The 142,795-nt window shown below is 39.5% G+C and overlaps 11 protein-coding genes across 18 annotated transcripts in view; 5 read left to right on the top strand and 6 right to left on the bottom strand.

The window, feature by feature from the left end:
* Positions 1 to 2,117, top strand: part of unkl (unk like zinc finger) — an 8,408-nt gene extending 6,291 nt beyond the window's left edge. Inside the window, exons 10-16 of one of the 3 annotated variants that reach the window (XM_070923474.1) lie at positions 83 to 130; positions 271 to 448; positions 547 to 636; positions 747 to 983; positions 1,223 to 1,410; positions 1,521 to 1,778; positions 1,956 to 2,117. In XM_070923474.1, coding sequence (XP_070779575.1) covers positions 83 to 130; positions 271 to 448; positions 547 to 636; positions 747 to 983; positions 1,223 to 1,410; positions 1,521 to 1,778; positions 1,956 to 2,111 — 1,155 coding nt within the window. In that variant the 3' untranslated portion in view covers positions 2,112 to 2,117. Of the gene's footprint in view, positions 1 to 82; positions 131 to 270; positions 449 to 525; positions 637 to 746; positions 984 to 1,222; positions 1,411 to 1,520; positions 1,779 to 1,955 lie in introns of all 3 variants that reach the window. The other 2 variants (XM_070923473.1, XM_070923475.1) reach the window with 2 other exon arrangements.
* Positions 2,118 to 8,331: 6,214 nt separating this feature from the next.
* LOC139300015 (dynein axonemal assembly factor 8) lies at positions 8,332 to 16,130 on the bottom strand. The gene is given in 26 exon segments (XM_070922980.1): positions 8,332 to 8,367; positions 8,369 to 8,434; positions 8,628 to 8,697; positions 8,790 to 8,875; positions 8,963 to 9,174; positions 9,535 to 9,652; positions 9,654 to 9,820; positions 9,959 to 10,130; positions 10,226 to 10,389; positions 10,877 to 10,930; positions 11,103 to 11,405; positions 11,604 to 11,768; positions 11,867 to 11,998; positions 12,157 to 12,283; positions 12,588 to 12,742; positions 12,913 to 12,995; positions 13,370 to 13,661; positions 13,812 to 13,956; positions 14,105 to 14,212; positions 14,312 to 14,503; positions 14,602 to 14,742; positions 14,848 to 15,039; positions 15,112 to 15,256; positions 15,339 to 15,626; positions 15,714 to 15,956; positions 16,030 to 16,130. Coding segments are annotated over 26 exon segments (3,936 nt in total). The 5' UTR covers positions 16,110 to 16,130.
* Positions 16,131 to 18,890: 2,760 nt separating this feature from the next.
* On the bottom strand, positions 18,891 to 20,624 carry igfals (insulin-like growth factor binding protein, acid labile subunit). The gene has a single exon (XM_070923786.1). It carries the CDS (start codon positions 20,622 to 20,624, stop codon positions 18,891 to 18,893), a length of 1,734 nt encoding a protein of 577 aa, XP_070779887.1.
* Positions 20,625 to 38,262: 17,638 nt separating this feature from the next.
* Positions 38,263 to 51,660, bottom strand: shisa9b (shisa family member 9b). Its single transcript, XM_070923934.1, has 4 exons — positions 51,152 to 51,660; positions 48,332 to 48,438; positions 41,305 to 41,445; positions 38,263 to 38,645 (listed from the first exon to the last, which is right to left on the bottom strand). The coding sequence occupies exons 1-4, from the start codon at positions 51,658 to 51,660 to the stop codon at positions 38,263 to 38,265; spliced, it is 1,140 nt and encodes a 379-aa protein (XP_070780035.1).
* A 25,777-nt stretch (positions 51,661 to 77,437) lies between these two features.
* Positions 77,438 to 89,590, top strand: mrtfbb (myocardin related transcription factor Bb). Its single transcript, XM_070922866.1, has 14 exons — positions 77,438 to 77,486; positions 80,875 to 80,940; positions 82,522 to 82,577; positions 82,686 to 82,761; positions 83,017 to 83,166; positions 83,911 to 84,092; positions 84,493 to 84,639; positions 85,563 to 85,810; positions 86,192 to 86,327; positions 86,406 to 87,305; positions 88,114 to 88,224; positions 88,360 to 88,491; positions 88,585 to 88,645; positions 88,753 to 89,590. Exons 2-14 carry the CDS (start codon positions 80,934 to 80,936, stop codon positions 89,226 to 89,228), a joined length of 2,682 nt encoding a protein of 893 aa, XP_070778967.1. The 5' UTR covers positions 77,438 to 77,486; positions 80,875 to 80,933; the 3' UTR covers positions 89,229 to 89,590.
* Positions 89,591 to 95,998: 6,408 nt separating this feature from the next.
* Positions 95,999 to 98,105, bottom strand: snrnp25 (small nuclear ribonucleoprotein 25). Of its 2 annotated transcripts, XM_070923710.1 has the most exons (6): positions 97,793 to 98,105; positions 97,228 to 97,318; positions 96,937 to 97,042; positions 96,778 to 96,852; positions 96,624 to 96,679; positions 95,999 to 96,592 (listed from the first exon to the last, which is right to left on the bottom strand). In XM_070923710.1, coding segments are annotated over exons 1-6 (525 nt in total). In that variant the 5' UTR covers positions 97,988 to 98,105; the 3' UTR covers positions 95,999 to 96,590. The 2 variants fall into 2 exon arrangements, with proteins under 2 accessions (XP_070779811.1, XP_070779810.1); XM_070923709.1 differs by lacking the exon at positions 95,999 to 96,592 and having other exon boundaries at positions 96,620 to 96,679.
* Positions 98,106 to 98,455: 350 nt separating this feature from the next.
* On the top strand, positions 98,456 to 100,615 carry polr3k (polymerase (RNA) III (DNA directed) polypeptide K). The gene is made up of 3 exons (XM_070922739.1): positions 98,456 to 98,678; positions 98,784 to 98,871; positions 100,251 to 100,615. Exons 1-3 carry the CDS (start codon positions 98,568 to 98,570, stop codon positions 100,376 to 100,378), a joined length of 327 nt encoding a protein of 108 aa, XP_070778840.1. The 5' UTR covers positions 98,456 to 98,567; the 3' UTR covers positions 100,379 to 100,615.
* cdip1 (cell death-inducing p53 target 1) lies at positions 100,611 to 107,333 on the bottom strand. 3 transcript variants are annotated; one of them, XM_070922736.1, is made up of 6 exons: positions 107,280 to 107,333; positions 106,306 to 106,361; positions 104,836 to 104,984; positions 104,252 to 104,395; positions 103,438 to 103,714; positions 100,611 to 102,551 (listed from the first exon to the last, which is right to left on the bottom strand). In XM_070922736.1, exons 3-6 carry the CDS (start codon positions 104,909 to 104,911, stop codon positions 102,440 to 102,442), a joined length of 609 nt encoding a protein of 202 aa, XP_070778837.1. In that variant the 5' UTR covers positions 104,912 to 104,984; positions 106,306 to 106,361; positions 107,280 to 107,333; the 3' UTR covers positions 100,611 to 102,439. The 3 variants fall into 3 exon arrangements, with proteins under 3 accessions (XP_070778837.1, XP_070778839.1, XP_070778838.1); XM_070922738.1 differs by having other exon boundaries at positions 104,252 to 104,389; XM_070922737.1 differs by lacking the exon at positions 106,306 to 106,361 and having other exon boundaries at positions 107,280 to 107,305.
* A 2,241-nt stretch (positions 107,334 to 109,574) lies between these two features.
* On the top strand, positions 109,575 to 118,304 carry mgrn1b (mahogunin, ring finger 1b). Of its 3 annotated transcripts, none has more exons than XM_070922709.1 (16): positions 109,575 to 109,888; positions 111,202 to 111,320; positions 111,494 to 111,582; positions 111,697 to 111,843; positions 112,437 to 112,554; positions 112,701 to 112,767; positions 112,990 to 113,033; positions 113,131 to 113,178; positions 113,646 to 113,714; positions 113,817 to 113,976; positions 114,092 to 114,201; positions 114,585 to 114,799; positions 115,384 to 115,495; positions 115,578 to 115,623; positions 115,734 to 115,838; positions 116,482 to 118,304. In XM_070922709.1, the coding sequence occupies exons 1-16, from the start codon at positions 109,801 to 109,803 to the stop codon at positions 116,592 to 116,594; spliced, it is 1,650 nt and encodes a 549-aa protein (XP_070778810.1). In that variant the 5' UTR covers positions 109,575 to 109,800; the 3' UTR covers positions 116,595 to 118,304. The 3 variants fall into 3 exon arrangements, with proteins under 3 accessions (XP_070778810.1, XP_070778809.1, XP_070778808.1); XM_070922708.1 differs by having other exon boundaries at positions 115,701 to 115,838; XM_070922707.1 differs by having other exon boundaries at positions 112,701 to 112,791.
* A 3,256-nt stretch (positions 118,305 to 121,560) lies between these two features.
* Positions 121,561 to 122,861, top strand: aanat2 (arylalkylamine N-acetyltransferase 2). Its single transcript, XM_070923074.1, has 4 exons — positions 121,561 to 121,603; positions 121,822 to 121,992; positions 122,253 to 122,407; positions 122,556 to 122,861. Exons 1-4 carry the CDS (start codon positions 121,561 to 121,563, stop codon positions 122,859 to 122,861), a joined length of 675 nt encoding a protein of 224 aa, XP_070779175.1.
* A 701-nt stretch (positions 122,862 to 123,562) lies between these two features.
* Positions 123,563 to 132,200, bottom strand: rhbdf1a (rhomboid 5 homolog 1a (Drosophila)). The gene is made up of 17 exons (XM_070922988.1): positions 132,083 to 132,200; positions 131,858 to 131,997; positions 129,643 to 129,856; positions 129,249 to 129,455; positions 128,913 to 129,035; positions 128,626 to 128,789; positions 128,275 to 128,526; positions 128,037 to 128,148; positions 127,840 to 127,914; positions 127,548 to 127,709; positions 127,337 to 127,437; positions 127,189 to 127,252; positions 126,569 to 126,663; positions 126,404 to 126,479; positions 126,000 to 126,100; positions 124,790 to 124,943; positions 123,563 to 124,604 (listed from the first exon to the last, which is right to left on the bottom strand). Exons 1-17 carry the CDS (start codon positions 132,197 to 132,199, stop codon positions 124,185 to 124,187), a joined length of 2,577 nt encoding a protein of 858 aa, XP_070779089.1. The 5' UTR covers position 132,200; the 3' UTR covers positions 123,563 to 124,184.
* Positions 132,201 to 142,795: the final 10,595 nt, after the last annotated feature.

Here is a 142,795-nt window from a genome sequence, read left to right as displayed (position 1 = left end):
CTTTTTTCTTTTTTTTTTATATAATAGCTGTCTGGATGTAAAGTTTTGTCACTAAAATGTGCCGTTTTTTGATCATTTTTAGATTAAGAACAAGGGGCAGGATCAGAAATTGATGGACCAAGACAAACAGGTTTGTGTTTAAACAGGTTTCTTTGTGTTAATAGCTTTATGATATCACATAATGTGTAATGTATTTATTTAATTTGAAAGCCTAAACTGTGATTGACAACGTTAGGAATTAAACAAACGCCTTCTGTGCTTTCCTTTTAGACACAAAATACTGTATTCTCTGCGGTGAACCCTTTGGCATCAAGCTTTACCTCCAGTATAACATCCAGCTTGGCCTCTAGTATTGGCTCAGATAGTTCTTCACCCACCACCTTATCAACAATGAATGCAAAAGCCACTCCTTTCTATCCAGGGAGCAACACAGTGGAGTCTGTCATAGGTATGTATATGTAAAGTCAACAAGTAAACCAGTTGAGCTGACTACTGCCACTCTTTATTTTGTTGTCTAACAGCCAGATGTATGTTGTTTTCTCTCAGGATCCGCGCTGGATCTCAACTTCAGTGACATTAATGTTGCATCTCTTGATAAGGAGTTCGAGGATCAAGACAACAGTGTAGGATTGGCAAGTAAGGACACCTAGTTTGTTAAAGTGCTTTCAGTTGTTTGACCAGTTGAACACAAATTGTCTCATCGTAATTTGCTTTAAGCAACAACAGTAATAACTTTGTCCCCACAGGTCAAAGGGTGCTAGGTGGATCCGCTCCCGTTAACATTCCTGGCTCCCTGGCGCGATCGTCCTCTTTTAATTCCTCGTCATCACTCTCCACCTCCCCGCTAAGCTCCCTCTCCCAGTCTCTGTCGCAGTCCCTGCTCGCTGGGACGGTATCGCAGCAAAATCAACCATCAAACATGTTAGCCAAGCAAGAGCATGGCCTCCTGGGAACACCCACCTCCTCTTCCCAGAACTCTTTGGGTAAGCTGATAACATCAGGCATTTTTCTCCAAGTGAGCACTTCCTCTCAACTTTACTTAAAGGCTATCAGAGTTTGATTGTGTAAGAAACAACTTAGTTTAACAAAGAAATCATTACTTTAAAAGCCATCAATTTAGGATTGACGAAGAGTTTGAAATATCAGACAGCTCTAAGTGACACAGTTGCACACAGAGCCTCTACTAACTATTCACTTTATGCTTAACACATCACTCACCTAGGCTTGAATGGAGGGGCTAGCAACATTTGGGACTTTGTAAGTGGCAGCTTTTCACCGAGTCCGTCTCCAGTTTTCAGCAGCCTAACCTCCACCACCAGCACTGTTGATCTGGCCCGCCTTTTTAGAGAGCTGGACGAGGCCAAGAGGAAGATCAAACAATGGGAGGAGGCCTGGCATCAGGTCAAGCAAGTCAGTGTTATAAATGAACTCTCATTGTAATACATGTCTTGGAGCCTTTTCATAGATGGCAAGTTTTTGTTTTTTTTAGATTTTAATCACAAGACTCAACTTTGTTCCAGGCCTGTGAAGCTTGCCAGAAAGACGCCCATGAAGCAAAGGAACACGCAAAAACGGCCGAGGCAGAGCGGCAGCTGGCAGAACAGAAATGGGAGGAAACCGAGCGCAAGCTGAAAGAGCTCCAGGGGGACTTTGATGTGCTTTGTCGCACCCCTGGAACACCTCTTCTACGTAGCTACGGAGAGCTGGACCAGCTCCCCTTGTCAAAGCTTCACTCCATCCAGAGTCAGCTGCGTAATGACCTAGACCTTATAGACGGGGTAAGAAAGACTAGATCACACACAGTATTTCATTTGTAGCATCTACATAGTTTTGAAACAGTTTATCAGGATATCATTCAGATCTACGTTTTGTCATCAAGCATGCTTATTTGAAAAGTCTGCATGAACTGTATTATTTAAGTTGCAGCTGATATTCGTTCTTTTCTCCCCCAACAGGTAATATATCAGCTTCAGTCAAAGAAATGTATAGTTTGCCAAAAGCATGATCGTTGCATTGTTCTGCAGCCTTGCCAACATTATGTACTATGTGAGAGCTGTGCACCTAGTAAAACAGAATGTCCCTACTGTAGAACAAAAATACTGAAGTGGTGATGTACAATTACTCAAGGTACTATTTAAAGAATTAGCCCTTTGAAAAACTACTAATAGATATTACATTTTCTAAATAGCAATGTCTGTTTCATACAGTGATTGAATTAATTTAGAATAAGATGATGTTTGACTGACAAAACAAATAGTATTATGAATCAGACTGTGTACAAGAGATTCAATCATTATAGTATTTGCTCATTTTATGTGCACATTACCCTGGCAACCAGATAGCTTTCTTTATGCAAATTAGAATATTAAATTACCTTTTCTCAAATCTTCAATCATGATCATGGGCACTCTAAAGGACACAAATCTTGTGTGCAGATATCTACATTTCGTGTACACTTTGTTATGAATATATTTTGGATAAACACATAATGCAGCTGTGCTTTCCCCAAACAAAATGCAATTATGCATTTCCAACCCGACATGTTGCTCTTACAGTAAATACAAAATTACAGATTTTCAAAAACAATTAAAAATGGTACCAATACACAAGTTGTATACACAAAGACATTCAGGAGTGTGAGTTTGTATTTCTGCCCTCCATGTTTTGCTGTTTATGGATTCTTACTTCACTGCACTTTGGAATTAGTGTGGATAAATCTCTGATCTCCTGAGGTTGCCTCTTCTTTACTTAATGCACTTAAAGTCCAACAAGAGCAAATTTGAAGGCATTTCAACCCCAGATTTTCAGATACTGTGGAAATGTGTGTAAAGGCAATAAAAGGTTTTAGTAAATCTGTTACATCACATATTCTTGTGTTTGAAGAAAGAAAACGTACTCACTGTAACTTTAATATTAAATCTTAACTGAAAATAGATAGTTCAAGTTTTAAACATGCATATAAATAGAACTCCCACGTCCTTCTCATAATGGAGGTCTTTAGGTTATTTTTCAGTCATTCCGAGGGTGGAAAAAGTTTGATAAACAAAGTATCCTTTGTAATAATATCAAGGGGAGTTAACCTGTAGTCCAGTGACCTCCATAGGCGGATTTAAAAATGAACATTTCCCCACACAATAATACAAAAATATAGACAAAGCCATTGTTGATATTTTACCACAATAGCTACTGCCATAGGCATTCCAGGTTGGGATCTCAAATGCAAGGAAATGACTGTGTAAATGCACTGCCAGGAAATGTTGAGTTCACTCACACTCAACCAGTCTGGTGATGTTAAACATAAAATGGGCAAAACTCAAAGCTGATTTTTCTTTAATTAAAGAGGAATGTATCTAAATCAAAGAACTCACTCTGGAGAAATCATATTTTAGTTTTAGCCTAATTAGTCTGTAATTCCAGAAAACATTTGTGTACTATTTACAGAACATGGAGCACAGCGCTTGAACGTTTAGAAGTAGCATCCTCTGAGGGATGAATACACAGCTGCATTCTTACACTCAACACTGTGGGGAGAAATTGATGAAAAAAAAATAGTCGTCTTCGGCCAAAGTATTGTCCAACAATAGAAACTGAATATGCAGATGTGTAAGACATCCAATGAGGTATTAGTGCTGAACCACGCCTGTTACCAGGGACTCGACAAAACACATGAAAGCAGTTTTTGCAGTGTTCCTCTTTAAGTAAAGACACATTTTCTGAAATACCCAATTTTCATTTACATATTTTTCTTTAATGCAACCAGTCAAGCATCATTATTTTGACCAACTTTCTGAAGAAGTTTGATTTCTTACTAAAGCACTTTGTTGACCTGGGACTTTATTATTAAAGGGTATATAGAAATTTGCTTTAAGCTGCTTTGTAGGTATTCTTTTGTCTTTTTTTTAGATTTTTTTTTTCTATATAAGCTAATGTCTGAAGCTTTTGTGTGTACTGTGAAACGTCATTTGAATATTTCATGATTCCTATTGTTAATTCATGGCATGGTTCTACATATTATTAAGATCTCATAGAAAAGTACTTAATAGTTTCTACTTTCATAGTTAGATTTATAAAATTTCAATCAAATAAGTGCAAATTTAAAATGCATTTTAGGCATAACCAGCAGCTGTAATATCAGTAAGGCACATGCTACATGTTAAGGCTGTTATTCAATCAGTTAGTTTTGTTTTGTAGAGATTTATATAGCTTAGCCATTAGAGAAGCATGTATTGTATTTGCTAAAAGCCTGAGATGGTGATTTTTGTAGGAATCTAGCCTCTTGACCTTGTCTAGAACATATCGGCCTCTAACTCTAAAGTGCCTTGCCTTAGTTGAAAAGGTTATGTGTAGAATTGTCAGAGCAAACACAAGTAGTTGAAGCTTGTGCACAGGTTTCTGCATAATGTGTCTTGTTTAACTTTGGGAAAGCATTGACGTGTATGACTATATTTGTATATATATATAAATATATGCCAGTGTATTTGGCCCAATCCCATTAAGTATTTCTACGGAAGATAATTGAAAACAAACATTGTCAGTGCCTGTGCCCTGACTTCAACCTTAGAAATGAACCTCCCATCTCCCCTCCAATTACCCACCCACTCATTCCTTGGTCGTGGTGCTCTTTTCGTGCAGCTTCAGTCTTTGAAATTAGGTTTTTCAATTTAACGTTTGGGAGTATGCAAACAGTACATGACACATGGATTTGTATAGCAACATATAAAAATGCTTTTTAAACAGTTCAGTAACTTTCATTTGTTTTATTGTAATAATTCTGCAGTGAATGAAGAATTCCGTAGTTAACCTGTAAGTTGGATTTTGCGTAGGATTCGTGCTTAGGTTCCACTAATTGAAATGACCTTCTACTGTGTTAAGAAATCTTTTTATTCTTGCTTTAAATTCAATAGAAAATCATGTATCTCCAGGTACACCTTTTGCTACTTATAAATATGGGAAATGCATTGTTTACATTCACATAAATGACAATTAAGCAACTCAGAGGAAAAATATCAAGAAAGATTATGGTATTTTAGCATTTTCATGATTATATTACAGCATAAAAGGCAGCCTGAACACTTCTGGTATTGCATGTTATGCGATATATTAACCAGCTACAAAAAAAACAAAAAAAAAGTTCGCACTGTGTCACACTGCCAGAATATTTGTATTGACTTATTTTTAGTGTAGTAAAGGCTTAATAATTTCTGCAAGCTTCGCTGCTACTGGAAAAGGTATTAATGTAGTTTCTTGTTATACATTTAGATGTTTGAATGTTGTTGTGCATCCACAGCTCAGATTACAGAAACTATGAAATAATCTGTCTTCTGCTTGACTAAATCTTAATTTGAATTATTCATTTGTAAATGCATTTGAGTCAAAGTTTCAGTACTTTTGTATATCACTTAGAATGATGTCACAGACCTGTACTGCTGTAGATTGTCCCTTTTTTCAATTGATTGAAGGTAAATGTATTTCTGTTGGATTTCTTTCCCCCATACGCTGGATAGCAGTGTACAGTGCAGCTAATTTCACAGGCTACTCTAGTCTATTTTGTTTTGCCTGTGAAGCCAACTAAATTGATGATGTCTAGTGTGATAATCTAAAAATGAACCAAAGTTGTGTTCTAGTAGCTGTCCAAATATGTATTCTAAAGGGAAGATTTACCCTTGAACAGAATTGAAATGATTGCTGAGGAATCGGACAGGTCAGCCTGTAGTTGTGAACAGGGCCGGGTCTTGCCAAATTATAAATGGCGGGTCAGAGCACCAAGGCCCTCCAGATGAAACTGAGACAAAGTCCAGCATTGTGAGTGGCAGGAGTTCTGTTTTCGGATGGACTTTTGCTTTGATATTTCATTAGTTCGTAGGACATATATCCTCGTAGTGAGTAAACCACAGGACTATGCTAATGGCTTTTGCTTACAACATTAATGGACTTGTGCCCATTTTTTGCAGTTTTACCAAAGACCTGTACTGTTGTTATTTCTTTTGTACTACATTTCATCATTTGTTTTATTTCAGTAAGAAACCTAAATCGATTTTAAAAAAGGATTCACCTAGTACCTTAAATAGATAATGTTCATTAACAGTAATTAATGGCATCTTTTTCTATCTAAAGTTAGCTATAGTGAGTTGATACACAGATGATCAAAAATGCATGGGTCAGATTCTTACAAAATGTGTATTTGTATATTTGATTTTGTGTTAAGTATACATTGACGTTTATGGCAGGTTTGTGCAATACTGGCTAGCACATGCTGACCTTAAGCGAGGATTTGGTGTCAGTTTAATTGTTGTCTACAGTGAAGGAATGTCAAAGGTGAATGACATTTGTGCTTCTGAAGTGGCCATATAAACTTCACGACAACTACTGTTTTTGAAGTTTTGTTTGTTTTTTGTTGATTTTGCTTAACTACATAATCTCATTCACTTTGGAAATTGATGGTTATGCATTATATGCTGTTATGATAGGCCTACAGTGACTGTAAGGTGCTTTCTTTCTATCTGACTCTGTTTTTCTATTTCTTAAAGCCGTGGTCCAAATTAGTTTTAGTTTTTTTGTAAAATTACAGGGGACAGATGATGATTGTGACAAGCATTAATGGCAGATACAGACATAATTAAAACAGAGTTGTTGTTGTGGTAATTTGTCGTTGACCCTCAATCTCTCTAGTGGTCTACTTGCCCCATTTCAAGTTTTCTAAAAAGAAATGAAACTAAAATTCACCTGGTAAGCACAGCTTACATGTCTTTACATTTGTTTAGATTTGTTAAATTTATCTCTAACGGACCAATTGCACTTTCAAGTACATCTGTGCCTTTAATAATTACACAATGTTAATTGGTATCAAGAGAATGTCTCTGGGACAGTGTTTGCTGTCAGTCAGATGACAAAAATAACATGTTTAATTAGAATCAAAATTCCAGTGCCTTACAATATTTTTGTGGACCACAATGTGATTTCTAAATGATCCTCTACATTAAAGAAAAGCATTAAACAAAAAGGCTAAGCTAATGAGATTTGCTTCACCAGTTCCACAGGAGGGAGCACATTTTATAATTGACTAATTATTATTATCTCTGTCTGTATTTGCCATACCATTTTAAAAAACAAAACAAAAAAATGCAGCAATACTTAACCATTGAATACACAATTCTGATCTTAATTAGTCATTTGGCACCAAAATCTCAATTGTTTGTAAGGAAAAGCACCAAATGGAAAGAATCTTGTAAATGAACTGTAATAGATGTATCATTATGCTCTGCATTGGAATAGTTTAATCTATTTTGCATTACTGTTAGTTGTTGTGTTGTCTTTTTGTTTTTAATATTATGAAAATGGAGCCTGAAGATTTATGCAATCTTGTACATGTATATGAGTATGGTGTATGGAGCTGTTCAAATTAAGTAAAATACTAGTACAAGTGTTGTCAAAAGTAAATAATCTGAATGTGGAACCAGTTGTTCCATATACTTTAGAAAATTTCAGTAGAAATGTTATTTTAACATTGAAGCCCTGAAATATTGAATGTATTGTTCTCAATTAGATATTCAATGAATAGGTCACTGGATATTATGGAGCGCAGTTAATTCATTATGATGTAGCATCTAGTTGTGAACTGCTATTCAATAAAATTTATTAGAACTAAAACAAATGCAAGTTTTCAAGTTTCTATTTGTCAGCGAAATGCGGAAATATAAGGAAAGAAATGTGTTTTTCTCAGGGTAATACAGCGATTTAATAGAGAATGTGTTAAATCTGAGGAAACTGCATTTCATAGATTTACTTAATGTCAGTGGGTTTAGACATTATTTATAGACTATAATATGTCCCTTATTTTGTGAGAAGCTGTATGGATATGTAGGAAATTCTCTAATGATAAACGTAGAAATTATTCTGTTGGTATATTGATATTTTTTGTGTTGTGAACACAAAAATAGTCTTAGAATACTAGAGTTTTCTTTTCTACATTGAGGATTGTGTACCGCATATTTTCTGTAGTGTACTACTAGTTTGTTAACACTTGTTAAATTGTTACACTACAGTTATGCAATGGTTTACAGAGTTCACAAAATTATTTTTATCATCTTGAGAATTAAAATAATTTTTCATCTGAAATGTGTGAATACTTTTTGTCTCTAACACAACTTACAGAATAAAGTTCTTTAAAAATATTGTTTGTGCCTCAAATGTCGTGGAGACCAGAGGGGAAAAACATTTATTACATTACAGTGACTTGAAAATTATCGAAAACATGTCTTTCCTGAACATTTGGAATTACAAATCAAATCAGAGCAGACATATTGTGAAAATGCCAAGTGATGTAGCTTAGCTTTAATGTGCTTTTACATGTGCACCCATTTGAACATTATGGCACATTGCTTAGACAGCTCTCCGGAGACAAGGCGTCAAATAGGTAGCATATCAGCTGCTTGGCCTGGAGGAGGGAACACAACATAAATAAGGTCAAGGGTGACTTGTTGATGAACAAAATATTTCATGGCAATACAACAAATCTTAACAGCATTACAACTGTTTGGTTTTCATAAAGCAGCTAAAATACACAATGTATGTTTAATAGGAATAAAAAAAGACCTTGAAGAAAAAGCTGAATTATAATCATGATATACCTCTTCCTCACTCTCAGGGTAGATAATCGTTTTCCCCACTTCCTCTAGGTCTGACCTCTCCTGGTAAATCCTGGTGTAACAATGAAAGGCACAGAGAAAAGGAAAATGTTATATGTAAATATTCTACATGTTTGCATAATAGGTTGCTTTGCTTTTTCGTACCTTTCAAGGATCAAGTGAAAGCAGCTCATAATGGTTTCCCCTTGCAGAGCCATGATGAGACAGTGTGCCGTGTAAAGATGAGCCATCTTTTAAGGACACAAGAGACCAAGAAAATCAGCTGCTGATTACTCTGTAAGAACGTAAGCTACTTATTTTAAAGCCAAACTTCTCACCCTCGCACTTCTTGATGACACTTTCAGTGTCTCAGCGATATGTTTCCTCTGCTCATTACCCAGTATGCTCATCCTTCCTGCCACCAGGTGGCAGCCTGATCTCAGCAGCTGCTCCAGGATGTCCAGCTGGGATGGCACTTGGCTGAGCAGGGCAGCATTTAAGGGTATCAGCAGACAGGTTGTCTGCCAGAGAGCACTGTGTATCAGGGACCCTGGCACCAATAAACAAGCAAAACAGGACTTTTTGTTTTCTGCATGGCTTACAAAGGTCATCTGGAACTGAGTCATATTTCAACATCCATTCCAGAAGAGTCCCTGCCAAAGTCACAATAAATGATTAAATGATTTTGCTTTGATAAATGATTGAACCATGCAATGTTTAATGCTTTCAGTTTAGAGTGAGTTAAATCTAATGACAATACTCAGGAAAACGTGCATTCCTGTAATTATGAGTACACCACTAATGCAACCTGGATATAGTTCAGTGGAGTTTACAGCAATGCTCTCAACAAAACTTATCGATACATATAATTGTCTGTTTATGAAAATAAAACAAGACTAGTAGTCCAAACCTCCATTTGGTCCTGATGCCATTGAAAGTGACAGACTTTTCTGGGCCACAGGGCCCAGTGTGCAGCTCTGTTCACGCTCCACAGAGGCTAAAGGGTCTGAGCACATGCTGAGAATCTGGAACCAAGAAACCAAGCATTAACACTGAATGTCAGTCAATCCAAGTACTAAGTCCTGTGTGTGACAAGCATACCTGCTCCTGTCTCATTGTGCTGGTCTCAGTACAGCAGAGCCCCTCTGGAAAAAGCCTCTTCACATCCTGAATTGCTTTCTGATATGACACAGATCCTATATATAACAATATATAATTTGTGTTTAAAACCAACATTTAACAATTCAAAGTGCTTTACATAATGCACTAGTACTGTAGCATACATAGCAATCCTGTTCTTGAATGTGTACCAGTGTGCAGCACAGGGCACTGACCATAGATGCCATTGTATGAATGAGCCATGCCACAGCAGGTTGTCCGCAGGGACGAGTCCTCTTGGCCCAGCACATCCAGCAGCCTCCTAACAGCATTTTCCCCCTTGAAGCAAAGAGCCAGTGAGGAGCCAGAGCACAAGTAGTCCACATGGGCCTCCAAGTCTGCGGGGTCCTGCAAACATCAACGAACACTGTATGAATTATCAAGGCTTGTGTTTTGCATGAAAGGAAAGCTTGTTTTTCTGTCAAATAATCATTCTTAGTTACATTTTCCGCAGGCAGTAGTGTGGTAGCATTGCTTTTGTCCAGGGTCACTACACGCAGGCCCACCAACGAGAGGCCCCTCAGCTGGAGTTTGTGGACAATTTTAGCCAGAGCGTGATTCCAGATTCTTGGCTTGAACAAGCACACGGTGAGCAGCATCTGTGGATCTGAATAGAAAGTCAACTTGTTACTGTTACACCAGTATTTAAGTAATATTTTGAATGTTCAATATTATATTCAAGACTTGCATTTACACATTATAAAACACAACTCTGTCACTAAAAGATTTGATTATGACATCAAAATCACAATGATAATACAGTTTGCCACTATGAACACAATTCTGAGCTGCAAAAAATATATTAGTCACTCAGATTTATATTGAGTATTTGAGATCTGATTTGAGATATGAAGACATACACATCTTACATACTGTATGTGCTCTCTTGAGCATATGAGCCAGAAACTGTGTGCATGCAAAGTCGGAGGGAGTTGGTCAGTTTAACTCCTCAAATTCCTCCAATGTAAAAATGCTGTGTATCTACTTTTAGATATCACCACATCAACTAATGCCAGAAACAATATTGAACAAGCTCAACATGGCTGTTGTAAATATTATTTAAGATGGGGTTGTTTTCCTTTTTTTACAAAGACCTTTTATACTGCCATTTTGGGAAAGAAACTTCCGAAGTGGGTGTACGCTGTGGTCTGTAGAGGAAACAAGTGGGGTGATGAGCCTGTTCCCAGTTTATACACACTGCTTATTTCTCCTTAAATGTTGTGACAGGCTCAAATACTTCAAACTGGAGCATCCCTCGAGAGATTTGATTTTTGACTTGGTATCTGATTGCATGTTTTATACGGCAGTCAACAAACTTACCAGGAATCATCTCATGCTCAAAGAAGAAGAGCGAAGCCTGTCTGAAAGCCACTTCAGGTGTGGGTGACATCAGGACACTGAGGTTTCCGGGGTAATCTTGTGGTAGGAGCTTCCTCAGTGAAGCAAGAGCATCCACTCCTCTAAGAGAACACACTAAGGCAGGAGAGGACATCAGATTGTCCAGGCTGTCGTGACAGAGCTGCTCTCCCACCTCGTATGGACTCAGTTCCTGAGCCTGAAGTCGAGTCAACGCAGGCAGACACCTCAGGCCAAGCAGCCGGAATCCTTCATGTTGTACATCTCCTTGAACATGAATAAAAAAACATTTGTAGAATAGCAGAAGTCTGATGAAATAACTCACTCACATACAAGCACACACTAATTTGTTTATTCATTAAACTGTGTGGGCTGCTGTGTGTATTTGACAGCGTATTTTGTTTGTTTACTGCCACCTCCAGTTCCAAAGCTGTGCTCTCAGAAATACAGCTGAACTTCACCCACCTTCTGGCCCGTCTGTCAGCACTCTGTGTAGGAGGCTCAGGCCTTGGCTCATGTCCTTCCCACACAAGGTCAAAATGACCACCTGCTCCATGTCAGAGTTGGATGAATGCTTCTGACGGGACAGGATCACACTGGAAGGATCTGGCAGTGCCCACATACACCTAACTAAAAAGAAAATATACATGAGAAACATAAAGAAAAACAAAGGGCAGCAGAGGAGCATCTAGTTGAATCTTTACTGACATTGAACACACAGTGCTTACCAAATATATGGAACAGGTAACTGTTGTAAGGTACAGTGTGGAAACCAAAGCCTGGCTCTACTGGGTGAACACCATCAAGCCTGGTGTGGATGAAACCCAGAAGCTCTGGTTCCTTCAATTCTCTCATTAGGGCTGAAACAATATGGCAACTGCAGGGTTATTTTATTGACAAACAAAAACGTGACAATGTAGACTTTTCACATTATTACAAGCACATTTTGACTTTTCATGGAGATGGTTTATGCTGTACATTATTATTATTTTTAGATAATTTGAGATGGAATTTAGACCTGCTGGCAAACTAACACTGTGGTGCATCGCATTTTCTTTTCTCAGTAACAGCACCAGACAGTGAGAGGACAGCTCCAGCTCCTTCTGATCCAGGGTCACAGTATGTGGACTGCAGAACACAAGTGCCTAGAGAACACATACACAGGCTTCAAAACTGTGATGAAAAATACAGAAGTAAAAGGAGAAATCTGTTTCCTAAGACCCAAATAACTGGAAAATGTTCAAATGTTCATTTCCACCTCTACAAGTGTCTCCAGTAAATGGTGAAATTCCCTACAAAGCAAATAGTATACAATATAAAATATAGTATCATTAAACAATCAATTATTGACTTTTGTCATGGTGTCATGTATTGGTTCAATACAATTGTATCCTTCTATTCTACTGTTCTTCTGAAAGTCTGAATTCTGACTGACTATCTTAGTTCTACCTGCTGGTTGGTGAGTCCAAGGACTGCAGCTCCATTGCTCTGAAGCTGCAGCCTCTGCAGCCCCCTCAGACTGAAGCCTCTGCGTTCACAGACAGCCAGCACTTGGCCGTAGCAACATGGAGGCACGCCAGGCGACACCACGAGGAGCAAGTCAGCTATGCAGGGGGAAAGAAGGATTAGCAACTCCACTCGAGTAAAAATGTTTGATCCTTGCTGCAAACAAAATTTCCCTCAGGACAGTTAAGATGAAAGTTGAAAATGAAATGTGGACACAAGCCAGTTTCCCCCCTTGTGACAGTTTTGGCTGCTTGTTGAGTTACAGTACCTTTTGTTGTAGCACACAGAAAGGAAGGTGATCTGCTTAAATTGCACAGGCTGCCTCCCACTCTGTCATCCAAAGGCACAACTCTACAAACCACAGTGAGGGTGACTGGTTATAACACTTGTAGAATAAAAAGCACTGTACTCCGTAATAAAGGTGCTAATACACCTACAATTGCTTGTACGGTATTTTAGTGAAATTTAGCTTCTTTAAATGTGTCAGTTTTTAACTTTTCTTTAAACATGAAGATTTAGATTTACAGTTGCACCACTTTTGAAAAACAAAAAGAATATTTCAGGATGTCCACAGTTTATATGATCTACCTAACTGATTGGGGCATTCCTCCTTTATTATTTCAAATCCATCTCACATTTGGTCAAAAAGTATAATGAAAAATTGAGAAATAATCATAATTAAGAAAAAACATATACACAGTATAGAAAATATTTTGACAACAAACCTATTCAGAGGCCGGTTGTGATCCTGCGAACTTCCTCCTCTAAGTCTTCCTGCAAACCACAAGCACAGCTCCTTGTGGACTTGACTGGCCAGTTGAGGGGAGTAGAAGAGTGGAGGTACTTGACTTCTGCAGTGGAGATGGTCGAGAGAAGTTGGAGCTGTCTTTCTGGGCAGCAGGGGATCTAAGGAACTAGTTAAATCTTTCAACACTGAGTGGGCATGAGGGCCACGCACAGCTAGGGCAAGAACAGGTTGGCAGGTCTCATGAGTTCTCTGGATAACTGGTACAGCACCTGTGAATCAGAGGGAGAGTTTCTAAAGATTATTTTTATTCAATGCAGACATTAACAAAGGCCCTAGGCCACAGTTGGATCCAGGACGCACACCAGACCAATGACCCAGAAGAAGAGGTTTATGACCAGATGGCTTTAGTTAGGTCCTACCAGCACTGTCACCCAGGAACCCCTGTGGTGGATAAAGGAGCCGCAGACCACAAATGTCGAGTCCTGAGTCGAGAACAATCTGGAGGGTGTAGTGTGTTATGAAGGGATGTATGAAGAACGCTTTGCACCCCAGAGCAACTGATACCTACAACAAAAATGAGAGGATAATATATATTCAGTTACTCCACCTTTACTGCTTTGCCTCTGATTCAGTGCTTCCTGGGATCAAAGGAAAGCTGTAAAAAAGAACAACTACTACTACAAAGTACACTTTTGAAGGACAACATGCTCACCTCTGTGTGCAGCTCTTGTGTGGTCTCTCTCCCCTTACAAACACGCTCCTGAGTTTCCACAGTCTGCCAGTAAAACCCTGGACTGGGACCAAACGTCCTATCTATAACCTGAAACACAAAGCCGAGGGAACACAACACAGTCAACAGAAAGCAAAATCATCTGAGTGCTTGAAAATATATTAAATCACACCCTCTAAAGCAAACCACCTTTTTGTTGGAGGTGGCAGAGATGAAACTATTTAAACAGGAGGAAGGCAGATGGATGGGTGAGGCATAGGCTTGTAGGTCCAGCAGGTTTTTGAGGTGAGGTAGCCAGTGGGCAATTAGAGTGAGAGAGGTCTCAGAGAGGAACCTGCAGACCTGGTTATAGTAAAGTGCATGGATGTCTATGTCCCTTTTCTACAAAACAAACAAAAACAAGAACAGAATCAGTGCTCAGATCATCGGACATCGTAAAGCTTAAAGTGTAAGTGTTTTTTTGTTTTTTTGCTATTCACCCTTTGTGTAAAACAGTGACGAGCCACAGCTAAAACATGCAAAGCCAGTCCATCCTCTGTCCACAGCTGCTGAAGTCCTGCAACCCAGAATGGGGCCTTTGCACCAACGTCATCTTCATCATGACGTGGGTCTGGGCCGACCTAATACACACAAACCAGTGACCCTTACATAGCAAAGCATGAACTCAGCTTTACAAATAACAAACGCTGTCACACATTAGGAGAGAGAAGCCACTGCTCACTAACCAAAGACAGAAACCAAGCCACTAAAGTGTTGTAGATGTGGGATTTAGTTGCAGCTGGATACAGATGTTTTCTCCTCCCATGAGCTTTGTCTCCAACCATACCAGGACTGGAGAGGTTGACGATCAGTAGCATACACCCTTTACTTTCAATATCTGCTGGTAGTGTAGTGATTGACTGTAGATGAGATGCCTCCTGAAAAATAAGTCATCATAAGTTGAGGCCGTTTTTTTAACAACTGTAAATTGTGCGTTTTGTGGCACTTACAAAATCATAAAGAACATCAGTTCTTTCAGCAGCTGGCTGCTTCTGTTTGACTGATTTGGTTGGACGATGAATTTCCAGTTGCTTAAGAATTTGCTGCTGTTGTTTATGTTGTAATGATGGCTTAACTTGTTGTCTCTGTTGGTCACTAACAAAAGCATTGTCATGGTTAAAATATTTGTTTATTGTTAATGATGAACATGCTGAATGAATAAAGACAAAATACATACCTCTGCTGCTTTGGTTCTCCGATTGTACTTTGCTGAATTGTTGGTGGGATTTCCATTTTGGGGTTTATGTACTCAAATTGTACATGTGAAGATTGTTTGTCTTCCCACAGATGGTGTGACTCATGGCTGCATATAGACTCTACAGGCTGGTGTAGCTTCTCTTTCAGTTCCGTTGCTTCATTCCCTAGCACTGAGTATGGAGGATCTGTATATTTAGTGGGATATTTATTCCCATTTCTATTCATCTCCCTTATTTTCTGAAGCAACATACTCTTGCCAGTCACTTCCCTGCAAGCAGAGAAATGACAATGTGAACTGAAACAAAATGTGCTGGACTGAAGCATGACAAATGTTTCTAATGCAGGATATATTTACCTGTGTCCCAACTGTGATCCAGTGTGCACTTTCAGATTGGGTTTCTTTGCAGGTGGCGTTTCCTGGTGAGTGTTGTGTTTGGCTGGTGACTTGAAGTCTGATGAAAGATTTGGGGATGTTCTCTGTGGTTTTATTGAAGGATCAGGAAAACGCAGATCAATATAAACAGTGGGACATTCCTGGTGGCTCAGCTGCAACTCTGCTGCCATCCTTCCCGATGATTTGTTCCACACATTATTCTGTCTGCATGAAAAAGGAGATTATTATTATTATCTTACAAATTTGGTCACAAGACCTTAGCAGTGATATGACTTACATGATGTGGTTTGGACTTTTCACAGGCTCTGACAGTGACTTAGATGACTGCTTGTTACAGAAAGCAACTAGTCTCTCCATTATATTCCCCTGGGACCTCTCCTTGTCACCATCTATGAACAAAAATTGGGTTAAAACTATTACACAAGATATTATTATATATTTTTAAATACATATCCTCCCCCATAATTATCCACAAACTCTTGATCGTTCACTACAGCTACAAGGGTGTGTGCTATACTTACCTGCTTGGGTTTTCGTAGGTTCAACTGACACATGTTGTTGCAGAGACAGCCCATTCTCTTTCAGATTTTGGAGGACACAATCCAAATCCCACTGGTCAAGCCTCTGAATGTTGGTGTGTAAAAAAAACCCAACAATTTTGAAGAAGGTAGCACCTAGAGAATATGTACCAGCATTATCCCTATTTTAATTTCCCAAGCTCACCACAAATGAGAGAACGGGAAAACCATCATCAGATTTTGTGTTGTCCACATTTGGTTTTACGTAGGCATCCAGCTTGGCTCCTTTCAGCTCCACAATACCTCTCTCACAAGAATCTGCCTTTAATGTTGAAACAGGAAAGAAAAAAGAAAGGAAAGGAAAGACAACGGTGCATATTTAATGTACGCCATGTTATGCTGGTGTGCTTTCCTCTCGCCACAAGAGTGGCGTTAGATTAATATAACCCACCTCAACATCAGAGTGTTGTGTACCCCACTGAGTTGCAGAAGTGCCTCCTACAATTTCATCATCATCCAACTTCACAGTCTGCATGCAAGTGTCTTCTGACCGGCATGTCTGTGCTACAGGTTTCAACAGCTCCTGAACGAGATAATATACAAAATCACTCTCAATGACATTAGAGTAATGACATTACTACCATTAACACTCAAGAGACCATAATTAACTAACCTCGAGTTCATCATCATCCATTGAAAAACTCTCAAAGTCTTCAGGAACCTTCAGGGAAAGACCAGCTGGTCTTTCATATATGGTGATAATCTCTTCATTCTCGGACTGTAACGTTAAGAGGAACCATTATTTGGTGTTATTTGCATTTGTAAATAAAGATATGTAGTTAACTGTATGTTTTGTAGTTATATGTTGTCAGTTAGCAGCCGTTCGCAGATTTTTAAGAAGAAAAAAAACGCACTGATGAGGAATCGAAGTCGATGGTCGGTATATGTGGTTTCACTTTTTCCAGAATTGAATCCCAACACGACGAGTGATTCAGGTCCATTACTAGCGGGCAGGAACAGGCCTGCAAGTCAGACAAATCAGTTTTTGTGTAACGTTACCGTTTGTGTGCCGCAGTCCATTATTTGATGATCGTAGTTACCATTGGCAACGGAAAGCTTCTCTGTGCAGCACGTGTGCGTCGTTAACAATGTTGCCTTCAGGTGCTGCAAGAAATGTCGTAACTTCTTTATAGACCTTCTGCTGTGACTGTTTATGAGAGAGAGAGATACATGTTCGAGGTGGGTTAAGCTCAGTTGTTGCACAAATTTAGCCTATAGACATCAGTAAATCCACTGTATGACATGCTAGCATTCTGGTTTGTTGAAATGTTGCTTGAACTCTCTCGTGCTAAATGGAAAAGTGCACTCGACATGTTAGCTGGCTTGCTATTGCGCTCGTGCAGGTGCTGCGTCGATGACGGGGAGCCAACTGTTTGACTGAAAGGTAACATTGACATATATTCTGTTCATATCATGCTACATATTTTCATGGTATTGTATTTGTTGTTAAATATATTTCTGTGAAACTTTGCCATTTTGATCATTCATGAGAGACACGCTGCTGTGTAGAAGTTAGTGGTGTTGTGGTGTATAGGTGGGTGCGGTGGTTAAATCACTCCCCTGGAGGTCATTTTGTGGATAAGTGAAACTTTTTTAAAGAAGTAAAGGCAAACAGGTTTAAAACATTTATTGCGTTTTTAAGGCAGAGTGACAAACAATGAACTTTACCAAATGATATACACATCGACAACATTCTTGATGACATTGTTTTGTCTCTGAGTTGTACAGATATTTCCTCCTGCCTGTACTTTTTGCCAAACGTTTGTTCAATCAGCCCAGTCACATAAATGATCAACCAAAATGTGACTTACAGCTTAATGGTTTCAAATTAAACTTAAAATTTAGCCAAATGCCATTTCAGTTTTGTTGCGCTTATTTTTGTATAAGGTGTATGGGGCTCTCAGAAATCCACCTGTTTCCATTTCAAATGACAGGCCTATGCCATGGTTTATCAGCTGTTTCTGATCCACTATCCCCATTTTTGCTATCACATGTTTATGTAAATTTGATACTTTCTGTGTTCAAGGGCATGAAGGGAGGCCCGGGTTGTTTATAGAATGAACAAGGAAAAAATGAAAATAAATGAAAATATTTTGAGAATATGTCCAAATGCATCACATTTAAAGCTATCCATTTTTATATCTCCTGCAAACATGTTTACATATCAAACAACCCCACCTGGTAACCTGATACCAAAGTGGCAAAACTCAGGTCTATACAGTCTTACTCTCCAATGTCAGTATGAACGTATTGCTCTCAAAGCAAAAATTAAAGGTCTCCCTATTCTGCAGAAGGAGGACAATTTACCAAATGTAGTTGCATTTTCCCACAATTACACATTGAATATTAACATATAACTTCATAAAGTTGAAGCAATAGAAATATTGGTTGGTTGGTCTTTTCATTGGATTCATCATTTTGAAACATTTTATGTAGCCTAAAGGCTACAAGAAAAATCAGAAACTGAATGAATTTACATTGTTGAAAATATTACGGGTAACGCTTCAAAAATGTTCTCTTGGTACCAACCAATTCCCTAAACACATCTCTATGGGTTTGTCTAGCAGCTTTGGAATAATTCACTGTCAATATCCCGCAGGTCCTGGCCAGCTAGACGTGGTGGGCTGGTGCATGTAATGTTGTTGTATATGGTGATAGTTGAGTCAGGCTCTTCCCCCTCTGCGTGGGTCTCCACTTGCCGAGGTATCACCAATGGATTCCTCAAGCTGTAGTTTCTGAGTGGGAGGGCACTGCAATCACATTTCCACCGGTTCCCAGACAGCAAAAGTTTTTCCATACTCTCTGGGAAATCAGGTACCATGCTTGTCAAGGCATTAGCTCTCAGGTCCAGATAGCGTAGCCTTGGGAGTAGCTGCTTTGTGCCATTCTGCAAAAACTGTCGACATTCATTGTTGGACAACAGCAAGTACTCCAAATTCTTGAGGCCAGAGAATGTGTGGGTGGTGAGAACCTCCAACTTGTTGAAACTCAAGTCCAATCCCAATAGGCCCACCAGGTCCACAAAGCTCTGGCGTTCCACCACAGAGATGTTGTTGTGCTGCAAGAAAAGCCTCCGTAGACCAGAGAGTCCATTGAAAGCTTGAGTTGTGATCCTTGTTAGGCAACCTCTGTCCAGATGAAGGCTGTGAAGCTTTGACAGACCTTTGAATACTTGGTCTGGCAGACTGTGGAAGCAGCTCCCAGACAGGTTGATGACGGCCACATGGGAGAGCCCTGTGAAACTACCCACTTGTGCCTCCTGCACTTGGTTGTGCTCTAGCTCCAGGACCTCCAGATGACCAAGCCCTTCAAAGATCCTTTCCCCCAAGGCTCGGATCCTGTTGTAGCTGAGTCGTAGCTCTTCTAAATACTGCAGATCACGGAAAGTCCTGGGCCTAATTCCAGTAATAGTGTTGTTGGAAAGACGCAGTACATGAAGACTGTGTAGGCCCAAGAAAGTGTCCTCATGGAGAGAAGTCAGTCTGTTGTTTGTGAGATCCAGCCATCTTAGTGACTTCATTCCTACAAAGGCTCTGGGTACCACTGTCATAATCTGATTCTGGGCCAGGTAAAGCTTTTGCAATTTAGTGAGTTTAACAAACACATTTGCTTTGATGACCTTGATGTAATTTCCAGTCAGATCCAACTCTTTAAGCTCAACAAGATTTTGGAAAAGCTGTGGCTGCAAGTAAGCGAGTCTGTTCCCTGCAAGAACAAGCTCCCGTAGACCTTGCAGGTCATGGAAAGCTGCCTCAGGTAAAACTGCAATTGAGTTCCACCCTAGGTTTAGAAGCCACATGTGTGAGAGTCCTGCAAACAGTCTTTCCTCAATACGAGCGAGCTGATTGTTATGCAAACTAAGTGAAGCAAGGTTAGGTGTATTCTGGAAGATTGTGCCTGGTAACACCCGCAGGCGATTTCGCTCAAGGTGAATGTGTGCTAGTGACCTAAGTCCTTTGAAAGCCTGAGGGTCAAGTGTCACCAGCTGGCCACTCTGCAAATTCAAAAAGTCCAGGTTAGTAAGATCCTTAAAAGACGCAGCTGGGAGTGAGGTGAACAAGTTGCCATCCAGCCAGAGAGAATGAGTGGATGGGGGCATGTCAGATGGGACTTGTGTGAAATTACGAGCACTGCAGTACATGTTGAGCTCCAAGCTGTAGTCATCATGCAGACAGGTGCATCCTTTAGAACATGGAATAGGCTCTTCTGCCACTTTCTCTCCAGCTGTGTCGGGGTCTGGCAACACCAGAGATGTTCCCAGTACCCACAACACCAACAGCACAATGGTTTGCATACCAGCTGTGGAAATAATATTAATATCAAAATATAAATACTAAATTCACTACAGAATACAGAATGCTGGTAAAATGTGATGCCTTCCAATTTTTGTAATTGCAGTTCTTTTCAGAAATTTACTTATTTTTGATGCTTTAAGGCCTAAATTATGTTGCTTACCTTAAATCTGAGAGGTCTTGATTTAAGCTGGACAGGCTGCGAAATACTGAATGACTGAACCTTGTGCGATTGTTTGTATGCTGAATGGAAAGTCTTGCCAAACCCCCAAAACCTTTTTTTTAAAGTCAGGTGCACTGAATATGTACAATTAACCCATTCATGTCCATTAGACTTGTGCTGAATGCTGCTAGTAATTTTTCATATACTGACTTGACTTCTCAGAGTTACCTATTTTTTCCCACCAAGATCAACTTTGATAATGTCAATGCAATTATCTGATGTCCTTAATGATTATACTGTTATAAAATTTGTAAAATGAGAATATACTTTTCATTGCCTCAGTAAGGTGTTAACTATACTTAATTAAAACTTCAAAAAAGAAAAAAAATATATGTACATGTACGTCAATTACCTCAATTATTCTTAACCTTAATCTCACACATACTCTATTATTGACCTAATAAGGGATTCAGTGTAAGTGGCCTTTGGTGTTTACTAAAGTCAGGGTCTTGTCACTGAGTGTATTTGCTGTAGATTTTAACTGATATACATTGTGAAGAGATAAGATGTACCCATTGCACTAGAGCCTTGACTAAATTTGTTTTTTTCCCCTTTTTGCTTTTACTTTACCATTTTAAGAAATGAGCATTTGACAAGGTATAATATGAGGCAAAATTGGATTTCACTTCTTACGTCTTAAACTTTAATTTTAAATGTACCTCTATATTAAATATATAAATTTAACCATCCCCCTTGCCACACCTCCTTGTTATATTTGAATACAACTATTTGCGTCTGTTAACACAATAACAACAGCTGTATGTAAGAGACTTCATAAAAACTGTACTCCCAGTGCCATTTCTGTTTCATTCACTTATTTGGCAGTTCAGGATGAGGTCAGTTCCAGACGTCCATTTGCTAATCACATCTGTGATCGTAATGACTAACTTTGTGTTTACTCTTTTTCTTGGTATCTGGGTTCTTTTAGACAACCATGAACTGGTCATGCTCTAAAGGACAACCAAATCCAGATAACACTACATGCTTGCACATGAATTGTATTGATTGTCTTGTCAACACTGGATACACAACGCTATGAAGAACAATATGAATTTGAATATATCCTCTAAGTTTGTAATATCTGTCACTCAAATCTGGTCCTCTTCTGTGTGTGTGTCATGTTTATATATAAATATAGACAATACATCAAGTGATTCTCAAGTATCTTCTGTTTTCCTGAAGCATTAATTTGAATATTTTTTGTGATAAAATACATTTATCTCACATACCAAAAATAAATACATGTGATATTTATTGAAATGTGCATTTGAAATGTGTCATGTGAAAAGACCAGTGTGTCCTCACTGAAACCTTTGTTAATATGTGTTTGTCCTACCAACCAACCAATCTCAATTTCACTGATCCTGAAGAAAGTTGTGTACTGAAGAGACTAATTCTTATTTTATTTCTCTTGCCAGTAGAGAGCACTGCTGGTCTGTTGTCACATCTAGGCCCTACAGCTCGGTATGTCCTTTGTTTGTAAAGGGCTCTCTTAACCGTCCAAAGGAAACTGTTTGTGTAATGCTAAATAGAGTATGACCAGAAGTGATGAGCAGATCATTTTAAACATCATTTAATGAGTTCAGTATTGTCAGTTACCACTGTCTTGATGTCTTTGGGCAAGGCAAATCGGCTGCAAAATATCAACAATGGAGAGGGAGTTTGGCTGTTAACCTTATCAAGTTGTTTTACAAACAGAGAAATAAAACGCTGCAGTTTTTACTGCTGTTTCAGTCAAAACATTGCCACACTGAATGGCTGCCATAGTGAGTTGTTTCTTGATTGTTGCTCCCCTGACAAACACCTCTAATTGGCTCAATCACACACAAAGGTTTCCAGGTTTGTCAGTTGCTGTGGGCTTCCTGAGTGGAGGAGAAGAGTCTTCATGAGCGGCAGAGCCTGCTGCTGTGGCTGTAACTCTTGACTGGGCTGTGCCTTGCTTCTGGAAGGATCATTTTCAAATCATTCTGGATACATTTTGTGCTTCCTCAGCAGTGGAGAACAGGCCTGAAAGGCATGATGTCAATCTAAATTGGATGGGTGCATGCGGATCAGTGTTGAAACCCATCATAACGTCTCCTTCGATCTACTGTTCTGAAAATGTCAGAACTCTTGACATGTAATGCCAAGGAAGCCCAGCACACACTTTTAGGATCCACTAAAACAAACGGTCCACAATGGGTCCCCAGATTAAATCAGTTGCTGCTTTGTTAAGTCACTCTGTGCATCTCTTTTGTATTGACAGATATGTTTAATTATTGTATGTCAACCTTACACTAAGAAATCAAGGAAGTTTGGTAATGATATTTGTATGTGTAGTTCATGTTAGTGTACTTACATTTTTCATTGTAAATATATTACATAGTCAAATTATGCTATGAATTATCAAGGTGTTCCTTAAGCTCTTGCCTTAACTTTCAACCATGTTTCATTGAAATCTGCAACCAGTGTGAAATATAATGCTTACAAACAAACAGATGGAGGTTAACATTGGTCAGAATACTCGGACATTGTTATCTTATTGTTTGCTTGTTCTGAGTTTTTGTTTAGGCTGCTATCCAAGTATTTGTGCACAATTTACGGTCAGAGCTGATTCTAAGCTTACTTAGAAATCATACGACTTTTCCAGTTACCTTGTTAGACATAAAACACTGTGAGATATACCATTGCTAAAAATTTGTTTTTTGTAAAGCAAAGACAGCCAAACACCACTGTACAATCTGAACCTCAGGAGTACATAAAAACCAGTAGCTGAATGCAGTAAACTGAACCTCAGGATGAACTAGCTCTGTAATCAACAAAACCATAAGCAACAGATTACTCCTCCTGTGCGGTTGCAGTTCGACACTAGATATGCATAATGTTGGACTGTTGTTCATCTGTTGCACATATATATGGTGCATACAGCCATGAGAGACAACTTTCTTTTCCCTGCTCTGTTGCTTTAATAGTGCCCACACATCTCACGAAGAAAGGTTAAAGGATGGGGATCTGTTCTTACTCTCTGCTATTAACTAAGTTGAGAGCTTTAATTGAACTAAATTGTTTTCTTTGTTCTTACACAGACTTAAAGTGAGAACAATCCTGCTTCTCCAACCAAGTGAAATAAGGTAAGTTGAACAGGTTAAATGTGTTTATTGTCACACATACACCAACGTTACTTTATATTGAATGACAACAGGCTCAGTCAACACTGCCATCCACTGGCTGATTGATGGACTGTTATCCCTTCGCAGTAATTTAAAACGGGACAAAGAGAAACATGTCTTGTTTGACAAAGACAACTTTAAAACAGGGTTGTTTAGTGGCCTTTCACCCAATGAGGAGATGGTGGTTCAGTGCTGCACTGAACCCTGGTTCTACCTCAACCCTTTGACAGCCAAAGACCTTCGACACCCCTGCAGTGGCTATTAATAACACTCGGAGCTCACAGTCAACTCGCTGCTTTCTAGGAGGAGAGAGAATCCATCGGCTTTGTCTCGACATCTGGAAGGTGCCGGAACTCAATCACTGTTTCTTAATTGATTGTGATCATTGTGACCAGAGCAAATCATTGCAGCTGATGACCCAATTAAGCAATTTTATTTTTCCAGTTGGATGTGTGAGCCACACTGCTGCCAAATCCTGTTGGAACATAATATTAAAACAATATATGATTTAAAAAATACTTCTGAAATATACAGTGTTGTGTTTAAACATGATGCTAACCTTTAAACATCGTGAGGTTCAAAAGGCTCTGTGCATGTGATGATGATGCTTTATATTTACATTTGTTTACACTTACATTCGGGATTATGTCAGTTTCCTAACATAACAGGAAGGGAAAGAGGCTTCTTGCCTAGTGTCTAGTTCTCATTGACAAAGACTCAGACATTGTGTAGCATATACAATATATTTTTTACCCATTCTGTAGAATACCTTGATGAAGACCCTGTGTCGATACACATTGGTTAAATGAACAGACGCTTCCAGTAAGTCAGTAGCATTTATTTTTCATATTTTTTTTCTACTGCCCATTTTGGCAATAACTACCCCACACCTCATGCTGCGTGTTCTTGCTTTCTTGTTGACCTCTGACTGATAAAATAGAAGAGGTTTTCAACTACATGACTGAATAGTGAAAAGTTTTCTTCCTTTGAGTATTCTTTGAAACTAATACTTTCTAAATGTGTTATGTTGACTGTAGTAAACTACTACAGCTGCCAATTTGTTGGCCGTCAAAGAAAATCTTTTTCCTTATTTAACTTCATTCAATCTCCATTGAAACATTTCCATTTTTCTCTCTAGCCTCCTGTCCTGTGAAGGTATGCTCAGCGGATTCACTAACATGGATGAAACTTCTGATTGAACACACCCAGACAATGTCAGCTTCTAAGGTCTGGAAGAGGACAGGTGAAAGACACTTCATGCACTCACACACACACACCAAAGTCTGTCCGAATTAGCTGCCAGGCTTTGAATCATGGAGGAGACCTGGATCCCATTCAGAGGGGAAAAAAAGCAGCTGATGAATCCCAGGAGAAACTCCAGTCCATAGCCTCTTTTTAGGTCTCTCGTTTATTTATTAGCACAGTTATATGTCGTATTGCCTTAGCAGGACCAGCAAACATTTAAATTAGTGGTTTGTTTATTCTGCACTTAACCTGTACTTTTAGATTTCGGTTTTTTTTATCTATGCTATCTATCTACTATACTATACTATCTTTATCTATACCCAAAAAAGGGTAAAAGTACAAGGCTACATTCATATGTTGAGATGCTTTTTTAATCATACTGCGTATAGAACTCCTTTCAGATGCTTTGCACTTCATCTGTTTTGAGGGATGAGTATTTCATTTTCCTGTGCAGCTGTGTTCAGGTGAAAGAGTGATCCAATTTTGGAGGCAGTGTCATCTACGTCTTCATATATCTGGGCCATATACATGGCAACAAGCTCAGTTGAGACAAAGTCAGTAAGGCATCTGTCAAAGTCTGATGACATATTATGAATTTGCATTGTGTAATATGAGGTGTCAAGTACCTCTGTTTTTTTGCCATGATGCTGAAGTTTTGAGTGGTTCGTAAGTAGAGCAAATCCTGGTGAAGCAGCTTAGTTGACAGCAGGTGCAGCTCGAGTTGCACTTGAAAAGTAGCCAAAGTTATATGCTCAGTTCATTTTGCATATCAGTTAGACTGTAATGAACACTAAATCCAGGGGCTACTGCTTGTCTTCTAGCTGTGCATATTCTGTATGTTTAGACATCTTGAGACACTCTTTGATATCAGGAAACAGCTCCTTAAATCACACCAAAACTTTACCTGTACTCGGCTACTGCACATCACTGTGGCTCAGCATGTTGGTGCGCCCCACATCAGTTCTCCAAATGAGAGTGAAATAGGTGCCTTTCAAGACTTCTTGTCAGGACTACATGTAATCTTATTTGTGACACCCTTCTAAAATCCTTGATACTCATCTTTGTCCCTTGTGTGGCTTTTCAATGGGAAAAGTGTTAGCTATGTCTCTTTTGTCATTCTGATGGAAACGTATAACTAATGAAAAAGTGATGAAAAGTTTGAAAACTAAGTCACATCTACCGTATCAGTGGACTTATCACACTGGAGAAAGAAACACACACGTGTCAATATCCTTCAGTTGATCCTCTAGATTTTCTGACATTACTTTGTATTTCTGTGTCACATGTGTTCTGGATAACTGAGTATCCTTAACAGCGGCCATGATGTCAGTCTATTTCTTGTAATCCCCAAACAGTGAGTAGGTCTTGAACAGTATGTTGTTAATACCACATTTATTTGGTGAAGAATGGGTAATTGCCCAAAAATGAGGAATTTGAGGAATCCAGGACTTAACAGTGTTTTCCTCCATGTCAGTTTCCTGCCTAGCTTTATCCAGGTCAATTCTGCTCCCTTTCATCCACACTGAACAGTGAACTGTTCTTGTGATAGAGAATGACTCTGACTATTGAGGGCAACAGCAAGCACAAAGCACCTTTTAGTCAAATTGCCTTACGTTTCAGCAACATTTTCAGGAAACTCTTGTTATTCTCTGTAGCTCAATGAATGTTATTGTTCATCTTTTATGTCTTTAGAAGAAGCTTGGAAAACCACATAGGGCAACATGTAAATCCTACACATAAGTTACAGGCAGTCTGAAGGTAAATGTCATGCAATGATTTAGTTCTTGTTGCAGTTCATGCTACATATTGAAACCTACCCAATTCCTCAAAACCTTTTTATTCTAAAATTCTGACCCATTTGTTTCAAGTTCATCATAGATAAGCAGGTAGAAATGTGTGTCATTGCAAGGTGATGAAAGTGGTTGCACTTTATCAATCTGTAGCCCAGAGCTCCTGCTCCACATTTAGGGTAGTAGAGTGAATAAATGTGGATAGAAGTGTAGGTCAATAATAAGAAATAACGCTGTGCCTGTGGGATGAGGGGAATATTATGATAGTTCCTTTTCTTAGACAGGGATTGTAGCACACAGATATCACTTTGACAAGGTTTTATTATAAAGTCGTAGAGTCCTTGTTTGGTGATGAACTTTTATGGCTCATGAAGAGACTTCTCAAACCACACCACAGGCCATTGTATACACAAATTGCCCTCCCTTCAGTATTATTTGAATCTTTCATAACTGAGCCTCAGCAGCTGAACAAAGCAACAGATTTTTCCTCATGGATCTATGTGACAAGATATCTACTACAGCTCCCCAAACAACGAAGGTTTTGGGATTCCTAGTGAGCAAAAGTTCTAAAAGCTGAAGGAGGATGTTCACATTGTTAGAAGGACCTCATAAGTTTACACACTCTTCAAATCAGATCGCTCCCCAATCAGAATTGGCTATAGACAATGGATAGATGAATTATTAACTAGTCCAACAGTAGTTTCACTGCAGAAGTGCTCATTTTGGCTGACAACATGGGTCTGGTTTCTTCCATTTGAATACTGACAACTGTGATGTTAGTCCTCCGGAGAGATATATCTGATATTATTTGGGCTGTAATCTTCTCTCACTGAGAATGGTTTACTGTAATTGTCTTCTGTCTGTGAGTTAATGTTAATGAACAGTCTGGGGACATTGTAGTAACAGTAACAGGCTTTTGTCATGTTTTAACACTGAGGTAGAAACAACATTTTCAATGGTGGTGAGGGCCAGAAATGTAATATTAACAGTTCCTCTTTCAACTAGAATATATTACATAATATTAAGCTAATGTTGCTGACCTTTTCTGTATGCATTTACTGAGCGGCCTTATCAGCATGGTAATGATTGAATTGCATTTTAAAATACATTTACCCTTGGTGTGTCATAGGTGTTGCTAAATGTATAAATCAGTGGTGTCAGAACTTTTCATGCCAGGAGCCACATGGAGAAAAAAAAGAATGTATTCCTGGGCCACAAGCTCAAGAGTTTAAGAGACTACCTTAATGAGTGAGTTTTAAGCATTTTGTGCTAAAAGCTGGAATCTGCAGTAATCTGTAGTAAGTAGTAGACAATTGTATCACTATTGAATTTCACTCACCAGTATCTGTGCTTTCATCACACACAACTGAAAAGAAAATAAGTAAAATGCTTTGATCCTTCAGATTTGTGATTCGCAGCGCAACCGCGTTCCTTGCAAGACTGACATTGTCAAATTCTTGCTGCTTTTCTGGGCAGATTACTAACTACTTTAGTGAAGCACTCCTCTGCAAATGGTTTTCCATGCTGAGCTATAAGTTGAGTCACCTCATAGCTAACGGCTAGCTAGCGCTTTCCTTGTGTGTGGTTGACTCGAAAAAAATGGTTTTGCTGAGCAGACAGGCTAGCTGACCGTTGTCTTACCTTCTCTTCTCGCTTTTTACCCATATAGGACTTAAAGGACTGATGTTTTCTTTCAAAATGTCTCAATGCATTATATTCCCTCATCGCGACTATTGACTCTTGGCAAAGTAAACAGACACACTTCCCATTGAACTCTGTAAAAAAAAAAGTAGCCATTTAGCACTGTGTCTGAAATCTCCTCCCATTACTGTCATTTCTTGTACCGCCGCCGTGTCTGAGGCTGTGCCTGGCAAAGCCTCTTAAGCATAGAAAAAGCATGATCAGTGTCTCTATATGGTGATGTTGACACCCAGCATTCACAACAGGAACTGCATTGTTATGTAGTCAGTGGGCTAAATATAATTTTAATTTTAGAATAACTCACCGGTCATATATATTAAAATGTCAGCAATGTAGTAGATGTACATGTAGTTTTGGCACTCCTAGTGTAAATCAATATGAGGCTAGATTACTTAGATTTTAGATTTTATGAATGTTGTCTTTTTTAAAAGACCTAGGTCTTTAAAGGTCTTTATACTGGCCAATGTCTGATGTGACTAAACCTGGTCTCCAGGGGACTTTTGAGAGGCAGGGAAAGCAAAGGTGAGAGGCCACGTATGGAATGGATGTGAAAGAAATAAATGAGATAAAGAGGTGCAGCCAGTCTGAAAGGACAAAGAGACTGCAAAAAATTATAAGCCATGTCTGTGACTTGAATGACTGTCATCATTCAGTGAATAGAAAGGAGAGACTGGCAAGAGATTGAAGGGGGGATTAAATTAATACATTATATGATTCTTTTTTAGTCCATCTCGGAATCTGTCTCTTTCAGTTTGCTTGTTTCCCTGATGATCCAAACGTTTGCAGAGTGCTGAACAGAAAACAGCAGTAACACACAAGTAAAAATAAACCATATTAACTACACAATAAAACAGGCCACTGTAGTTCTTATCGGTTTTGAAGTCACTGAGATTTCCAGAATAATTTTGGATCCACATTAATTTGTTCGTGACCCAAAAGGTTCCAAAACAAAATCACTGCACTTTATTAAACCAAACCTGATTTTACATTTCATCTGCTCGCCATTGCTCACCCTGTCCATGACATTTCTTGATTAACTGTGGTCAAACTAAGAGCCCTTTACAGTGTCTGAGTTATTTTTCAGTTTCAAGCTTCAGCTGTTGAGTATCCCTTAGTGATGCTCCCCATGCAACATTTTATTGAGTCATTTCATATTTATATTTGTCTTCCATATTTGCAAGATTTCTTCTTGCTGTGCAATGTCTAGCATGTAACCACTGAGAAATGTACTGATGGAGACTTGTGTTACAATGTTAGCAATAAGATGTACAGACAGTTTCATTGAAAAGTTAATCACGTCTGCTGATGTCTGATGGAGGCCACACTGGAGAAGAGGTCTGGGAAATAAAATGGTCACTGTAGACTAATTGACCCATCTGGCAAAATTGCTGCCTCACTGTTTAATAAGGATTTGAGACACTTAAGTTAAGTTACTACTAAGAAAGACAGTGACCTTACCATCTCAAACAGTCAAAGTGTGAAACCTTGCATTTTGCTTTTAGGACTGACTGATATTACTCCTGTTTCATCAAAGATAATTCTCACAAACCTGTAGGACATCTTTCAAAGCAAAACTCTACTCTAAAGACAAACAACATTGTTTTGTGACACTAGAAAATTGAGTCAAGCCTTACACAAATTAATGAGTCACTTAAGACGTTAGTGATTGTGCTATTGACGACAGATACTTGATGTAATGCTAGACCACATTTTGAAGACGTATGACAACAAGTATAGTGCTACATGCAACCTTTTAACATAAATAAACTTGATCACATACATTTGAGGCATTAGTTCAAATGCTAGAAAACGAAAAAGGGCATCACTGAGAAGGCCAGCTGCCTCTGTTGACCTCTACACAGCATTTTACATTGTGCAATGGGAGTGTTTTTTTCAAGCAATCTAGATTGAATTGCAGCTCAAAGTTAGACGATTTTACAGGATGAAACAGAGAAAGCATTCTGATCTTACAGTATGAAGAAAGCTGAGAGTTTCTCAGAAGGGCAGATGGGAACAATTGAAAGGCTTAAAGAAATTAACCGTATTCGTTTAACTGTATTCATTTTTGCATAATGCGCTCCAGAGTGATACATAATTTCTTTAGACAGAAAATTGAAATTTGAAAGTGACATCTCGTCGTCTTTCTGTAACAAAAGCGTGCACAGATACAAACAAACACAAACAGAGACACTCTCTGTTAAAGATTCCTTCCTCCCAGGCAGCACTGGGAGCACTTTCTTCAAACTATCCTTGAACTTGGAGCAGAGAATTCCCTGTGGACCTCTAATATTTCTTTCTGTTGATGTGATCTCTGTTAGAGAGGCATCAGTGTGATCTCCTCACAAATGGAGCAGGAAATAGTAAAGTGTAGGTTAAACAAAGCCTTGTATTTGAAGGAATACAATGACCAAAGATTGGTGGGGGAATTGAATAATTGTATCCATATGGTACAAATATTTCAGCACAAGTTGTTACAAACTCTACAAAAGTGAGAGTTTTGCAGCGATGATACCGTGTAGGTAATCAGAGTATCACAGATTTTTAACCCGGGAAAACGGTCCCTATCCCAAAATAACCTGACCTTTCTTCTTGCCTCGGGCAGGAGAAAATACTTCCCAGTATCTTTGTCTGCTGTGGAGGCATCTCTCTGAGGAGCTCCACATTCCTAATCTCTGTGTGCCTCCTTTCAGAAACTCTCAGATTTTGCTGCAAGCTGCTTCGCTTGCTTTTGTAGCGGCACAATGATCTGGGCTATGTTACTCTGCACTGGCTTGGAGAATGGATTAATTTGGAGCTTTGACAGTCTATTCTGTGCCTGCTGGTATGTATTTATGTGATGGGAATTGCTCCCTTATTAACCATCTAGCTTGACTGCAGTACAGTGGAAATTATGACCATTGATGTCTTTTCTCCTTTCAAAATGAACATGATTCCCTGTAGAGTTTTTCATTTTTTCATCAGAGGGGATACACCAGCATAGCACAGTGTTTGTAGATTAGATAGATTTTTTTCATTATATTGCTAGTTAGAAGTGCATGAAAAGCAACAGTCTTTCAAACACAAACATTAGTCCTCCACTCCTCTTTCTTGGTGTTAATCTCGCACTGACTCTCAGACAGCAAATTTCTTGGCACACCAGGTCCATCAAACTGAAGAACATCATGCACTCACAGCTGTTGCTTCCAGGGACACTCCATACCTTGTAACTACACAACAGCAGTTTTCCAGTAAGATGCGGAAATATCCCCCAATTATCTCGGATGATAAATCAAATTTAGTAGGGAGATTATTACTTGTTTTTTAATAAGCAGCAGCTTAAGAGGAATGACTCTGTAGCCTGAACTGCAGCCTTCACAGTCCACTTTTTCATGTAAGGAACAAAGAAATGTATATAAGAAATGAACGATTGCGAGTTCTGGAGTAAAGACTTAAATCAAGTGAAGAAATTTAATAAGGTTATTACACACCTCTAAAATTGCATCCTTGTTGGTAGCTGTGGTAGCCGAGATGACTTGTCATACACAGTTCATATTTCATGGTTTAACTGCGTTAATTCAATTAGGTCTTTTGCTTGCTGATAAATTCACCCTGAGCGTCTGAGCGGCCTTTATCAAACCAGCAGAGTCAGCTGTTCCATTAGCCTGTTGTTGGTGAGATTGATGGTAAGGTTGAAAATTACTGGATATGATGTGGCAGATGAGGGTTGCAGTCTCAGTCTAGATAGGGTGTGTGTGTGTGTGTGTGTGTGTGTGTGTGTGTGTGTGTGTGTGTGTGTGTGTGTGTGTGTGTGTGTGTGTGTGTGTGTGTGTGTGTGTGTGTGTGTGTGTGTGTGTGTGTGTGTGTGTGTGTGTGTGTGTGTGTGTGTGTGTTGCACTAGAGAAGAACTGACTATTCTATACCAGCCAAGGTGTCACCTCTCGTCAGAAAACTAAGCACATTAATCCATATATTGTAAGCTGTTAATCAGCCAGTCTGTCACTGACTTTGCAAAGTGCACAAAAGGCTGAACAATTTCTCTTAATGTTCTCTTAAGAATCATTTTGTCATCATTTTTGATAATTTGAGAGATCCAAATATCATTCTGATTTAAATATTCACATTTAGAAGGAATAAAGATTGCTGTTCATCTTTGTCAAGCCATAAAATGGCCAATATACACATACTGGATGTTCAATAAGTAAGGTCAAACGTTCATCTTTCATCTGTACAGCATGATGAAGATAAACCGTGTTGGGGCGACGGAGCAAAAACCACTGGGGATCCACACAAAGCCGAATCGAACTGGTCTCTGCTGGTCTGTTTCTCTGCTGGTCTGTCCATCTATCCCTATCTATGATTTTAGAGTGCACAACTCTATTGTGGAGCAGAAGAGATTTCCCAGGGATCCTGGAGCAAATTTCTCATGAAAGTTGTTGCCCTTCTTATCAGTGTAAATAATTTATTTTTGAAAAGCAGAAATCTATCCCAAAACATTGTAGAAGCTTTTATGTAAGGAAAAGAATAAATGCATGTGGTGGGCCACAAAGGTCACTTTTTTACCCCAGTGCATTTGTTTTCCCCCTGTGGATTGGCTGTTTGTTCATGAGTACAGTCCTACATTATTTCATGTTTGAAAAATCATGCAGGTTTTTTGATGTCATTGCTGTAGGATCAAGATTTTTCACACACCAGGACATGGCTCTGCCCCTCTGTCTGACTGAATTAGGTTATTGTGCTGATTTAATTTCCAGAGGGAACCACCCTGGTGGTAGGAAACATCATTTGCTAATTAACAAGAATGTCTCCTGGCGTTTTCAAGAAAATGACAGTGCTCCCAGAGGCTTGTTAAAACTGAAGTTCTGATAGAAACCACAGCTGTAAACAGGAGTAATCTGCAGTAACCGGTCCAAAATGGATTGAATTCTCCAACAAGTGCAAAAGTAGAGTGAAAAGAAAAGTGATCCAATGTGCCCTCAATCAATTGCTCTCTTGTTCTAAACAACTGTGCTGCCTGCCTTCCTCCGTTCTGGTGCTTTTGTTTTGCAGGTGGTACATTCCTGTGTGGAGTTATTGGCTGCGTAACTACAAAAGAAGAATTAAATTGGTTGTGAAATTTTGTGTGCTTGTAAAATACAAGAAAGGTGCTACTTTTCCAGTGGAAAACATCTTTTCCAGGGGTTGAAGTATTTTCTGGATTTCACGGATTGCATTTGAATGCCAGTGCAAGGCGATACTACGAAACACATAAACAGAGCAAAGCTTTTGTTTCTGATAGCATCATTTTCTGCTTTGTTCTCTTTAGTTACTGTGCTATTCTACTGCTATTGTACTTTTATTTAAGACAAACCTCAGACTAGTGTGACTTTGATCTCCATGTTGCATTAGCACTTGGCTGAATCGATGTAGCTTATATAGTAGTTTATGTATCCAGGCCTTGACAGATAATAATGCATTGAAGGTTTCACACGAGAGTGGCAGCGACTTCAAGAAACACCTCTCAGTGGTTTGTAGTAAGGCTACAATGTGCGTGGCTCCCAGTACTTGGACTGAATATGTGTGAATGTGAGATTGTAGCCTGCTATTGTTATTGTGTTAATACACTTGAACCTACTGTCCAACACGAGCTGTTGTATAAAAAGGTGTAGTTTTTTTTCTTCTTTACTGATTCAGAGCTTTGGACTAAGTCATTTCAGCTCAAAATCACTTATTTATTATTTAAACACTATGAAATATAGATAGATATGTGAAAGTCAAATAGACATCCTTTTCATGATGATGCACAGAATAATCATCCTGCAAAAATAAGCATCTGCATCTACAACCTGCCAAAGGTTTTGAATGAATAAATGCAATGTAAGTATGTTTTTTCGAAATCAGTAGATCTTAGTGACACTAAACATCAAGGCCAAGATCACAAACATAAGGAACAACTTAATGTTCAGCCTAGTTTCATGTTGATAAATTACCACTGAGAGATGGTTTCACTGGAATTAAAAGCAGCAAATCAACCAGGTCAACTTATATAATCATAAGTGTCAAGGACAAATAAAGAAAGGGCTTTAAGAAAGTCTGGAGAACAGAGTTATTAAAAATAATTTTAATGTAGACAGTATAATGACACTTCACTTTTCACAGCTGGGGCACACTGAAACAGAAAGTCCCATAAACTGTAGTATATTATACGGAAAGAGGTCCTTTCCAGCACTCAAGTGCTCTTCCATGTTGTTGTTATACCATCTGGTGTGGTGTTGGGGGGCCAGCTAATAGAACCAGCTAGAATCAGAATTTAAAAAGGAGAAAATAACAAAAAAATGTTTTAAGCACCAAAAATTCTACAGATAAATTACCTCTGTAGAAATGTGTTTTTGTGATCGTGTGCATCTTCTTTCATTTTGTTGCTGCTAGCAAACCTACCATCGGCCAAATGTTTGTTTTCTTTTTAGTTAAAAAGAAAGAGGTAAGTCAGTTGAACAAACCAGTTACGAAATGCTAAAAGCTGTAGTGGCTTTACTGACGTTATTTAATATTCCAACTGACAGGTAAACAAAGTCCACTAACGCAGTGCTACAGTTGCTCATTGCCAATGACTACTTCCTTTGTACAAGGTAGGCTACTCTCAGATGGTTTATCTAATACATGAAAATAAGTTGACATCGTTGGTGTGCACTATCTTACAGAAACCTTGTATCATGTGAAAGGCAGCCATAGAGGTTTTCCACATTTAGAAAATGTTTCATGAACCTTGGACTTTTCCAGACTGAACTGAAACGATTTCAAAATACCACAATGAAACTGAATCACAGGTGTAACTGTAATGTCATATAGTTCAATACAACAAAGGGGGCATTTTAGAGATTCAAGGTTTTTGCAGGACACTGGCAACATGGGGATTATATCTTACTGCACAAGCAATGTATGGAAAACATTTAAATGCTCAATAATTTCCCAGGGTAACTGGGGGATGTGAACTGTCAAATACAGAAATTGTGAATATATTTAACAGGGCATCTTAAACCAAAGTAACTTTGTATTGTACATAAAGACGCATAACAATATTCATTAGAGCAATTAGGTAATTGGATGCATATTCTAATAATGAGCTAACAGTGATACAAAGAATTGATAGCCATCATAGTGAACTGCATTAAACCTGTGATCAAAGGGGCTGTGCTTTAAACTTTACCAAAATATAACATTGCTGCTGTTTTCTCACTACTGGATGTCGCAAAGCAAACAGATATTATATATCTTTTTAATTGGCAGTATTACAGTAGCTCCTCATGTGTAAATATGCTGTACTGTAGCATAATAACAGTGATTTCAGTGTCTTAAAAAAAACAAAAAACAATTTGCATTCACAAAACAAGAACATTCAATGGCAGTCACTATACAGTATCGTTTGCGTAAATAAAAATCTCAGCTGAATTAATAGTTTGAATAGTGTGAATAACAGATTTCATATAATGATGAAACACAAACAGTTGATTAATTATGTGAAAGGACAGTTCAGTGCCCTAGATATATACGTATTCTGTAAAATTGTGCATACAGTTTGGTGAAAGTCTATAAGAATATTAACAGCTACGACTATACACCTTTTTAGGCTTGCAGTTCCCACTTCCCACTTGTGTATCAGCTATGAGTGCAGCCTTGTCCTCGGCTGCTTGAAATAGTCAACTGCATGAGTAAGACTTGCAGGCAGGCGTGAGCATCTTTTTATATTGCTTGGCTGGAAAATCAGTGCAACAATTGATCAATTGCACCAGAAAACCTTGTTTATTAAAAAACATTTTGCCAAGTGTGGCGTGAATTCCAGCATCCAAATGTCCTTTTTCAGTGAGTTCTTAGTATGGTACTTCAGCTGAGATAAGAAGTGATGACCAATATTCAAACATAGTCAAATAAAATACCACAACAGCAGGTAAATATTGTCATGTAGTAAGTTGCTAGGGTCAGTCAAACAAAAACAGTTCATATGTCTTTAGTTGACCCATTTATTTGAGTAGTAACAAACAAACAAAAACAACATTTCTACATTCATCTTGACGGAACGTAATTAAGTCTTAACCTCCAACACTGTAAATGTCAGCTGCTACTGTACCACTGGTTTCAGACTGTCCAGACCAGATACATTCAATAAATGTGAGGTTTGGAATTAAATCATATACACTTTTAATAAAAGCTGAGAGTTCTGACTATGATGCAAACTCTGAGCCACCATCTTCACACTGAAAATGACTTTTGTTGGGGGCATAATGGATCTCTAAGAATAAAACCAATCACCATTCTAATACTGGGGCTTCGTCTACAGAATATTCTAGGATAATCACACACATGCTGGTACTGATGAGAGGCACTATTACACCAATACAACACTGGTTCAACACTCTGCAGCTACTTCTCCTAGTTATCATAGAAATATATGTATCAGTAGGTTGTCTGTTGGCAGTGAATTGGTTTGAATGCATTTGGAAGGTTTCCTTCAAAATGAGACATCTACCACTTTATAAAGTGACACAACATTCACAAAATGTAAATTGACTTTTTAATGGATTGTGGAAGTCACTTAGGTCAACAATAATCCTTGATCCTTTATTTTAGAAATACTGAATGATAAAAACTAATGGATGTACAGCATTTTGGAAACAAACCTGAAAAACTTGCTGCTGGACAACATTTATGTATGAAAGTCTATTTCTTAAATTAATACAGTTCTTATTTAAGTCAGTGATAGCCATGGCCTTCAAAATTGTGTGTGACCAACTAATATCACTCATGCTTTTAAGTTGGACTGTTTAGACATTTTGAATTACAATACAAATGTAAGTCATGTTTTGGATTTAGATGATTGTTTAATTAACTTGTCGCTGATAAACAATTTTAAGTCTTAAAAGTGCACTGTGAGCTCTCAAAATGTCACTTATCCTCAAACTGTAACTTTTTTCTTCCTGATTAACTTGTGTGATATACTGAGAATATATAAATAAATAAACAAAACAGCTAGAGGGCTGGTTAAAATTATTCAGGTAGGTTTCTCAAATGTATCATCCTTGGACACTGATTGATCCAACACCTAGCAGTGCCAAACATTTTCAGTTTCTATTGTCCAGTAAAGCATTTCATCAATACCCAGTTAACCATAGGCTACTCAACCTTGATTAGATACGTGTTCTCATTTAGACAATATTGATTTTAAAAGAAATGATATAATATACTTTAATTTTAAGGTCCATTGATATCTAAGTACATACTGACGACAGTACTATATGTGTCACATGTCTCATCACTGTTATATATGACTTATGTAACTTTTGTGTTTTGCTTTAGCAGTTGGATTACATGAATATCGATGACAATATTTTCATCACTGTGTCCTCCTGAGGCCTCTTACAGTACACTTCTTCTTTACTTGGCGTCATAAATTCTGTCCATTACATGCACAACTGCACATTCTACAGTCCAGGCTGATTTCTAACAACTCCACCCACAGTCAGCAGCTAGTGTCTTTCTTAAATGCAGACTCCTTTCTTAAGCCTGATATTTAGACAGTCCCTCATACGGTCACCTCTGTCTTGCTGTTGGTGACAAAGTATGGTTGTGGAGGCAGGTAGCGAGTGGTGTGCAGCTCCTTCTCTATGATGCAGAGTTTCTTTGGGCCATAGCTCTGTCGGTGTCCCAGCGTGTCCTTGCTTTCCCAGGATCTTAGCCCTCCTGGGCTGGCAGCAGTGTTGGAGCCGTAGCACAGCGACTGGGAGCTGTGGCTCTTGGGGCTTTTGTACTTGTGTCCGTTCTGCTTTGCAGACAGCTGTCTGGGTGGGCTATAAGGATTACTCGGCTCTGGCTCCATATCCAAAGCTTCCATGGGAAGGCTGCCCTTGGTTGTCATCTCGATCACTTGCCGCCGGTTGCTGTAGAAGCTGTCATTAGCTTTCTCTGCTAACAAATACAGATAAACAACAAGATATTTCTTTGCCATTGCATTGTATCCTGAATGCAGAACTAGACAGGCTGCTAAAAATAGTTACATTTTGTTGCTAAAGCTTCCAAAAAACAAAGCGAGAGAAGAGAGTCAAGTACATCATCAGGCATCACAGACACACAATAGGAGTTGTATGAAAAACTTATCAAAACTTGTATTGATCAGCCAATACAAATGATGTAAATGTCCATGAAGTCACACAAAAAACATTGCGGTTTAGGCCAGTGTTGGTTTTACCGCCCAGATAAATGTGTATATTCACATAATTCTCTTGATTACTAACAAAAACATAATAGAATTTGAAGTCTGCTACTTGAAAGTATTATATATAATACAATATATATATATGCTGTATGGTGTGCTATAATATATGCTGTATTGTTAATGCAGTAACCCAACTTAAAATCCTGTTTAGTTAATAGATAATGTTGTATTTGCATATTTTGAACAAGGAGCTCTACCTTTAGTGCCTTTGATTGATATTATATTCAAGCTTCTTTTTAAGAGAATATAAACTGTTGATAGAAATATAGATTACATTACATATTTTTTCTAATCTGAAAAACATGCAGCGAAAGAGGAGGACTTCATCAGCCCTGGGTATGTCTGCAGGTATTAATGTCTAACAACCTCCACCTACAAGTCAGGGCAGCCTGTATGTAGCCTGAGAGGCGAAAACCAGGGCAAGAAAGTCTGTAAATCACTGGCTGCCCCACTAATTAACGTGATGACATGACATGTTCTCCCCATCCCCAGTGGAAATTACGCCCTTGGTTAACAGTAATGTAGAATGCTAATAGTGTTTACTAAATTGTGATAGCTTCACACAACCTATTACAGGAGGTCAGAACATGCTTAACTATACATTTTCACATTCTGCCTTCCTGTTAGCCATGATGTAAAATTACATTTGTGCCAATTAAAAGATTGCAAATATATTGTGTGAGTGGTCAGTAAGGCTTGTTTGTCAGTTGACCACAGTATACCTTGTCTTTTGACATTTGTCTCGCCGTAATCATCTTCTCTAATTTGCTCATCACAACCACTGCGGTGTGATTTTATGTCTCCAATCAGGTGCAGACAATATGTGAAAACTTGAGCACTAATTGAGCCTGAGCACACCAAGCTCCAGCCTTTGTGGTTTTCTGTGACGATGTCAGTCTTTTTTAATGAAATGTCTCCAGTCTTTAATGTGGTCTCTTCATCAACAGCAGGCTGTGTTCAGATGCTCATGTGAATCACAAAGAGAGTGAACCATCATATGATTGGACCTACTACACGCATGCGGATAGCTGTCACCCCTTCCATGGCCAGGTCTGTCAAACACAGCTAATTGATGCAGGTAGACTATAAAAAGACTCACGTTTCACTGTAATAAATAGCATCAAATACAGATCCACAAACACCCTCACTCCACACTTTCTGCATATTTCTTTAAGAGTTAAGAGCACAGGCAAAGACGACTGTTGGCCAAAATAGAGGTCAGGGAAATTTAAGACTATTTGTTCTTTGAAATGCTTCTGTAATTATTATTTTTGCAACAGAAATCAACATGAAAAGCGGTGGTTACTTCAGATATGGCTGAATTCTTGTTTTTCACATTCACAACCAGAATTCCAAAATGTAGTGTTAAAGCTATTGGGTATGCATAACAGATGACCCATTCATCAACATGGTTTTATTTGGTTATGAAGTGTGCCTGACTATATGTGCTCCACTCCACTGTAACATATAGACTGTCAGCATCACCTGTTGGCTGTTATCATTATTTTAATATCAGCGCGAACACTTTAGGGACTCACAAAACTCATATAATTTCCCTAATGTACATGAAAGGGGTAACTTTATTATTTTGCACTACAGTATCCATCTTGTTTTATTTTATGATTTGTTGAATGTATTTTCATTTACATACTTTAACACTACAAACATGTTTTGTTTTTTTCTTCAAGACTTGAAAAATCATTTGGCACCATCTTGCTGAGAGGCGCTATTTTGGCATTGGCTATTATTTCTTGTTTCAAATGCTGTTTGTCCAGGCACTGGCTGCAGACTTTCCAAAATTAGCACGAGAAGAACAACAAACTTGCTTCTATAAATAAACTTTCAGTCCCCCTCTCTGTTGGCATTGATGGACTATGGATTAACTGACACAGCCAGAGATCTGATGAAGATTCAAACCAACTAGCTTTCTATTTAAAGAAACAGACATCTTGAAGTACGTATCTAACACATAAAAAAACTATATGACAGATGACAGCACTAATAACTGCTGCAAGAAGAACATTTTAATAATGTGTTTTTTGTCTGTTGAGATAGTGTTTAACAAAAAATTTACCACATTTAATTTGACTAGGATCCCATGAAACATTTCATGAAAAAATGTTCTGCCTCATAACCTTTATAAACCTGTCCTCATAATTACTCCGATTACATACTCTGTTGTTTCCGGTTCACTCAATTGAACCTCGACACTCCTTCTTACATGATGCAGGGAAACCCTGATTAATTATGCTAGTTTTATTTATAGAGGATGTAATCTGCTACCTAATCAGATCAAATGATGAATGGTAACTGCTTTTTCATCATTATGGCTGACTGTAAACAACTCCTTACCCACAGCCTTGAGCGTGGCGTACTTGTTGAGATCCTTGACAGGCTTCTGTTGTTCATAGGGGCTGGTGATCTGTCCCACAGCCGGGTAAGGCTGCGTTATCAAAGTTGATGTTTGAACCGTGTTGTTCATCTGGTTGCTATCTAAAAGAGGGAAATCACAAGTTAATGCAGAAATTCAGACACTGTTTCTGTTGTTTGCAGCAACAAATTATTTTTTTATTCATTTAATTTAAACTGGCTTGGGTTCCTCTATGTGACTGTTGCATGAGGATATAAATCAGTTTGATGGATGGATGTGAATATAGAATAATTATTTCTCTAACTTGGTAGTGTCACTTTCCCTTAAGTAGGCTTTTTTTTGTGGGGACCCAGCTGGAGAGTCATGACTGCTCTTTGTAAAACTGTACTAATCCTACAGTAGACATCTGGTAAATTAAAGGGTGCAGAGCAAATAGACTGGCCCCCTGCCTACTGGCATGACAGAACAAACAGATGTTCAGAGTGTCTTCTCCTCATTTAGATTGGAGGAGATTAGTGGAATGTACCAATTCTCAGGCAGCAGTTTGAAGACTGCTGTATGTGCTGTGTGTTCTATATATCTGAGTATCGATATGCATGACATTTAGTTTTGATCATTCATTAATTACTTACTCCTTCTAAGCTTGACCTGTCACAAAATCTCCATGACTGTTATTTTAAATGTCATGAGGTTGGGAATCAACACTCATTCTGTTATTCCGTCGTGACGTAAATGGCTTCCTTTAAAAGGTACCCTGACTCAGAGGAGTTGCCAGTATTAATCCACTGTGAGTCCAGCACCAATAACTTGGATATGAAGATAAAAAAAATGTTCATGACCTCATCTCGACCGTTGTTAGTGGTTGAAGTTTATAAACTTTAAAATGTGGAGAGTCCACCAGTCCTTGGTCTAGAATGTGTCTGATAAAAACAGATCATTAATACAGAAAATAGGTTAATTAGGCTCTTATTCCCCACTGGTCAGCAAGAAACTTTATTACTGTGCTAATTAATTTGGAAAGTCTCAAATTATCAATGCTGTCTCATGAAGTGATGCAGAGGACAGCTTTGACAATTCTTTCACTTCGCCACACCTCAACAAGGGGGTGGTGTAATGAGTAAAATCAGATTTCGATGTAATTTAAGGTAGCAAAAGATTGATGGTGCCACTGTGTTCTCCTCATGATAAGGAGTTCTTTATAACAAGCTCCTGTATTATCCAGGTTTATTGAAAGCCTTATTAAAAACTGCAGCCGTTAAGAAAGACAGCACAGCACTTTCACATGTACAGATAACTTATTAAACTAAGTGATGGATTTGTCTTCATAAACCCTCATGAAACATTTTAAATGTGTTTTAAAAAAAACTAGTTCCTGAAGTTTTGAACACAGTTACATGCAAACATATATTAGCTGACCATCTAATATTAATGCTTTTTTAATGTCATGTCACAGTTAGCTAATTTACTAAGAAAAATGACCAAATTATTAAAAAAAGTGTAGTCTCTGCATCAAATCTATCTGTGTTACCTTGTCAGGTTCCTTTCTGGGCTTGTTGACCTGTTTCAGTTTCATACAATTCATCATAAGTGGGCCATGCACACAGGCTCTCTCTCAGTGTGATCTTCTTTAAGCTTAAGTCAAATTAGATTACCTGCTTCCATAGAATTCATTGCATTTCCTTCACTTATAATTTATGTAACTAGGATTATACATGATTAATACATGACAGTATGTGTGTTAAAAACAATATAGATCAAATTTAGTCCCATGCCATCAGCTTATTAAATCATGGAAAACTAGTTTTATATGCTCATTAGTTGGACCATCCAGGTTCGTAAGCTCTAGCATTTGAGTAGTCTCATCTGACCATTGTGCTCATCTGATACTCAGTCAAGGTCAAGCTCAGGGTATCCCCTTAAAGATAGAAGCCGCCGAAAGTAAATAATTGAAATAATTGTCGATGTACACTGAATACTTTGACCAAACTATTTTGTATCCCAATACTGTCAAAAACTTTTATTTTTTTAGCCTGTCTGGATGTCTCCAGTATCTCAGATTTCCTCTATATATTCTAAGATGGGAATGGATTTTACTGCAGTTAAAAATGAGGACAGGGCTTTTGTTAACATCTGGTGCAAAAAGCTATTTTCAGGATGCCAAACTCAATTTAAACTGATGTGCTGATGTATGTACTTGTTTATCTCCCTCTTTAAGGTTTATCTGACTTTGTGTTGACTGAGTGTCATTTGTGCTTGTACTGTTGTCAGAGTCACCGCTTTTATGTCAGCTGCTGGAAGAAAGTAGGCCACTTCTGGAGACTTGTAAGGTTAAAGACTCCATGGTTGTTGCGGGAAATAAGCAAGTTAACACTCCAGACACAGACACCTCCCTGGAACTCATAAAAGATTTAAGAGAGTATTTTGGGAGCTGTATGCCCCGAAATAAATCGTACAAGGAGAAGGGCGCTCTTATTTACAGGCAGCCTACTTTCAAGTTAGTGATGAAAATATTCTTTTCTCTCTGAGTCAATATCTTGCCATTTCTGTCAGACTCCTGAAAGTCTTAACATCAGACACTATATATAGTATTAGTTGATCTAAGTTATATTTAAACGTATGTGTAAATAGTTGAAACATCTTTTCAGACATAGAAAAGTAGAGTCCATAGTAGAGTTCTTTATTAAGTTGATCATCAGTTTAAAAGAGCAATTCATGCTGTCTTAAACTGTTACATGAAAGGAAACATGCAGACAATATAAAATAATATGTATATATTATTAATATTACATTAATATATGTATATATTAATATAAATAAATATGTGTGTCAGTTTATTCATACAGCCTCATAGCCTAAGATGGGCAAAAAGCTTTACCTCAACAAACTAAAGTAATTAGATCTGATGGAGAACAATGGAGCTGGCTGCAGATAACTTTTAGTTAAGGAAAACGAATCAGAATTAAGATCATAAAGTATCTCATTCTTCTTCATCAACTGAAAAGACCACAGACATATTTCCTAACTAGTGGCTGATATTTGTTATCAAAAAGGGCTTTAAAAGTATCAGTCATAGTATCTTAATTATTAAGAGACAAATTCAGCTGTATTGATCCCAGTGGTCTGATACAATCTGATACAGATAATAATAAGAAAATCTGATATTGTGCACCTCTACATTTATCACACCACTGCAGCACCTCTCTGTTATTGTGAATCACAGCTACAACATATTCAATGTATTCAGAACCATTTTTTAATTGCAAGTCTGAAGTATTGCATACTTTTAGAGCCATCACTTGGCCTTCCCTTCAAAGCAATTCAGATTAGATCAACTTGACTGATATAACTGACTGATTTCCATTCTTGTGCTCCTAAAAAGAAATAAATATTTAACAATTTTCAATCATAATACCTCAAACTGAAATATCCTAAATTGCTCTGGAACAGCTCTATCAAAATGACTAATATTGTTAGTTACACATGATACAGCTGGAACTTCAGAATATGGCAGTCAGGATGGTGTAAAATGCTATTTTTAACACTATTAAAATAAATTCAAGGAGAGACCTCCCATGCATCAGTCAAATTTGAAAGTAAAGGCTGGAGATGCTCCACTTAAAATGTAGAGAAATGTCACCTCACAGTAGTAGTAGTGAGTAGTGATTTTCTAAATTAACCCATATTTGTCCATAAGAGAGCAATAATGACTTAATAATACACATATTTACATTTCCTCTCACAGGTCCAGCTTTAAAGTAAGGGGGTAAATTACTAGCAACCACTAAGTTTGCACACCTGGTGTTGAAAAACTATAAAAAGTTAGTTTAGTTACAGAAAGTTTCATTGACTAATGGACCCATAGAAACAAAAACAACTTGTGTGCCTCCATCCAAATAGTTTTAAGCTCTCTGTATTGTCAGTTTGTAATTATCTCCTTAAAGATTTGAGTGCAGTATGTGGCAGTTGGAAAATAGAACCATAGGTAGACTCTACATTTGGTAGCAATTTCTCAGCTGCTGTCAGAGGTAATGCTGCTGAAATACATTTCTATCTGGCAGTGAGGAAATGGACTGTCATGCACCAGTGGAGTGTTGGCAGTGAGCGGAGACTTTGTTCTCTCTGGCTGACTGCCTGGAGTAAAAAGAGGCCACACTTCACAATTGCCCCATGTACGCCCATGGCCAGCAGGACATGAACATGATCGTACTGGTAGCCAAAGAAACCCAGCTCACAAAATCTGTATTACTGGTGTCTTGAGGAGAATGAGATCTCATAGCCCAGTCTGACAGATTTTTGTTATCTTTGACAGGCAACAGATGAGCAAAAGGGGCTCCCTCTGGAGCATTTCAAGCACTGCTTTGCACCACTCTCTGTAATATACAGCGACTGTTATAGCTAGCGTATATTCACACCTGCCACTAGAAGGCACAGCTGGAGAGGACGGATCTCTGTGGCAAAAAATATCACCTCACCTCTTGTAACCTTGCAAGGACTGCTGTCAAGAAAACAATAATCATCCCTGTGCTGCTGCCAACTCTGTTACACAGAATTCCTCCCGTACATCCCTGTAAGACACAGCACAATGTGCTCCATCGCCAAGGTCACCAAATGAAAAGAAAGCTACATCATTCTTTTCTTCGTTGTAGTATATATGAATTATGAGGCTTCTCTCATTTTGATACCCCACTTATACACCTGATAATCTACACTATGTAGCCAAGGTGAATGCAAATATAATGCATTGCAAATTTGTTCAGACAGTCCATAGACTGCTATGGACAAGAAGAATTCTGTCTTACATTAAAACTAAATATATCAATATAAATATATAGTGATCATCAGGTATAAAGTTATTATCTGACTCAAAGAATGAGGCAGGTGAGATGTGGCAACTGCACATTTTTCAAAGTAATTCAATTTTCACTTTTTTACAAAAGTGACATAGCCTTTTAAACCTTTAAATAGATGTAGTGACTGCACTTGTTTTACAGTACAATGATGTCGCGTTACCTCACATTGATCATTTTCTTTCATTTACTCCAGGGACTGGCAGGAAAATGGGATTTTAAATCAGGGCACAAGTTCCTCAGCGCCTTCAACTACAGTTTGTGTAATGTAAGTGTGTACACCTCAACATGTTAGCACAGATATTGCTTTCAAATAGTTCGTAGTTGACAAACCAAAGTATTGAAACCCACTGTATACTGGCAGAATAACAAAAAACAATTTCCTAATGTGCAATTAGCAAGTACATTCATCAAAGCATTGTTGAATTATGCCACACTATTTGTTATACTAAAAAGGTGATGATAAGTATAATACTGTACATAGTACACTAAAGAAAGCTTACAGTATCTCTCTCTGAAGATCAGTCCTGTCAGCGAGTTGGCTGGTTTTTAATGAACTGATAATTATTCTGTGAGGAGGCAAGGTAGGGCAGAAAGCGCTCTGATTTTAGAATGATTCATTATTATCATGTCAGTGCTGACACCTCACCTCAGCTGATTTTAGGGAGCAAAAAAAAAAAGATCTAAGCTAAAACAGAAAAAGACGTCTAGCTCTTTAAATAGAACGCCTGTCAACTTTTAAGGTTAGTTTTCTTTTAAGTTAAATTGCATTTCTCACTTCAGTAATATTTATAGTTAATATGATGGGATAATAAAATGCAAATACAAAGTTTGCTTGGTTACATAAAGCACACTGTCCTTGTGGCAGCCATGTTAAAAGACCACATTTGGGTTTAAGTTAGTTGTAGAAAACTCAACGTTGTGTGTGTCGTGTCATTAACTTGTTTGATTGCATAACATTTCTGCAACCAAGTAATAGTACATTGCCTGGATACTCTGTTTGGGTTTACTCATCAAGAATTATAGTTTGAGGGCAGTTTAGGGTTTTAGATCATTTTTGCTTGTACTCTTGCTAAATCTCAAGTCAGAATTTCTTCTTTTTTTGTTTTGCATCTAAATTGTGGAGAATTCTGTTTTAGCATCCTTGGTCTAAAGCAAAATGTGTTACTCATCTATAATTTTCTTGGTTGTATTTTCTTGATTCCTTTATATACGTTATGTATTCGAGTTGATGAATTTTGATTAATTATGGAAATAGTCTGCTCACTGAAAACGCTTAAATATTTGTGCAACTAAACCCTGGCTATGTATGATGAGGTCATCTGAGATGGGCCGTCATTTGCAGTGTGTGCCAAGAACAGGCAGGTTTTTCTTCCAACCACAGATTACAGCAGGTGTTTTCACTAATTAGCAAACCTTCCAAACTAATCACTGAAATCACCGGCTGTACTCTTCAGCTGAAATGAGAACATGCAAACTTGAGAACATAATAGTCACTGATATTTCTTTGCATTTGCTTTCAAATCTGTATCAAGAGAGTTTATCCTCAGTTTTTAAATGCCAGTTATTTAGCTGGGCAGGTATTTATAAATGAAGCTTGCAGAGGGAGGGAGGCAGAGAGACATTTATTGACTGGAGCTGTCAAGGCAGTGAGCAGGTTAGTGTTAATAAGAACTCTTTTCTATGTGTGTAGGTGTGTAGGCGTTGGTGTTGATGAATGAGATATAATGTGTGAGGCCGTTGTATACAATAAGCATTGGCTAAGAAACAGAGCTCTAGGTTGTCTGTGGTAATTAGCGTGTATGTTAAGTGATTGCTGAGGGCATGACTAATTGCTTCACCTCCCCGCAGGGTTGTGGTTGGACCTTTTTTCCTTCCACCTCTTCCAATTCAGGATAGGTAAGCAAATATACAGGACACACAATTTTAGGTTTATATTTGTTTGTTTTTTAATCTGGGAGTTTATGAGTATCTGTTGAAATTGGTTGTGGTTGTGCGATTCAGGTTGGTGCCATTCTGGTCAGTGAAAGCAGTTGGCAGCAGAAAAAGCAGATGGCTGCAACATTAGTCAATAGATATATGGAACCTAGCACTGCTCTGTCATGTGAATGTGTGTGTAGGTTTGTAGCTAGGTGCTGTGTGCTGCTGATACAGTACTTACGGAGACTGTTAACTGTGACTCTGGTTTGTATGTTCTCATAGTGCTGGCCAAGTCCAATGTCATCCGTATGTTCTGTGGCAGGATGGCGGATAACATGTGCAAGAGCTCTGGAAAGATGAAGAACAATCTCAGATTGGGGAGGACATCTTGCAGTAAATAACAAGTACAGATTCTGTGCTAGTCAGCAGTGCACTCCGGCTTTCATTAACAAGTCCTAGTTGTCCAAGTACAGTCAGTTCAAGCAAACGTTGTCTGTGCCTGTTGAAATAACCCTGATGGTTGTTCCAAAAACAAATGATCGGCACATTTGCCACAGTACACAGAAGTTATCTTCTCAGTTAAGGTAAACAGAAAACAACTTGACTGTTGGTAGGAGGACACAAGCTGTGCTCTCTAGTGTTGAAGTCTCATGCTTCGTGCGGCAGTCCATTGTTTAAAAGGTGCTCCAGCGGTTTAGCATTGCTGGTGAAAATTGAAGCAGCACAGGCTGAGATACCCAGACTTTTAGTCCTTAGTATGGGTCGAACTCCAAAACTGTTCTAAATGGCCACATCTTTCCTACTCCACATCTCAAGTCTGTAACGCAGTGGGTACAGTATATATATATATATATATATATATACATACACACACACACAGAGCTCTACTCCTTGTGAATGCCCCTTTTTAAAGTTTCAAGTCTGGCACTTCTGACTACGCTCAGTCTACCTGATGACTCTGTTCACTTCCCTGCGTTCGTATTCACTCAAACACGAATTCATGGTGAAACCATGTTCTTTTCTTTGGTAAGACAGGTCAAGGGACATAATTAATGAAAAGTTTGTCATACCAGAGGGGTTTCTAACCAGTGGCTATTGGTAAGACTGTAACTAGATATACGCCAATGGTGGTTGAGGGGGCTATGGCCTTAAGATGAAACTGCTTATCAAGTAAGTTGGGCCAGCCACTGTAGTTTAGCCTAAGCAGATACAATAAGGCCAAGTCATGCCGCTGAGAATCTGCTCTTTGTTTGGGTGATTGTAGGATTTCAAGGCAGAAGTACTGGACGTTAGGTCACGGCTAGAGAATGGTGTCGCCTGTCAAAGGGCCCAGTAGATTTATATTAGATTAGATTGATGCCCACTGCGGGGCCTAACGATAAGTCAAAACATGAATAAAAACATGAATACTGGGCTTCAATGGACACGCTCACCCATCATTTGGCACATTTGACTGTGTATTGATAACTAACGGTATCACTGTTGGTAGCTCCACTCACCCAACAATGATATCAGAGTGTACCGGCCGAAACCCTGAGTACAGTTTTCTAGACGTGGGAACTTAAACCGCTGGAGGTCAGCAAAAGCAAGTCATCTTTTTCTGAAATTACTTTCTCAAACATTAAGTTCTGACACTTAGCTGTGTCTTGGTACAACATGGCAATAGAGTGATATAAATAGTTATATTATGTCACCCGGAGTGTAATTTTGCTAAATATGTGGAAAACTATCTGCAGGTTAAAAAAATGTTTACTATTGTCAGTCATTTAACTGTCCACAGTTTTTTATTTTGGACTACATAGAGTAATATATTCTGCAGCTTTGTAAGTTCAGAGCCATCCAGATACCTTGTAATTAACTTTTGTCGCAGGTGTCAACTCAGATTCAAGTAACATCATCTAAATTAAAAACTCATCATGTACCTGATCAAAAGTTATCTCATTATGGTGCAGTGTCTACTTCAACAAATGTCTTCAGTGAATTAGTCGACAATATGATTGACATTATTTACCTAAATCAGTGGAACCTTTATTGATAAAACAGACCTTTTTAATGAAAAATGTTCTCATACTTTTGTGTCTTTTTAGCCTATTTGTTTTAAAGGATGGAAACTAGCCTGGACTGCTACACGCTAATACTCTTACTGAACGACAATGACAACAGTGTCTCCTCAGTGCAGACATTGTTCAGCCCAAAATCAGTCTCCTGAGTAGGCTGCAAGAGAGTAATAAGCCTCTTTGTGTGCAAATGTGTGTTTGAGAAAAGGTGTGTGTGTGTGTGTGCGTGTGTGTGTGTACTAACTATATGCTCACAAGCGTGTCTGCAATAAGCAATTTTGGGCAGATTTCTCACATATATTTTAAAAACAAAAGTCAGTACTGAGTGCCATTACAGAAATTGACGTGGAGGAAAAAAAAATACATATATATATTTTTTTTTTTTTTACCAAAACCATGCAACATTAAAGCTGACCCGAGAGTTTCAATTGCAACATGCTGGAAATAAATAGGCATATTTCTAACAAGCCCAAATTATAATTTAGCCATTTTTTGTTAACCATTTTCACTTTGTGAGTTATATTTGGACAAAAAAAATCAGTGTTAACTTGAGCATGTCACAACTTCACTGGCAATAGTCTGGAAAATGCAATGAAAATAAAACATCACACTTTTGTCTGCAACACTGACAAAAACGTGCATGTGACTTATGTGCAGACAGGCAGGTTATGCAACTGAGAATGAACAGGCTGTCATCAAACTGGTTTCTGACTGGAGGAAATTGACGTTAAACTGAACTTTTAAAATATACTTAGAATGCAAATAAACTTTTGCTCTTTTTCAGTGTTACACAGTTTTATTTATGAAAAAACGTGCTGCTTTGTGACTTTGTTTTGCTGAAATTATAGGATTTTGTTCCACATACAGGCAAGTTCATAGCATACATCGCAGAGCTCAGTAACACATCTAACCTAACAGATCAGCTTTCAGATGTTTTGACAGATCAAGTCAAGGGCAAATATCTCACAACTCTAAAACATGTGTAGGCTAATATTAAAACCTACCTTGACATATTTTCTCGGTGCGGACGGTGCGTCTTTTCCAAACCTAGCTTGGTGAAAATCCCTATCAGTGCCATTATGGCCACGACCCCGCATATGACATACACAATGAGGTTGGTCTTATCCTTCGCGGTGTCCAGCGCCACGTCCACTTTCGGCGGGGGTCTTCCTGTCATCATCCACGGCGGGGTGTCGTAGTTCTTACAGGTGGTCTGGTCCAGCCGGGAGCTTTTAAACGCACAGCAGAACCTGAAGCCACAGGTGCCGCAGCAGTACAGGTAGTTGCCCGTTCTGCACACGAACGGCGGATCCCACTGGCCCATCACGTCGTAGTAGCCGCGACACTTGTCCTCCATGTGCGGGCTCTCCGTGACTCCGCTCTCCCCTTCCTTTGAGTCGTTAAACCCGGTCACTATCATGAAGTCGTCGACGGTCTGACCCGGCTCGCCCTCCGCGTCGCACACCATAACTTTCACCAGAAAGTAACCGAGCAGCAGCTCAGTGCCCCGCATCGTTGCTCACTTTCTGTCCCGCTTTTGACGCCCTGACAAGCTCTCATAAGCCCGGACGCATCTTCCGAAGAGAGGAGACACAGCCATGCGTAAATGTAATTAGGTTGATTCCAACTTCCATGCGTAAAAGCACAGTGCGCTCCTGTACTTTTCTTTCCTTGAAAACACACGGTTATTGTGAAGGCAGTTGATGCTCTTTCCAAAGGGCAGCCTACTGTAGGAAATAGTTGGAGAGGGGTCGCGTCACTGAAGTGGCGCACCTGGCTGTGCTGGAGGGTGTCAGACCCCTCCGAGGCTTCTTCACTCCAGATACAGAGAGCGAGAAAGACAACGCAAAGTAGAGGAGACCCCGATGAGTGAGAGCATCAGGAGGAGAGAGAGAACCAATGAGAGAGTGAGAGCAGTGTGCAACAGCTCTAATTACAACCCTTACAGCCATTTGTTATTGTGTTGAGTCTGTAAAGGCACAATCCGTGATCGAAGTCACCCTAACACCAAAATAAAAAACGCAGGATTGGAACCAGCTGTCACTCCCAAATTGATTGACAGGGCTTAACAGGCACTAACAATAGAAACAACAAGATCCAAGTTGTTAATGATACTTTTATACATGTTTACATTAGTGATGCCTTTACATGGGAATAAAACGTGACTTTATTTTCTCATTATGAATTGTAAAGAAACACACAAAATGCAGATTTTTAAGTAAAACCCAACCAGTGTGAATATATATATATTTATAATTTATATGCTAAAGACTTACTGATAGAGTATTTGAAACACATACATTTCTGCAGTGAGTTTCACTTTGTGCACAAATGAATAACAAGGCATTGATAAATGAAATTAAATGATCTCACTTATATAGCGCCTTTCAACCTTCACGGTTCCCAAAGCGCTTTACAGCTAAGTCTCATTCACCCATTCACTCACACATTCACACACCGATGGCGACCGAGCTGCCATGCAAGGTGCTGGTCTCCATCGGGAGCAGCTTAGGGTTCAGTGTGTTGCTCAAGGACACTTTGACATGACGGGGGCAGCTGGGGATCGAACCTCCAACCCACTCTAACCAGCTTTACCTCCCGTGCGACAGTGCTAACCACTGCGCCACCATCTGCTCTATAATATCTTTTAGAATATGTTTTGTGTTTTAACACCTGTTTTGGTCCTTCTTTGGTTCAAAACATATCTCAAAAACTCCTTGCGGTATAGATATTCATGGTTGCAAGATGACCATCCTTTCTGATGATTTTTGTCACCCCCAGACCTTCCATGTTGCACCAACTTCAATTAAAAATGTCTCATTGGCCAACACAATGATCAGTGACAACAGTATCTCAAAAACAAATGTGTCAAAAATTAGGAAGGATAATGATTTAAATATATTGTTACAGCATCATATCAAACAAATTCTGTTTCCAGCAAAACGAGGAACAGATAAACTTCACAAGTTTTCACTTCGTAGAAGTCAACACAATGACAATATGCTAAAGTATAACAGTTTTAGTTAGAGCTGTAACCCTTCTGGCCTCTGTTATTATCACCTCTCCCACACAGTTATAACACAAGTGATATCTACTATTGCTTTATCCTCTCTAACAAGGACACAGTTCTTCAAATCAAATATTCAGAACATAACCACAAAACACAGGATTATATAATCATGCTGTGTGGACCACCAGTATGGCAATTAATTATAGCCACTGCATGGTGTTCAAAAACCTGTGTCGGTCAAGCTTAATTTAAATATACAGCTTGGTTATCAGCCTGGTTTGTATAAATGACACATATTATACCAACTGGTGCAGCTACTCACAGGCTGTGAATCTTATTTGTTCGGGGGGAAAAGTTTAAATCATGAAATTAAAATACAGCCTGAATATTGTTACGATTTTTGTATGAAAACATTATGATCCGAGTTAGAGTTTGATTAACCTTACAATTATCTTCTCAAATGTATTGTAATCATATGCAGAGCACTTTATTCCAGTGTTCATTTTATGCAACAGACCATGTGTCAACCACCCTCAGCTATTAATTACTGATCGTTTACAAACAGATAAAAGATGATGAAGGGGCCCTGACAAGCACGGAGCTGCAAAAAATCTAGTTGGCAATTTATTTTTAGAGAAACCTTTTTATCTAAAATTATGATTAGTGAAAGGAGGCTCACCATCTGCCACTTGAGAAATCGCACTCTTTTTTTCTTTGATGTTGAATCGTCTTAGCCATGGGAGGCTACTTTTATTTACAATTGGCTGTCAGGGGAGTTTTTGCTTGTCTCGTCTTTGTGCATCTTTAAAGTTCCTTATAAATAGTTTGCACAGTCCCAAAGGATGAAACTTTAGAGTTCCTTTTTAAAGCGAAAACACTACAGCTTTATTAGGACCAGATAAACTCCAGACGGTGACATTTCATTTAAATGTTCTATTGCAGTAAAATAGTGGATGACTGCCAAGTGAAACAAACACATTGTAGTTTTGTTGCTGTTTATACCCTCCACCAGTTGGTATTCTCGCTGTTGAGCTGGTCAGTGTTATTGACACCCTCTGAGACTTTGTTGATGAGTCACTATTTTTATTTATTATGTTATTATGCATCATACAATGAAGTTAACACAACTTTCGTTCTTTTTTAAAAACAAGAACAGGTGACATATTTCTGCAGGACTACGCTGAGACTAGAGTAATCAAATATGTACAAGCATACATTTCAACAGTTTCTGCCACAGGGCTGTGGCATGACAACTGCATGACTCTTGCAGGTGCATCTGCCAGAAATTTAGTGGCGTAATTTTATGCCATGCTTTGGGTGGGAGCAGGTGGGCAGACGAGAGTGCTGCTCAGACAGGGAGAGAGCCTGATTAAATGCCCACACAGTCGGGAATTTTAATGTATCCCTTTACATTTGAGTAATGCAACTGTCACATGGATCGGCTTGAGACAAGACATAAAGGCTAGTCTGCTGTTCCAGTGTGTTGGAAGGGGTCTGCCCTGAAAGAAACCCATAAACCACCTGTATGGACACTGTGACGACAGTGTCTCAGGATAACTTTTCTTTTAACCTTGAACAAATGTAAAAACATAGATATTGTATGGTCTTTTTGGCCAAAAATAGTAAAATAAGAACGCCGAAATATCATTGTACATATAATATATTTATGTACATTTATTATTTTCTAAAAGGCTAGATATATACACCTAAGATGGCTAAAGAAAAGGCATTTTCTCTCTATTGTATTCTTTAAGCATCTTCATCCCACGCTCCTTGATTATACTTTATATGTGGAGTAAAGGATCTGGTCAGTTAGAATATGGTACATTCAAAACTGTAAAAGAAATGTGCAGTGAATCACACCCAGTGTCAACAGCAGTGTGACAATATACTGAAGTGCTTTTGATGTTGCTTCAGTTATGTTAAAAGTGGAAAAAGTTGCATATTCGTACTTTAACTTTTCTGTCACAAAGGTTTCGATCTACTTGAATTGCTCTTTTACATCTGTTCTGTGTCTGCTTGTGTTCTTTTTTTAAATGCAGTCTAATCTAATCCTGCACATTAGGGCTCTATATTTATCTGTTCTTTTTAAGCAATTGCTTTTACGTGTCATTTTAACATCAATGTTTTGAACAGGTTGAAGAGACTCAGATTTCAAAAGTGTGTTTTCCAGAATAAGATTAATACTTTACATTTACACTGGACAAATTAATCCACATTTGCTCCTTCAATATTAACACATTATCCTGCTATTCAAGAAACAACTGATCCCTTCCTAGAAAAGGAGCCTCCACCTAGTTATTTTCTGTTTACCAGTTGCAGTGTATTAGTGTGAGTACAGCTTTTGAAATAATTTACAACAACAAGATCAAAGTAGTAGTAACATAATGCGTAATAACATAAACGTAAAACATTATAAATCCGTGGATAACCACCTACAGTAATTTTTTAATTCAAGTTAAAGCATGAAAATGAACAAAAATATGAGGGTTTTATTTAATAGCAGCTAATGTTTCTCTGGGGAAGTCTTGCTGTTCGCATGCTGACCTTTCCCATTCTGAAATATCAGTGTTCATTAATGCATCATGCTCTATTATCTCAGTGTTTGGAAAGGTTTTTAGGAGGATACTTCATGACAATGTGCTGTTGAGTTATATAAGCTACTTTGCCTTCATTTGGCATTATTTAGATCACCAGGTGAAATATTGCTATTTCTTAAATCTGTGACAAATTCAACAGTTTAGTCATTTTCTGTTGAAAGTGACTAATTTTTGATGTTTCGCAAGATTTAAGTCACAATTGTAAAGCACAATTGTGTAGCTATAGCTACAACATTTATTTGAAAAAGGTTGTGAAATCAGTATAAAGCAGAAGTGTCATGCAGACAGCCTTTTGTCATGTGACCCCACTGTTATGGCCTCTGCTCACAGCTGTATGAGTTATTCATGCCAGCGTAGCTTGAAGCTCTCCACTTCAAAGTGAAACACACAAACAAATGTACATGACCTTTTGATTTGACTTTCTCAACTCTGTGGTTTCTTTTCATCTCCAGATTCTCTTGATATTGTATGAACTGCTCATTGTTCCAATATGACTACATGTGGAGTCTTAGTGGGAGATAGAAACTATTATACCTTCTTGCACAGGACTAATTGAAACTAGTAGGGTAGATTTTATCACCTTGATCACATTTGCTTTAGAGTAAACAGGGAAAGACCTGACCTGACTATGTCCAAAAGTAACAAAGTCTTTTCATCAAAGTGAGGCTGCCAGCAGAGACTCCAGACCAGAAATAGTCTGCCACATAAAGCCAACATGTTGTACAGATTAAACAAATAATATATAAATATATATAGTATATAATATGTTATTAGTGAGCTTTAGAAGTGCTGGAAGGTAGATTGTGTTATCTTCGGGCAGAGCCAGGCTAGCTGTTTCCCTCTGTTTCCAGTGTTTGTGCTAAGCTAAGCTAAACAGTTGCTGCTGGCGGTAGCTTCATATTTAACATATAGAGTTGAGAGTGGTATCAATCTTCTCATCTAACTCTCGACAAGAGAGTGAATAAGTGTTTTAACCAGAAAAAACACAGCATTTTGCGCAAACATCCATTAAGAACAACTATTAACAGTGATATGTGACTTTTAAAATGTGTGAAAATTTCGTGACTGCATCTTGCACGGTTGTGACGCTATCATGTTGACAAAATCTGTGCACAGACAGTCATAAAAACATCTAGCAAAGTACTCAAAACTGCTTTCAAGGGAGGATTTAAAAGATGCTAATGATGTAGCCTGATTTCAATAGAGAGTCGGGAGGCTCTAACAGCAAAGGCCTGGTCACCTTTAGTCACAGGCCGGGATCTAGGAACAGATTTCCAGCAGCCAGCTTAGTATTCTTATCCAGTGAACCAAGCTTAATGTGAAACAGGTTTGTGAAATGTGTTTGACCAAAGATTATGACCTCAAATTTATCATCATTAAGTTTTAAAAGGTTTTGGGACATCCAACATTCTATATCACTGAAGCAAGCAAGGAAAGTCAGGTCTGGTTTTAAAGGATGATTTGGGGGTACCACAAACCTGGATATCTCATACAGTGACGTACTGTCAGAGTTTAGACAGAAAAGTTGTGTGTCACTTTTTCCACTGTCCCTTAGTGCCCTTCTGTCACTTGGACAGAAACTATCCCATAAATCTTTAAAAGTGTGGCGCTCGATACTGAATTGATCAAAATTAATTGTAATTTGATTAAAACGGATACAGGCTTCAGAGTTAATTTACTGCTATAAAACACACTGATTTATGTATCAGTGCAGCAAAGCCAAAAGAGGCTATGATTTCTGGAGAAAGATTACTGGACAAAACTTTTAGACATTTAGCCACTGATCTTAAACACCTTCTTCAGTTTATATTGGGTAATATTACTAGTATTTATCCCCATGAGGCTATCACACAAAACACTACACAGAGCCACTGGCTAGGATAGTTAATGCTTTTGAAAACGCTAGAGAAACATGCATGCACATTGTGTCTCTGAATTGAGTTGTGTTTTTCGTCCTAGTTTAACTTTCAGTGTAATTTGTGGAAAGACACTGAGACGCTTAAATAAAATATAGGCCCAGGCCTGCATACTCAACTTTTACTCCCTCCTCTAGAACCCAACATGTTCTGACTGTCATACTGGGTCAAAAAGCTCCCATTGGGCTTTTCAGAGTAAGCCTTGGTGAATGGCCTGTGTGCTTGAGTTTATTAGACTTTTTTCCGAGGTACTGTAGGTACTAAGGGATCATGGAAAAAATAACACCCAACTTTTCAGTCTAAACTCTGACAGTACGGCACTATATGAGATATGAAGGGTTTGTGGTACCTCCAAATCACCCTTTAAAACCAGATCTGTGAACCATGTGACTGGCTTTATTAATGTAGGATGGCAGTGAAGGATTGGCCTGTAAGATGGAGCGACACACTTTTCCATGACTATAGATAGCTGAGAGCACAGAGACTAAAATTGGTGAGATATGCAACATCTCAAACACATCAAGCTGAGCCTTTAAGTAATTTGTAGTCTAAGTAGGCCAGTCAGTGACTGTTCGTCTGTGTTCAATCACTGCTTCTCAGCGTCTGACATTTTTCCCTTTGTTTTCTTGTTCATTTTCCACACAATCAAGAGGCAGAGGAGTGCAGAGAAATGTTGTCATGGTAACAGAAAAAATAGCCAGGATGACCATGAGTGAGAAAGACCTGATAGCACACTGTACTGTGCAAAGTATTTCATGACCTGATACTACAGCTGCAGGAAATTACTTTGAGATTTCCTACAGATAAAAAAGATGCTGAAGTGAGACAGTAGTATGAGCTTCAAGGTCACTACACAATTGGAAACTGGCATTTTGGAGATTATCATTGCCTTGAGATGTGTTGTTGTTAAATTTTAATTTTGCTCAAGCTGTTAAATGTGCATTTGCCGACAGAATAATATTTCTGAGCTTGGTTCGTCTTCACTGAAGTCACTGCTGTCAAAGTGGCCTATTTCCCAAATCGCTTATTTCTTTTTGTGTTTCCAACATGTCTTCCGGAAATTGAGTTCAAGCTATGTGGCTGATAAAAATGCATAATTTGGTTTTTGTGTAGTCCGAACCAATCATCAGATGGACTGGCAGCTCACAATGGTCCAGAGCATTTTTCAGATTTATCACTGATGGCTTTCTGTGCTTGAGACAAACCTTTGAAACTGAGCGTGTAAAATTGAGCGTCTTTTAGAAAAGTCTTCTCAAAGCAGAAAGAAGCAGAACAAAATCTGATTAGTTAAGCGCCCAGCTGGGAGGGTTTTAGATGAAGTGACCTTTTGTGTTTAGATGATACACATTCTTGTCATGAGAAAGACGAACTTTTGAAAACTTACTCATATCGCAGGAGTAGCACAAACTTAGTTCTGAAGCATTTAACGCATGTTGTCATAAGCAGCTTAGTGTTCAACTCTCATGATGTTTTAGATGCTGTAATTGGTTTGTATATTTTTCTCTTCAGCTATTTTGAAATTTCAGTGTCACACACACCAAAATCTCTTGGTCACTCTCAGTGCTCACAGCCCCACAGAGAGGCTGCTCTGTTTAACAAGAAAAAACATTCAATCCAGAAACAGTTGAACTTTGCTGAAGTGTTGGGTCACTGACATACCTGTAGGTCTGCTTATTATTCTGACAACGACTAAGAAAGACTTCATAATATCTGACTCTTCTGTAGCTGGAAATAGCCACCGGAAAGACTTCAAACTCTTTCTGAGTTTAAAGCTGTTGTTAAAAAGAATGTGAGGAGAAAACTTTTGGACATTTTTGTTATTTTTGTAAAGATGGCTATTTTAGAAACATGTCTCGTCTCTTCTCTTTATTCTTTCTGCAATGAAATGCATTTATTTGTTGTTTTGTCTGTAAGTCACTGTATATCTATTGTTGTGGTCAAGTCTCTCTCAGAAAATACATCACTTTTCTGAACCAGACCTCTAAGAAAATTGCTGAATCTCACTAAAAATAACAGTGGAGCATATTAGCAAGAGGTGAACAGAAAATACTTGTTGATCATGTATCAATCATCATGTCCAATTTCTCTTTTTAACCTTTGAACATAACTATAACCTTTAAATATACAATATACAGTGTATTAATTGTGAATGTCTTATAGTGGCTTTTATGTGTAAATAAGAATTAAATTCTGTATAATTAGAATCTGGGAAAACAGAGCTATAACCACAAATGACTCTGGCCCGTAAGGTTAGCGCTACTTGTACTGTTATAGTTAAGTGCAAAAAGTAAATCTTTAATTTACACAAACAATATATGAAGAGCTCCAATCTAAATGATAAAAATACATACTGTAACTAAACCAATAAAGCATAAAAAATGAGGATACTTCCCTTCCTCCAAAAAAAAGAGAGAAATTAAACTAATAATACAATATACAAAAAACAAATAAGGCTGATGCCATGATTGTGGGAATCAGACCTGTTGTGGTCTAAAGATCCTTTTAACAAAGGTCTGTTCAAATTCCAAATACCTGGGGAGTAAGATGGATTATAAACAAAAAGAACAACTCTATTAGTTTCCTCTTTTTCTTCTTACAGACTGCAAGATTGAGCAGCTACCCAGCATTTGACTAAGTCAGAGAAAACCCTAAAAGAAAAGTACATGTCAAAGTCAGGTCATCCTGCTCCACAGAGAACAGTGGAAGCAGTGACGCCTGGCAGTAGATAACTAACAGCCCCTTCAGGACGCCATAAGAGGTTTCGTTCATTTCCCTCAGTCAGCTGCGGAGCAACAGGGTGGCTGCCTCGCTCCAAGTTGGACAGCTTCATGCCAAAGTCTCTAGTGGAATGCCAGGCTCATTATAGCGGGATGAGAGTTCACTTCTCCTCTAACTATGTGAGCTTCACAGGGGATAATGAGCCTCCTGACCACTGGGAGTAAATGCTTGTCTGGCTGCTTCAGTCTGTCTAGCAGTAGAGATTTCACTCTTCGTTGTTTTCTCATGCTCTCCTTAATTCCATCATCATACTTGGCGATAGACAGATATGATATAAGATATATAATATATGATATGTAATACCATGATTTCTTATCCGCACAACAACCAAACAATGATTTGCTGTTTTACAGGGAGTCTTTCTTGTTACTGGTTGTGGCCAAGAAATAGTCCGGCACATAACCACCTGTAAAACAGCAAATTGTTTGCACGGATTAAAAAATCAAGATGTGATGTCATTAATGAGCTTTAGAGGTGTTTGCAGATTTTGACGGAGCCATGCTTGCAATTTCCCCTGTTTCCTGTCTTTATGCTAAGCTAAGCTAACCGATGGCGGCTGCTGCTACTGTAGTTTCATAATTTATGTACAGATATGAGAGTGGAATTAGCTCTTAAATAGAAAGTGAATAATTATATTTCCCAAAATGTAAAACTGTAATGCTTTGAAATGTACAGTCAACCAATGAGTGTCTTTTTTTTTCTTTAAGATATTCAAATTCCAGGATTGGACTGCTATCTTGTTGTTAAGACATTTTTGGGGGGTATTTTACCACTGTATTAGACAGTAAATTACAGGGAGACAGAGGATGACTGGCTTCCCATGACATAAAAGTTACACTGACCCAGGAGGCCCCACTGCCTCTTATTTGAAAGTTCAGTAGAACAAAAAGATGTATACTCGTAGCTTTACTGTAGAGAAGTTTTCTTCCATTTCAAGAATCACAGCTGCAGGTGGTTATTTTCAGATGTCATTGACTGTTCACCTTGCCTTTCAATTGCTGCAGGCGATGCATTATGTGTGAAAGACCCAGATATGTGGGTCTGTTGGGGGGACTTAATGCTTTTGGTGCAGGGAACATTAACTGCTTGGAGGGGGAAAAACTGTGGACCTGCCACAGCAGAGATATCCAGAATTGGGCTGCCAGCCTTGGCACATATCCCAGAGAATTGTGACTCAACTGTAGCAATAATGTTTGAATGTCCGTCCAGTCTGCTCCCAGGTGAGCCAGCCCAGAAAATGCACATTACTATGTTTACAGGGCTTGTGGCTTCTTTGATTATTTTTAGCGGCGGCATTCAAAGCACAAGCGCCAAAGTCATACTTAAAACATTTTAATAAGAGTAGAAAACAGTGTTGCCTCAAAAATCAGACACCGTGTTGCTCAAGGGACCAAGATGTTTATGACTCACAATGTCATAATAAACTAATATGTAACTTTTATGTGAAAATTTATTGTCCAAAAAGTAAAGGCTTTAAGAACTAAATAGATAAATAAGAGGAACATGTTATAATTCTATAGTGACCTAATTAATAATTCATTACTATTTAAGGCCAGCAGAAAAACTATAACAGTAACACTAACAATATTAAAATAATCTGTAAATTGAGGCTCCCTTTGACAGAATATTTAATATGTGCACATTTCACTGTCCTCGGTTTCTACCAGTTTACTGTGGTGATAATGTGACCTTGACTGGTGTCCTATAAGAGTCTACTGTGTGCTGTTCAGGAGTGGAGACCTCAGTCTAGAAAAGTGAAGGGGACATCAGTAAGAGCTTTAGCTGCATGGGTCTCCTGTGCAATGTAATATGAAACACTATTCTTCGATCAGGCCTATTTTCAGCCCACACATTACTGGAGCAAAGCTGATCTCCCTAACATGCACTCTGGGAAAATTTGGCAGGAGAGTGCACACACACACACAGACACTTGGCTGGGTTACTCAAATCAAATTGGGGCTAAATTTGACCTTTGAGGGAAAGTCTCAGGTCTGCCCAGCCTATCCTCATCTGCAAATACTATGTGAAAACATTCAGTCACATTAACACACAATGAGCTGATATGTGCTTTAACTGAATTTACAATAGACTTTTATATTTTGACTTGTCAGCAGTGTTTTTATCTTATATCTTGTAAAAAGTGTCACTAATTTTGCAGATTTGTTAAAGCACATCATAAATATACTTTGTCATGTTGAGTTTGCGTTAGCTTGTTTTAATGAGCTGGTGATGCTGCCACTATGTGTTAAAGCTGGATTTGTGACACTATTTTGACAACATGATCAAGCTGCCCAATTTGTTTCAGGGTCAGAAGACTTTTCCATTTACAACAAATTGTCCTTTTATACGCCTGCGCTCCTGTCAGAGCTGTATTTCATCGCAGCTAGGATGGACATTTATTACCGCTGTTTTCTTTCTCTCTGCAAATTTACTTTCCCCAAGTCGTGCATCTCTCCACGCTGTTCCTACTGCCAAATATTTTCACAGCTTTATTGCTTAAGTCGTTTGGTGGAGTTGAATTTGAACTGACAACTGTGGGCATCACAGTTATAAATCTTGTTTTTATGGAACTTATTTTCTGACAGCTTCACATGTTTATTTGCTATCACACTCAAGCAACACATGCAAATTTGAGAAACTACTGGTAATCAAGTGTCAGTCTTTGAGGAGTCGATGCAATCAGTGGGTATAAATGCCAGTAATACAACAACATACAGTCACTGAAATATGAATACATGAATTACAAATTCACAATAAAATTGTATTCCTTTAAGTATGTTTCTATATGTGGCATAAAGTAACTTTTTTGACCATGTATGACCTGATAAACTTAACCGACTGTTTGCTTTGAACAGAACAGAACTAAACTAAACTTCATTGATAGTGCTGCTTTCCAGGGCAGCTTCCAGTATTATGTGCAATCATTTGGAAACAGGTAGACATGTCTAAAAGGGAACAAAGTGAAACCTTATTTCAGAATTTGCAGAATAATATGGGCAACAGTCCACTTTACTGGACAAAACTGTGTAGCATACTGTCATTTGACATGTTTTTAATTGGGGTTTAAACAATTACTTGATTTATTGATTTGTTAATTGACAGAAAATAACCATAAACTATTTTAATAATTGATTTAATCATTTAAATTCCCTGGTTCACTAGCTCCTGAATTGAGAGGTTGAATATATTTTAGTTAGTCGATAATGAAGATAATGGTTAGTCGTAGTCCTACTTTTGATTACAGCTGTTTGTATTGATTTTAATATACATACCCATTGTATATGCATATCCTCTTGCAATCTGCCAAATACCACTTAAACAAATAGCAGTTTGATTACAATGTGAGAGTCTTTTGTGTCAAAGTTGGGTTATTGTGGAAACTCTAATGAACAACCATAAACTAAATGCTATAGATGGAAAAAAGGAAAAGGCTAATAAGCTTTTCAGCTACTGTATCCCAAGGGGATTTCATATCAGCCCTTCAACTCTTATCTATTTAAAACAAATGTCATGCTTCTCCGGATGATAGCGCTCAGAAACCTCGGTGGCTCTGGTGAAGTTTTTGCCAAATGACAGTGTCTCTCAAATTGTTCTGACATTTACATTCAGCGAGAGTCAAGTGAAGGCTGGTTTATTTGTATAGGCCTTAATCACTGCTGCAGACTCTGAGGACTTAACTGCAGCCACACTGAGAGAGCAGCATACTGTTTGAAAATGAAATGACTCATGAGTAATCGAGTTACTCATTCAATTAAGAGTTCAGCGTGAATTGCTTTTAGAAAACCACATGACCATTGGCTGCCTATTGGTTGGAATTACTGAACTAAATGCACAATATGCCTCCTATCCTAACTGAGATGTAATAAAAGGGGTTTAGCAATAGAAAGGGATATTACAATATTAGTCGCACTGCAGTCATACTTGGGTGCTTGGAAAACGGCTGAAATACAACATGCAGTTGTGTTTTTATGCATTTCTTTAGAATACTCCTAAAATTAGTCTCAGATTAAAAAAGCATGTGGAGACTGATCAAGATAAAGGAAATTGGTCTGTTAAGAGAAAAGGGTGAGGGCATAACTTTGGACAAAGCAACAGAAGATTCACAAGAAACTGTTTGATGATAACATTTGTTGTTGCCTGCTGTTTGCTGCAAGTAAAGAGTTGATTTCAAATGATCATAGTGTTTGTCTCCTCAGAACTCCAGATTCTCTCCTCCAACTATGTTGTGTTTTCAGTTCATTGTATTTGCATCTTCATTCACTCTAAAGCAACTTGACAGATTTCAGTGAAATTTCATGAAAGTTTGGGCCACTGATCAAGGAACAGGTTTAGCGTTTTATGTGGATCTACACCCAATTGTGCCACAATGTGTCAAATTATAAAATACCATGCCCATTTCCAGATTTCCCAAATTTTTGCACATTTGCACCAATTTTACTAATTCTATTCAATATTTTTAGTCATCTGAAAAGTTATTTGTGTGTTTTTAATTTTGCCATTATTGTCATCATTTTCCAGTTGGCTGCCAAATTCTTGAAGAAGAAGTGGCCTCTTTTAAATAAAAAACATCATAACTGTGCAATAAAATGATATGGCACATACACATCAACTCTAAGCACTATTTTTCCTGCAGTTTGCACCACAGCAGCATAGCATGCTGAGATGAACCCCCAGTTTATAAAATACTTAAATACAGGGGGAAGGATAAAAAGTTCAGTAAAACTTTTTTATCCTTCCCCTTCACACTTCATAAAGATGATATATTGAAATTAGTGAAATAAATGTGAATGGAAATTTAAAATGCAGTTATCCTGATCATGGGTACCTCAGCAGCCATTATTTTGATATAGTTGGACATTTCAGAACAGATAACGTCCTGCAGAATCAGGATGGATTCACTCCAACGATTCGCCTCCAAGGGAGAGAATCACTGACTAATATTATCACACTCTTGTAGCTTCATACATAGCTCTATATTTGGACAGAGCTGATGAAGGGCATATGGACTGAAAAGATTTTAGAATTATCACTGCGTGGCACTGAAGCAACACTTCAGATATCATTTTAACCTCCCAGATTCAAAGGAGACCACTGAAAAGCTGCATCTCACAAGGACATCACTGCCCCCCTGTGTCTATGATTCAATCCAGGCTAGTTTATGGACCCTACTTTAAAAGGATAAGGAGGTAAATGTTTCATCATTAATTTATTCTTTATATGCTCATTTGTCCAATAAAGCTAGCAAAGAAGCTTTTAGGGTACAGGTATATGGTTTGTTTTTGTGAGTAATTACTTGAGGTTTACTTGAGGAAGATCGGATCTGAGCCAAATTTGACTGTATTAAAAGATAACTCCACAACAGATTCATTGACACATTATCAATCCTCCAGGTATATACTCAACCTCCCAGTCTGCTGATTTAATCTGTTAATACTCTTCAGAGAAATTCTCTGTGAAACAGCAAGGTGTTATAAGCATACTTATTTGGTGTTGCAAAATATTTTACCCCTAGTCCATTGCCTGAATCTTAATTGGTTGTTTCCTAGATGTTTCCTTGGTGTGGGACTGTCAAGTAACCCATGTTGGCTAGAGATGCCAGTTTGAACGATGATACTTGTGTAGAAGTTTGAAATGCAATTTGGCCGAGATGCTAAGTAGACAGAAACAACACAGCTGGTAATCGATGCCTCCATCTCGGCGTTTATCTGATTGTTTTCTCCACAGCAGGTTATAATACATGATTGCTTATCATGCTAATTTAAATAGCAAAATTAAAAATGGCTCTTGTGGTTATAGTTTATAGGTATACAGTAGTAGAGGAGCTAATGGGCTGCAGCTGCTTTTGGTTTCAGTTTCCTCACAAAATTCTGCATAAACAATGTCACCATATGCTGTCATTATGTGTCTCTGAGAGGGACGATAATGTCAAAACAGGGACGAGATGATGGCTACTTCCTCACTCCTTTGCCTGTCACTGTTTGGGATTATACCTATAGGATTACATTATACTGGAAAATGGATGAAGGCGCCTATAATTCTTCTTTTACACTAGATGGCAGTGCAATCCATCATCCATCCATTAGCTATACCCGCTCATCCATCTGCTTATTACAGGGCGTACAGATAACCATTCAAACCATTCACACAATTTAGAATTTAACCTAACCAAACCTTATGTCTTTGGAAACCAGAACACCCGGTTACATGCAAAAAGGTTCAAACCCTCTTGCTGTGAGGCAACAGTGTTAACCACTGCACCACAGGACTGCCCAGTGTATTCCAAGTTATTATTGTGGCTTTATAGATTGTTGTGTTCACTTAATGTAAATTCAATAAAATAAGATTTAAGGAGCCTTAACTTTATTTGCAAGGCTGTAAATAAATCTCTAATATGAAAATCTGTTGTAGCTTAATTTCATCACCACACAAATGAGATTACCAAAAAATCCTCAGATGATGGCTGTAAGGAAAAGTCCTGCCCCTCCTATAAGAACCACTCACTGTGAGAGGGTGGACAATATGCATTAGTCAATTACAAATAGGCCTTCTTGATATACCTGTGTGTAATAGAAACCTTACCATGTTAGATTGCTTCACAAATAACAAACATGAGCTCTTAGTGCCCCCCTCTGGTGAGACTCTCACAAGGAATGTGGAACAGCTTGTAGTGCTGGACTCTTTCAATGATAGTGTGCAAAGGTCCAGTTCTGTTTTAATCTAATTATGTCCAGCAGTACAAGCTGTTCCATGTTCCTGCAGCAGGTGAATTTGCTTGATTTTTGTGACAATTTAAAATGTACAAACATAAAAAATATGTCCTGCCTTTTGTCAGGTGTTTTATTTTGCCTGTTAAGTGCAGCACAAACTTAAAGAGCATAAATTATATTTTTTGTTGATGTTATAATCCAGGGTTAGTTCAACATCAAGAGTGGTGGAATGGTGTTTAAACTTGCAGGACTCACGGAGGCTTTTTAAAACACCTTGTTTTTCAAGTTGGAAACCACAAGAAGTGGGCATGAAAATCCTTGTCATTAGTTGGGGGAAATGTGGGGGAGTTTCAGGGGGCCCAAAGCCAGAGGGGGAAGCTCAGAGAGGCAATGTGCTCCTGTATAGTTTTGTACAGTAAATCCAGTCCTGGGTCTTGTCAGGGGTCCTACAGCTGCACTCATGGATTCAGGTTTTGAAATACCAACCAACTTGATCAGATTATCTAATAGCATCATGTCTCTTTCTAACGAATATCATTCTTTTCTGTCTGGGTTAAGAAGAACTACTCTCCCAGGAACCCTTGGCCTTTGTAGCCCATGATGCATATGCCATGTGGGTGTGGGATCTGCAGTTTACAGCTTCAGGCCTGAGTAAATACTGCAGCCATTCCAGGCATTGCTGTGAATGGTGGAGGAAGGAAATGTCTATAATCAGGGTAACTTCACTGTTTCCCATAGTTGAGTCAGGAAGTAAATCAGTTCCAGGGAGATGACAGTAGATGAATAGAGGGAGCATATCTAACAGACAGAAAAAGGGAGAGGTCTTAGGTAGCCTTTAGTTTACAGTTTTGCATTGAAATGCAGTTCAGTTAAAAGCATCATATTTGATTCTGATACGCATCAATAGGATATTATGTCACATTTTTATGCCACATTTCTGCTGGGATGAGGTACATTTGTGTGATGATCAATGGGACTTTTATTTTATCTTGTGCTGCCTTTAGTGTATAGGCTGTATTATACATTGTTCATTAGAAAACAACACTGCACACTTTATTTTCCTGGTATTCATAGAGCAGTTAATGCTTCCCTTGTGGTCTGGACTGTGTTCTGACTGTCCGTCTCTCCCGAGGCTGAGGCCATGGTTACAATGTTATTGTTACCTGTTATTCCAATGAGCAAATGCTATTCCTGATCTTTTTCTGGAGACACAAAAATGGCATGCATACCACTAAGCTGTGTTGAGGGAGACTATATTGTTGGAGAGTTCAGGAAGAAAGTGTTTGAAATTAAGATTTAGGAAAGAGTAGAAGGCATCTACATACTGGATAATAGTTCCTGAAATTAAGATTGACCCACGTCTCCAGACTGTTTAGTTGCACAACAAAATTGAGCCCTAATATCCCAAACTGAATAAGCGAGGAGGTTTTCACTTTCCACTCAGGCATGGAAAAGTTATGTGGTGCCAAATGTTGGCACCTCGCCTCTGTGTAAGTCCAGTGCATTTACAGTAATTTGGATTAATGACTTTCTTTACACTTCATGAACTCCAAAACTGTTTTTCTGATGACATCATCACATCAGTCTGTGTCTATGCCTAAAACTAGGTTTCTGCTAATGTCATTGGAATTAAAAGCATATACATCTAATGCAATGTGAAGACTATAGCTGACATAAAGTAAGACGCTTTCCCCTTGAGTCAGCAGAGCTGCAGGTTTGTGATTGCGTTACATTGAATATAATATAGTTTAGCAGCCCACTAAGCAGTCCTATACTACTCCAATGCAAAAATATATTTAAGCTACTTAAAATACTGACTCAATTAAACTCTTTTGCAACCTAAAACACAATTGTTAAAGTAATTGTTTTCTGTTTTCTTGAAGCTGCCACCCACAGATCAGAAAGTATCACTGTCATTGGGTTTCAGGATCCACTATGATACTAGACAAAAACACAGAGTCCCCGTGTGGCTCCCAGAACAACACCACGAGTTGCAGCATGCCAGTGAGCAAACAAGAGGTTATTTCTGTCTGTGGTTGACCCCTAACCGACCCCCTGCCAAGCACTTTGCTGGCGGGGTCCAACCAGGAGGACAGAGGGGAGGGCTCATGTTGTGTGCAACTGCTCTGAGTAACAGCCACTCGAGGGTTAATTAGACTTATGGGAAAGTTATGGTTGTTGAAATCAGGGAATGTTAGAGGGGAAGTGTGAAGGAGTTGCCAGCCTTTCGCTGAAGTTGTAACATTTTGTTTTCTTACATGATGTCCAGATTGTGGGGATCCCGTTATACCTCAGACCTAAACAGAAACGGAAAAGATAATTTTTCCCTCCTCATCCAGCTGCTTGTTCTGGCTATACGATCAGCTATTTTTAGCAGCATAGTCTGCCCCTGCTTTACAGTGCTGAGTTAATCGCTGGTTAATGTGGTACATGTTTTTTCACAGCGAGGGCTTGTACCTCCTTTTTAAAACATTTCCCCATTCTATTCTTTATACAGTAGCTGTGTACACATCACTCTCTCAGCACTTTTTGAAATGTTTTCTGATGCCTTTCAATTCAGTGGACCCTCATCAACCCATTTTAAAACAACAGTTATCTTGTGTTATTCTGCTTATGTTCCAACCTGAAACCTCATGAAATTTTGATGGCTGAGTCTGGCTACTTCTGTACAGTGTGACTGTGCAAAGACAGAAACACGTTATCATAGATACACTGTCTTTGCCGTCTTGTCCACAATATACTTATTAATTTTAGAAAACGAGTTCTCCATATTTATTGATTTGTTTTGAAAAGCACTTTGATTGAGGAAATCTTACTGCTTCACCAAGATTATTTTTCATTCTGTGTTGGCATTGGTCCTATCACAGGTAGAAATATAAAATATATGATGTATGCATGTGTGAACATGCAGAAGACATAGTATGAAAGAGATATGTACATGACATCAACTTATCTTAAGTCTTATCATAAATAAAGCTTTGTATACAGGTTGTTGTACTCGGTCAAGGATATGGTGACTTTAGAAGTAAAGTTAGAGATAAAATCCATGAATTTTAATCACTTGAGTCTATGTGAGTGTAAAAGAATAAACATACAAATGAGAAATCAACCACAAGTAGGTTTCATGGGATGTCTCCACAAAATGCCACAAATAATGAAATAAATGCATCTATCTGATGCTGCAATATGACTCAGTTATTGTATTGCACCATTGTGTTTTAGTCATAGTTATGGTAAATCAGTTCAGTCAGTTTCCATGGTATTTGGATTTCATGGAAAAATAAAACATTTTGCAAGCCTTAGCTTCTCCTTTAATAGTAAATATTGTCTTATCTTAGTGAAACAATCAAACTCGGAGTAGCCTATCATTATTTGCCAGTGTTAAAACGTGGGAAGGAATGCCTGTGATTGCTTGTCGTTGTGTTGTTCATCCAAACGAGCAAATACAAATGACATATGTTTGTATGTGTGTTGATGCACATGCTTCAGTGTAATTACAGTTTGCCGTTGGGCAACTGTGAGTATGTGTACTTTGTGGTAAGTGTGTGCAATTAGTTGTTTTTGGTGATGATGTTAATGTGGCCAAAGCTGCCACAGGCCTGCCTTTTTTAGCCTCTCGTGGCAGCTGCATGTAGCGCAGCTTCAAAGAAAACCTACAGGCCTACAGGGATTTCCCTCTGGCTTTCCCACCATCTGCAGAGGCCATCATGGGATGTGATGGTAGTGGATGTTGTGGAGACTGCCCTGTGAAAACTAATATCCAGTTTGACTGCAACCTCTTTCAACATATGCAATTTCTCTCAACATCATTAAACATGTTCATATTTATCATAAGCTTTTTATATCCTTATCCGCGTATAGGCTGATGTTCACGCACGCCAGCAAACAGAACATTTTGACTCACATCCCATCATTAAAGCACATTCTTGGTTTATTGTCTTGGTCTAAAATTAGATCCAGGTGTAATATGATACACCTAATGCCTTTGCCAAAGATAATGCCATGGCAGCCACCCAGACTTTTCACTACCATAATAAATAACTTAAGTCATCCACAACCCAACACCTGACACAGATAAATATATGAATAAGATAGTTTCAGTAACAGATTCACAGCTTGATTAAACTGAACATCTGTCCTTGATGTAGCAGCACATGTTCAACAATGTGCTTGCTAAACTCAAATCGATCCTACTCAGTCTGATGTTTTGGGCTAGAAATGAGATGCGTGTTATGGAAGGAGCTGTCTGCTTTGCATACCTGCACCTAGATTACGTCAAATGTGCGTATTATCCAGAACTTCCCTGGGATTCTTCCTGGAACCAGGCCAGTGAAAATCCACAAGGAATTTGACGCAGTCTGGGTTTTATAGGAAATACCTATGTGAGCTGAAAGGGGCTGTGTAGATGACTCCCTCATCACAGTGCACCTGAACTTGATTACAGTGTGCCCATCAGCAGTTTCATCGGCAGAGTTACTTCCAAAGCCTTTAAGTGGTGGTTTGAAATCGGCTTATGGTGTTTTTTACCTTTAGTGTTGTTGCTCTTTAAACTCGCTGTGTTTCAAACAAAATTTTGTTTGACCTTGACACTGTCCTGTGAGGAAAAATATGCTGAGCATGATTTTGTAAATCTAAGTATGTGCACTAGTTTGAAGCCCCCACATGAGACTTGATGTTAATGAGTGCTTTGATGTTCAAAGAAACTTTATCTGGGAAAAAGAAGTGTGGATTTTGGCTCTGAAGAATACTTTGGCACCGAGGGTCAAGAGTCTAATGAGATTGTCGGCATCACAGTGATGGGGCTGGAGTGCACTTTCTCACTAGAACAACATTATGACAGCACGTCATGCGCAAACTAACTATCTGACATCACTGGTAAAAATAACTGCAGGAAACATTGTGGACTGATAAATAATAATGGGCTTTTGTTTGTATCATATACTGTACTTTTTATCCTTCACTGCACAAAGGAAGCATTGTGCAAGAATCACTTCTATTTCAGTGAACTGTCATGACATAAGTAGCTAATATAGGTGGATGATTAACACCGGATGTGATGTTACAGAAGAGTATTATTGCATTGTCACTATGGCTCTAGAATAGCGTGCGAAAGAGGCATTAGAGCAGTTAAACTTGGAATATTAAAAAAGACTTCAAATCAAAAGGAACGCACATGATGTGGGAACATTTTTGTGAGCTGACCTGTCATAAAACAGGGAAGATAAGAGTTTGATGGAGTGAATGTGTTTTTTCAATTTCTTAAGGCGTCAAGCCGTCAGTATATCACAGGTGTTAGGTATGGAGTCCAGTAATTGAAGCAGTTTAACAATACAATACAAAACAGACACAGCTAATAAAAGACATCAATTGAATGTCAAGGACTTGTGTCCCCCCCGAGGGACTCAACTTTGCCAAAGTCAGTAACATTCAGTTCCTGATAGTTTAATTTAATTCCTTTAGTCTGTTCAGTGGAGATGGCAGTAACTCAACCTCCCTGATCGATAGGTGATCAGACAGACCAGCATCTATACTCATTCTCCTTAAGAACTAAATTATACATACACATCAAGCAAAATCATAAGAAATCATGTCGTCATCTTGCAGGAATGAGTGAACTTCGTATGCTCTGAAACTACATCAGCTTTAACTTTAGAGAATCACTGGAGCACACTAGTATTCTTACTTCTTCACATCTTTTTATGTGGAAAAAACGTTTTGGTCGGAATACCTTCAGGCGAGAAGTGTTGGTGTTTTTTCCACATAAAATGTAAAGTAGAAAGAATGGAAATGTGCCTGAGATTTTATGTTTGGCCCACTTGGACAATCTGGAACAGACGTAATTTGTAGTAGTAGCTGTAGTGTGGTTCTGTCATGACTTTGAGTGCTGCAACAGTGTCAGTACTGCAAAAAATTCTTTGCTTACATTTGTATAGTGGGAACAATAATGAAAATTTAGCTATAATGTACAGTACTTGATGCTGTGTCTAAGATGAAATAATAATGTAGAGCAGGGAATAAAATTGCAGCCGTTAAATGTTACCTTCGGTTAAATAAATCGACACCAGCCAGGCAAATCATGCAGTAATCAATATTCTTCTCAGGCTCTGAGAAGCATCGGGAATGAGAGTATGGATTTAACATGGACAGCACATTAAAGGCTGGCATTATTTCTGGATCATGTTACAAATTGCCCTACAATACCAACATTGCATTGCACACCAACATTGCAGCCCCAAATGTATAGTTTTTTTCTTTGTAAAGTCAGGCCATGTATTCTACTACACCACTTAATTACCACCAGATGTAGATATTTATGCAAATTTGAATTTCTCATCATTTGAAGGAGTCGTCATCAAGAACCATATAACACAGCAGGTTCCTCATTTCCTCATCAAAAATCGCTACACTGTGGTAATGGGAGAGATGAGAATGGCGTTGTCCACCCTTGGGGAATCTGCAGCTCCTAATTACAGAGATTCTCATCTAGAGGGGGAGGCCTAGAATGAAATTGTGCAATGTTTGGCTCTGTGTCACAGAAATTACTCATCCCACTGTCACTACGCCTAGGTTTTTCACATGAACACAAAACAAGCCAGTGTAAATAATATTATACAGTCAACAATAGGGTGTAATGGACATGCTGTATATAGATAGACAATTGCCAAAAGTTCAAAAACAAAGATCTCTCACATTAACACATACATTTAAAATAACTTGAGAACTTGATGACTCTGTTTGTCCGTACACTACTTTTACTACTTCTACTATATGGGCGATTCATATCCATCTTCAATAAACTCCTAATCGCACACACATAGACGAACAATACATGATGCAGCATAAATGAATAATATTGATTTCTGCTCTCCCTACAGAATCACAGCTTCTTGATGAACAGGAGTCCTGTTTCACTGATGTCCAAGAGGGTCTGGCTCCTATTGCACAACTAGAAGAACTGTCCCTTCAGCCCCTGCTGCCACAACAAGTGCAGGATCGGCGAGTGGACCTAAACTGGGGCTGAATCAGTGACCAAAACATCAGAGTTCGGTAATATTGTATGTTGACCATTTAAGAGCAAGGCCACTCTGAGAAAACAAACTTTTTGTTCAGTGATTTGTTTGTGGAATGAAGTTAGGAATTAGATCAGAATTGCCTTGGGAAGCCAACACATAATCACAGCTTAAGTAGCTACTGAAATCAAAGGTTTTCCTTGGGAACATGGATTTGTTATGCATTTACTGCTATCTGGCATTATTGCGTCATTGAAATATTTTGCCTTTGATTCAATGTTACAAATATTTATAAGTAAATGTTTTTTCTCTTGGTACCTCCATAAGGCAAAAGGATTTGGTAGTGAGTATCCTGGTTCTCACTGAGCCAGCCAGAACCCATCACTCTCGGTATGAGGTATAATGAATCAGGATTCATTATTTATAATGTGGCATCTCTGGGAGGTGCATACTGTAGGGATGTAGCTATGCTGTTAGCTAGCTGTTAGTCAGCCAAATACCCCTGTTCTCTGTCTCTCTTGAATGCATTTTGTTTCTCCTTCCCTTGTATTGTAAGTATTTTATGGGTACTTTATCCCATGTGTACAAAAACTACACTGTAATTAGTGGACTGTAATATAAACTCTACCCTGTTTGTCTTTGGTTCAGTTTAAAGGATCTCCAGTGTGTTTGTCTGTGTAGTTTGGTTTGTTTAGGCTAGTGTGAAAGTGTTTTGTGTCATGTGAAGGTTGTTTTATGGCGGAATAAAACCAAACCAAAGTCCTGCAATCAAACTTGTTGTAAACAACCAAGACCGCCTGAAAAGGGGGGTCTCGGTTGTGCGGTTCATTTAGGGTGTGAAAGCAAAATGGACCAACCACAGAATTTTATGATAGATATGTGATTTTAGCATGATTTCAACCGCTAAACTACTATTTAATCCTGTCCAAAACAATGGTGGTGTGCTAAGTGAGTAAATCTTGAGATGCACCCAACAAACAAAAGCTGGTGTTCTTGAAGAAATCTTCAGTCGTTTACTATTTAATCCATCTGGTGATTGTGACCCAGTCTGTGCATTTTGACAGTAGCTCATTAGAAATTAAGTTAGATAACTGTTTATCATTATTTATAAAATGTGGTTGAGTTGTAGTCTCGACTAATAATGATCCTAATCAGTTTTTTCTTCATGAGCATTTTCTAATCACCAGAGAACTCAACAATGTACAGCACGACTTGCTGTCAGTTTCTGGGCTTTGATGACAGTCGCCAAAACTGTCCAATGAATGAGTTGCCTGTCAGTCCATATGACTTTGTGTTTATAGCTCTTGGTTTGTTTTAATAAGTCACCAGAATAGTACTAAGAGGGCAATGTATAATTATTTTCCTTGGTCCGATCAAAATGAACAGAACTACAGGTGTGAATGCACCTTTAATCGCCTCATACTTGTTGGGACATTTCAGACAGTGATGTGATTTATTGGGAAGTTATAGATATTTTTCTTTCTTCAACACAAACCTGCATCATGAATCAATCACTGCTGAGTGACTGCGACTGTGAACTCGTATGTTTTCACTCTATTCTAAATGAGTAATTATGAAGTCGTAGGAGAATTAAAAACAGCTGGCCAGTGGGAAGCAGATAGATGTATACTCTAATCAACAAGCTAAAATGGCTATTAATAACAGTGAATGCAGTGATGTTGTCTAAAAATATATCAAATTCCAAACTGTAGGTCATCAATGAAAGTCATCTAAATACAGTCTAGAATATATTTTGTGTGAATAGAAAACATCTTGAATTAATATAAACTAGCTTGAGGTTTAAGGGGAGAGATTAGACTTTTAAATTGTTACTGAAGATGAGAAACAGCATTGTTCTGGACTGGGATGGGAATTTGAGAGCCCACAGCAGACTTGGATGCAGAAGAGAGGTTTTGATAGGGGGATAAACAGGTGTAAAAGGCATTCATAAAATGTGTTGTTTTGTTTCTGGGGCCAACACACTTGTGAAATGTGAATTTAAAAGAATTCTGTGTATTTATGGACAGTGTGACGTACGGACAGACAATTTTCCACATTCCAAATGCTCCCGCTACTCTACCATATTTTTTATTGTCTTGTCCACCATTATTCAATCCCAGTGGTGAGCTGTCATAACATAGTTTGCCTGACTGTACCACTCCCATTTACTATGTCAACTCCATGTTTCCCCTGTCCCGTTCTGTTTGACATGACTATTTCTTGATCCCACAAGTGAACATTACTAATCCAGAACACAGCAGTCCGGTCCTCCTCAGCATGTATTGTCCTGTTCAGTCACATCACAGGAACAGCTGGAGGACTGAGAGCATCCTGTGTCTCTGCAGCTTCACCTTGACATCAGATCCTCTGTGGGATCGGATGCCTGCCCTTTAGCTTTGACATATTTTCTAACCAGCCTTCCTGGATCCACTGAGACACACGGAACTCACAACAATTAGTGCAATTCCCTTTTATCTCATTTCCTGTTTGCAGTCGTGGATGGCATCTAAACACCATTGTAAGCCACGACTAAGCTATTTGCTTTTGTATGAGCCATTGCATTTGTTCCTCTTTGTCCCCTCTTTTTTACACACCTCTTCTGTTTAGTGTGCTGTTTTCCCATCACAGTTTTTGAATAGTCATAAGTTGGAGTTGCTGGACTTAGGCTGCTATAAATGAATGGTGTTGAACACAAGAATCACAATACATGTGAAAAAATAAATAAATAAATAAAACCCATAAGTAATCATTAAAAAATGTAAAAAAAAGCTGAGCTTCCATATCCCCAAGGACCCAATGCGTTTGTTCTTGTCATTGTTATTTAGTGCTAGAGAAAAATACACTCATGTTGTTTCTCATGGAGATGTGCCCCCTCAAACAGCTTGTTTTGATCAAGTATATATTGGTTACCAGTAAACAAGTTGGTCCCCTGCTGATTATTCACCAAATAATGTCAAATGTTCCCTGGAGTTTTGTGTTTTATTATGATGGGTCCTCTGTGAGTAGAGCAAAATGACCCAGCGAGGGTTAACATGAGCAGCGCTGTGTTCCCTCCTCCTGACATTGACTGAGCACACACACACACACTTTCTCCGCTGAGGCCAGCACAGAGCCAGAGAGGAGGGACTGTTTGCAGCTCTGAGAGCCAGCTGTTGTTCGCTCAGAGCTGGGTCTTTTCTCTCCCCGACTCCCCCGTTCTCCACTGGCCTCATCACTCCATGGGACTCCAGACCTGGCCGCCAAGCAAACCACCACTGTCCTCTATGGCCTGCCTTGATGTGGAGACCCCTTCCATCTGCAGGGGTAAATTCAAATCAGGTGCCTTTTCTTTTTTTCTTGTCTGACTTGCATGTATTTCATTGTTTTATCTGAGTATCTGCGTAAAGTAAGTTCAAGTTTTTACTCTTGTTAATCTTTACTGATGCTGGCAGTAGTGGCAGGGGGGTTGTAGTTATGTAGACGCAGCCCTAACAGGAAATGACAGGGCAACGGTAAAGCTTATCACGGTGAGTCATTCAACGCATCATTCTTACAGGAGAAACTATTGTCCTCCGATAGATAATAAATCAAACTTGCGCTCGAAAAGCTGAGTCTGCGAGGGAGAGATTTAGGAGAGAATTTAGTTTATGCTGCCTATGTTTTTATTGGCACTCTGTTGAAACAATATTATGGTTTTCTGTCACATGATATAAGCATGAATTCACACCTGTAATTTTAGTACACACAATAAGCTTCATTATTATAATTATTTGCATATTTTAATATTTGTTATTTACAATCATCAGTAAATGCCTTTGATTAGACACACACTACACTTTCTGAAATAAAACACAACATAGCTGTCTTTCAGTGATGGGTTCTATAATAGATTATGGTTAATTTATTGTAATGTCTGAAGTCACATTTGATGAAAATATTTGCCAACCACCAAAGATCATAAGGTACATGTTGAGATTCAGTATTTTTGCAGCCTGCAAAATTGATAATGTACAATATTGCTATTTACTATTGCAAGAAAATGTATAACAATACTCAAATAACAAAAGTGTATAATAATATATAGTACGCAGGATGTAAGCCAAAATCTAAATTCCTTTCTGTCAGGGCCATCATGCAAGATTTGCATGTAAAACATTTTATTTAAATTCTATGTCAATGAATTATTATTCATGACCCAACTAAATTATGTGTCTAACCAGACCAGTCAACACAGAGTTGGAGGACACGCCCACTCATGGAGAAGAATGTGTTTTCTCATCACTTTGTATCTGACTTCATCTTAGGCCCTTTTTGTTTTGGGAAAAAATAATAGACCCCAGGGATGTGTTTACAAATCAGCTTAAATTCAGAGTTATTGACTACACAGCAGATATTAATTTTCCAGTTAGAAATTGTAAAAATCTACTGTTCAACAGCTCTATTTTACCTTCTATACATTGTCAGTCATTTTATAACATATAATCGCCTAATTTAACTGCTTAAGCCTTTCTGCTTTGTTGAACTGATTTAGGATAAAAGGAGTAATGGTGAAGTTTAATTTAAGAACATGATAAATTGTTTGATACTTGCTGTTTGCCTCTCTGCATTTGACCAACCACCTCCAGGAATGTAAATTACCCAGTTGTCAACTCAAGTCATATATGTTTATAGATCCTTCAAATATCTATAAACCGATTGATTCCAATTTGTAATACTAATAGGCTTTTTGCCCCACTTGAGTGCAAGTTGTAGGAACATGCATCTGAATCAGCTACTGCACATACAAATGACCTTTTCGATAAACCAATGTAATCTGTATTTTCATGATTTAGTCTAACTCTAGTTATAGATGTCTCAATCTTTGCTAAAATGGGATTCTGTTTAGAGTCTTTGGTATTTATAACAGTAAAGTCAACATAATCCAGTGTCAGTCTGTTTCTAAAGTAAAATATTTGTAGCCACACCAAACAGTTTTTTCTTTTCATTTGTACTGTTTCTAAAAACAAAAAAAAGTCAAATAAAATAAAAGTTCTGATAGGAGACCTCCAGGGATGATTTGCTGAGAACAACATGGTTCTGAGATTAGAGATTACATCAGTAGACAGGGATTTCAGCAGAGCTCTCTCTTTCTGTTCCTCCACAACCTCTGTTTACGCTCTGCTGGTGAGCAGGAGAGCGGAGCCAGTTTGCATCACGGAGGGGTTAGCCAGGGTTCAGGTTGAACACAAGATGACACAAAGTGAGGAGGACCCCGGGCATGAGGTGTACCCCCATACTGATGCTCAAATTAAACTCTGCATTCTCTTGTGGTGCTGGAAGGCAGCTTTTGGTGTTATTGATATGCAGTTATATGCACTCATAAATTTTCTTGCCTGTGGCATTTTTTTCCAAGTCACAGTGGATATGAATATTGAGAAAAAGCAATGGCAATTTTTTACAATCTCTTGGTATGATCTGTCTCGGGCTGACCATAACCCCCCTGGCCTGGGTTTGTAATAGGAAACACAGCAGGCGGGGCAGGCACACTGTGTTCTCTGCTCCAGAGTTGATGGGCTGCTGTGAGAGTAGACTCGGCCTCCCACCCTTTGCCTCAGCACTTGTCACTCTGTGTTCCCTTGCCCACCAGTGGAAGCCCGTGAACGTCCCCTCGGCTCTGCATACAACTGGAGATCCCACCCCCTTAACTACCCCCATATTTCATGGTTCCCAGGCCTTGTTCTCACAGCTGCCCAGTTTATTTTTGCTAGAGTGAGTCACAGAGGCCTGTTCAGACGCAGCGCCTTTCCCAGGAGAGTTGAGCAGGTCTGTGTTGTGTGTGTGTATGAGTGTGTGTTTGTGTGTGAGTGGGAGTAGCTGTTTCCCCTGAGCCACTGAGTAGCTCTAGCTAAGCCGGCTTCACTTCACTTCAGTGGCGACGATAAGGGCCTGTTGTACCTCACGCCGCCGCCTCATTCGTCACCATCACCCAATACCTTCCTCTTCAAACAGTTTCTTTTCTGCATGAAGCGGTGTTATTCTACTGAAATAACATGTCCACGCTCGCTTGTTTATAAATGTTTAAACTGGGATCTTACTAAAGTTTATATTGATGGGAAAATAACACTGAGTATCATCCAAGTATGTATGTGGGGCCTGCATGCAAGACTCCGGAAAATACTGGAAAATAGTCATGTCTGTGAAGTGCCACAGCAACACAACTGATCACTGCTTATCCACCCAAAGCAATATTACATTTTAAACCCTATTACTACTAATAGACACAACTTACTTAGCTTTTGCTGGTGTCATGACCATCTCCAGTTTTGCTTATTATTGTGACCGCAGCCTTAACATTAACCCCTGTTTTATCTGGTTGTATTCTATACTGTAGTTACTTTGTTTGAGTCCTCTGTGTATTTGCATCCCACACAGATATTGACTCTCATTGGGAAGGCTCTTGGCCAATCACATTGCACCGTTCGAGTCAAACTGTTGTAAAACTTGTGGTCCTCTTAACAACCCAAGTTAAACCATACAGGAACTGAATAGGATGTTTGTGGTGGTGAACAGGGTTTACTGTTGGGCCTTTTGGGTAGCGTATTGATTGAGAAATAATAAGTACTTTGTTTTATTTGAAGTCTGGCCGGTTTCACAGTTAAAACCAGAGATGGTTGTTAGTTGACTCAGCGGACTTGGCTCTGAACAGTAAAAGTTCAACTCTGACCTCTGTGTCTCCGCACTCTCTCAGTCCTCCAGCTCTGTCTGCAGCAGAGGAGAACTCGGGAGCAGCTTGTGGAGCAAGGCATCATGCCGCGTGAGTATTCATATCACACACCAACAAAGCTCTCACCTTATGCTTTGAAAAAAATCAAGGTTCAATGATTAGCGCCTGGAAATTAAGACTTCCAAGAGGAAAGTAACCAATATAGCCTGAACCCAGAGGGTCTTTCTTTCTCTTAACTACCTTCTACTTACATTATTTGTTGCTCTCAAAATAATAGTATTTAACTTTTTCTATCATCTATCAAACTTCTTCATGGCTTTTGGAGAGCATTGTGCACTTATTTGTTGTGAGTGTATTAGCAGCAACACAGTACTCCCTTACTTGTATTTAAGGTAATCACATTGCATCTGCGTATTTGATGTTGGAGCTCATACTGGTCTGTCAATGGTCAAAAAGATTACACTTGCAATCTTTATAACATTGTGTGTGTCTGCACATAAATCAGTTGCTTTATTGTAGAAAGTGTGAAGTTTATTGTCCTACTCAGACTGTTGCTAAAGGTCTCAAAGAATTAACACTTAAGCCATCAAGCAGCACCACGCCAGTGTCTGACACAAAGAACAAGCTCCTGCTTTATAGCATCCATCCTTTGATGTGACAAAAGTGGAGCAGACTCAGTCCCTGTGCTACACCTAATAAAAGATGAGCTGAATCTGTGACAGAATCATGCTGATAGCTGGAAAGGTAGAAAGAGAAAAAGACAGAGCTCTTCCTCCTTGTCCTGTTCTCTCCTGAAAAGCCTCCTGCAGTCAGACTTTCAGCTCCTCTTTGGCTCTAAACAGCCACATGAGTCAGCGACTGAGCCTTCAGTGGAGGTCAGTCATCCCCTGGCCAAGCGTGGCCTGCACACACACCTCCCAGGCTATTCTCCACTAAAGCACTCTGCTGCTCCCACACTTATAGTCTTATGGTAGGTATGCAGTGAGGTTTAGGTGACGAGCAGGAATGTTTTGCTTTGTTCCTCTGACACACTCTTTAGAGCGCCCCCCTCCAGCCATGTGTCCTTAAACCCAAACAGTGCTTGTCATATCAGAGGTGACTGGTCAGTGAGCCAGACCTCGCATAAAGCAGGACGAGTTTATTCTGTGAGATCAGAGTGACTTTCTGCATGGAACAATCTCTCTGCTTGAGTCAGTAAAGCCTGGTACTTCCTGTTTGACTCACATGAGCTTCTGCTTATTAATGTCACACTCATGCAGAACAACAAAGAAATAATGATATGAAAAACAGATTACAGTAGGTATATGTATGTAGCAGTGTTCATTCTCTACAGGGATGTAGCCCTCTTGCACTTTTTAGGAAGCAGCTTTGATAACTTTAAACTGCTGCTCAAGTCGATTACAAAGAGTGTATGCAGTAGAAATATTGTATAGTTCACATTATTCCACTTGTGTTGTTACATCATCCTTTCTTTTGCTTTGGAGATCACTCTTATCAATAATTAGTTTGCTAATTAAAGGCAAAAATAACCAAAAGGAAATGGCCTTTGGAAATAGTAAAAAGGAAAAAACACATTAAATCAATATTGTTTGTTTACAGTTTGCTTGTGTGAGGAAATACAGTATATTGACTGAGAAACGTTATAAATTTTGCTGATTCACCTTTTCACAGCTCTGAAAACACCTGCTGCCTTTCATGAGCAGATTCGCAGCCTGGAGAGAGCCAGGGTAAGACATCAGCTAATGTCATCCCACTGCAGCTCATGAGTTTATTAATCTAAATCTACATTATGCCCTAAAACTATATGTAAAAAACTTTGAATTGTTTTTTAACAGGCTGGGAACTTCTTAAAGCACAAACTCTGCAGGAGACCTGAGCGCTCTGAGCTGGTCCGTATGCACATCCTACAAGGTAATCACCGTCCTGTGCGTTCTTACTGAGTAATGGCGTTTAGATAACAGTCATGAATAAGGTGCTTATTCATCTAATCACACTTATTGCCTGTTTAAATTTGTTTTACAAAGTTAGAACCAGATAAATGTCTTTGAGGTTGACATAAGTTTGTGAGGTCTGGCTGAGCCTGCAGTGAGTCACCCTGACAAAGCAGTTAAGAGGCTGACTGATACCGGCCAGATCGCAGATAATGATCCTCTGTATATTTATCAGAGACGCAGGCTGAACCCTCCTTGCAGGCCACACAGATGAAGCTGAAGAGGGCCAGACTGGCTGATGATCTCAATGAGAAGATAGCCCAGCGGCCTGGACCCATGGAGCTGGTGGAGAAGAACATCCTCCCTGTTGACGAGGTCATCGATGGTAGATACTCATCAACACTATTATATCCTAACTATCAGAAGACCTGAGCCATTCAAAATCTTTGTTTTAGCCCACTTTACAGTGACAGCCAGAAAAACTCAAGCCAGGACTGGAGCACATCAGAAACATTTTTTAGCCATTATTAATGTTATTACACCTGTGTTTGAGAAGTCAAAAGCCTGCAGTGAGAAAGGTCAGTTTGATATAGTTAAGTCAAGTCCAGTCAATTTTATTTATATAGCTCAATATCACAAATCGCAATTTGCCTCAGGGGATTTACAATCTGTACAGCATACAACACACCCTGTCCTTAGACCCTTGATTCAAATGAGGACCCCCCCCCCCGAAAACAAAACCTCAGTGATGGCCAATTTACCAAAACCAATGACATTCCCATCAGCCTCACTTCTACTTTGTGTTTAGTGCTAATTAGCAAATGTTAACATGCTAACACGTTAAACTAAGATGGTGAACCTGGTAAACTTTATACCTGCTTGGCATGACCATGTTAGCATGCTGACTTTACCATTTAGCCACTAGCATGACTGATGGCTCTTTTACTCAGTAGTCACTGATAACTCGTAAAGTTTTCCTTTTGTAATCATAAAAGGTATATAGTGTATGCACAGACAGACAGCATTCACTGTTTGTCTAAATTCTCAATACTTCTAAAAAGTCGGTTTTCCGGTTTTATCCTTTAAGTAAGTAATAAGCTGTACTTGCTTATGTTTGCTGGCCCCACAGGTGGTAAGACAGACAACTCTAAGCCACCAGATATTTACAACTTTGATGAGGACAGCAGTGATGCCTTATCACCACAACAGCCTGCCAGCCAACAATCTCCCAGCTCCACCTCCATCTCTCCAAGGGAGTCTGGAGGGACTGAGGCCACTTCTACTTCCTCTAACGTAAACTCTCCCATACAGGTACACAAATACCTAGGACCATTACAATTTACACAACATGAACTGTCAATGTCAGCAGACAAACTAGCCTTCTTGACAAGTTGTTAAATCTATCAGTCTTAAAATTATATTATATTATTATAATTATTTAAAAACTAAACTTCTCATGTTCTTATTTATGGAGGACAATAATATTTTGAGACTTAATTTAACTTTATGTACTGTCTGCACACATGGTGTACTAACCATGTATGATGTATTATCATTTGTAGAAACATTTTGTACTCATTCTTTTACTTGTGTTTATCAACCTTGTTTTTTTTATTCCAGTTGGTAGTGGAATGATGATTAACAGGTGTAGCGGCTTCGCTGTTCTTACTGAATGGATCATGTGGTTTCTCTCTGTCTCTGCTTTTCTTAGCACTCCCCACCACCTAACTCACAGTCCACATCAGATTTCGTCAACCTTGTCTCCATCAGTGAGCAACAAAGCAACCAACAAGCATCTATACCCCAGCCAATCACCACTGTTGTCCCCAGTATCACACCAGGGCCAGTTCTTGTGAAGGTGAGCTTCAGTTTTTAACAGCTCCACGTTTTACCAGTCATTTCAGAGTATTTTGTAAAGGATGAGTTCATTTAAGTTTAATCACTCACAGTCTTCTAATGTTTATAACCAGCTGACATGAAAAACATGTGATATGACCTCTGTTACTGAGCTTGCGGTCTTTCTGATTTATTGACAGTTGTTTTTTTTGTTTTCTTTGGAAATGTGATAAGAGATGCGATGTCAGAAGACACAGAGCCTGTCTTTTGTCATACTAAAAGTCACATCAGTTTTGGGGTGAACTGAAAGTCAGTATTCAGTCAAGTCAAACGCAGTTCAAAGAACAACAGGGTTTAAAGTAATTTCACAAATCCTTGGGCTTAAATCTGTGCCAGCCACAGTTTGTCTTCAATTAGGGTCAAATGACAGGCTGGCCTTCCTCATTCAGGCTGTGTAAAATGTAAGCCAAAAATCAAAGGACGGGAGTGAAGCAATAACTGGTGCATTTATCATAATCCAGTTATCCTATGAGCATAAGATGAACTCTCCCTCCCTTGGAATATGATAGGGAAATGACTTTGACAAATTGGAGGGTGTGTGCTTGCTTTAACCCAGAGTTTCTGGTTTCATAGCTAGAACCCACTGCTCTTATGCCAAGCCATTTTCATGTGTATCCTGTAACTGCAGGTGGTAAAACAATAAGGGTCACATTTCCACTAACCGTTTCCTCATCCTGTAGTTCTCATCGGGTGTCAGAACAATGTTCCACCTTAACGCTTCAAGCTATAAAAATCTAGTATCAGTTCCAAGTCTTGCAGTGTTGGTACTGGCAATGCTAACTGTATTCCCTGATAAACTGGACTGAGATCAGTCACAGGGATCAAATATCCTCCAGATGGTCCTCTCGGCTTTTACATGCCCCTTCTCTGTGTTGTGTTCTACAGCAAAGCCTTCCCAAGCTGCCTGGCGATAAAAGCCGCAGCAAAAAGAGCAAAGAACCCAAACCACGGGTGAAAAAGTTAAAGTACCATCAATACATCCCTCCGGACCAAAAGCAAGAGCTCAATGAAGTGCCGATGGACTCAGCTTATGCCCGCCTCTTGCAGCAGCAGCAGGAGTTCCTGCAGCTCCAGATCTTAAACCAGCAACAGCAGCAGTACAACTACCAGGCTGTCCCACCTGCCACACTGAAGTATGGCTACATTTAGCAGCACAAACACTCCTTTCACACAGCCAGAGATAGGACTTGGCTCACCCACAAAGTTTACCTTTATGTGTACAGTCTGATAATTTTGTGTTGAGTTCAATACTACTGAAACAACTCTAAAGTACTGTTGCTTCCTGTCAGAGTTAAATTATTTGAATATTGATATCCTACAAACTCAATCAGAAGTTCACACCTGGTTTTACAGAGAGTAATAACTGTTTAAACACAGCTGCTGTTTGTCTCAAGTACTTTACATTTCCTGCCCACGGCTTCCAACACAGAAGCTGTTGATTGTGAAAAATGGAAAATAGTTTAGATTCCCTATCCAATCTCTACTCCCTTTTTCTTCCCGACTTATTACAACAGACCAACAACTGAGGTACAAACCAGCTGTTCCAGTGTTGTTCTGAGTGGAAACCCAGCGTCTACCCCTATGCAGCCCCGGTACACTCAGACAAACCGCAAGCCGGATCATTTACCAGCTAATCTGGATGAGATGAAGGTGACACCTCATGCATGCTGCAGAGGAGTACAAGCTAAATTTTGAGAGGTGTTTAATAATAATCTGCTATCTTTACAGGTTGCTGAGCTGAAATTGGAACTAAAACTCAGATCTTTGCCTGTTTCTGGGACTAAGACAGATCTGATAGAGCGGCTAAAGTTGTATCAAGAGAACTCTAACATCCAGACTGCTGCTGCCATCGAGACAACAGCCGTTACAGCAGCCTCACATAAAGAAAACATAAAGTTAACTCCGCCTGTGTCCCCTATAGCTTCCAAGGTGTCCAGTCTGGGCATAGAGGACAGTAGTATGGCAGACAGCCCCACCAAACTTTCAGATGCTCTGTCTCCAGCTCACACTGCTGCCTGTGTGAACTCCCCACAGGGAGCTCCACTGGAGGAGTGTCCCACAGAGACGAGGTCGCACGGGAAGGACTCTGAGAGAGACAAACGTCTCCATGAGAAGGAGCGTCAGATTGAGGAGCTGATGAGGAAGTTGGAGCGGGAGCAGAGGTTGGTGGAGGAGCTGAAGATGCAGCTGGAGGTTGAGAAGAGGAGTCAGCAAGGAGATTCTCCACCTCAGCTCAGCCCTCTTGTTCCCATCCAGGTCAAAGAGGAAAACAGGGCCCCGTCAAACTGCTCAGCGTCCTGTAGTTCTCCTGGTCTGCCAGTGTTGGTCAAACAAGAGGAGGTGGCAGATCAGAGCTACTTACCACCTCAAAATCAGTTCATCATCAGCCACCAGACTGTCACGCAGCCTGAAACCCTTCAACCTTCCCAGACTGGAGCTCAGATCCTCCTGCCTGCATCTCTTCCTGCCTCGGCAGTCACTATCCAGCTCCCTGCCAACAGCATCAAATTACACACTACTGTCAGCAGCGCAGCCTCAGGCCTCATCCAGACCTCTGGAAAGGTGCCACAGAAAATAGAAGCCTCAGCAGCATTACAACAGCAATGCAGCAGTCAGCCACTGAGTAAGGTGAGAAAACACACTGCTTGCACAGGCTGCCTCGGTCCGTCTCTTTATTAGTCATCACTATCGGCAGTGATTTTCTGGTAGTCGTATGTGATCATCCATATGTGTAATGTGTGTGTGCACCTGAAATCATTAATTCTGTTTTCCATGCAGTAAATTCAGTTTAGGTTGCACATCATACATCTGGTGCAGTGTTTTCGATGGCACTGTCTAATCACACATCAGATGTTTTTTTTACATGGTTGACGTTCTATCATGGGTAATGCATCTTTCTTGTTGTAACAGTAATAACAGGCCTCAGCTGGGTGGTGAAATCCTTCCCTATTCACATCAAAAGAAGGCTTGTGGAAACTTGGGTTACTGGAGCAGTTGCTGAGTGATGGCTGACAGTAGTGCCCTGACTGCCCTCTGTCGTCCCTCTGCTCTGAACCAAACCAGCCAGAATTAGCAACAGAAACCACAACTCAATGCTAACTGAGGACAACATGCTACGCTGCAAAGCACTGCAAACAGTGCTGTCAGTGCACACAGTGCTGATGCTTCAACTGAAGAGAACCCAATGAAATTCAACTAGCGTCGCTAAAAAGCAGGGAGTGCAGAGCAATCTTCATTTAAGTTGCTCACAAGTCCCCAGTCTTTGTCCCTCAAAAGAACTTGGTCACTACAACATAAGTGTTTATTGCTCCCACAAGTGGGTGTTGTGATGCACTTATTTTCCGTGCATGTGAGAGAGAGCATTTTACAACATTGATGGCACTAATGCATTCATTAATGTATGCCTCCCTGCTGACCTGTCTATATTTTTCTGCAGACTTGGAGGATGGATAGTACAACCCGAAGCTTACTCAACACATTCCCAGTAAGTGGATGTCCTGTGGGAGCCTCCTCTAGCCAAGCTGGCCCTGAAGGACCCACAAATAAGGTAAATAAGGTAAATAAGGTAGAGTACAAATAAGGTATCCTTTAGTCTCTTCTACTTCGGTTTACTTACTTGTACAGTATCAACTGCATTTGAATGATTGATGTTTCCTGTTTTTCATTTGGTATTGTTTAACAGTCTCCCTGTACCAGTCAGCCAACTTTGATCTTGCAGCAGCCAAAATTCACAAACCATGTGTCAAAGTGTAAAGACCCGCCTCGCTACGAGGATGCCGTTAAACAGACACGCAGCATGCTAATAGCTGTTCAGGTGACAAATAAATACACTATTTAGTACAGTATATCCTAAAATAAAAGTGTTACTATAGCCATTCAAACATTTACTGGTCTTCTTTCTCTGTAGGGTCCCACTGCAGCTAGCCAGCAGATGGATGATCTGTTTGATGTGTTAATCGAGAGTGGTGGTGAGGAATACTGCAACTTTTCTCTTTTGGTGACACTGGTAAAATAAGACATAAAGCATTAATGATTATTTGATTCTCACACTTTACATTCTGTACTTGTTTTTCAGAGATCTCCCCCTTCATCAGACAGGATCCACCCAGCCTGGACAAGCCTCTTCCTGTGACGGCCAGTGTAACTACCCTTCCCATCAACACGGTTTTATCCCGCCCTCCACCCGTGATCCAAGTGGCCCACCCGCCTGCTACACCGCTCAACCCCTCGACCAGCCTGGCAGCCCTGTCCTCTGACACCCAGCTGGAAACCCTCCTGGATGGCACGCTGGGTGCTCACACTGAGCCACAAACACTGAAGCTGATGGAGGAGCTACACTCACCTATGGATACCATGGAGGTGGACTTAAATGAAAACACACCACCCTCTGCTTTGACCCTGCACAGTACCAACATGGACAATATGGATTGGCTGGACCTTACCCTGTCTGGGCCCACAGAGGGAGTCAACCCTTTGGGCATATCAACGCCGGTGGGCGTCTTCTCTACTGACTTCCTGGACTCACATGAACTGCACTTGAACTGGGACTGAGTGCTGTCAAGGTGAATTCTTACACCTGTCAGGCTGTTTCAGATAAACGTACTTTTTTATGCAAGGGAGGATGGCTTTTGTTTCCTGTTTGGAAAAATAAGAGCTTTTGGAGGCCGAGGCAGCTCTGCTTTGCTTTCTGACCGTATAAATCAGCTCAGTAATAATCTAATTGTGCAGTGTCAGTTTAGAAGTTGCTGCATTGTTTCCTTTGAGGTCTTTAAACCCTCTGATTGTATGGGGAGACTGACATAAAGTAGGACTGGTACTGGAAGATTGAGCTGACAGTGGAAGTAGCATTTAAAATTTCCATCTTAAAGGCATAATATGTAACATTTCCGCATTAAAGTATCTAAAAACGAATAGACCTATGTTATATATTTTTTTGTGTACTTACATTATTCCAAATTTTCCCAACACTGTTCAAACTCCGTAATGTTATTCAAGGTATATTTCATTTGGTTGCCTGTCGATGGCGTCATATCCCCTTACCCCCTCTAGTGGCTTTAACTCCCGGGGAAAACGGGAAACACCAGATGATACGTCAGAGAGTGAGGAAGGAAAGAATACAATCATTTTTTCATTAACTGCATGCCATTTTGCAACACAGTAATCCAGTAAAGACCTAATTTATTGATATGATATTTCAATATCCAGTTTACTACGATGTGTTACTGTGACAAGTGGCTCATGCCAGCCACCAAGCTAATACATACGTAACGTTATAATGCTCATAAAGTTATTTTTAGTTTGATGTTTTGACCACGGATAACAGCGCTGGGCTACCCCATGACTGAATTCACCACATTACGTTAGCTACAGTACCTGTATGGGTAGTCAACTCAACTAATGGTAAGTTAGTAAGTTAACGTTACATTAGCTAACATTACTTGCATAACGTGAATAAACATAACATGAACATTTCCTCATCCGTGAACATGATTTCTGCCTGAGTCACATCAGATAGATTGTCACTGAGCAATGGTTGTTGTTTAACAATGAAAACAACAACTCCCATGATCCCATGCTACTTCACAATGTCATCAAACTCTTTTGTTATTGTTTTGATTGGGAGACCCCTAGAGGCAGAAATTACATACTGTGCATTTAAGTTATGCCACTTATTTGTTATCAATTCTCATGTTATTGGTTTCTCTTCTCCTCTGATCTTAATGAATGTACAGTGTTGTATTGACTGTGGTAATAGAGGAAAAGAACAGGAAAATGTCCTAACCCTGGTTAAAGAACTAATGGACAAACACTGCTTGTACCGGGGGCTGTTATGTAGTTCACTCCACCCTGTCTTAGAATGATTATCATTATCAAAACAGATTGTAAACACACAACTGATAAATGTTCATTGTGTGTATGTAAATTGTGAAGCATAAATCAGATGTTTAACTGAATTGGGAGTGTGAATATGATAACACTAGAGTGCCACTATGTGGCCTGACCAACCAAGTATTTACCACAAAATACTCAACATTGTTTCATCTCTCAACCGGTTCTGACAAGATTTCTAGCAGTTTGCAGATCAGCTAAATCATCACTCCTGCATCTCCAGTGTGCATCTGTACACGGTGTAAAACATACTGCACGTTTTTGTAAAACCAATAGTCCTATGAGCTTAAAAAGGAGAATCCTCACTTACAGTTGTGGCCAACTAGTCACAAGAGTCATCTGCTGTCTGCTGTAGCCAAATGAATAATTTAAAAAATCGTTCTTGGAACATCATTCACTGCTTTAAAGTCTGGCAGATTGGCTCTTAGAGGGTTGAAAATGATTGAATTAAGGTCAGCTTGGTTTTTGTTTAGATAGTTTATTCAAGAAGCGTAAGCATGGCAGGCCATACCAGACCATAGTCTCTGTGCACAGCATTACAGTGAAACAACAAACACATCCATACAGATGAATAACCATGATATATATGAACCACTGCTCATTTGTGTTATTTACTCACTTAATACAGAAATAACCTTAATGCATTACAGTTGATTTGTATTGTAGTGACATCTGCTGGCCACATCCGAATCTAAGTAGCTTGAGCAAACAGTCTGTGGTCTGACTGGTTTTCTTTTTTTAGCAAATTGCAAAAGATGACTTCTGGTATAAAGAAAGTAAAATTCAATGTCAAAGAAACCATAAAGCACAACATGATGCACCACAGCAGGATAGTTTCTGGGCAGTGGGGCGGGTGTGTTTGAGCATAAAGGTCACTGTCCTGATTGTTATTTTGTTATAATTAGGGATGCACTGTCTGCCTCTGCCTGTTATCTGGAGCATTGCTCAAAAACTCATCTGAATGTTGAAGGAATTGTTGTGAATTTTTTTCTTTTTTTTGACAATCCAAATGTCACCCTTTTTATATTTATACCTGCATAACAACATTAAGAAACATTTGTATTTTTTACATTTTTGTAACATGTTTGTAGACTTGAAACGCCTAAACTGGTGTTGGCTTCTATACCAACTATCTGCCTTCTGATCCCCTACCAGCTAAACTTTATAAAGATCTCTGGCCATTTCTGGGACCTACAATGCTGAATATTGTTAATTTATCTCTTACGACTGGCACTGTCCCCACTAGCTTTAAAACTGCTGTGGTTAAACATCTACTTAAACCTTGAGCCAGGGTCTCAGAATAATTATCAACTGGTCTCTAACCTTCCATTCTTTTCAAAAGTATTACAAGGAGTTGTGTGACAGCAAATTTCAGCCCACATATTTAACAGTAATCTTTTTGACCTTTTCAATCTGCTTTCAGGGCCTGTCACTCTACTGAAACGACAGTTACTAAAGTGGTGAATGATCTCTGCTTACAATGGATTCAGATTCCATTTCAGTGCACTGTACACTCCCAGACCGACTGGAAAATCAATGTGCTGTCTCTGGCCTGGCTCTCGGGTGTTTAAAGTCTTATTGTTCTGAAAGAACACAGTGTGTTTCCTATAATAATAATAATACTACATCAACATTTACATTTTCTGATGTGAATTATGTATCTCAGGGCTCTGTTTTGGGCCCTCTGCTTTCCACTCTATATTTCACCTGTTGGCCAAATTAGACGCAGTCATACAATTAATTTCCATTGCTAAGCTGATGGTTTTCTCAAATTCCCAATTTACTAAATTACAGACCTGCTTGTCTCTGTGAAAACTAGATGTCACATAATTTCCTGCTCCTAAATTCTGATAAAGCGGAGATGCTGGTCACTGGCCCCACTCAACATAGACACCAACTTGTTCAAGTGACAGTAACTCTCGACAGCTGTGTGATTTCTTTGAGTTTGACATTGAAGAAATCACTAAGACTGCCTTTTTTCACCTACAGAAGATGGCTAAAATTCTGTCTCTTCTGTCCATGGCTGATGCAGAGATGTTAATTCACACCCTTGTTTCATCCAGACTTGATTGTTGGAACGTTTTGTTGTCATGCCTGTTGCATGCTAGTACTAAAAGTCTTCAAATGGTGCAGAATGCTGCAGCTAATTTTAACTAAAACTAGAAACAATTTGACCGTATAACAACTTTATCCATCCCTTCATTGCCTCCCTATCCATGTCAGATCAGACTTTAAGGTGCCTCTACTCTCTTACAAAATTGTAAAAAATCTGCTTAAACCTTATACTCCATCCCGTGCTCTCCGCTCTCAGAATACAGGCCTCCCGTCTGTCCCCAGAGAGTCAACTGGCTGCAGGTCCTTTTCCTATCATGTCCCCTTCTCTGGATTAACCTCACTGTTGACATTAGACAGTCTGACTCTGTTGAGGCTTGTGTATCCAAACAATTCATCTTTTCATTTCAGATGTTTGGATCTGGATCTTCATCCTCCAGGAGATTCAGCCTTATCCAAATCAAGGAAGGGTGTCATATGCTGTACAGACTGTAAAGCCCCTTGAGGCAAATTTGTGATTTGTGATACTGGGCTAATAAAATGTACTTGACATTGCATGCCATATGTTTTACACATTGTGTATATATGTTACCTTTTATATAAATGTAGCAGTAATTTTGTAAATACAGAGATTATTTTTCACAGTAGGCCTATGACCATCCCAAATATGCCATTTGTCATTAAAAAACTATACAAGGAAAGGCTTTAATTATGTACTTTTGTTGAACCAACAAACAGCTCACCTCATTTGGAATGCTAACAAATAAACTCAAGGGAGCAATGCTGCTGAAATACTATTTCACCATTAGGTCGATGTTTGATGCTCTTTCAGTCTGAGCTTTAAGTTCTCACCAGCTGCTTTTCTCTCAGAGCTTTTTAATAGTATGGATCGTCGTTCGACACTTCGGACATCTGTGTGTGGTAGATTTGAGGCTATCGATGCAGAAGGGAACGAGGCAACAACCAGCCACACAGCTGCAAAAGAAGGAACAGGAAGAAAATAAAATGTCAACAAACCTGGAAGCACATGTGTGTGACAGTATCACTGGCTGCACAAAGAGAAACATACTCAACAAGGTCTGATTATATTCACATGCAAATATTTCACTAGGACGGATGGAACGGTTTCATACCCAATCATAGCTGTCATGCAACACACCAACCAGGTCACACTGTTGACAGAGGTAAAAGTCTCTGTCATGATGAACTGCTGACACTCTGGACACTGTGTCCTGCTTGGATATGGTGGAAGGTTTTCCACGTTCAGAATCACTCTAGGGGCTGTCAAGAAAAGTAAGAATTCATTACTAGTTCATTACTCATTTATTATTTCTCTAAACCTTCCAGGAGGAAAGTTCTGAAAAACAGGCACTTTAGTAGCTATTAAACATCTCCAGTCAGTAACACACATTATATACAGGACCATTTGTAGGTTTTAAAAGAATCAGTTGACATAATTTTGGTCACATGGTTTTCAGTTTTATTTACTGCCACAAGTGCCACAAGGTTGCAGATGCATAATTTAAGATATAATTGCATAGGAAATAAAAGAGAGAATATGAAAACAAACTTTCATGGAGTATAGAGTAGTAGCATTCAATCACCAGTTAAACCAAAAATGTTTGCACTGATGAAGCTCAAATGTTACATTAACAGGAAGGACAGGAGTAGGGTCTGTTCTCGCTAGATGTGACAGCAACAAGTGTGTGAGGACCACAGGACAACTTTGTGAGGAGCTTGTTACTCACTTTCTAGGGTGCAGGTCATGCTATGTGAAGACAAAAGTCCCAAATTGAACTGTTACAATGAGCATTTCACTCACCAGGGATAGTAGGTGGAGCCTCAACGTAGAAAATATTCGAGCCAGGAACAGGAACACAAGGCCCAATCTTCAGACTGGAGGTGAAACTAACCTCTAACAAAGGAGAGAAAAGATGGTTACAAAACCAAAGTATGATGGAGTAATGAGTAAATGGACTCTGGACTCACCTTTCCTGTCAGTCTTCTTGTCTTTGGCATTGAGGATGTTATCCTGGCTTTTTTGGAGTTCAGCCTTCCTTTCTGTCAGCTGTCTCAGTTTCTCATCAATTCTGTCAATCTCATGCTGATTTGAGGCTGCCTCCTCTGGGAGAAACAAATAACATATTCATACACATGAGACAGCAGAGGCACTAAAGAATTACTTTTTTTATTAATCTATAATATGCAAAATACTAGATTACATGTCTACTTTGCATGTTGCAAATATCCGTCTCGTTTTTGGTTAGAAAATGCTTTCTTTCATACACCACCTGTTTGTCCAAATTCAGCACGATTCCTCAACTCCTGAAATATGCACTGGATTTTTTTACTTTCCAGAAGTTGTTGTCTCTTGAATGAAAGATGTTTCAGCTCTGTAGATATCTTCTTCAGCTCACTGTCTGAAGAAGTCATGGTGGAGCTGAAATGACAGGATTGTTTTAGCCTACATCTGATATTTTGTTTTCTGTATGTTTAAGCTTATTTGGTGTGCAAAATTGTGTGTATGTGGTGAATGTATATAGAATGGCAGCAGTGAAGTTGCAGAAGAAGAAAACTGGATTCAGGTTTTGTAGTGAGAATACTAAATGTTACTACCAAAGATTTATTCATGTGACCACACTGTTCTTTGGAGTGACATCGTCTCAAAATAAAGACTTTTATTATTAGTATATAGTATTTATTCTACAATAGATAAACAATATTGAAGCAATGAATAGAATTTGAAACTTTAAAAACAATTTTCCACACTTTTCTCACTAACATTCACAGACATAATGTGACATTTTCTTTACCCAAAAATCTGGATGGGATCATCTAATGTGTCAGTGTTTGCAATTATCTTTCCTCATCTCAACAATATCCCTAGCCTTGGTGGGCTTCTTTAGCCTCATTTCTTTGACATAAAAATGTATAAAAATACTGTACAAGTGGAGTTATAGGATAAATAACTCTTACACTTACTTTTGATTCCAAAATCTGAATCCTCAACAGGCAAATCTATTTACAGGTACTATCTGCTGTTATACATCTGTTGATATATGAACCAGAGACATGTTTCAGGATTCAAAAAAGATAGCAGGCCAAAGGTATTTCATAAAAACACTAATTTTCATGATTCCCGCTGTGTTAATCCAGTTATGGCTGAATTTTAATAAAGCAGTGTGTGCTCAACAATGTTGATGTGCATCTACATTAAGCAAACTGGTAAATGCCTTCAGAAGTTGACTCAACCAAACCAAAGTGATCACTCTGTCCACTCCACTACAATCCTTTATTACATTTCATATCAAGTCCTAGATTTCATTCATACTTTAAACTGAACTCCTGAATGGCATTTTAAAACTAAATATTGAGTCAAACACTGCTTTTCCTCCAAATAACAAACAATCATTTAGACTTAAGATCAAATGCTGGAATTAGTTTTCACTAATTCAGAAACACAAATCTCAAAACCAATGCTCATAACTGCACTGTACTCACTATCACACTGTAAGAAGTTAAAACCATTACTCAAACATTTTACATACTAACTTCCAAAAGTCCCATTTAAACTGTATTGAAGGGAATATTATATTAAACAGAAAGGGTCTGTATTACCTCATTTCCTCAGCTGCTCCCTGTGTATCCAGTCCAGATAACATTCAAACTAGGTAAACAGGGTGCATGTAGCGTTCGCTTCTACCAGGAAATATTCAAATCATCAGGTTATATTTACAACTGTCCTTTCTGGAAAATGTTCAGAATCAGAATCAGAAATACTTTATTGATCCCCGGGGGGAAATTGTTACAGAATGGTCTTGTTGAGATGGGTTTATAATGTGTACAGACATGTTATGCCCCATAACACTTATATAAATAAAATATAAAACAACTCATACAATCATGTGAAAGTCATTTCAAGTCTCAGAAGCTGGAAGCACCAGTACACGCTGCAGGAACTGCGTTTTTTTTTCCTGACGTGGCAAATGTTGTTTGTGACATTTCACTTTTTCCTGAGTCTCTTCATGAACGTGACTTCATCTCTGTTCCTGATCCCGTAGCTAGAGATATGAAGAAATGCAGAGAGGAAAAAGACAGTCAAACAGTGCTGATGATAACAGCATCGCAAGTGAAGGAGGTGATTATTTTATACACTTACTCTTTGAGCCTCATCTTGTCATCTTCAAGCTTTTCCCCTTGAAATACTAAATTATAAGTTCTCCACACATATCTCCTGTAAAAGAAAGGAAGTAAACAGTGGGAATGTAACAAAAGATATACTATGTATGGCCATTTTTTTGTTTGTAAATGTGTTTACCAGCTGACATGTTTCACTCCGCCTTCACGTTGTTGTTTCAGCTCCATGAATCTGCAAATGGCCTTCTTCAGGTCAAGGACAGTGGCATTTTGTACAACCACTATGGCTTAGGGAGGAAATGTTTTTTCAAAAATGGTTAACAGAACACAGGAAAATTGAATAATTATAAAATAAATTAATAATAATACAACTACTAAGTTGCGAAAATACAGAATTATATGATCAGAACACATGCAGTATCAACTACTGTTTTCATAAAAAATGAAACAACAAAACAATCTCAACACTTACGCATTATTTCGCCGTCTGCCTTCAAAACCCTCACAGTCATTGCCTGGCCATACTCCAGGGCAATCTGAGAGTTTACCTCCTCCAGAGTCACCTAAAGATGAAGATGATCAGGTTTCAGGAATATGTACAGGACTTCTTTTATCTATCAGTGCAGATTATGACAAACCCCCCCTTTTTTTTTTTTTTCTTACAAAATGCATGTTCAGTAGGTGCAGTAAGCTGAGGTGCTGTGCTGTATCTCACCCTGAGTGCTAACCTCCCCGATGAGCTCAAACACAATTTGCCTGGGAATCAACAGAATATTACCCTCTGCCATGGTGTTATTAATTAAGTGTGGAGACTTAATTTAACCAAGGCTGAGGATTTCCAAACCAGGTAAATGAAACTGCAACTGGTGGACTTCAGTCAAGTTTAAACATATCTCAAGAAAGATTAAAGAAAACAGACTGGATCTGATGTGAATCATCGCAGTCAGGAGTGTGAATACATAAACTACTGCATCTACATTTAATATATGTTTTAATACTAACTATTTTACAAAATATCACGGACAGAGCAAACTAACCTGGATTGGCAGATCACAGAGTAAAGGGTCCTGAACAAGTCGAGCAAGTCCCTCCTCGAAAATATCCAGGATCTCTGAGTGAGGAAGAGCCTCTTCGTCTTCCTCCTCTGTCATCTCTGTCAGGTTCTCTTTTTCCACCTCTTCATCCTTCACAGACTGTCCTCGTCCAACAGTGTCCTGACTCTGCTCCTCCATCGTCAGGCACTAAAGTCATTCAACAAACAACAGGCCGGTTTGTCAGGCGGGTAACGTTAAAACGAGTCGGTCTTTACCGACATAACAGTAATACCTGTACAGCATTAAGTGTGAGACTTTAACAAATACAGTTGACAAACATTTATAACTTAAAAACTGTGTCGCGGCAAGAAGCCATGAAATAAACAAACAATGCGTACAGAATGATAAACCGGAAGAGAACCGTTAGCTTAGTACAAATGGTTCCCCTAGTGGATTTAAATTCAGACACCGCTTTAGTTTTGTCAAATTTCAGCCAAATATTAGGTTTATTCTATATTTATAATCGATGAAACTATTTGGGGTGTGGTCGTTGAATTAATATAAAACGACTCTTTTATACTTCGTTTCCCACCGAGCGATAAAAAGTGTGGCACCTGTTTTCATGAGCTCTTCCGCTGCTCCGCATGCGCAAAAGCGAAGGCTGTCTACAGCAGAGGCGTTTAAATTGTTTAGCTAGTTAAGTAGTGTTAACTGTGTACTTATATTGGGCTTGCTATTTCAGTTTGTAGCTGTTAGCCACATATATTTTCCGGCTAACATGCTGCTGTTTTGTCCAACCTGCGGAAATGTTTTAATTGTCGAGGAAGGACAGAAGTGTATGAGATTCGCCTGCAACACCTGTCCGTATGTACACAACATCACAAGAAAGGTACACTTCATATATTGAGTATATATACTATTTTAGAGGGTGCTGCTTCTAGTTTCACTGGTGGCTTTAGTTTCTGTGAGTTTGACAAGTTTTTATTTTCTACAGGTAAACAGCAGGAAGTACCCAAAGCTGAAAGAGGTGGATGATGTTCTTGGTGGCGCTGCAGCCTGGGAAAACGTGGACTCAACTGCTGGTAAGTGACAATAAAACAATTTTGGATAAGTAGGTTTGAGGTTACCGCTGTATCATTGACAGGAGACAGCGGTCTGACAATAAATCCTCCCTCCCCATGAGTAGATTCATTAGATCATTCTGTAGTCGCACAGATAACAGTATATTACACATTGCAGAAGTATCTGTGTTGCCATGCTGTCAACATCACGGGATAATGTTGTGATGATATCCTCAATAATCTGTGATTTTCAGCCATTTCTAAATTCATTTTTTTAATTTAACAATTGCAGGATTCAGGGTGTAATTTCTGAAGCGATCACTCACATTCCACACTAATCTCTAATTTAAACTAGATTTAGACTTTATTAATCCCACAGGGGGGGAATTTACAAGTCACAGCAGCAAAGACAGAAAGGTGCAGAAACACACAGCAGACAAGGACTGTGTCAATAAGAATTAGAAATATTTTTTTTAAAAAAGTAAAACAATATACAAATAATAAATACAGATATAAAAAATATGGGGGAGCCGCTCAGGGCCCCCACAGTCTCGTGCAGGGGGTGAGAGGTGTTGTCCATGATGGATGTCAGCTTGGCTAACATCCTCCTCAATGGAGTCCAGCGGGCAGTCCAGAACAGAGCCGGCTCGCCTAATCAGTCTATTGAGCCTCCTCCTGTCCCTGTGTGTGCTGCCCCCCCCCCCCCCCCCCCCCCCCAGCAGACCACAGCATAGAAGAGTGTCATAAAAAGTCCGGAGCACTTTTTATGACACTGTCTATCCATTATAGATCCATTAACTATCCATTATAGATCCATTATATTTTTTAAATTTTATTTATTGATGAGCCATTAGTTGTAATGCTAATTGTTAAAAAACTGAAAGCATAAATTCTGACCAAACATTTCTCAGTATGCAAACTACATGACTACACGTGCTGTTTTTGTATTTTGACTTAAAATTGGAACATATTTTGCGAATCATTATAAGGAAAGCAATCACTCAATATTTATTAAGATCTTTTTGTAACACGTCAAATTGCACAAAAACTCATGGGGTGTCCATTTTTTCACTGTACTGTATTAATATTGCACTGTTGAACTTTCTACTAAAATCTCAACACCAACTAAGCATCAGATTCTTCGAGGGCCTGTTTTAAAAAACAGCTCTTCTGTTTTATAAACAAATCTTTACTAGAATGAATAAAAGTCTGCACACACATACACACATTTGAATTAGTTTTTCTTGGAGATGATTCTTGTGTTAATTTGGATCTTAATCGGGTGAGCTCTTACAGCTGTAGTGTCTCATACATAATGTCTCCTCTCAGTATAAACCAAATATGGGATCTCCAGGAGTTCTTTTGGGTCCACTTATCTGTTATCTGGTATCTGTTCACAGAAACTTGTCCCAAGTGTGAGCATCCTCGGGCATATTTCATGCAGATTCAGACCAGATCAGCTGACGAACCGATGACGACTTTCTACAAATGCTGCAACGCCCAGTGTGGACACAGATGGAGAGACTGAAACCATTGAACTTTTTAATTTATTTAATGCTTATGTGGCATAGATTACTCCCTTCATACCTTGTCTCTCATTTTTGAGCCTATATTTATAGCCAACAGGCTCTGGTAGTCATGGAAATTCCTCTGATGATTTCCAGTTTGTACAGTTTGTATTCTGTGTCGGGCCAGCTCAAAACTTTATTTTTCTTTGCAGATGATATTTACATACAGTATTCACTTTCCAGATATTAAAATGAGTTTCAAGGAAAGATCATGTTCTGGTTTTTATTGATAAAATAGTACCTGTATACAACAGTCAAACAAATTTTGACTTACAGTTATACATATCACAGACATTTAGAGAGCAATGCAGACCAGTATTATGCACAACAATGGCATACAGTACTTCGTATTAAAAGTTCAATGCAATCCTTCAAATCAAAACTTTCTTGCACAGCTTAGCTAGCCTCAAGAAAAAAAAATCAAATGCACATAGAGTCAAGGAACTAGCCAGTGAGAGTTATTCATTTTGATGTGTGGCTCATGCAGACAAACTGCACTTGTGAGTGAAGGTGAATGGCGGTTCGGGCATGCTGTGGTGGAACAATGGCTGTTTCACTGTTAGTAGTAATCTCTATGGAATCACAACGTCATTTTGCAAGATGTCTGATACAATCATTTATTTGAAGCTTATTCCTAGCAGAGAGGTTGCTATGTAGTATAAGTCAAGAGATCTGTATTTATTATCTAACATGCATCTGAGAAATGCAGGTACTCTTAAGAGCTGATGCCATATTGGGAGGGTTAGAGGCTAAACCGTGTTATGTGATGATGGTGCCACCACTTTTAATTTGTTTGCCAACATACTTTTCTATTTTAAACTAGCTACCCGTTTACTGTGGCACCAATGACCCATCAGCCAATAGTATCACTGAGCGGATACTCTGGTGTGGAGCGACTGACACAAGGGCCAGAGAGAGGACACAAGATTACTGAGATGTCATGCAGTGTGCCTCCATCAGTTACAGTAAAAGTCTACTATACTTTGAATAAGTGCATGTATGGTGGGATTCACTCAGCTAACAACAAACCCAGGTAAAAGCCAAATTATACACTGCATTTACTCGTGAGAGTCACTACTGCAAGTCACATTTTCTTCCTCAAAGCCAAAATCTCTCAAAGACTAATGACAGCTGAGGTTGATAGTTTTTATGAATGCATCAGAGGGGGGAATGTGAATTCCAACTTAAAGTGCATATCTTGGCCTTATTATCAAAATGAAGTACATCATGGACAGAGGGCATCAATGCGTTAATAACTCAACTGTAAATCACTGAACACTTCAAGACTTCTCACTGAAGCCCAGAATATTATTAAATATAGCAAGTAACATCAATCTTGGGCATTTCCAAACAAGCAAATACATCATCAGTTTACTGAGCTGAAAATGGTTCGTTAGTTTGCTCACATTCGAAAAGGGATAATGATAAAAGGAAAAACTAGGTCTGTTAGAACAAAAATGATCAGACATGGACAAAAATGTTCACAGTTCTCAATATTAACTCGTTAAAATAGTGGATAAAATATTTGAAATAAATATGAAGAAAACAAGAAAGCTAACTCAGCATTTTCGAATATACTTGCCTCTCAGCAAGATTCACAGGTGATTTCAAATAAATAAAGTGACCATTTTCACAGCTGTCTCTAACTGAGGCTGTCTGTGTTTTGTTTTTCCATTAACATGTGTAACATCACAAGCCTTTTCTCCGGGTTTCCACACAGGATCAGATGCACCTGTGTGACTGCGGCCTATCCATCTCTGGATGTTTTGGTGCCCTACATCTTCCGTAGTTCAGTGAGATTTGTACAATTCAAATGCAGGTTTATACATGAGAGAATTATGCTCAAAGATATTTACAGTAAATATTCTGTGAACTAATGAGAAAACTGCACTTACAATTTAAGAGAGCTACACAACACTTTGCAAAAATGGGGGAGGGGGGGGCCTGTCACTACCAGCAGGAGGAGCAGTGAGTTTATGTGTGTGCATGTACATGTCTCTGTAGCATATAGCTGTCTGTGGTTAGCATATACGCTTGTATGTGTAAATGTAGCCCTTACAGTAAGGGCAGGTGTGTGTCACATCCTTGAGGTCATCAATCAGACAGGGAATCAAGCAACAGCCGAGATCACACCTGAAAATGAGGAACAGAAATATTATGTTGCAAGTTTCCAGAAAAGAAGGAGAGTTCAGATGGAAGAAAAAATACTTTTGTCTGAACACGCACACATCTGGAGTCAACGCAGCTCCTGTGACAAGTGCATGCAAGTTACACAGTTATAGCTGGTGTATTCTGTACCTGGAGACAGGCTACTTGTTACCCAGATTTGAATGAAGACGAGTAACTATTGGCGTCCTACTAGAACAGAGGTCACAGACAGCTCCGTATGCAAAATATGCACAATACAAGATAGACAGGATAAACGGTGTTGGAGAAACTCCTGTGACTCCAGAGGTCTGCATATTCAGAGCATATTTTGTCTTCCACAGTACCTTTTAATATGCATGTCACACCACAAACAGGTGCACTTACTTTGCATATAAACAGGCTGCTGGGAACAGACTGTCAGACAATAGAACTCAAACTCATGATCTTGCCTTTTAACTTTCTGTTAGTTCACACTGACAGATTTTAGTACACGTTTATTTAAAGAGTTTATCATTAATTTAGATTTAATATCATTACCAATATCATTCACCAAAGTATGATCCTATGTCAGCTTGAAGTTCTGATTGAGGGTAAGCCCCAATGGCTACATGCAGAAGCACAACCATGAAAACCTCAATTCTTCTAGCCAGTTAAAAAGGCGCCCTGTGTACTTTAGAACTGCTGTCACTTTTAGGCGTTACTTTCTATAGTCTCACGTGTGTGATACATATTTATAAAGCAGAAGGTGTAACAAGCAACAAAAACTTTCCTCAATGCTACAAAAACCCATCACAAACAACTGTTCGATCATCTTAATCAATCTGCTATAAGACCTCTTTTCTGCTCAACCTCTGACCTGTGCTCTACTTACCCTACAAAGAAGCAGAAGAGGCAGAAGAGTGTGTTCATGAGTCCAACATCGTGGGAGATGCGCGTGATGATTGCCTGCTGACAGTGCGGACACACAGTCTGCACCGGTGAGGTCTGGAACATTTCCCCCTGCAGTACGGTCACAGTGGTGGCTGCTCCTGGAGGAGCCAGGACGGTCGCTGTGTGACCTCCCATGTGGACAAAGTGACTGGGACCAGGACCCATCTGTCCTGGCATCGGGTGAGGAAAGTGACCGGGCGGAGGTGGGTAGGGGCCACCTGTACAGAAGGAAATGACACTTAATATACTGTATTGTATCTGATTTTAGGGACAGATTACCTTGTAATGATATGGTGGGCTTTAAATTTAAGTTACATATCATGATATTTAGGGTTTCCAACAGGGATTTCATTTAAGTGGAGGGCCTCACAGTGATGGGGCTATACCCAACAGGAACTAACAAATCAATGTCTAGTTCAAGTGTCACTAGTGCTGCCAAACTCACTGAGAGAACATTACAGCTCTATGTAGCTTTCATCCATTTTATAGACAAGTAAACAAGTGGCTGGTAAAGAAAGTTAGCAAGCAAAAGTCCCAGATATTTGGAGGAGTTGGTGGACTGCACCTGGGCTGGACTGAGATAAAAGGTGAATAAATATTGTAACTACATCACGTAGTGACCAAAAACATGGCAACAAATGAAAGCTAACGTTGCTCTGTCTGAACTTAGCGAATTGCATATCATATGTAGTGGCAGTGCGTCTGTCAGCCTGTTTTGATGCTTTATGCGTTTGGTTATATGCAGACTGTAGCACCTGGTGGTGGAGGCATTGGCATGGGCATGGGTCCTTCTCCAGGGACATGTGGGGGAAGGAAGCCTGGCTGTGAGGCCTCATAGGGTGGAGGACCATAGTCTGGAGGCAAGGGCTGTCCCTGTATAGGAGCAGTTCTCACTGTTTCTCATAGAAGGAGGAAGAAAAAATAGCATTGAAGAAAGGTATACACAGGTTTGAGTCAGAGTCAACAAATGCACAAAAATCATACTGCAATATTTCTAAGTCTCCATGGTGACAGTTTACTCAAGCCACAATGATTAAAATGTGCAGAGGCATACTGCATGTTGCAAGAAAGTATATCTAAATACTTGTTAAAAGTGTCATTAAACATATGAGTCTCACAGAGTAAGTAGATGAAAACAGAATCCAAATACAAACTTTAACTTGTGACACTGGATGACACACAGCAGAGTAAAGAAAACTCAACTGTAAATCCTGTTGAATAGACACATTAACATTCTCAGATACTAATAAAATAAATCTAAAAATAAAATCACCACAGCTACTGTGTCTGTGGGTGACGATTAACATTCACCACAACCCTGCATGTTTGGTTTTATTACCAGGTTGTCCATTCTTCTCCTCAATGAGTGGGGCACTGGGGCCTCCGGGGTACGGAGGAGGAGGGTCACTGGACATACTGGCCGGATGTCTGTACAGGGAAAGGGGCTGGACACGGAGCTCCCCTCACAACTCTCCTGTGGACTTTACTCTGTGAGAAAAAAACAAGTACAGTTTGAGTCCCGTGCCGCATTACTCTCTGACACAGACTTCTACCAAGTCACAAAATGTTCCAACAGCAGTCAGAGAGGCTAATGAAGAGCTTTGTGTAACTGCTGATGTCAGTCTGCACATGTAACGTATGTTTCAGAACAACAGAGTAAAATGGAGAAAAGGTTTTAAGCAACTTTTTGACGGAAAACTGTGACTGATAGCTTTTATGTTCTTTTGTTGCACTGGTGTATTGGAGCACTGCCTGATATTACTGAGCAATCAAAATAACAATGTAGAGCTCTTCAAAACAGCTCTTGAAAAATGCTTTACAAATTGAGACAAAAAACACACACTGTTCGATTAAGTGAGCTGTGTCAAAATCCAAAAGGAACAGTTATCAGTGAAATTAGGTAAATACTGCACAGCCTGTTTTTGGGCACGGTTGATGAATTCATTTATGTAAAAAAGGTTGTTTTGTCATTATATTTTGCCACGAGACAGGATGTTGCAAGTAAAATCATTTGACAATACAGAGTAATGCGTAAGTACCCTCATTATCATCAGAAAAATGAACCTACTTTAGTGGTCTGAATGAAAAGACAACTCCACCACAAGTGAGAGATTCTGGGTCCTGTCTCAAGGCTGAAGTTTCAGCAGGAAGCATGGTTGACTAAATAATGCATGACGTGGCTGAAAGCAGTGTTCAACAAATGTGTAAGAGAAACAACATATAGAGAAAATATATATATATATATATATATATATATATATGTATATATATATTGGATTTTAGGATTTTACAGTAAAGTCTGCACTATTATTTTGCTATGATAACATGACTGTAGAGAGCCGAAGGGAAATTTGAACACAGCAAAATAGAGCGCTATAAATGTTCCGTGGCTCAAAACTTTGTTTGTGAAAGCTACTATTTTTAACAGGAAACAGATTGAAGCTCTCTCGGTTTCTATCTGACAGGCATTTTACACTTTGTAGGTTGTTCCATTTGAGTATGAACCTACACATCCCAAGTATGTATGTATATGAGGGATCAATAACATAAAGTCTGTGCACAATTTAATACAACAGCCCTGAAATAAATATTTGTGAAACTCTGTGATTAAATTTATTCAGACTGTGCCAGTGAGGTGTTGCTGCCACTCTCTGGTTATTACTGAGGCTGTGTATAGTGTCAGTATAATGTCCACCAACACTACATAATACATAGCATGGTGAAATGGATCCAGACAGAGACACATATGTGCAATTGTCAGCATATTCACAAATGACTGGTAAACAACAACAAAAAAAAGGAAATGTACCTGCTACTAGGAAAAAGACAGATTCCACCTGAGGAATCTGACAAATGTGCCACAACCTGTAATATGACGAAAATATACAAATTATTTCGCTAAGTTACATCTGCAATGATAGGCAACATCAGAACAGTTAAAATAACTACACTGATTTAAGGGATTCTGATAATCTAGTGGAGTTATAACAATAATGTCACTTCAGTGGCTGTGGTGCAGCCCAAAACCTACTTTTTTTTCCAGTGTCAACACAACTGCCCTCTGAGCTCAAATAAATAACACACCAGCTGAGTGACAGTAAAAAGAAAAACTTAAAAACAAAAGTGAAACATCATTACAATATCAAGTCTTAAAGTAGGTGGCTGCCTGTTACACCACCCTTCATCAAATCAATGCTAACGCTTCTCAGCTAACCAACTAGCTAGCTGATGTTTTTTTTAAATCCTTTCCCAGATAATCCAGCTCAAAGCTACTTGCACAACTAACCATGAATAACTTAGTTACGTAATGGAGGCAAGCGGGAGCAAGCACTGATGTTAACTTAAAACGTGGCGTTTGTCTAGAACAAGTATCTCTCAATATTATTAATGTTATCGTTAATTTACACTGTAGCAAACGGAAATAACGCAGAATGGTGTTAACGTTGCTAGGGTTGGCTAATTGGCAGGTCGCAGAAAACTTATCCTACCTAGCTTTTAAAAATAGGTTGAGGAACGACTGACAGTTAGTGCTTTCTTTGTCCTTAGGCGGGTTGGTAACTTGGAAGACAAGTATGTGTTTATTCAGCTACAGCAACGTAAAGCATGTTTGCTAGCGTTAGCTGTCGTTAGCTAGCTAGCGTCGCCATTCTAGGCATATAAACAACAGACTGACGATAATGCCCAAAACTTGCAAATGAATCACATCTAACCGTCTATAGCATTGTGAAACATGGCGTCGCGACTATAATAATGCAGCTGTCAGTGTGCGGAAAGCCTATTTACCTGGTTTTGAGGCAAAGGGAGCCTGCCCGCGGTGTAACCGAAGTTGTTTGACGATAACGTTAGCCGCTCCGACCCTCCTGATGAGAGTCAACATCCGCTGAGACGGATTTACACCCGACGTCATTAATCATGTTTTACACAGGCACGGAATTTAGCGAAAAGGTGGCCAGTGACAAGTGTATATTATTGCATAATATTACTTTAGAAAGTAAACAAATAATCCAAAAATAACTAAAAAATACGACTAAATCTACTTATTTTGAAAGTATACACCGGAAGTGTTAGAATGATATGCCTTGATGCTACCTTCAACATCTTTAGCAGGTAGACGGGCTAATTATTACAATTATTACCAGTACGGATGCTACTGTTAACTACATCAGTATACTGAATTATGTAGTAATCACACTAATAATGAGTTGCCCAAATTGATATTAATAACGATGATGTCGCTTTCAACACTGTATATTAGCCTGTTGCAGTTCCTCCCTGTGAACACCCATTATTCTACTCACTCAATACAATAGTCATCTCCAGAGTAAAGGTAGACACAATACCATATTAACAATTCAGGTAAAGGGTAGACACTGATAATGAATTATACATATTGATATAAAAAAAATTACACTGTAATAAAGCTGTTTTACTAACAGTTTTCCAGTGAGAAGATCAATCTACCCTTTATGAGGAGATTCTGTGTGGCGATAACGCTCGACGTGTGTATTTAGAAACACGGGTGTTCACTGCCCTCCGGTGGTCACAATGAGGAACTGCAACACTATTTAATAGCTAACACAGCAATGTAAAAGATAATCGAATGTAAAATCAAATGTGCAACATATTATTAATGTGATTATTATAAATATCAACAGTAGCACCAGTATTGGTAAATATAATATAATAAATATTGTAATTACCAATATGGAGACCCGTCTACCGGAGAGGACTGTTGACCAAAGTTTATTTAGAATCATAGTGTTTGCTGTCCTCTAGTGGTCACAGTGCCAAACTGCAATTTTGTATTTGTCAAATTAGCGTCAATGCAAACATAAAGCTAACACTTCCGGTGAATACTTTCAAATTAATGTGACAAGACTAAAACGAAAAGAGAGAATTTACCATGAAATTATCAATTGTATTGTTCTCTGGTGGTCATAGTTAGAAACTACATCTACATCTCTACATCCTTCAGTTGGAATGATATTGATTTTTATACTGATATTGTTTTTACTTTTGTTATGTGTTACTCCCAGTTAGCAATAATAAGGTCTCCGAAAGTGTAAGTGTTAGTATAGTCTCGCATCGCCAGACCTATCTCCACACTTTGGAGAAAGGTCTGGCTTAATCCATAGTCGTCGAGGAGGGTTTTACACAACGTTACTTTATTCTGCAACAACATAAACCATGCAATCCAGCAGTCAGCACAGTCTAATTTAATAGAATCACGAGTTTCCTGCCCTCCAGTGGTCACAATGAGGAACTACACTACATTAAATTTGTGGCAAACATCAAGACGGATGCTGTCGTTATTTACAAAAATCACACTAATAATTAATTTTACACATTATAGATGATATCAATACTGATTGTAGTTATTATATATTGATATTAATAACAATGATACACATATTAACCGTATATAAGATACGTATTATGTAGTTCTTAAATATGACCACTAGAGGGTAGTCAATGCTCGTGATTCTGAGAACACTCAGTATACACACATCATACTAGCTAACAGGGTAAAGGGTAGAGACTTGTCTTCACAACCAAAAAACGTTGTTAAAAAATGTACCAATACAATAATTGCCAGTGGTTATGTTACTGTATCTTACTTGTGGATACTGTGCCACAAATTTAATGCTCCACTTTGACCACTGGAAGGCAGTAAACATGTTTCTAAACACGCTCCTCTTAAGAATAGCTGTGCAAATTATTTTTTTTTTCTTTTTGATGGAGAACTACATTTATTTTGTTATTTTGAATGTACTGTGGATAGTTATTGAACACATATAGGGCTTCATAATTCTATGAGGAAATGAAGGAAACAGCTCCAACAGTTGTTTTGATTTGGTCTAACGTTACTGTTACCTTTAATTGTTGCGCTGTTGATGGGATGGTGTCCCTCAAAATGTATAAAACCAACCGACGCCCTCCGCTGACCCCTTCACCTCCTGCCCTCCTCCCCGCCGGGCGGTCCCATCACGCAGGGCGAACGCCCTGAATTTCTAGAAACGTTTGGAGACAGCCAATCAGGTTAACTCCCTGCTACGTTAGCACAGCTCTGGCAAAACAACAGCCCGTCTCAATTTGTTTCCTGTTAGCATTAGCATTCGCAGCAAAGCCACTGATAGACTGAACGCGTAAAATGTTAAATTAACGAGGGCGTGTATCTCTGGTCAATGTTATCTTTGTTTTGGCGTTAGTGTTAGGCGGAAGACTGAGCTAATCGGAGCTTCTGACGCGCTGTTCGTTGCCAAGCTGCTAACTGTAGCTAACGTCGGCAATCCAGCAGAGAAAGATGGGGTCCATCCTGAGCCGCAGAATTGCTGGTGTTGAGGATATCGATATCCAGGCCAACTCGGCCTATCGATTTCCACCTAAATCTGGTAAGTGATCGGCAGCGTCTCTTGGCTGAAATCAGATTTCCCATAAACATGGATCCTCTAAAGCAAGAGCAAACATTGAGGCACCGAGTACACACAAGTTAGCTAAGCTAGTTATTTTCTGTTGATTGTCATTAGCTATATAACAGTTAGTTAGACAATGAGTGGAAACATAAATGTCACTGTTGCAGATGGGAGACACGTTATTCAGAAAATCCTGTGATATTTACATTATGTGTCGGACATCGTGCTGTTGCAGAGGACTGTCGGATTCATGCAAGTTGGTTTGTTAATAAGTTACTACAGCATCGTGATCATAATTCATGAATTATTGTGTGTCCAACACCAAAACCGACTGCACAGACTTCGACCAAGTGTTTTAACCACATTAAAGTGATGAAGATCTGAGGGAGGAATGATGTTGACATCCAGAGACATGACATGTCAACAAATGATTTTCAGCTTCCAAAAAACCTTTAAGGCAGTGTACAATTTCAGATGGATTACGTTCTTACGTACGCTATATACGTACGTTCTTAGGCTTACGCTTTTATTACACGTTCACTTTGTAATATTGAGATATTTTCAAACAGTGAAAGCACAGCATGGAGACAGGTATGTCAATGTGAGACCAAAAAGTCCGACTCAGTTTAAAACCCATAAAAACACCATTTTATTGTCAATTGTTCTCTCAGCTGGTTGTATAATCTCCTGCATCTCATTATACGCTTATTAGGACTGATATAATGATAATGAAGTTACCCAAAGTCTTAATTTCTTGTTTATGGGTGGTTAAAATCTTGTTTAGAGATATACATTTGAATAATCATGTTCAAGCTACAACTCTTATAGTCACAGATCATTTTCTGGTCGTGTTGATGTAAAACAGAGACATGATGTTGTGGGACTTCCTGATGTACCTCAATTTTACATATTGATCCCATTTAGTCAACAGCCTTTATTAACTTTAATCCTCAGCCAATACAGAACTACATTAAATGCAAAAAATAGCAGAGATGAGAACCTGAAAATATAATGTCATCACACCAGTCCGAAGTTGTTTTGGGGTTTAAGTCTTTGTTGATGTGACTATTAAACATGAGCCCATGATATTCTGCAAAAAACAGTGTTGCTCAAAAGAGTCAACAACTTGTATAGCTAAACCATTTAATTTTTACAGGCAGATCATTTAAATAACTGAATATAAATGGGGTTGTTGTTTACATTGACACAGAAAGAAAAATGATCAGTGTCACTATATTATATTGCTCGCAGTGCCTGTTTTATTATTCATCTTCTTTCTCTCTCACCCTCAGGGAATTATTTTGCGAGCCACTTCTTCATGGGAGGAGAGAAATTCGACACACCACATCCAGAGGGATACCTTTTTGGAGAAAACATGGACCTGAATTTTCTTGGAAATAGGCCAGTGCAGGTGAGAACGGACGTGTCTTCATCCCAGCTGTTTCAATCATCTGAGAATTCAGGGCTGTTCAAAACTACTATGATGCAGTTCTACATTTCTTGCCAGTACTTGGATTTCGTCAAATCATGCTGAAAATTTCAAATCAAATATCATCATTCATGTTGCTGTTATTATTTCACTAGTTTCCATATGTGACGCCTGCACCCCACGAGCCTGTGAAAACCCTGCGGAGTCTGGTCAACATTAGAAAGGACTCTTTGCGCTTGGTCAGGTAAAGAAAGCGAGGCAATATTACGATACAAATCACAGTAACAGTAAAGAACTATTTCAAGGAAAAGAGTTTCCACTGTGCCGACCTAATGTTTGTCAAACCTCTTGATTCTAGATATAAAGATGACTCTGACACACCGGTGGAGGACGGGGGGAAACCGAAGGTTCAGTATGGTGTGGAGTTCACCTTTGATGCTGATGCTCGGGTGGCCATCACCCTCTACTGCCAAGCGTTTGAGGAGTTCTCCAACGGGATGGCAGTGTAAGAATCTGACCTCAGATCTGAAGCTTTAGTAGCACAAAGGATGAAAAATTCAACAAACAGAATCTGAATCTTATCTGGTCTTTTATTCATTAAATTTAAATGTCACATCTAAATCCATTTATGACTCCTGTTTGGATTAAACAAACATCTGTCAGATTTGAACCATATAAACTAATTAATCTAATGACACAGCAGCAGCACTTTAGTGGAAAACATTGTGCCAGAGACATTTAAACTTTGTTATATGGGTAGTGATATTCAAGCCTCAGAGCACAAAGACTAGAATAGATACGGTGGGTCCTTAGCAACCTCCAGTCACCATGGATACTGTAGATAAGACTTAGAAGAAGATGAGAGTAATCATACTGAAGTTATTGTGTTATGATGAGACTGAAAGATAATACATTTTTCCTGAATCAGAAAGATCAGATATTTCTACTGTTGTGTTGCATACATGTAATCTTAAAGATGACAGCCACCAGCAGACTTTCATAACTAATAAGTGTCTAAATGTCAACTTGTGAGTCCAGGATTCCTTCCATCTTCCTGCACACTGACCTAATTCTTCTCTGTAACATTACCGTGTGTAGGTACAGCCCAAAGAATCCATTAATGGTCTCTGAAACTGTGCATTACAAGCGAGGGGTGAGCCAACAGTTCTCCATGCCATCTTTCAAAATGGATTTCAGCGAGTGGAAAGAGGAGGATGTAAGTATCTACAGCAGTTAGTGGAGTTTACAGAATCACAATGTCCTCTGCTTACACATAAAAAACACACTTATTACACACATGGATACATGTCTCTGTTTAGAACAATAATCTCATTGAATAATAAAATATGTTTTCCCTTAAAGCTGAACTTTGACCTCGACCGAGGAGTGTTTCCGATGGTGATCCAAGCTGTGGTTGATGAAGGGGACGGTAGGTCACTAGAGCTGCACAACAGTGAGGACAATATATCTTTTCCATTGAGACTGGCTGCACAAATGTCAAAGGCAGATTTATGAAAAAGTGAAATATAGTAACATAAAATAGCAGTTCAACAGTTATAAAAAATTGCAGCAATACTGTCATTGTTAGCAGTTGAATTATAAGCTTAAATACACATTTTTATTAACCAGGGTACCGTGTGTTCCTTTCCAGATTGCCTTGGACATGCTCACGTACTTCTGGCGGCCTTTGAAAGAGTATGTATACATCTAAATCAAAGTAAATCATTTCAGTTTGTATAAAACAAGTTTTTATATGAGCTAAAACATGTTTGTTTGTTTTTTCTACCTCCAGCACGTTGATGGCAGTTTCTCCGTCAAGCCTCTGAAGCAGAAGCAAATTGTAGGTTTATGAATGTTCTTATTTCAATAGTGCCCTTTTTAGTATTATTATTTAGTAGTATCATTAAAGTTAGAAGTGGGATGTGTTCTTTTTTGAATCCCCCTGAATCCAAGTCAGTAAATTGTGAAGCACATACTCTGTGCGCTACAGCATGTTGTAAATGACTGCAGGATGTTTTACACAGAGCGTCAGTGACCTTCATACTCATCTGCAGCTGTTGAAAAAACTAAGCGCCACAAAAATCTGTGCCGAGACCCCTGAGAGTCTGGCAATAACGCAGATCTCTAAAGTAGACACTGAACTTACATTACAGGGATTTTTGTTTTATGTTTGTGTATCACTGCTCTCATCCTTCTCTAAAATACAGAAAGATTAGGACAACACAAGACAGTGGAAAGAATATGTTGAATATGCCAGTCGTGAGTTTCTAAAACATGAATGTCCAATTTCTGTTGCTGTATCTTTAGGTGGACCGTGTGAGCTACCTCCTACAGGAGATCTATGGGATTGAGAACAAAAACAACCAAGAAACCAAGGTTTCAGTGAAAATATTACTTTATACATGAATCACAGTGCTGTAAAGGTTCATTAATGTTTTATTTGTGTGACTTTTGATTTGATTTGTTTTCTTTGTCCAGCCATCAGATGATGAGAACAGTGACAACAGCAACGAGTGTGTTGTCTGTCTGTCTGACCTGCGAGATACACTCATACTGCCCTGCAGACATCTGTGTCTCTGCAACTCCTGCGCAGATACTCTGCGTTACCAGGCCAACAACTGTCCCATCTGCAGGCTGCGTAAGAAGTGTTGCATTAATTCAAGTTCTGCTCTGTAAGGTGTTTTATTAATGCTTTAACAGGATGAATTTACATTATTATTGTGTTTCATTTGACCCTGTGTTCCTCTAACCAGCCTTCAGAGCCTTGCTGCAGATCAGAGCTGTGAGGAAAAAGCCTGGTGCTCTTTCCCCCGTGTCTTTCAGCCCGGTCCTGGCTCAGACTATGGACCATGACGAGCACTCAGTAAGTCTCATTTACATCTGTGTACAGTCAGTTCAAAATGGCTAAGATGTGCAGCAACATTAAGGGGAAACTGGGCATGAGTTAGGGCTGCATAACATATTTTTTAGCTTTATTTCAATTTGAGGTTCTGCAGTAAAAACATTGCAACAGGAACAGCTGAAATTCACAAATGTTAAATTAAGTCCATCCCTTAAAGTGTTTTAAACTGATAGCTCAATGAAAAAGTTCTAAAGGAAGAATGTGATCAGAGTTATACTTTTTACTTGTATTGAGCAGCATGTTGGTTTGTTGTGGCCTCGTAGCTTCCAGGATCCAGATAAACTGGCCACTTGTTTATCAACTGTGCATTGTCACCACCGGTCCTCGTCTATGTCTCTTTGTAGGGCACAGACTCAGTTCCTCCCGGCTTTGAACCAATCTCACTGTTGGAGGCTCTGAACGGTCTGCGGTCAGTGTCTCCCGCCATCCCGTCTGCCCCCCTCTATGATGAAATCAACTTCTCAGGGGGTCTGGGCGGTGACAGCAGACAGCTGAGCTCCCCAGAGCATTTAAGTGATGGGAGTCTGCAGAAAGGGAAAGTCAGCAAGTCACCTGACAGGTAACCTCACAATGAGTGTGTTTACGTGTGCATGCACACCAGAACATTACCGTAAGTAATCAGGTCAGGACAGGAAATGAGATAATATATTTGTATGTGTAACATTAGTGGAAAACATCTCTTTCCATTAGGCTTGGTCAGTAATCAGAATCAGAATCAGAAATATTTTATTGGGGGGAAATTACAGAAGTTACAGGTGCTCCCATTCAAGAATAGAAAAGTAGCGCAAATTTAGAAATGAGAAGTATGTACAAATGTAAGATATAAAAAATAAAATATATACATTTACAATATCTAAGTGAAAAATAAAAGTAAAAATATATACAATAACAATGTATATATGTATATATGTATTGCACTGGTGAGAATCATTGTAAATTGGGACGGCCTAAAGCCAGGTTTTTTTTTTATTTATTCTAAAGGCTACAACATCTGGAGGCCATTGTCATTTCTTTTAAAATGTTCCGGTGTGATTAAAGTGAAAATCGGTCAATGTAGGTAGCTGTGATCAATTGAATTACCTGTTCTACGTGTATCTTTCTGTATTCATGATTTAGTTTTTTTTGCCTTGTCCCTCACTCCAGCACCCTTAGGTCTCCATCCTCTCCCATCCAGGAGGAAGATGAGGAGAAGCTGTCCGAGATGTCCGATGCTCAGCCACACACAATGCTGTCCAGCAGCCCCGCCCCCACAGATGTAAGCCGCCACGTCCCCACCTGACATTTCAACTGTGACTCTGCTGCAAACAAAGCTTTAACAAAATATTTTCCTCTTCCAGGCCACAGCAACGGAGGACGTGGCGGAGTCCCTGTCTCCAGATGATGGTGAGTTTTCTCTTGTGGTGCCCAGCGAACAGTTAATTATGTGACACTGGTAAAGACTTGCTGGCTTTGAGAGTTAGATTTACTGACATTTACTCTCCCGGGTGATCCAGAGGACAGAATGCATTCTGGAGGAGACATCCTACAGGACTGCAGCAGCGAACACAGCAGCTTGACCAAAACAGAGAGCGACCCAGCGGGCGACTTGTCTCTGCCAGGTGAGAAATCCTCAGCCAGGAACAAAGAGGAAATATCAGACTGTCAAGAAAAGTCTCTAAGCCCCTGCAAACAGGAAAGAAAAGAATATATATACTCTCTTAGTCTAGTATAGACCTGTACTTTGTGATGACAGCCTAGAGCAAATTAGTTGATGGAGCTTTAAATGCAGCTCAAAGTTGTCTGGTTCTTGCTTATTTTTGACTTCTTTCTGGTTGATAAATCTGTTCTGGTTCTCTAACATTTCTCTTCTTAAATCCACGACTCAAGGCTGTGATGTTCTGTGCTTTGCATCTAACCTGTGCGCTCTTGTGCGTCTCTGTTTCCTAACACTTCTCCTCTGTTCCCTGCCGTCCTGTCACTTCGTACCGCCTCTACTTTGGGCAGCTCTAGGTCCTGATTCCTGCTCTATTGGTTTGGAGGAATAACTGTGGTATGTAGGCTTTCCTGTCTGCTCTGCTTCTCTGTGTATGAGCTCTACTGCTCTCACTCCATTGACATCTATCACAGCTAGAACAAAACCCAGACAAGACAGTTTTTAATGCAGACAAGGCCTATCTTTTCTTATATGCTTCTAGATATTGAAGTCTGACTGGAAACTTGCCTTTGACCCTTGTTGCTTATCTGCTGCTTCTTCCCCTCCAGGGTCATCAGAGTCAACAGAAAGCCTGAAAAGTCAGAGCACAAACTGCTCCAGCCAGCCTCTCCTGTGTCCCACAAGCAGCCTTCATTTGGAGGATGAGCACCTCAACCCCTGACTCTGGTACAGCCTTTTCCCTCCCATGCATCAGAACAGATTTATGCTTCACAAAGATCATCCACCCTCCAGCCCAGTCTTCTGCTTCTGTGATCAGCGGCGACGACGGCCCACCAGGACGAGGGCGGATTCTGTTTATTCCATCAATGTCTCTGACATTAGAAAAGAAATTTGACTCCTGCAAAGATGCTCTTGATACCTTACTCTGTGACTGATGTTAAAAAAAGAAAAAGATATTGTTTCCCCAGCTTTGAAAACATTTCATTAACTGTCAGATGGTGTTCGGTTGTGTGTCTTGGCCAGAGTTGTGGTCTAGTAATGTGGATTCCAGAGATATTTCACTACCTGTCATGGTGGTGCTTTTAAGCACACTTACTTTAAATTAACTTTATCGATTGCTTGACACTAAGTTCAGAAGAATTTATAAATACAGTTTGTGTTTAGATATTGTATTCATCAGTGAAATACATTAATGACATGAGAACTTTTTTCCAGTCAGGTTAATTTGGGTTATGAGTATAAATTTGACAACATATTACTTACGTATCTGTGTGTCCATTTGAGTGATTTTGCACTCCAACAATATCGTTTATAATCCATTCCTTATAACTAGAGTTTATGATGAGATTACTTTAAATTGTATGCAGTCTTAAACATCTACATGCCAGTTTTTTATAATTTCCAATGATGTGATTTCTATGTATCATAACTGTACTAGAATCCTGTGTGGTTACTTCCAAAATTGTATACTTGCATATTACATAGAGAAAAAAAACCTGATATTTAAGTAATGGAACTAGACTGAGTTAACATGCACATTACTTAAGACTTGGATAATAAAAAATTAGAGCTACAGATTCACACCCTATCAGCTGAACTCAAAGACGGCTAAAGCCTGCAACAAGCATAGATGCTCCAGCTACATATATGCTGACTCAGCATGGCACAGTAAGCGTGCTTGTCGTAGATGTGGCAGATCTCTGTACAGTCTTCTTGTGGCAATGCCAGTGTCTGCTTATGTGATGTTGCTGCAACAAAAAATGGGGTCAGGTGTTTGTTAACGCCTTTACTCACCTCGGTCCTGTATGTGTAGCGCCATGCATATAGATCTATGTGCCTTGAATTGATATGGCTGCCTGCTTGTTGCATTGGACATTAGTGTTCTTAGAAATGCTACAATAAACAAGTTTTCAGCCCGTAGACAGGATTTTTGATGCTGATGTACAGAGCCTTTTTTTTCTATCGCAAACTTCATGCTACTGGAAAAATATATCCTGTTATTGCAATATTAAATTGAACTGTTCATTTACTATTTCATGGCCATGTATCAAATATGCATTTAATCTTAGTGTTTAGGTTCAAGTGGATTCTCATAATGTGCGTTTGATTGGAAAGGAACACATCCAATGCAATAAATGCAAACTTTGCATTTTAATAATCGGGCTAGCATTTGCATGTGAATTTGTAGAGGCTTAAACCCGCCACTGCTTTTAAGTAACATGGTTATTTTGTCTTTCCCCCTTCTTCATCTGTGCCATTTCAACTTGATACTGTGCCTTCCTGTTCCTGTTCTGACCACTATTGACCTGGTATCCAGGATAACTCCACAGTAGGTGGTTTGTGGCTCTCTGTAAAATCAATACCTGTCTTTCCTCATGTGTATAGCAGCATGTGTATAACAATAAAGAACAAAGATTCAGTACTTCAACAACCAGTTGTTTTTCCATCCATCACAATACTCACTTTTTATTTATTTTTTTATTGTTTTTGCTCGTTAGAATCTGTTGCTCAACCACTGCAATGCCATGATATTTGGTGAAATTATTTAATTTGGCCTAAATTTGAATTGAATTAAATTTGAAGTATAATGACAGTCATTGCTCAGACATTGCTGAGATTATGACTTTCTAAAATGACTCATGTTATCTACATAATATAACTGCCATGACTGGAGTGATACTTTAGACAACTTTATGGGGAAGTGTAACGTGCTATATATATGTTTCATGAAAGTATCACAAGATAATCTAAAAAAAAAATATGGTTAGGGAACACACTGTACACAACTAATGAGAATGTAAAAGTGATGGCATGCAAAAGTCTTTCTATAGAAATCCCAGCATGTCTCTCTATCTAGTACAGATTGCAAATTATTACTTTTTTTTTTTTTTTACCAATCATACATTTGCAGACTGATTTTCAGTGAACTCAGTCACCACCTTCGCTTGCCATATAACACATTTGTCAAGCTTCAACTGCAAAGTTTGATGTTTCTGAAAGAAAAACATCACATCTCAAATTAGACAAGCAGGGCCCTCTCCTGGCAAAGGAGGCAATAAAACTGTCCTGAGGATCTCGTATCGCGGCTGTTTTGCATAGAACACATAGACTGTGGACTGCTGTAAAACCATGGAGTCAGACTCAGTTAATCTTCCACCTGAAAGGCCTCATGGACCTGTGAGTTTAACATGTGTTTAGGATTCCTGTTTGGTCTTGTCCTGTTTTACACTGTGGTCAACTTGTACTGAGAACAACAATTCAGTCCCCCAGAAAACTTGAGAGAGAGTCAGCTGGTTCATTAGCTAGTAGTGCTGCTGTTAAATGAACCACCTCTGCTACAAGAAGGCTGAAGGGTAAAACAGTACAACCTGCATTGTCAACAAATTAATTAGAGCTGACTCAGAGCCAAGTGGATGAATACTAGCACACACACACACACACACACACACACACACACACACACACACACACACACACACACACACACACACACACTAAGCTGATTTACAATCTCTGTCTCTAGACAAAAATAGTAATAGCAGTTCCTCTCAGGATATCCGTTCTTTTTACTTTAATGTTGATCTTTCACTGGTAATACTTATTTCTTCCTGGCATGAAGCACTATATAGCTAATATTTCTTTAGCTGGAAGTGTGTTTTTCCTACACACATAATGATTGACATATTGGTTTTCCATCTTTAAGATAAATATATATGGAGATTTATATGGTCATGAAATGATGGATTGGACCAAAAATTCCACACTGTTTTATTTATAAAACAGAGTATAAAAGTATAAAAAGAAATGGCATTAGGTCTCATCTTGAAGTACATACATGCTTTATTTAGTGAAGATGGAGCACACATATAATAGCCTGCTGGTGTGTGACAGTTCAATATCACAATGATTTTTCTAGCTACTGAGTGCTCTGAAAGTCTATAAGGTGTTTCAGGTGTCAAACATAATGACATTCCTGTGCAGTAATGGTTAACTGTTGCTGTCTGCTCAGCCGGACCAACAGGTGTACGCCAGTGTAAAATTTAATGAGGATTCAGTTACACTGTGGCCTCAAGCTTGCCTGTAAAAACATAATACGCTTAGAAAATGTGTGTGCAAGTGTATGCATATATATATACACACACACATGCTGTAAATGAGATTAGGGTTTATGAGACATTCAGCTGGAGATGGTCAGTGGGTGAGGTTATACTGTATACATATAAAGTCAGGGTTTAATCTTCTATCAGTTCTCAGACTGTATGTAGCATTCATCTCCTTTTCTAAGCTCTTTTTAAATTTATTACCTTATCTGAAAAGCTGAAACATGTTTCTGGGATCCTCAAAACCCAACCTTGTCATTCAGTTGGCTGCTTAAAACAGGCTGTTTTAAGAGGCCATGAGGAATCATTTCAGACTGCCCCTCCCCTCACAAGCCACACAGATTGACAGAGTTGCAGGTCAGAAAAGGTCATTTCATCTCTGGACAACCGAGTATGTGTTCGCCTCTAACATCTGATGATCTCACGAGCAGAGATGTTGTCGTATTTGTGATTGGCCAGCTGTCCAGATGACGTGGGCAATTTCCCATTCATCACTGTAGTGGAGACCAAAAGGAAGCACAGAGAGAAACAATAATCCTTAAAACAATTCTATTTTGGTTTGATCTCTTGAGGCTACATTGAACAATATTAGGGCTAAGCCTTGAGCCAGGTGATTGTGGTGTTTTCTGTAGAGAAACAAAGATCGCAAAAATGAAGACCGCTTCAAAAACAGGTTGTTTACTTTTATAATTTGCAGATGCTTGAGAAAGAAAAGCTTTTGGAAAAGTTAAATCAACCAAGAATACAGTTTTAAACTATTAGACACTTGCGCAACCATAATACAAAATAGATAAATAAAAGACATGGCCATATTTTCCTTTAGATGAGGATTTGTAATATAGAGCTTTTATCTTTCCCTAAAAACATAGTTTATAGTGAACTTGAAGGACTCATCTGTGTGTTGATAGTCAAACAAGTCTGTGTAAAAAGGTTTTACCTCAGGGCAAGTGCTTTCTCATTTAATTAGTTTGTGCTAAACCTCTTTGAGGCATGAAATCATCCCAACAGCAATCCACACAAATCTCCCCCCGTCACTCTGCACAGTTAAATTAGACCACATGCCCTTGATCTGCGAAAACATGCGTATCACGGCATCCAGTCACACGACGTCTGGCTTATCCACACCCTGAAAAACACATACTTGAATGTACAGTAAGTGCATGTGCCAATAAAGCTACATGTTCTAGGTAAAAACTAATCTGTCATCACATCTCAACAACTTTTCCTGTTGAAGGTGAACAGTGATACAATTAATCTGCTTGAACTATTCTCATTCGACTTGGCATAAATTCTCATCATCACCAAAAGATTTTCAACACACAGTGAATATCTACAAATAACAAATATTTTCTTAATTAAGGTGTGGGAAAGGTTAATCCAAATTAGTGTGTAATTATAATATGCACAAAGAAAAGCTGCAACTAAAGAGTTGTCTGTGTTTGAACTGGGATGTTCATAAAAAAAATATAAATCACAAAAGAAATACCCCAAGAACAAAATATCATGTCATTTGAAAGCAGGGGATTTAGAGACTTTGGAGACACGTGCACAGACAGCTATCCTACTTTGAGATGACCACTTTACAGTATGAGATCAGAGAGAAAGAGGAGGTGGAGGAGGAGACACGAAGGTCAGCATCTTGCCTACTGAAGCGAGTTACATTGCAGTCAAGAGCTGTAGGACAAACGGAGAACACAGACAGTTTTGTTTGCAGGGTTTGACTTGATTTGACTGCATCATTTATAGCATCAGAACACAGTTTATATTGCAAAAGGCTGGAAAAGAAGAAAACAGACTAACAAAAGAGTCCTGACCAATAATCAGACCCTCCAGTCCTGTACTACTGAGGCATCATGACACAGCAGGTCAGTGGCTCACCGTTCCTCAAGCCCTTCTTTCTGAAGACGCCTGTCAAAGTGGTCAGCTCCCTGCGACAGAGACGACACACACTCCCCGCCAGCGAGTTCAGGAACCTCACGCCACAGGACGCCATCAGTGTGTTTGAGATTGAGAGAGAAGGTAAGTCATGTTTCTTAAAAATCACACATATAACTTATCCGATATGTTTTAACACTATGTATCATCAGGTAAGAACTTTATAAACATTCTACGTGTGTCTGTCATTGGGGAAAGTATAAAATATGTATAAATACTGCATTTGGATGTTCAATATCATCTTAGCGCCAAGCAGAACACATTTCTTTTACCCTTTCTGATCTACATCATCATTACTCCAGGGACATGATTCACTGTATAAACTGGCTCATTTCACCCGGCAGCATTTGTCTCTGTGTCTGGAGAGTGTCCACTTACTCTGGATGAGGTGCTTAACTTCCTGGGCCAGTGCCCTGAGCTGTCGCTGGGTTGGTTTGAGGAGGGACAGCTGGTAGCTTTCATCATCGGCTCTGGCTGGGATAAGGAGAGGCTTTCACAGGTAGGAACTGTGTAAAGAATACAATATGACCAACCTTGCTTTTCTATGCAAATGACTTTGATTTTGACAAACTTGCTCTGATGCATGTGAATTTTGGCTCATAGGTGCTATGACATATTAATGCTTCTATGTAATCTCTTTTCTCCAGGAGGCAATGACTCAACATGTCCCAGACACCCCCACTGTGCACATCCATGTGCTGTCAGTGCACCGTCACTGTCGCCAGCAAGGCAAGGGCTCCATTCTCTTGTGGCGCTACTTGCAGTACCTGCGCTGCATGCCGGGCCTCCGCCGAGCTCTGCTGATTTGTGAGGACTTCCTGGTTCCTTTCTACCTCAAGGCCGGCTTCAAGGAGAAAGGGCCATCAGCCATCTCCATGTCCAACATGAACTTCCAAGAGATGGAGTACATGCTCGGTGGGCAGGCGTACGCACGGAGGAACAGCGGCTGCTAGTCCATCAGTCTCTATCCCACCCTCCTTCCACTTACTCACCTTTAACAAGGACTCAGAGACTCAGAGTAGAAAAGATGAACAAAACACAGCCGACAAATGGACGGATAGAGGCGCAGGGCCAGTATGCACCAGTGGACTGGGTTCAATATTGGTAACAAGGTCTTACAGCACCTCATAGTATCCCACTTAACAAGGAGAGACTGTGATGACAGAGGGGATGAAGAGTGCATTCATGCAACAAAAGGAACCAGTGGCTTTGCAGTTGATAATTTGACCTACCAAACATCAAATTATATTTCTTCTGTTACCAGTAGCATCTTGACTTTTTGAGATTAATGTTGTTTTTTTCCATTTATTTATTGTTATTTGTCAAATCATTCACAATTCACTGTTTGTAATGTAATCGAGGCAATACATTGAAAATGTAGAGCACTACATCTGGAGTTGTGATGTAAATACTTTTCTCTTTCTTTTTGTAAACCATTTTAATCAAAAGGTGTGATGAATTCATAAAATCATTACTGTATGTACATACTGATCATGCAGCCAGTAAAAATGCTTGGATTGTCAAAAATTGAAAATTTGTAGCAGAGATGTGTTGTTTCTTTGTTTTAGCGTAATTTGAATAAACTATAAAACAATCTTCTATAGGCATTTCCTGGTAATTGAGAGAAAGTTGAGGACCATTTGAATTTGTAGACTTTTTTTACTGTTGTTTTCAGTTACATGTGAGTAGACAGGTAGCTAAAACACTACCGTGTTCAAAACAATCATCACTTCTTGAGAAGCAATATACAAATAAAAGAAAACATTCGAGTGCTCAGCATAATGTAACAAAAATATGGCAGTAGTTGGTACATTTATCAACAAGGCACCAAAGGTATCAAGATTTTATTTTTGTCCCTGCTTCTGTAAGAGGTTGCCTGAATAATAATAAAACCCATGTCTGGAGTGTGAATGTAAAAATAATATATTCCTTCTCTCTGTACCAGCACTGGCTTCTATAATTCTTGCCTCACATGTAAAGGGCAGCTGGGAGCTTTGATGAGGTTCAGAAGTGCCATACCTTTGTTTCACTGGACAGTGATGGAGTGACAATGACTGTCAGTGAACAGGGAGGTGATTAAAGGAAGTCCTTAAGATGTGTGGCATAGGTATTCATACAGACAGAGTAAAAAAACACAAGTATATTGTCATTGTTCACAGGGAAGGGGACAGTCCCCCAGTCACACAGGAGCAGAGTGGAGACACAGACTGGCTGATATCACCTGTCAGTCCACATCTTTTGACCTGATGCCCTCCTGCTGTGCTCATAGTGTCTCTTCAGTGGAGGTGAGCATTGAGGTCGTACTTCTCGCAGAATTTGTCCGTGAAGGGGATGCAGGTGAGCAGCTCGCACCATTCACACTTGATTGGGTAGACATAGAAGAGCACCACAAGGCCTGAAAAGAGCCCAACAAACACCAGCAGGAAGACGATGATCTGACAGCGTTTGCGGTACAGGTCCATGCGGCCAAAGCTGATGTAGGGTAAGAAGGCGAAGGACAGGAAGAAGCCAGAGATGAAGCCACAAATGTGGGCAAAGTTGTCGATCCAGGGCAACAGCCCAAAGGCAAAGAGGAAAAGCACCACACACAGCAGCTTGGTGAAGGCCCTCCAGGGTTGGGCAAGGATCTGCCAGCTCTGAAACAACTCCACGAACAGGCAAGCCAGGATCCCAAACTGAGAGCCGGCTGGCCCCACCTGAGGCAAAGACAACAGAGAGAGGGACATAAGCCTACAAAAACACGCTCACAAACATTTATGATTTTAAAGTAATTTGCATTATATGGTGTTCTTAGTAAACCTGATCTCTGACACATAATATGACTCATAAATGCACAGTGATATTACTGCACTGATACTTTGAGTGTTAGACTGGTGATCACCTCTGCTCTGTAGGGCAGGAAGATGGCTGAAGCTAAGTTGCCAGTGATGCCACTGAGGATGTAAATGATTGAGATGCGCAGCCAGCCCGCCAGCTTCTCCAAGTCCCTCAGGATAGTCATCTGGAAAGCCACCGACACCAGACAGTGAAGGATCCTGGGAGGACAGAAATGGACAAAGTGCTCATGTGTGTGCAATGTGACGTATGTGTGTGTATGTGGGTGAAAAGCAGCACGTGTTGGGAAGATAATTCCTCTGAGTAGAAGAGTCAAACCCCTCAGCAGCCCGATGACTTTGCCCATCAACAAAATCGGTCTCTATCTCATTGAAGCTTAATGAGTTCGTGTAGCGAGGGCACTTTGTTTAATTACCCAGGAGACAGATAACAGACAGCATGGAGATGAAGCACTGCTCCTCTTAACAGTGAGGTCAGTTCTTTGTGCTGACTGACTGTGCTGAGGAATATGCAATACTTTGGTAAAATAATATTTATAGTTACCACTGATAGCCAGTGATGTACATTTAGCCATCCTGTGTACAATTTTATTGGACTACCCATACACAACTATTTATTCCAACATTTTTTGGAACTGTCACGCACTCTTGCATTTCTTTTTCATACAGTTAACAACCAATAACCTTACCTGTAACCACTATATGCTTTTTTGTTCTGCGGTTTATTGTTTGTCTTTTGTCTTTTACACATAAGCTAAATGTTTCTTTGTCTTTCTGTGCATTTGTTTTGTGGTGATGCGAATATGAGTACAACAAGAGCTACTGACAACATGAGTCAATTTCCTTGTCCGTGCCAAACATATTTGGCCAATAAACCTGACTCTGATTCTGATCTTTTAATCATCCTGTTCCTCACAGCTGGGTGTAGTCTCAGTCCTTGAAAACACTGATCGAGTATATTAGGCTGAGACTGACTTTCAGCTCTTTTAAAATGTTGTTTTGACTGATTCATAGGCTGACATTATCTGCTAAATTGTGCATCTGGTTCCCAAGATGTTCTTTTATTTGTACTATTGGGTGGTATGTGATTTACATAGGCAGAGATTTTGTCTTTTTTCAAAACAAAATCATTCCAAAAAACTCTCTGAATATATCTTTCAATAGCACAATAAAATACACCCCCTCTCATTACTTTTGCCAGGCAAATCTTAGAATAAGCAAAACTTCATTCCATGGTTCTGACAGCTACTGACTCACCCAGCATGCAGGAAAAGTGAGAGCCAGAGCCTGTAAAACTGATCTGGGATCTCAGGGTTGAGGAAAGGCAACAGTCCACATACATCATCCATGCAGTGCACCTGGAGAAAGACATAGGAGAGGAAAAATAGGACACATACTATTAATGTGACAATCAAAGTTCACAATGGCATGTAAATTAAGACAGATTCGATTCTAAAATATTTCCTGGAAATGTTTGGTGTGCTCTTACTTAATCTGTTTTGGTATTCAAGAAGTACACAAAATAGTACACCAGATTAAAAATAGCAACAGATGCAACACAAATTACATTTTGCACTTTTTACAATAACAGCTTCTCTCCTTTTTCCCCCATAAGAGAATAAGATATCTCATGTGTGTATAATAAGGAGAAAGTTGCTTACTTGAGAGCAGAGAGTAGCCTCCTCATGAAAGTAGCCCTTCATGAAGTCACAATACTCCCGGGATGTGATTTCACACCTTAAAGAAAACAAGCAGCAATTACTAAATTAGTAAACTAGTCAAACATCGTGTGTTTTACTAGGATAAATGTTATTTGCTCTTCTCACCTCCCTTTGGTTCCAATGCAACAAGGTCGGCCTGTGATGGTACAGTCTATATGAGGCAGGTTGGTGTGGTTCCCTGTGTTGTACCTGGTACAAATCTAAAAGCCAGAGCAGTTTGTTTAGTTTTTTGGTTTGTTGTAGCAGCAATTTAAAGTTTCAAATCTTCATCAGAACACAGTGCGAAAATATGATTGTGAGTTTTTCCCAGATTCATCAAAATGAATAGAGATATCACATTTTGAGTTAAAAGCAAAAGAGGATATTGCCTGTTCTGGGTGGATTTGTGCTGTATCACAATCTACTATTAAGCTGAGAAAGAAGACTGAAATATGCTGCTGACAACATTACCCAATGGCAATTATTTCCATTTTTGTGTGTGCAATACATTTGCATATTTTCCAGGAGGAACAGACCCTGCCAGCACCAATGGTTATGCAAGTTTTTCTAAACAAAGTATTTTTTTAAAATACTGTAACAAAGATAATTAATTCCACCAAGTATTTCAACAAGGTCGAATCATATGTGAGAGATCACCTGTGATATAACTTTTCAGAAAATCTGATCTATTATCTCTGAGTCCCCTCTTTATGTCTAGATACCAAACAGGGTTTCACTGTACTCACTGGCCACTTGGTGATGTCGTCAGGCCATTCATGAGGTGATACTGAGGCAGGCTCTAGACATATCCTGTAATCAGACAAACATATGCACACATTATATTTACCAGCCAGTATCAGTTAATTTATACTGTGCACTTCTAGTGTATCTTACCTGGGATCCTGATGGCACACAGAGCCATACTGTCTGTCTTTACCATTTAACTGAGGGGTGCTGGAGTGCCTCGGCCACTTTACCCACACAGCTAGAGTACTCTAGAAATAAAACCACAAACAGAGGAGGTTAGAATTGGCCACAGCTTCCATCTGTGGTTAAATTATAAAAGGTCAAGGAACACAAATAAGTATTGGGTTTGTTTACAGACCGAGCATTCCTCCTCTGAGGTTTGGACACAGCCGGAGCGATCGTTCCGCACACAGCAGGCAGAGTTGCGTTCGATAGCTCTCTTTTCCCTGATAAGATCATGCACCTGCTTGTCTTGACGCATGCATGGAGAGTATTTGGCCCCCAAGTGGATCAGAGATTCCTAACAATGAATAGATATATATATAAATGAATAACTAAAATGTAGTATTTATATACAGACATTTACACATAGTTATTGCTTGTATTCTTCTTTTAAATCTGTGAAACACTATCAAGAAAAGAGTGCTTACCGAACCCGGCCCGATCCAAAAGTTCTCCTGCTGTACAAACTTGACATTTTCATATACACCTTTGTTTCTTAAAACCTAAAATCAGAAGAAATCCAAATCACAAAGAGTACACTCAGTAAGGAAGGAGTCGTAATGAGATGAAAATATTGTTTAGGTGTGTTGACAAAGATGCTCATCATAACTGAGCTGTTACTCACAGAATCAACCGTCTCATGCTGGGAAAAGCCCACAGGTGCAATACCATAGATGCATACAGCCAGGATAGTGATGAGCAAATGGACAACGGTAATCCAGTAAGTAAAAAAAGGCCTAGAGGAGACAGAGAATATATATTTTAAAAAAAAGAATAGCAGCACTCATCATCCATCAGTGTCATCCACCGAGGGAAGCAGAGAGAAAGTGCTCATTAGTCAGATATGTGGGGAGGTGCAGTACCTATGGTCATCCATGTCCTCTATCTGCCTCTTGACGTAGCTATCAATGCGCTTGCGGTAGGTGCGGTTTGTGAGCTTCCCTACCATGCCCAGTCCATAAGGCCTCTTCTCTCGGGCAAAAAGCTTCTTGACAGGTACAACGATACGCTGCCCACGCCGCTGTCCAGTAACACTCACCACCTCCTGCCGCAAGGGCACCTTTGGTGGTCCTGGAGTTCCTTCTTTGGCTTTACGCCATCCTCGCTCCAGAGGTCTGGAAGAGTTAACAGAGGAGACGCAATGGAAAGAGGTGAGATGTGTGCTTGTGTGTGTGTGTGTATATATGCACATATATATATCTACAGTAACTTACAGCATGAGGTGACTTCTCTCCAGCTCTGTTTTATCTAGGGCGCTGCCTGTCAGCTCCGTCTCATCCTTCTTGCTGCTGGGCTCGTCTTCTTTCATGGCCGCCTCAGACGGTGACTCAAACACCTCATCTGCATACGTGGACAACTCCTCCTGCATCAGAATATCCTAGAAATAACATAATACAAAGAAAATGGTGAGAGGTGCAAAATATCATAATCCCGTGGGTTTATTTTCAATTCTAAATATACATGGTTACATAGTAATGACAGCATGTTTTTCCTGCCTTACTCTGGCAAAGAAAGATGTGTCCAGTTCATCAGGAAAGTCGACCATGTCATCTTCCATGAAACTGGCGGGGGTGAAGCTGCGTCTTTGGGCTCGTTTTAGTGTGCTCTCCCGTAATGAGCGCCCCTGAGAAACACACACACACACACAAACACACACACACGTAAACATGTATACATTGACAGAGGTAATCTTTCCATCACAGCAGGTTAAAGTAAAGTAATACAATACCAATGCAGTCCAATGTAGAGAAAGTACAGAAAGAAGTGTTTCGGTGCACTTATTTTCTTTATACAAGCATTGTACGTATTTGTATTTAATCTCATCCCTCTAACTCACCTTGACCAGCGCTGCTGCGGCCCTGAAGCTCATCTTTGCCACAGACTCCCTCTTACGTCGGCGAGGCAGTCGGTTGAGACCTGAGCGGGAGCTGGTGAAGGAGCAAAGCGAGGTGGCTCCAGGGGTGATGGGGGTCTGAGGCACGCTGTAGCCATCCACCTCCTCCACCATACGAAACGCTCGTCCTCGCGCCAATGGGTCCACAATCTGGAGACCAATGGGTTCAACAAGTGGCAGTTTGACGGAGCCCAACAATATGAATTATCAAGAGACAGAAATATTTTACCTCAGACATTCAACACATGCTGTAAATAAGATCAATTTAACACAAAAGGAGATGTTTTGTCATAATGCACTTTAAGCGTTTCGCAAAGCAACCCATATATTCCTTTACCTTTTGCATGCCATGCTGTGAGGAGGGGACATAAAGAGGAGGCGGGGTCTCAGTGCTGGTTAAGGAGATGTTGTCCTGGCTGGGCAGATCCATCTCTCGGATCACCTGTGGTTTCAGCTTCCCATAGCGCAGGCTGCAGTGGCGCAGGCTTTTCCTCTGCCATTTCTGGGTGGCGTCGCCGTCCTTGCTGACCCCGAACCAGTCCGCTGTTCCCCTAACACCACAAACACTGACCTTTCAGCTCTGTATCACAAAACTCACACACATGCTTAATTTCACAGAGAGATGAAATGCTGTCTGGCATGGTGAAACTTGCCAAAGAGATATAGTGGCACTCATTGATGACCCTCTTAAGAGTCCTGTACATGGAGGGGTGGGACAGCAAATATGCATGAGACTGATAAGACCACACTTCCCAGGAGTAGAAGAGTGCCCTAGATAGTGTAAGAAATAGGGCCAGTAGAGGGAACAAGCCTGGCCATGTTTATGTCAAGACACATCGGGAAAGACAGATTGCCAGGTACACACACACACACCCTCGCACACACTGAATGTGTGGTGGAGAATCACAAAGTCTAAATGTTCAAAGAAAGAGAGAGCAAGAGAGGGATTACTGGAGTTCTGATGCTGCAAATAAAATCCAACTTATTCATGTTTTCCTAATCGTAACTGACATAAACAGACAGCTAATCCAATTAACAGAGAATGAGGGATTTTTTTCTGAGGCTTTAATTATGTCCTACTCCACTCTCCATATTGGTCCATTCCATCAAACCTTGAAGAATATACATGCAATCACATTGTTGAAGCCTAACAAGTACCAGAGCAAACAATGTTACTGCACCCCGAGGGCAGGAAGTGGAAGTGGAAACATTCTTCAAAGGAAAGTTCAGCCAAGCTAGCTGTTTCTACACTAATTACCAGCTGCAGAGTGAATGTTCAGTGACGTTCAGTGAAAATCTATGTCTCACTGGCTCAGCTCGCTCTTTCTCTAAGTGAATATGTTTTTTAGCAGTGGAAATGCCCTCGCTGACCTTGGTTTCTATGAGTAGGGTGGAACATAGTCATGGACCGGACTTATCTAATCTGTGTCCTCTGAAGAAGCAATCAGACCTGACACGTCGGCCTTAACATGTACCACTCAGAAGCACAATTTCTTGTGATGAATGCTGATGTTTAAGGAAATGTGTGGCCCCTCTCACTGCCCGGCTGGGTCATTACTGTAACTCTAAATGAAGAGGAACTTATAATAGGAAAATGACAGCTTTTGGTTTCGGGTCCTCGTATGGCTCATTTAAAAATAAATCTTTCTGGCAGTGACATGACTCACAGCTGCAACAGCCGGAGACTGAGTGAGAAACAACAATTCTTGTGAATCTTATGACAAGTGTCTCATATGCAACTCTCTCTGTCAAAGCGAATGAAAATCTAAAATCATGTTGGAATCAACATTGTAAGCTAAACATACATACAGTACACTCACTTACTGGAGTCAGGAGTATACACATCTGACCCTAACACTTGCAGTCATGTGAGGTCATAATGCACATAATGCAACCCAAGTACCTGAGCAGGGTTCTGGAGAGCGAGTTGTGTTTCCTGGTGCTGCGGCGAGCAGCCCGCTGCCCCTTAATGGGCACCGTGTTAATCCGCTCAAAGTGCACCCTTCTGCTGCTGTGACCAGGCAGAGCAAGGCCGGGAGGTGGCGAGAAGGAACAGAAGGAAGGAGAAGGAAAGAGAAAAGACAACAGGCAGTGAGAAGGAAAAGTGCAGCTGGACAGTGCTGTAGCCATCATGCAGCGAGCAAAGCAGGTTAAGACTTGTGTTTCATTGAGATTTATCACATAAGGAAAGTTATTACCAGGCAGATGACATCAAGATTGTTAATCAGAAACAGCCATGCAATTTGGAAAAAGGTAAGGAAAGCAGAAACACTGTAGTTTTTTTTACATGCCATGGGACACAGGCTGCCACATCATTTAACTCATGAATCTTATAAAAGCAAGTGCTGCTTATATTATAAAGTTATTTCATTCATAATCTGTAAATTTGAGACACATACTGTAGCCTATCCCATGTAAAAAAACAACAATATTTGCATGCTTCCCTGCAAAAGCGTCGTGAAGTTCTTCATATTATAATCTTGAAGCATGCTACAACCCACATATATCGAGATGTCAATATATAAATCCAGTGTATTGATAACTGCCTTTACCTCTTTATAGTCTGAGTGATGGATGACTGGCGTTGTAAGACAGGCCGCCGGGTGTCAAAGAGGTCGCGGGGTGGGGACTGGAGGTGAGAGGTCTCCACTGGCATGCTGATACTGCGCAGGAACCCCTGCCTCTTCACCGGCTACACAGGAAAGAAAGCATGGGAAAAGTGTGAACACAAGTCATGACAAAGGCGACAAGAAGGGGAATTCAGCGAGAAAGAACACCTGAACAAAAGTGGGAGGCTCGTCTAGTGACATCTGAGCCGTGGGAATGTCCAGTCTGAGCCAGGGAGGTTTCTTCCTCTGAAGGCTGCTGGTGCTCTCCCGCCGTGGTTCAGCCATGTTCTCTGTCCCACCCCAGGCCTGCCAGCTACACAGACAGAGGAGGAGAAGAAGATTTTATTATAATGAGTCCCAATGAATTACATGTAATATTAAGTTACTCACATTAAAATGCATAAGCAAAATTTTAAGGGTATTGTTTGCAGCTATCACAATGGTTTTGTGCTGCAAAATTCTTTCACAAGAGGGTGCTAAGGCCCCTTACTTGATTCAAGCATGGGTGTTCACATATTTCAGTTCATTAGATAAAGGGGAGACCACTGAGAAGAGAGAGACGATAGAGTCTACAGGTAGATGTAGTTGTAGATGTAGTTCACAGAGCCGTTTAAAAAAGCAAAAAATATTTGTGCTGGAGAGTGAGGAAGTTTGCAGTCTTAAAAATAATCCCTTAATTCTATAGTTAAAATCAAACGTAATCCCTATTTATGATTAAAAGTTGCTCCACTTCCAGCAGACATCTATCAGAGACTAATGACTGTGTATGCGTTCCCATGACAAGGCCTGTGAACCAAAGGAGGTGCACAGTAAACTTTACCATCAGACAGCCCGCCTGTAGCTGCAGCCTAGTTATCACCAGCCCCTCATTTTATTGTCCCACCAACTAACCTCACTCTGGGCCTGGTGGTTCATTTCCTGTCATTTTCTTAAGTCCCATTATTCCCATGGAAAACTGAACTTATCCTTTTACCTCTAACAGTACACAGCCACCATTTGCACTTCAAATGATCAAGTGGCATCCCACAAACATGTGTGCATGCATACTTATGAATTCATTGTTGATTAAAGCAATCTTTCACTCTGCAGACAAGAGGAATGTACAAAATAATGACCGCCTTTCTGCAAAGCACAAATGTGTAAAGTTGTGAAAGAGGGCGTCTCCTCAGCTATGGAGCTGTTGCAAAACAAATAAATTTGAAAAATCCCTCTCCTGTCCTTGAGTTACTTCTGTTTCACAGTCTCATTTAGTTAAAAAGCCTCACAAGATGGCATCGTCACATCAGGGGCTTTGAGCTTTGAACAGGCACAACAGGTCACGTCCTCACGTCTCCTGTTACAGATCCAGCTCCTTGAAAAAAGTCCACAGCTTTCAGTGACCACATCTGCTTCGCGTTGGCATTTTAACGCACCACAGGCTTCTGTTTTAGCCCAAGTGATGATGGGAAATGTTGTCAGTGGATCTCAGCAGAGACGGAAGGAAACACAGTCTCGCTGTCATATATTTTTTAATTCACCAGTTCACAGAGAGACACTGGTATGAGTACTGTATCATATGCTGACATTCCTGCCACAACAGAGTTACTGAGAGTGCTGAAAAAAATAGATGGGATGTTTATAAAACAACAGTGTGCATGGTAAATTGTTATAGTGGGGTTTCATCTTTCATTCACTGTCAATCTGGGAGGTTTTGGCATACTTGTGGACATATTAGGCTTTTATATTGAATGTTGTTTGACCTCCAGTGACATTGTCTGGACTGTGATACCAGATTAGCAAGGCAGACTGGAAAAGCTGGCTGGTGCAGAGTCAGAGACTCCCGAGTGTGGGAAACGAGAGAGATGGGTGGATGAGGACCACTTAACAGAGTGAAAAGTGACACATTTTGCTTCACTCTACTTTAACCCATTCAATTGGTGTCAAAATGACTTCACTTGTGTTTTTTTGTATTACAAAAGAAAGACTGTAAATGCACTGAGAACTCTATCTCTCTAATGGACTGGCTACTAACATTAGGGAAATGCAAATCTGACACCAGTATCTCTGCTTGTGCACAACAGCCCTCTCCCTTGCCCCAGGCTGCAACACCCGACATTTAATTACTTTCGCCATTAGTTCAAACAGCGGGGCTCCTGATATAGAGCAGATCTGCAAAGGGAGGGGGTATCAGCTTCAGAGCTGCAGATTGGAACAGACTGGGACTGAACTGAAAGTAGGCAGTGAGGGAACCTAATTTTTCTCCATGCAAAACACTGTTTGATTGCTTAAGCTTTTGCTCCTCCTGCTTTAACTCTGTTTTCCCTGAATGCTGTGTTGAGGGACAGGTGGAAGCAAACTAAACAGCGCTCATTGTTCCTTTGCTTCACTTCTCCTCCTGCTTTAGGCTTTTTTCCTGCTGTATTCCACTCTTCTCGTCTTTACTTGGATATGGTGTCTGTGTGAGTGATTGCTATTTACAGGGCAATTACAGCATCATCATTTCTTTGTGCCTGCTGTCTATTTGCTTGCCTGATTAAACCCCAACAGACAGACTTAAAAAAATGATGTAAATGAAGTTAGAGGGCGGCTGAAATATCTGACAGCTTTAAATGGCAGTGAGACCAGAGCCATTACTACGCCAAATACACTTCAATACATCGACATAGTAGTCTTGCAGAAGATGCTAGCAAAACTTGAAGCATTAATGCAGCCATGTAGCTACTGCTTATCAATGGGCTGTAAGAGCATTTGGTCATAACCCAAGTTAAACCTCCAACGTTCGACAGACAGCCAAACCAAGTGCCTTGGAAGTCTGTCTCTCTCTTTTTCTCTCGTCCTCCTCCAAAGTCAACATGGCAGCTGAACTGGCATGGACCTGCGACTCGTGTCTCATGGAGGAGTTTAACTGGAACAGTTGGCATAGTCATTGCTCAGACGCAAGCATGGCTACGACAGCCACCAACTCATTTCTCACTGTGAGGGAGCAGTCAAAATGTCAGTCATCTCTCCATCAAGTGATAATTAGAAATCACTGCACAGAGAAGGTAGGACTCAAGGCTGGTCCCTGTCAGAGAAAGATAGGTCTTCATAGGCAGGAAGTCCTTCAGAAGGAAAGATATCCTTGGGGGAAGGAGAGCTGACTGAATTCCGTGTTTGGCAATTATCCAGGCAGGAGGATTAGCCCTCCCTTGAAAGTGCATGTTATCTGTTCATGGTCAAGTTTGACGGTAAAAGAAAACCAGTTGTAAAGCAATACTGTAGTGAGACAAGACTATACTATTAAATATATTCAACCTGACCAACTGCTTAGCTAATGCGCCACAATGTCTTATCTTACTCTCAAGGTGAATGTGCTTTTTTATGGTTGAGATGTCGCATGGAAACTATTCAAAGTGTGTAATAGTTTCCCACAGTGTTTACATTCCCAGCGCTGATTTGAGGCTCACATTCTTTCAACCACCATGATTTAATCTAGTTTCTCAAAAAGATTTGTTTTGCCTTCAAGATTCACATGTAAAGAGGGAAAACACCCACACCCATAACTTTGCACTGCGCCTCGCAACATTGGCTTCCTGCCGTCATTTGGTCCTTGTGCGAATTTAACACTTCCTACTCAATCACGAGACCCATGACAACCCTGCATGGATTGTTTTTAATTCTGGGGCTGACGTTGCCTATCCAGGCCACTTCTTCTCTCCATTAAGCAGGGGAAGACAGACAGGCGGACAAAACACAGAGGACAAGCTGACATCTCTCCAGGTGCAGAGATGTCCAGCAGGCCATAATGACTGGGGTTGACAAGCATAACCAGCACTCTCTTTCTCTGTCTGGGGAGCTGTAATCTATTGTAATACGTTCTGAATACAAACTCAAGCCCAATGATGTTTTCCATGCCATCATTTAATATAATCACTTGGTAATGGTCTCCAGTCATGCAGAGGCAGAGGCCCAGCTGTCACAGGTGAGGCTTAAAGTCATAGACAAGACTGAGAACTCTAAGTGCCACCATGAACACCCTCAAGATGGAGAAATAAAAAGCTTAGTGAGGGTGGGGGCCGTACTACTGCTTAATTTTGTGCTTGTTCATTGTGCACAACAAAACCAGCTTGCTACAACCGCTCTTACGCTTCAAATATGCACAGAGGCTTGCAAGAGAGCATTGCCCTCCTGTTTCACATTCATCATGAATAAAATAGTAATCTAGCCAAGGCCTCTTTTACATTGGACCCATCATCTTTTCTGCAGATGCCTTGTCTAAAATCTTCAGTCCCTATTCACTGTTGTACATGAAGAGAAATAATGTTTTTAAAGATTTTTTTAACTAAACACATATTATCTACAAAGTGCACATGACTCTACCATAGCACATGTTTTAGAAAAATAACTTATGAATTAAACATTTCTGGTCATGCGAAATAATTGTACATTCTTGAAATCTTCTCTATTCGGGGCCATTTCTAATCTCAGTGCATGCCATACCCACATTCCTCAAGATCTCTGGCTGAAAGTGAACCAAGCTGAAAAGGCAGAGAAGGAAACCACATGAAGTCTAACCATTATGGACAGGAGCTGGCTGATTTCCGGGTACTGTGTGTACTTTACTGCTATGCGCTACTCTACAGGAGGGAGGCGAGCTGCAGCCACACTGAGGGTGGCTGACAGAGCTGTGTCATAGAGGATGATGGAGCCTCAGATGGCTGGCCAGGTAGGGCCCTGCTTGCTCTCGGCAGAGATTGTAGAGTCAGAGTGGACAGTAGGCAGGAGGAATTGCCACCTACTAGCATGCACGGTCAGGTGCCATGATGGATGACCTCATTAATCTGGGTAGTGGATACTTCATTCTCGAGAGCTGCAGCGCTTCCTGGCCTCAAGCCTTTGTTCCTCCTTTCCTTCTTTCATCCTCTTTCTCTTTTTGCATGTTGCTTCTGCTTTTTTGTCTACGACAGGTCAACCTTTTCACCACTTAGACTCAAATTATTCTTGTAATTTTACCTACACATTTTTCCATATATTAGCCAGCTTTTCAACATAATGTAATAATAATGTAGTAATGTTTCTGCAATTCTGTGTAAAGTAAGCAGATTCCAGATTGACTAACAGATTCTTACTGAAAACCCAACAGCCCAAACAGGTTATGTTTGGTTTTCCCCATGCTCTAACAGTTAGTCATTCACTATAAATGCACCTACTATTCATTGTTTCTTATGTTTCACTCCATACTGGAGGCAATGCTTGACGCTGGAAACAATGGAGGGAAACTAGGCTATTGAGGCAGTCACTCTCCCTAAGTTATTCTCTCACTAATATAACAACAAACATTCTTGGTAAAGGCTCTTCTTAATATAAGAAGACATACAAAGCAAATCAGATATTTTCTCAAATGAAATGCCATCTACATCAGACACACTTGCACAAATGCTGTCATTGTGAAATCAACCTCAATGTACAGTAGCTGTAGTTTCCTTAAATGGGATTTCATAATGATGAGCAAAAACTCATGACCACATTCTAGTGACTGGGTGGAGGCATGTGGGAAACAATATGCAGAAGCAACAGATCTGGCAATTCACCCCGACAGACGATCTAAACATAAATCATTTGCACATATACATTGCAGGCAAGTGTCTTGTGTAGCTCCTACAGGTATCTGAGGCCCATCTGCGCATTAACTGCAGAACGATGCTTTTGATCTTTATATAGCTTATCATGTTTCCGACCGGGATGAATGAAGAAGCTGACAAAACTACAAAGCTACTAATATTTCATTTCAGTGAGGAGAAAAGAAACAGGAACTAAAATAAATGCATTACACTGCAGGGCAGACATTAATGCCAGGTGATTTAACCAGTTGTGGAAGTTGATTTGGATTTGGAGTTACATCTGATATAACAAAGGGAGTAATTAGAGCATTTCTCTAATGTGTCTCTTCATTTCTGACTACTCTGGCGACTATGAAAACTGTGACTTTAACACATGGCTGCACAATTTGCTCCTCAACAAAGATAAAATTGAGCTGTGGTCCACAGTCCAGGCTTAAAGCCTCTCTGTCTCTCTTTCTGCCCGTCTTACAGGGAAGAACATACCCCCTGCAAAAAACAGCCGCAGGGCAGAGAGTGAAGTGCAACTGAGCACCAGTAAAGCTGCAGTCATCTGAATTGACCCTAGTGACATGTGACAGGCTGTCACATCAAACCAGCCCTTACGACATTAAAAAACACACACAGCAGAAATATCCGTCGCAGCTGACCCTAAGATCAAGTGTCACAGCTAGCTGAGGGGCAGGCATGAAGGACGGGCGGGGCTGCTGTGACTGGTAAGGTGGGTGGCTGAGGGTGGGCATGGCTGACACCCAGCCAAGAAGGGTGGAGCAACTCATGCCTTTTCCCATGTTTTCCACAGATCTTTAGCTCAGGCTGTCAACACTCGGTGGGATTTTACAATGGAGACTTAACCTTTTAGTCTCAGTGGTTTCAGTCTGGAGTGACAGATTTGTATCGGGTCCACTGCCAGGCTCCCTCACTGTCATAACAGTGTTTACTAAATGACAGGATCGAGTGCCAGAGATATGAATAGCTCATGAAAGTATAAATGGCCTCCTAACAGCGGGCTGTGTGCATGTGGTGTATTTATAGAGCTCAACTGCAAATGTACGTCTGGATGAAACTGTAGACCAACATAAAAAATATCCTGCTCCAGATCTCTGCACAGTGGGCTGTTTTCTCTCAAAAGCAAACATGACTACACCTCTCAAAAGCTGTGCACATCAAACTTTTTTTCAAGATTTATGGAACTGGAACCCATTTATCTCTGTGCAAGAAATGACCACCACCAGAAGCAATATCTGTGTTCACCATCATATTGCCTGCACCGTTTCCCGTCTACCTCCACAAAGCCTTATATATTGCCAGGCGAATGCAGGTCCTGGAAAATTGCGCTTGGTTATTTTATCAGCACAAGACCCAGCCTTTCTATGTGAAGCAATATCCTGCACAGGAAATCAACATGAAGGAGAGGTGAGATGTGTTAAAAGAACACAGAAACCACGATATACAATTACTTTAATCTCAGTGTGTTCACAAACAGAACTGAATATCCGCTCTGCCTAGCACAAAGTTTTCTTCCTTTGTGCGATACAGGTGAAACATTATTACATGCATGGCTTATTCAGCACTTTAATTATTTAATCATTCTGCACAGGTGAATTATTTACAACATACTTCCTACTAGAGCTACTGTGCGCAAGGCCAAGGCCCCTTAGCTAAAGCGCCTCTTTTCTCAGGATTGTTAACGGGCCTGTTTCAGCTCACAACAGATAGTAAACACCTGTCTTCACTTCAGAGGAAAAATAAGGCTCACTTACTAAATCTGTCCAGAGCTGTGTTTTTGTCTCTAATCTTGAGGAGGAAGCTGACAGTAAAAACTCCCTCCGTGTGGGCTATATATACCTCACAGGCCAAGACAACTAGATATGAGTCTATACAATAACAAGAGAGTTGTGTGTGTACTTCATGACCACTTCAGTTAGATCAGGTAACACCCTGCTGAATCAGCTCACAGTGAAACGGCCTTCACCACTTTGGGATAAAGCAGTTGATAAGCAGTTCGTTTGGGACTCCAGCTGGCAGACCTGAAAACTCTTTGTTTACTGTAGAAGCTTATCTTCAACTTACTGTATATCCAGCTGTACCCTACAGGGAAGCTCAGTGCTTACCACAGAGTGGGAAAATCCAGATGCTCCTGAAACTTACTGTACAACTCCGCACTGGGGCAAAGAGAGTATGTGCATGACAAACTCGGACACTTAATGAAATTCAACAAGACTGTGATACTCCAGAGGACCTGGCCTCATCTCAGAGGCTAACAGAGATCTGTGGTAGATGTTTAAAACCAACAGCTACAGTGGCCAAACTAAAATATATGGCTGCAGTCGCACATCTGGCTCTGCAATGAACCAGCATGTCTAATGTATCATACCATAGTTTATTATGCTCACAGGGTGGAGAGGGATGAGAAGCTATTAGATTAAGCTAAGATTTTGTCTGCATAATAAAAAGTAATGAATTATAATCATGAAATGAATGTCATTGGATTCAAAATGTTTTTTCAAAAAAGCCTGCTGCATAATTTGTAATTTTACAGATAATAGCACAGAGACTAAAATTTGAATGCCTTTTCCAAAGCATGGAAATACTTGAATTTCCATATTAAATTTCCAAATTAGACAAGGGCTATCAAACCAGACTAAAATCATCAACATTTTGGTCTGGTTTGACAGCCCTTGTCAAAGATGTAAATGTCAAAGTTCTCTATTTGCACTACTCGCCATAATCAAGAGATCAATAACATGGGCATCAGACTTTCTGAAGATTGTAGAGTATTTCTCACCCTTTGACCAGCGTGGTTTGACACATCTTAGATTTATGGCTTACCAAGAGAAGCGTTGGACAACAAAGGGAAGTAAGCTATCTTTCTTATAGCGTCCAGTCCTCCCAAATGTGTCCTGAGACTACAAACAAGCACCTCATTGTCTATGGGAGGTTTGACATTCTCTTATTAAGTGAGTAAGAGGAGAATCTCAGAAACAGTGTGCCCTAACAACATGTGATCCCCATCTAAATAGTTTCCAGCATGATATCAGCCTGAATCAAGCCTACAAAAGGCTGCATTGTATGGCCTGATGTAGACTGGGCTGAACAAGGGTCATTGTGCAGCCTGATCGTAGTCAAAAAAAAACAAGAGCAGGCTGAAGTTTTCTTTCCTCCATCAATAGAAATGGTGCACTAAGCAAATTCCCAGTTGAGATAATTACTCAGGGTGAGGCACAAGACGAGTTAACTCCATTATGGTTTAGCAGAGACAACATATTCGCGTTTATGGTTAATGGACAAAAGCTATATAACAACAGAGAGAAAATACAGCACACAGTGTCATGTTACTATCACAACTGTTTAGGTTTACCTTTGTGATCTAATCAATCAATATGATTAAAAATACTTCACAAAGGAGAGCCATCAGCTCTGTCATCTCACATCCTCCGTGGGAGACCACCAGCATGGAGAGAGGTCAGGTTACTGCTTATTTTACAGAGGAGTGCTGGAAGGAAGGAAGTGCAGAACAGAAGAGGGGGAGAGACGTGCAAACGTAGGCAGGAAACACACTGCAGACCCGGCGCATTATCCGTGTCCGGTCCACACAACCACGGAAACAACATACACTTGCTCACATGAACAGGAACACATCCACATTGCACATGTAAACATACACATCCCATCCCTGGCAATGATGCAGCACACATCACTGTACGCAGAAAATAATGGGCCTTGTTTGAGTCAGGCCTGCCGCCCATTCCGGCCTGGCGCAGAGCGGCCAGAGAGTAAAATCTCAGTGTAGTGTGACATCAAAGCTGACACGTCTATTGAAAAGAGCAGATGAAGTGTGGCCTGTAGCACTGGGATAATGGGAATTTGCTATATTAGCAGAGATTCAAGCAGAGGAGAGAATGGAGGCTGTCTAGTCTTTCATGACACAGAGCTTTCCAAAGTCAACCCCTAAGTTGGCACTTAACGGGGTTTCCAAAGGCGATAAGGGATGATTGGTGAAACTGAATTCTTATTCAATTATACCATTACTTTAAAATGGAGCTCCTCAAAGTAATTCACAGCATGATGATGAAGGACTTTAGAGACAAACAAAATGCCTAATTTAAAAAACTTTTCCAAAACACACTCAGTCCACATTTGGTCAGTATAACAACAGTATACAATCATTATCAGACATTGTACAATAACTGCTGATTATTTTCTCAAAATTGGTCAAAAGGGACTGAGTAAGTTTGAAAATCCCTCTTCATTTGCTTTCTTTTTGTTGTTGACGGCAGCTCTTCGACTTCCACGCCCACAATAATCTCTAGATTTAGAGAGGAGGAAAACCGATATGAGGGATGTGAGATATAAAACATTCATAATTACACAGTGCATATACCATGGCATGAAAAAACAAGTTGAGGACAGGTTACATTCACTAGTCATGAACACAGGATATATATCATTCAATTGAATATTAGAATATCTAAATGTTTAACTAATATAGTAATTTTCCACATGAATCACCCTCGAGTGTATTAGCAATTTGATTCAAAGCCTATAATTTTTTTATAGATTGACTCAACCTTCATGGTAAGGTCTAATTAAGGTTTTTACCCTTAAATCTTTTAAACATTACATTTTATGCGCTTGCTGAAATTAAAATGCGTCTGACAGATCCAACCTTCACATGCAATTTCAGAAAATGTCTCCTTGAAAGATGTAACAGCCCAGATTATTGTCTGCATTGATTTTCACCACTGCAGGCTGTGAATACATGTATACATGCACACATGTGGGCGAGTGAGCAGGAGCATGTGTATCTACTGGTGTGCAGTGTGTCTGTGTAGGTGTGCACAGCACGGAGTTTAGAGTCAAGTGAAGGACAGGGAATATCAATTGAGGCCAGCAGCTTCCTTTTGCACCAAAACACATTTAGTGTCACGTATCACTGTCACATAGGGCCAGATTTTCTGTTTGGGATGACAGTACAAACGTGATTCAGTCTCAGGTAGGGGGATTTTATTTCATTCTTGCAGAGGCAACAGCCCTATTTAGTCTTCATGTTCCCCTCTGGATTTTAGGGAGGGGAAACCGTTTTTGTTCCACACACAACAACTAGGTCATTTTAATAAAGCTCCCATATTTGAATCTCTTTCATCTGTTACACAGGCAAATATGCCAATGAAAGAGATACAGAAGAGGCAGAGAGCCATCAGTAAAATTAGTCTTCCATGAACAAAGTTTATCTGGATGGACATGACTTATTGAAGATAAAGTGGTTTGACCAACAGATAAGTGCTTATTCACAGCTACAGTG

This window comes from Enoplosus armatus, chromosome 17 (genome assembly GCF_043641665.1).
Source record: "Enoplosus armatus isolate fEnoArm2 chromosome 17, fEnoArm2.hap1, whole genome shotgun sequence".
Lineage (NCBI taxonomy): Eukaryota > Metazoa > Chordata > Actinopteri > Centrarchiformes > Enoplosidae > Enoplosus > Enoplosus armatus.
Note: the sequence above shows the minus strand (reverse complement) of the source record. Positions and strands in the feature narration are given on the sequence as shown.

Excerpts from the sequence above, each read along its gene's own strand:
- igfals (XM_070923786.1), bottom strand. The coding sequence starts at position 20,624 with ATGCAAACCATTGTGCTGTTGGTGTTGTGGGTACTGGGAACATCTCTG.
- shisa9b (XM_070923934.1), bottom strand. The coding sequence starts at position 51,660 with ATGCGGGGCACTGAGCTGCTGCTCGGTTACTTTCTGGTGAAAGTTATG. Across the intron at positions 41,446-48,331 it reads AGTCACAGTTAACAGTCTCC|ATAGCAACCAGATGAACAAC; the intron begins GTAAGTACTGTA and ends TCCCTCTTTTAG. Across the intron at positions 38,646-41,304 it reads CGCCACGCTCAAGGCTGTGG|CAGAGAAAGCTAATGACAGC; the intron begins GTAAGGAGTTGT and ends TGTATTTGTTAG.
- mrtfbb (XM_070922866.1), top strand. Across the intron at positions 84,093-84,492 it reads ACGTAAACTCTCCCATACAG|CACTCCCCACCACCTAACTC; the intron begins GTACACAAATAC and ends TGCTTTTCTTAG. Across the intron at positions 88,225-88,359 it reads CTGAAGGACCCACAAATAAG|TCTCCCTGTACCAGTCAGCC; the intron begins GTAAATAAGGTA and ends ATTGTTTAACAG.
- snrnp25 (XM_070923710.1), bottom strand. The coding sequence starts at position 97,987 with ATGGAGGAGCAGAGTCAGGACACTGTTGGACGAGGACAGTCTGTGAAG. Across the intron at positions 97,319-97,792 it reads TCTGTGATCTGCCAATCCAG|GTGACTCTGGAGGAGGTAAA; the intron begins GTTAGTTTGCTC and ends CTTCATCTTTAG. Across the intron at positions 97,043-97,227 it reads GGCAGACGGCGAAATAATGC|CCATAGTGGTTGTACAAAAT; the intron begins GTAAGTGTTGAG and ends TTCCTCCCTAAG.
- polr3k (XM_070922739.1), top strand. The coding sequence starts at position 98,568 with ATGCTGCTGTTTTGTCCAACCTGCGGAAATGTTTTAATTGTCGAGGAA. Across the intron at positions 98,679-98,783 it reads TACACAACATCACAAGAAAG|GTAAACAGCAGGAAGTACCC; the intron begins GTACACTTCATA and ends TATTTTCTACAG. Across the intron at positions 98,872-100,250 it reads AAACGTGGACTCAACTGCTG|AAACTTGTCCCAAGTGTGAG; the intron begins GTAAGTGACAAT and ends ATCTGTTCACAG.
- cdip1 (XM_070922736.1), bottom strand. The coding sequence starts at position 104,911 with ATGTCCAGTGACCCTCCTCCTCCGTACCCCGGAGGCCCCAGTGCCCCA. Across the intron at positions 103,715-104,251 it reads GCCAATGCCTCCACCACCAG|GTGGCCCCTACCCACCTCCG; the intron begins GTGCTACAGTCT and ends CCTTCTGTACAG. Across the intron at positions 102,552-103,437 it reads CTCTTCTGCTTCTTTGTAGG|GTGTGATCTCGGCTGTTGCT; the intron begins GTAAGTAGAGCA and ends CCTCATTTTCAG.
- mgrn1b (XM_070922708.1), top strand. The coding sequence starts at position 109,801 with ATGGGGTCCATCCTGAGCCGCAGAATTGCTGGTGTTGAGGATATCGAT. Across the intron at positions 111,844-112,436 it reads TTCTCCAACGGGATGGCAGT|GTACAGCCCAAAGAATCCAT; the intron begins GTAAGAATCTGA and ends TACCGTGTGTAG. Across the intron at positions 112,555-112,700 it reads GCGAGTGGAAAGAGGAGGAT|CTGAACTTTGACCTCGACCG; the intron begins GTAAGTATCTAC and ends TTTCCCTTAAAG.
- aanat2 (XM_070923074.1), top strand. The coding sequence starts at position 121,561 with ATGAGATCAGAGAGAAAGAGGAGGTGGAGGAGGAGACACGAAG. Across the intron at positions 121,993-122,252 it reads GTTTGAGATTGAGAGAGAAG|CATTTGTCTCTGTGTCTGGA; the intron begins GTAAGTCATGTT and ends TTCACCCGGCAG. Across the intron at positions 122,408-122,555 it reads ATAAGGAGAGGCTTTCACAG|GAGGCAATGACTCAACATGT; the intron begins GTAGGAACTGTG and ends TCTTTTCTCCAG.
- rhbdf1a (XM_070922988.1), bottom strand. The coding sequence starts at position 132,199 with ATGGCTGAACCACGGCGGGAGAGCACCAGCAGCCTTCAGAGGAAGAAA. Across the intron at positions 129,456-129,642 it reads CACAGCATGGCATGCAAAAG|ATTGTGGACCCATTGGCGCG; the intron begins GTAAAGGAATAT and ends ATTGGTCTCCAG. Across the intron at positions 127,438-127,547 it reads CCTCAGAGGAGGAATGCTCG|AGTACTCTAGCTGTGTGGGT; the intron begins GTCTGTAAACAA and ends TTTTATTTCTAG.